General features: G+C 34.1%; 1 protein-coding gene and 2 non-coding genes across 3 annotated transcripts; 1 reads left to right on the forward strand and 2 right to left on the reverse strand.

Annotated features, from left to right (window-relative positions):
• Nucleotides 1–6,609: 6,609 nt before the first annotated feature.
• LOC112127310 lies at nt 6,610–58,636 on the reverse strand. The gene is made up of 3 exons (XM_024228032.1): nt 58,466–58,636; nt 56,250–56,366; nt 6,610–6,994 (listed from the first exon to the last, which is right to left on the reverse strand). The coding sequence occupies exons 2-3, from the start codon at nt 56,313–56,315 to the stop codon at nt 6,665–6,667; spliced, it is 396 nt and encodes a 131-aa protein (XP_024083800.1). The 5' UTR covers nt 56,316–56,366; nt 58,466–58,636; the 3' UTR covers nt 6,610–6,664.
• Nucleotides 58,637–72,469: 13,833 nt separating this feature from the next.
• Trnag-ucc lies at nt 72,470–72,541 on the reverse strand. The gene has a single exon. It is a non-coding gene; the product is annotated as a tRNA-Gly (tRNA).
• A 20,172-nt stretch (nt 72,542–92,713) lies between these two features.
• Nucleotides 92,714–92,785, forward strand: Trnag-ucc. The gene has a single exon. It is a non-coding gene; the product is annotated as a tRNA-Gly (tRNA).
• Nucleotides 92,786–116,308: the final 23,523 nt, after the last annotated feature.

The following is a 116,308-nucleotide window of genomic DNA, read 5'->3' on the forward strand; positions in this document are numbered from 1 at the left end:
AGAGTGGGTTTGGAATTTTATTACATCCCGTTTATCGCGGTGAAATGCCGCCAAATGAACGGCTCCACGGATTGCAAAGTGAGCGTCCATGATTTTTTTCGATCGTTATTTCATAACGAAGGGTATTTTCAGCGGTCCTCGATCTTTGCGCCGTGTTCCCGGTCGCCGTTTTATCACTTTGTTCAGCTGGATTTGCCACGGAACGGCCGGAGTTGCAATCCGGACAGACAAAAAATATTCTATACCAGTCGTTTGGTCCCTTTTTGGTAAATTATCGTCGTGGTTTATATATTAAAAAAAAAGAGACTAGCAGAAAATACATGAAGGGGACCAAGAGAGCTGTCAAGAGACACGCATATTTCACAAAGCTCCCAATTTGAAGTCCGGCGTCTAAAATTTAATTAAAATGGCCAGTACAATTATTTTCTCTCTTGCTAATTTTGAAAACAAAAGCGCCGTAGCAAAGTAGAGACATGCAACATTCATTAATTGTTTCTTTACAAAAAATTAATTAAATTTAAAAATAAGATTTGTCTTTTTTCTGTTAAGGCATAATGTAAGTAGCTTTTTGGGGAAGAACTTAATACGACATATATATATATATATTATATACTACAATATATTTATATATAAATCTTGGAATCGATTGGATCACAGCGGACCGTCTAGGATTGTGGTCTAATATCCAAAAAAGGAACAAATATCGCCAATAATCATCATGGGGATCATTTTATATGTTTTTCTATACGCTGAATTCGACGAAACTGTTCTCGAATCGATTGGACTACAGTCAACAATTGTGGACGAAAAACTGCTACAGGTTGCGAAAAATAATCTGGCCTATTTACTCCGATGGACTCACTCACAAGAATTGTATCCGACTAACTATTATTTACACTGTTGAGACACGAAGTGAAAAGAAGATAAGAACGAATTCTGAAAAGATCTATCCTCATAGGAGATATTACGCTGATCACGAATATAACCATGAGAAACGCATTAAGTGACTTTTTCGCTAGTAAATAATCTAAAATCCCGTTTTGAGAATATCAAAATGGAGCTTGAGCACGTTTTTCTCAATAAATTTGTATTTTATTAAATTTGTAAAAATTGTAAAATTACGTTTGAAGTAAAACCTTGGTAGGCACTCTCAACTGGACACACAAGAATGACACAATTAGGCAGAAAACAAATACTTTGAGCCCTGAAGATGATCTCAATAAAGATCGAAACGTTGGCACTATAAAGAAAATGTTTTTCTGAACACTACGGCACACCAGACCGCATCTCACGATCTCCGAATAATCATTTGAATTACATGTCGATACAGCAATGAATTAAAAAAAATATTCTTAGAGTCTAAAGGCCTCTAGAGATTGAAAGGAATGGAAGTAAATGTTCATTAATGACTGGCTGCAAATCATTGCGGTAGAACCTTTCGTTAGCGGCTAGGCCGTGGGAGTTGGACATATCTGCCTGAGCGAATCGTTAAAAGGGCTGTGTATTCGGTGTGTGGCCGTCGATGCGAATAAATTCATACCCCGTTGTTAATCGTTTTCATCAAAGGTTAACTAAAATTTGTTAATTAGAACAACGATTTGTACATACAATGGAAATATTTGTTTGCTAAAGTCTGTGAAGCCATTTATAAACATTGAACACTCAGTCACAAGAAAAAAAATTCGAAACGGTAATAAAAAAGCTATATACAGGGTGTCCATTTTAGATAGCAAAAAAAAAGTAATAGCAAAAAGTTAACCCCCCCCCCAAAAAAAAAACAGTTTCTTGGTTGGTTATTTATTAATCACATTTCACGTTCGAACTCCCTGCTTTGCGTAAAGGTGCAAAAATTTGCTCTTTTTAACCACTCTTCACCGGCATAATCAAACTGGAGAATCATACTTTGTCGTTGTTGCAGAGGAACATCTACTAATAGTGTTAGTAAAATTGAGGCACTGAGCACCATTTAAATTATTTTCATAGAAATAAGACCCGATTAAATCATTTCCGAGAAGTCCACACCAAACTTTGTTGATACTGTGAACCACCTTTTGTGACATGAGTACGAAATTCTCGAATTTTCCTTTGCTGTTGTTCGAAAATTTCAACGGTATCCCATTATTAGCAGTTCCCATATTAGTATCCCATTAGATGTAAACTTGGATTCTTCAGCACTCTTATTGCGAGCAACACGAACAAACGTTTTGTGTTTTACTCTGGGGCGGCCTGGAAAGTTCTGGGAGTACGACGCGCAAAACCACCACTATCAATAAAGCAATCGTACTGTGCTCTTTGGCCCATTTTGAATGGATACTTGGAATACCGAATGTAACTAATAAGTACATTATAATAGGTACATGATAGGTAGGTTGCCAAATTTATTTACTTCCAGGAATAACAACAAAAATAGCAATAATAACAATGATTGTTCGGAGATCGTGAGGTGCGGTCTGGTGTGACATAGCTTTTAGAAAAACATTTTCTTTATTGTGCCAACGTTTCGATCTTTATTGAGATCATCTTCTGAGTCTGGGATTTATAAACATTGTTTAAATTTTACAAATACATGTAGGATGTGAAAAAATGAGTTTATACAATGCTAGAAATTTTAGATTAATAAAAATTGAATTTATACAATGCTAGAAAATTTTAGATTCAATCAAAGTGTTTTCCGTGTAGATGTGTCATTCTTGTCTGTGGTGTTGAGAGTGCCAGTGAGATATTGATGTTTTATGTTTGGATTTTGAAGGAGTGGGGAGGGAAGTCTGGAATAGAAAGACATTTTTATGTGAGAAGCCGGCCTCTTTGAGGTGAAAGGAGCCGACAATAGGAAAAAAGGGGAATGGTTCGGCCTGGTTATCTTTTCAGGATTATATAGACGGGGAAAGGAAAGCCAAATTGTTGAAGAATTAGACTATGTAGAAATGTTGGATGTGTGGATTGTGATGATAGTTTTATATGTTGTATTATATGTTTTGTGTGATGTGATGATGATATATGTATGTTATCGATATTGAATTTGATTAATGATATTGGCGTACCTCCGACTGAGTTTACATGTGTCTATTCTGTAATTGATGCTGTGTTTATCCCTGTTGATGTAAACTATTTCCAAAAAGTTACGTTTATATTTGCTTTGTTCTGTGTGTAATATTTTTGGATTGTTGAAGTCGAAATTGTGTTGGTGGGTAGCCAGTGCTGTAGGATTTTGTTTGGGTTTTTTGCAATTATTATGATATGTTGCTTTACCCTCTTATCTCACGATCTCGGAATAATCATTAATCAACGGTCACTAAACACCACACAAAATAATAACAATTTGCTTTCATAATGTCTGACAAAATGTAAACATTAAAGGCAATTAATGTTTAATTTAGTGAAGAAGGAAATTATTGGAATTCACAACGAAACAAACGTAATGCAATTTTTCAAACTTTTTGCCATAACTTCGTAATTTTTTGACCAACTTAAAATCAGATTGCACCATTGTTTTCAGAGTAAAACGTCCTGTAAAATGATGTTTCAGGAAGTATAGGGTGGTGTTTGAAATTTTGATGTTGGAGTGGGCTTGAGATATCCTTTATAATTTCTCTCCAAAAATAGCTAAAAATTGGAACCTAGATTAAAAAATATTAAACACGAATTTTCTTATTCTTTATAGCTTCATTGGTTTAAGAAAAATTTAGCCCGGCCATCTAAAAAGAACACCCTGTATAATAATTTGATAGAAAAACAAATGAGAAAGCAAATTATACAATGTACAAAATTAGATAAACTTTAACTTGATGGACAAAAGGAATTTATTTATTGCAGTCTCTAAAGACATTCTAGCATTAATCCTGCAAATGAGACAAAGTACATATTAAATACAAAGGTTTTCCTAGATATCCCTCACAAGAGGGCTTCTTCTTCCATTTCTTCTGATTTATTTAAATGTAAAAGCTTTCCTTTTAACATTGTGTATTTGGCCGTTTAATGTATTCCAGTTTGTTTAAAACACTTTTAAATATTTTACAAGTGCCGGGCCCGGTGTATATGTAAAAGCCCATTACCAAAAGACCTTAACTTATTCGGGGTTTACATGATCATCTTTGTATCCCCAGAGTACAAGATGAAAGTGAATCAAGTCGCCTAAAGGCCGTCCCCGTGCTTAAAAATGACCTTTTTAAAACTTCCTTCCTGTATTTAATAAATGCAAACCAAAAATAATTTTTTGACTACTTTTCAAATTCTGTACAACTCAAAATGTTTTCGCAATTCTGACGAAAAAGATCTCAAATCAAAATTGTATTCTTTATTTGGATTTACAATTACGAAAAAAGCCTATTATCTTGATGTGATGGATGTAAACCTTAATATTATAATTATATATAAAAAAAAGCTTTACTCTGTTGTGTTTGTATGTTAATATAATCTGTATTTAACATAGAAATTTCGATGCGATGAGCTAATTAGTAAATATAACTAGAGATTTTATCTTGATTTCATATACGTTAATTTTAAAATAAAGTCTGGTTCAATTTAATCATCTATTTTAATTGAATTCTATTTGGTGTGCTTTGAATTTTCGATAATTATATTTTTAGATCAAATGTTCAATATAGCGCACGGCTTGGATTAAATCTTTGCAAACGCTGTATACCATCAATTTATTTTCAAAGTGTGTATTTTGAATCAGATCTGTTTTATTTTTTAATTTAATTTATTTATTTCTATCTGCACGCATAATTTTTTATCGGGCAAATAGTATAGATAATTATATACAAATCCGACAGATTTGTCAGGCCAGGATGCAGTGGGAGAGAAACCGGCCATTGCTGGAACTCTCTTTTATTTAGTTGTACGGTCACGAGGCCATCGTCGTTTTAAATGGCGGGGAAGTCCAAGCCCACACGTGCAGAAGGGAATTTCACTCCATTGGCAAAGTTGGCGTGCAGTAAGAGCCGCGCTTCCTTTTGCTAAGCACTTAGAAGGGACCGGTATCTGGTTGTAATAAGCCTTCTAATCCAGGACGTTGGGCTCCAGGCTGTAGCTAGCCCCGAAGAAAGTTATCGCTACGTATCCAAATTAGTTTAGCCCCCTGTTGTGCCGTACAAACACGAATACTAAATTTAACCCCTCTAAATTATAAATACGTGCTCGGATGGTGAAAGTGTTACGAGAATGGTAACATTTAGACCATGAGGGGGTAAAAGTCATATTTCTGTTTAACTATTCTTTATGTGGAGCGCGCCTGGCCCGAGGGCTCGTCTCTCTGACAAATACCAACTCTACCATAGCTTTTTTAATTATTTATTTAATCCACACTAAGGCATTGTCCCTTTATTTTTTATTGTTTCAGTATTTCACCGTAGGTAACCACTCAAATACCACCCTCGCGTTGACGTTTATAAAGCTTGTTTTACGTCACTTTACCTTCTCGCTATGCAAAATGAGTTTAATTACACGGAAGTCTAGCCACTCATCATGACGTAAATAGAATTGTAAACAATTACAAGCAGATAAAAGAATCAAACAGAACGGTGGTTGGCCATTTTTTACCAGGTCACACCACACCCCCCCCAATTTCTGATTAATCGTAGGAGAGGTATTTTGCGACCTAAATTAATTAATTCATTCTCTCTCTCTTTATTAATTAATACAAATAATCTCTCTCTCTCTCTCTTTATTAACAAATATAAATAATCTCTCTCTCGCTCTCTCTCTCTTTGTATCTATCTATCTATCTATTTATCTATCTATCCATCTATATATCTAACTTTCTATATTATATCATTAAAAACTTAAAGCTTCTCTATTAGAATGTTTACCGTTTATTACATCCCAGCTATAAAGGCGAGAGATGATTTAAATAAACACGATTCAGAAATAATAAAGCGTGAAGAAATTGATCACATTTGTGTATTACACTAGTTCGGACTTTATGATAGATATTTATTCCTAATCGATTAGACCCAATTAAATCTATGGCATACTATTCCTTAAAAATGTCAATAGAGCACTAAGGTATCTATAAAATTTTATGGAATTGTAAATGATTAAAGATATAACAAGTGGTGCATTTTATTGCTCTAGGGTTTAAACATTTTAATTAATCCATCAATTTAAAGACGATATTTATGGATGAAACTCTTTACAAGTTATAGTTTTACGTTATGTGAAAATCGTCATCAATTTGATTTAGAAAAATAAATAATATCAAATAAAATAAAACCAGGAACATATCAAATAAATTTATTCAGCTGGTAGTTGAAATTTATAGTTAATAAAATATCCAATATTTTCGAAATGATTGGCTCCACCTTGCCACTCTATGTATTTATTGGCAATGAAAGTTTTGTAAAAGATTTTGAAATATAAATTACATTTCAATAAACAATAAAACACAATTAGATCCAGTATCATTGGTTCTACACTATAAGTAGTGATGGACCTTTAAAATTAAGAGAATTTCAATAACTTTATATATATCTACAAGGTTTAAACATAAGAGTTTAATAAGTCCAATCAAATTAAAATTGAAAATACTATAATTTCTATGCTTCTAAATGTCTTTCCAGTACATTTTATTAAAAAAGTCAAACGACCTTATCTCTCACTGTATTTTCACATAAAATTCAAATTCTTCTTCCATTGCTGCTATTCCATTGCTGACAGAATTAAATTATATTGTGTCAAAAAAGAAAGTACTTACCTTTTGTAAGGTTGAGTTTCCGATGTCGTTCGAGTTTGTGACCCCGATATGACCCTTTATCCTGAATTTGTTGGCATGAAACGCTGACCCATAGCAGTACATGAGAAGCATCGTCGTCGGGAAGTAGAAGGAGCAAGCTGCCAAAATCCTGATACTCGGCCGGGTGTAGAAAGGATCGCAGGCCGCCAGGCCGGAAACGTTGAAGTAGTAACCGCCCTTTGGAAGAACGACTGCGGAGTAGACGGTGAGCGAGGCGACGAGGGTGAGGCTCAGGACCGTCATGCAACCCTGGCAGAAACACTGTGAACATTTCGGACAAAAATATGCTAGAAGCGGAAGCAAAAGCGGCCTTTAACATGCTACACAATAAAAATACGAACTCTGTACGAAGAAAAGTTCTCTACTCTTATTAAACATTACATGTCGTTTTTTCATTCCTTTATAAACCAGGAAAGTTACTAAACTAAAAACTAGCTTGTAAAAGCGTTTCGATATTTAATATGAAGCCGGTACACTTGGAGCATAAACAGCGGGTTCCAGGAATTGAACATGACAGGCATCTATAATTGTAAACCTAAATTATTGTCATATTGGACTATTATACGATTAATACCATTAATAAAGGAAATTTAGAAAATTTAAATATCCATATCAAATACGATAATCTTGGGAAGCTCAAATTTTTTCTTGTTCGGACTTTTGTAAAACAAGTGTCATCTCTACGTGGTAAAAGTTAGCCATTAGGTTCTAATGCATCTACATATTGTACATCTACGTAGATTTAAAATGTTAATGAGACAGTCAAATCAAATTGAAATTGGCTAACGGTTGAGGAAAATAAGCTTAAAATATCGACAGTTACTGAACGATTATCGTCTCATCGATATTTTTGTACCATCAATTTTGATTTAGGTTTCACCATTCTATGGTACAACAGTTCCATTTGTTGTGGACGTTTTCGTAACATCCCTTAAGAGAAAGAAATGCTGCACAGCGGTCTTTCTCGATGTCGAGTCTGGCACTTGGGTTTTTGAAAACTCACGGACTTCAAAATTTGTAAACACTTCTGCATCGTGAAGTTAGGGTAACCTTCACTGTGGACCTAGGCAATTACTACCATCAGCTCCCGTGCCTAGGGGTAACAAATGATGGAGGCAAAATTTCCTTACCTTCCCTATCCTTTCTTACCCTTTCCTTTTTCCTTCCCTTCGCCACCTCCGCTTTGGCCCGCTCCTGGGTTACTGAACCCGCACCACTCAGGCAACTCGGGCATCAGTTGGGGGTTCGTATGAACTCCCGAGTCGGTGATCAGTCCCACCTTAACAATAATACTGCACCAGGGGAGTAGAGTATCCAAATGACTCTACTAATTGAGGTTGGACTCGTGGTGGTCGTGGTTTGTAAACAAATTGTACCTTCGCTGGAGGGTGCCGGCCAACCGGAGCCGTAGATAGAGTGCTTTCTCTATCTCACCGGGGGTGGTGATAGGCACGGCTGAAAAGGTGTGCCGGAAACCACAAAACTGCCGTTTTTAAGACACATATATGGGCACTTCTGAACTTGGTTAGCCTGGGCTAGCACCTCGCTAACCAAGGGATGTGGCAAGTCCATGCATGTAAAATCTTCCTGGTATTCTCTTTGAGAACACTTGGCGTCTGAGATGTCCCCTCGGGGATAAGTCCGGACGTTAAAGACCCTCATGGGTTAACATCCATGAATAAAGATGGGAACATCCCTACAACCTGGTCGATAAGTACTTTGGAGTATGAATTGGATACTGCGACTCTTCTTTGTACAAGGCGGACGAGACCTTTCCTCAGGATAATGATTTAAGTTTGTTACTGCACTCCCTATCAGTATATACTGCTGATATCCCTCCGATCCCATTATAGCTCACCGAATCAAATAGACACATCAATTCTCCATTGGACAATAGTTCAAAAAATGCAAATTAAACTCAATACCAAAAGATCCCAAAACACCCTCACCCTTTCTACCGAAAACTTCATCCACTACTTCAGGCTGCGTCTAGACAAACGACTGACCTGGAACCTCCATACACTTTTCAAAAGGCGAAAATTAACCGACGATACCGATTACTTAAAACGCTAGGCTAAACACTATTGGACTACAGAAAAAAATCCTAAACGAACTGTCCCCCCTTAACAAAATCCTCACATACATCTCCATACTCAAACCAATATACGGCTATGGGGCTTAATTAAAATCTTTCCATCTCATCAGAATCCAGACCAATCAAGAATCCATAGATCCATTGTCAACATTCGGTTTTATTGACTCATATAAATTGTCGGAACACCCAGTTTCGAAAATTTTCAAATAAACCTTCATCACTCTATCACTCACGTACGAAACCACTTTCATTCTACCCTCTTCCCAATAATTATCTTCTACTATTCAAAAGTCATTGACCCCGGTGACCTGCTAAATGAGAGTGAGTGTGATTAAAAATTAATCAATGATTTAGTAGGTTTAAGTATTGACTACCCTCTCCGCTTTATGTAAAATTATGTAATAAATAAATAATATCTACTTGATTAACGTAACTTTTGGAGAGTATCACTCGATGAAAAAATTTGAAATTGTTTTTATGCAAATGTTTTTTTTTCTCAGCGTACAAAAATGTCAAAATGACATAAAATGAGTGTGTGTGTGTTTCAGTCATTTTTTGTACTCATGTTAGAATTGATTGCACACTCCGAAACAGGCATTGGGCCAGTATATAAACGTGCCACAAATTCAATTTTATATACCTAATTTAATCAACATTATTTGTGATCGTTATGAAAAAAAGAGATTTTTGATCTGCCACGTGCAGGTGAAAAGTGGTGTCAATTTCAACTTGTATGTAATTAATTTTTAAATCAGTTTCGTGTTGTTTTACATTTGTAAAATGCTTTGTGACTTTTTCAACCCTTCTTAGTCCGTCTGTGCCTAATTAACATTTTTAGATATCATTAAATATATACCTTAAACAATTCAATATAAGTGCTGAATTTAAACTGTTTTCTGATGTGAACTAATTCGCTAGTCTTGTTTTACGACCAGGGATATTACTTTGTATTGTGGAATATCAACTCAATAATTTAGTTTTATTACTTTTAGCATTGTAAAATCCGAATGGACAAATCACATTTTTATAATTGCCAATGAATAAATTCGCAATCAGTCATAATTGCTTCAAAATAAAAATTTTTCCATCAAAATATCCACATTTGGTATGCCACAGAAGAATATTGCTTGCACTTTCAAACTGTTGGCTTTTAACTTGTTAATTTGAATTGTTTGAAAGAAAGAGTAAAAAATTATGGTACATCCTGAATATATAATTTTTCAAAACTTTTATGTGTTATTTATAAGGACAAAAATGCATTAAGTAAATATTTTCTTATGTTAGTAGTTTGAATCATTGGTAGAAGTTTCTCAGTGACAATTCTCCTTCACACTGAAACCTATCATTAATTTTCACTGAGCGTTTCGGGGCTACATTCGAATTAATCGTCTCGGAAGATTTTCTGCGGTTGGAATTAATATGTGTTGAACTAAAGGATTATTGTGCATGTTAAGTGGTCGATATAATTTTTTGGTACAGGATTTGATTAGGCCACGTACAAATGGGTTGTAAAAGAATAATACGATTTGAAATATAAAAGGGAGCATTATAATTGGAGTGAGAATTTTAGACAGAATGGATCGGCCCGAGAGATCTTATCATTATTTTACAAATTAAAAGTTATTTTTAATGTCTTATTTTAGATCCAAGCAGATTTTTTAGTATTTTATAATGTAAATTCATCTGTAACGCTTTTCATTAGGTTTATTTTCATTTTCAATTTGGTGAGCCATACTGTTAAGATAATTCATTCAGGTGTTGTATTTTTGAGAGAGGGGTTCAACTTAGTGTAAGAATCGTGTATGATTAGTAAGATGTGTCAATGTGTTGAAATGTTAACATGTGTAAGGCATATCTGTAGTGTATATTTAAAAAAGAAATAGCCAAAGAACACCAGCCGTAATGCGTCCATTCGGTTCCCTGACGGACTAGGCAGAATCGGTCTGTCAGTTGAGGGAGTATGTACTTCAGTTATCAAAGCAAGCAGGAGTGCCAGAGTCGATCGAAGGTTTGTTCCAAATCAAGAAGACCCAAGCGATGCTCTTTGTGTGCAAGAAAAGAGGAAATGTGTGTCAGTTCGTTGCACCTATTGAGTTGTCGGATGAAATTATCAATTTTGAACAATAATCTTCGGAGAAGACTTTTCAAGAATTTTCGCAATAGTGGATAGAAAACTAATTGACCGATAGGAGCCGGGAAGTTTAGGTTTACTTGGCTTATGAACAGGTATATAAATTTAAAGAAATTATTTGAAATATAATGTTTATTGAAATTAATTTGGTCTTTAGATTTTATAACGCACTATATCGTGCTGTTGACAAAATACAAGAAAATTAAAAGTTAATTGTTGGTGGGTCTTTCCCTGACCGAAAAATAGGGGCAAAGGAACAGAAATAAAGATTAATAAGTACAATTATTAAATGGAGTTTAATTTGGAACTCGGGGGGGGGGGATTGGCCGCGACGGGTTAGGCGTTGACACGGCCTCATCACTTTAAAGCCGGAAACACTTACCCGATGCTTCGCCATGCGACGCTGCCCGATGCCTTGCCACGTTTTGGTGGGGTGTGCACATCTATCCGACGCAAGTACACGTCGCGTACAGTCCACAGCGTTCAACGCATCTTTTGTTCTTAATGCACTATTTTGAGCAAAACCTTGTAATAAATTGTTAGTTAAATTTTATGAGCACAACCATCTAATAAATTGTTTGTTAAACTTAATTGTTTTAAATATAGTTACTCCTAACTATCTAATTAAACAATGTTTATAAAAACGTATGAATTTTTGATCTCGTTTAATTTGGTTTACATTAAAATAACATGTTGTAATTAATATAATGACAAAATTACATGTACTTAGTTAGAAATAAACTACAAAATATATGAGTGTCCTGTTCTGATGCTACCCGACATTACAAAATGGTGTAATTTTACGAGCAAAACTATGAAATAAATTGTTAATTAAATTTTATGAGCAAAACCGTGTAATAAATTGTTCCAATTTTAGTATATGTACCGCCGAAGCGAGTACAATAAATTGTTAGTTAAATTCATTATATCAAAAAATCGTATTCCGGTGTTTTGATTAATTTTCTAACAAACCATTAAAATTAATTTTTTAAATAAAAACTAATTAATTTTTAATCACAGTTAATTTGGTTTATATTAAAATAAGTATGTTGTAATTAATATAACGACAATAATGCATGTAGTTTGAATAAAAATATGAGTGTCCGGTTCTTTTGTCTTCGACTGTACTCGATGCGACCCGACGAAAATCTGGACAGTGGGGATCGCAGAGCGTCGGGTAGGTTAGCGTGGCATAGCATCGGGTAGATGTGCACGGGGGTAATACAACCTTATGGAAAATCAGAGTTTGGATTTGCGTCGGGTAGCATCGGGTAAGTGTGTTTCTGGCTTAAGGCAAAAGGCCCGCATTCGAATCCAGTTAACCTGCATTCGAACCGATATACTTACCAATGGGCTTTCTTTCAAAAATAACAAAAATAACGAAGTTAAGACACAAAAGAAAGGAATTGCAGCTCTACCGTGCTTCAGCACATTCTTTAAAAAAAAATCAATAAAATAACGAAAATTCGTTGAAAAACTCAATGGTGTTGAAAAAAATGAATGATGCAAGAGTCAACAAACAGGCTTGACAAAGTCCCAGATGAAACTCCAGTCTTCAAATTTCTTGCAACCAAAATGCCGTTCCGATGTGCCTGCCCCGTGGTTCCATCATTCTCCGGTAAATGATTAAGATTTTGGCCGAGATAAAAAAGTCAGTGTCACAAGCGAGATTCGAACCCACGACTTTCGGCTAAATATGCCGCTGCTCTACCACTTGAGCTATCGTGACTTCGATCCACTCAGACATTAATTTACCATCTCAACCTCACCTTTTGAATTTTTCTTCCGTTTTGCCATTTTTCAATTCTTCAATTTTTCATTTTTTTATTTGGTCTAGCGGACCACGAAACCTAATAAAATTCTCTGGTATGTTCGACGCTTCAACAAACATGAAACAGCCAGATAGTGTGATTATTGATGCTTTGACATTATAATTTTTCGATTAGCAAGAGGATAGTCTTCAGTTGATAAATGCAACTTTTAATTGTGACGTTTGACCCTCTTTTCTATAAAACACTAGCTAGCCTTATCAAAATAGACATATAACAAAAAAGAAGTTAGAGTTGAAAAACATTTACACGATGATGCAAAGATTCCAATAAGTTATATTGTCCTGCTGGAAAAACAATTATATAATGAGAATAAGTTTAAAAATACGCAAACAATCAAGCTTTTGTAAACTTTATTCTAAGTTTATTTTAGGACTGTACACAAAAGAACGCAAACAAACATTGTCTTAAAAGTTAATTGGTACAAAACCAAGAGTAGCACTGTTTACCTACTCCATCAACTGGGATCAAGTTGTACAAATGCCGTTGAGGAAGGAAAAGTTTAAAAGAAAGTGAAACAAATCATGTCTGAATTTCGTACAAAACAAACTGTTCATTTATACAATTATTTAATAAGCGTAAACTAGAATGTTTTCGGAAAAACTATCTTCAGATTAGTAATCGTAAACCAAGCCATGATTCTGGCAGTTGAATACATTTATTTGTGAACAAATTAATTATATTCCGCGAATTGTAGTCACCAGGTTCGTTATTCGAGTAACTTTTCACAACTTTACATCAATCATAACGTTCTCTCGGAATTTATCAAAGTAATTGCCCAAGTTGGCACGTCTAACACAAGTTTCTCTCCGATTATTTACAAACGTTGCTAAGATGGAGTTTCACCGGGGTATCAAGCTTCAAAACATACATACAGCCCAACCCTTCACTTTTTCTTTAAATTTATTTTTGTTCCTTTATATTTTTATTAACTACATCTATTAGGTTTCGTGGTCCGATTTTTTATCCGGTTTTATTTCGACCAAAGCCTTAATTAATTGAAAATTTTTTTATTAACATTGATTTCGGGTTTGCGGGCTAAACGAAGTAGAAGAAGAAATAAAGGAAAGATTGTATTTGTAGCTAAATAAAATACCTAAAATAAGTAAAGAAATAAAAGAAAAACAGCTTGAGAGACGAAGAAAAACAAAAAAGAATGATGTAAAACAACCATGCTTTGTTTGTTTGGTTATGAAATGTCTGAATAAAGTTTGGCAGCTTATGAAATAAAAGCCATTGTTGTTTTTTTTTTTTTTTTTGAAATTACAAAAATGTTTTTCAAATCCTGTTTTCCGTGTTCCAACTTTAATATCGTTTTTCCTTTAATTAATTATTACTATACTATTAATTTAATTAATAATAATTTATTATGTCTTATTAAATAATAAATTATTTATTAATAAATTATAATTTATTATTTAATATTAAATCTAATAATTTAATTAATTATTACTATTAATTAATAATTACTACTAATTAATTAAGTAGTCTGTAAACTAAAATTTGTGATTAAGTCGATAAAAACGTTTTGTTGGAATATTCCGTAATAAAAATACTTTTATTGCGAAATTTGTAGGGCCAAGTCGGGGGAACATGGATGCCCAAAAGAACTGGGTGTGTTAAATCCGACCATTAAATCTACCTTAATAAAATATAGTGTAATAATAATTCAGTATAATAATTAAATCTTGCAAGAAATTTAAACAAGAAATGTAACATAAAATATGTATAACAATGGTCATGGTCAGAAAAACAGATGCGGAAAGAGCGCATGACGTTTAGTGGCGGAAAGCGTGTTTACCTAGCAATCACTGCACTGTTTACCTCATCCATTAAATGTAGTACAGCTAAAATTCGCGGATCAAATCATTGTCCTTTAGAATTTAGAATAGAATTTAGAGTCACACGAGGGCCAGTGCACCAGATCCTGTCTGCAAAGACGGGGGAGGGTTGTATGGCCATCTGTACCACGGGGTGACAGAAATGTTCCAGAATCCTGCCCTCTGTCACATTGGGAACGGATTCGTGGTGGCTTGTGGTGACGCCCCTGGCGGGAACTTAGACAGAGGCTGTCTTCTGTCTGGGACCTTTCGTGAAGCTTGCGCATGGCCAGCGTATTACCCCCCGTTCCTCACGGGAGACGTTGCGACCGGACGACAGCATGTAAGCGTTGAGGACGTCATGATCATGCTACAGTCCCTGGGTGCGTGAGTAAGCGATTGGAAAAGGGTAGTGCAATCGGCGGTCTTTGACTCGAGTATGCTTTGCATTGTTGTGCGTATGACCGGCGAGGTACCCTTGGGGACGCGAAGGATCGGACCACTTAGGCTAGACCTATGGCGTCCCTCGATTACGTGCAGCAGGTGTAGGCTGAGCTCGATAAGAGACCTTTTTCCGTAGGCAGTGCTCATCTAGGGGGTGGGTAGCAATCCCACTTTATAATCCGAAACCGCTGTCGGGGCGTTTTCTAGTTTCTACGCTGGAGGAGCCTCTACACTCAGAGAGATAGAGTCGCCTTCTCTATCTAGGGAGTACGCGAGGGGGGGGACGGGCTGATGTATTTCGGCCCGTTAGCCCCTCGCGTGCGGCGTACGACCCGACGCACAATGCGGGCCCGACCATTCGGAGTGGACAAGCGGAGAGCGTGGCTACTGACCCTTAGGGGCCGGGACACCTCTACACCAATGCTGCGGAGGTAACACTTTTCCGTCGTATGCAGAAGTGCGTCAGCTCTCATCTTGAGAATCAAAACGTCCGATAAGGCCGAATAGGCTAGGTGCGGACGTTAAAGATCCTCTTGTCTTGTTGACGATGAGTAATCGGGAACCAAACTGTCCTTTAGAATTATTCCTGCTCAAACCCTTTACAATTTATTATTGGAACAAAGAGTTACAAATCTTGTAATCTAAAATACAATTTTTATTTTATTACAAAGATTCCATCGATGCCCAATGTTTTTGTTAAAATAACCTTATCAGATCCTGAATTCCAACTACCCAATTTTTTATTCAACTGTTAAAAACGCTATCCACCAACAAATCATATCTAACAAATAAATAAGCAATGGCCATTGAAAATATAAATATATGAAATCGACAAGAGAAAGATTTCTTTTTCAGAATTGGGACAAAAAATGTATGAAGTTCATTGGTTGTGTAGTTCCTGAGAAAAATGCACCAAAAGATTTAAAAAAAACGGAAGTTTACAACTTTACTTAAACGTTTTTTTAAGTAAGGCCGCTTTTGAGCTTTAGTTAACGTTTCGTCTTAGAGCAAAATTATCATTCTATAACCATGAGTATACCATCCCTGGTTTCTATTTTCTATTCTTTTGTTCACGTTTTTACGCCGTACGTAAGACAGAACCCTAACCGTTTTTCTTAAATTCCCCGTATACAAAAAAATTTAAAATTACCGTCGACCCCAAAACCCTGACACAGAAGAGGACACCTACCTGACACTCAATCTAATTCCAAAACGAAGCTTCGGTTTTTTTAAAATGTTCAGTGAAAGTTTAAAGCAATCTGACGTATCATTACATATAGTAGAAAAAGTGTTCCAATTAAAAGATACAACTGAATTAATCAAACATTGTTTGTATTGAGAAGGGCCAATATGCTAAGAGAATAGTGTTGGTTTGAACTTGAACTGTATATGAACTTGAACAGTTTATTTATGTTGCTTTTACATCGTATGACCACTTTTTATCAGATCTACTTGAAATTTAGTGTAAAAAATAAACATCTTTTATATAAAACTTCTTTTTTTTATTAAGTTCACTAGTTGTCGTGGCCCGCTTGACCAAATAATATCTTTAAATTAATTAATCTGTATTTAAGGTATTGGTTGAGATAAAAAAGTCATTGACACAAGCGGTATTCGAACCTACGTCCTTCGGCTAAATATACCGCTGCTCTACCACTTGAGCTATCGTGACTTCACTCCACTCGGACACTAACTTCCCATCTCAACCTCAAGTGGATCGAAGTCGCGATAGCTCAAGTGGTAGAGCAGCAGCGTATTTAGCCGAAGTTCGTGGGTTCGAATCTCGCTTGTGACACTGACTTTTTTATCTCAACCAATACCTTAATACAGATTAATTAATTTGTTATTAAGTTTCAACTCTTTTGTAAATGACTTTATAAATATTTGCGTTATAATAATCGATGATAGGACGTTCCCAAGAAGTTATTATAAAAAAATAAAGGTCTAACTGATATAGCAGTGGGATTTGACGTCTCTTGACAAATAAGAGGGTGCACTTCTATAACCTGTCTCTGACGTTAGTAGTTGGCATTGCAGTTTTATTTACATTTCGTTGTCCACGAAAATTAAAAAATGAAAATGTCTGTAATTATCACATTACAATTATAAATGTCCTTAAGTGTAGGTCCTAGTGGAGGGCTGGAGGTACAAGTTGTTAAACAAATCATTGAACCTCCAACGATGGGCTAGTTCGTTACACACCTGAGAGACGGTGACTGCAACGTTTACAAATCTGTAGCTACACGCATACCTAAAGTAGGCAACTAGAACGCATAAGTTGAGAAAAGGATGAGTTCTCGTTTGATAAATCTAAAGTCAAATCTACGAAACTTAGTTTGCATCATATGGTTTAATAATAACAATAAAGTGTGATTATAAACATATAATGTATGTAATTTTTTTAGATGTTAAAGCATCCCCAGTTATAATGGTAAAGCTATCAGGCAATATAATAAAAATGTTGATGCCTTGGAGCAATCTATCTGGGGAGAATATTACCATTCACCCCATGTAATGAAATGAATTTGTAAAATTGTGTGGATTTTATATCTTTCAAAATAGGAATGTTAAGATCATCATCATTATTAGGTATAATTAGGCACGTAGAAGAGAGCGTTGATGATTTTTGTTGGATTTTGGATTGGAGGATTCTGAATGCCATAATAGTTGCTATGTTCAAAACATAATTTTAATCGCTGTAAAATTGTTAAAAAATTATTCTAAAACCTTTGATTATTTTTAATACAGTTATGTTTGAACATTTTGAAGATAAATCTTATGTGTGATAGGGGTGACACGTATGGATTAATCACTGTTAACGATGTGAACGGTGAGAGCGAAGACTGGTATAATCTGATTGTAAGTTGTCCATAACTGTTGGCACTCCATAATCCGCGATCATTATGCAGAGTTGTGTTGCGGATAGCGTGGCAATCAAACTTTGCCATCCGATTTTATAGTCACCTCAAGGCGGCTTCCGGATAAGTTCTACTATTTATTATAAACAACGAATTTGCGTGTATCCTGGCAGGACAAGGGTAGTAGTAATAGTAATTAAATGGTTGATTGTATATTGGGTTAATCGTATATTCAAACGAACGCTATAAAGACGGATAATTAGTTTTCTGGGATCAAAGCTCAAAAAGCAAAGCTATTAAATCCTGGGGAAATTGGCTAATTCGAACAACGGTGTTCACGTATGAAATAATTGGAAATAAACGAGTCCAAATTATCTTTTCGACGCACGATTGTTGTTTTAAAACGTGGTTTCGTTGTACTAAAAGGAGTGAAAGGTTCTGCATGACCGCAACACACTGCTTTTACAAATCACTCTGTCTTTGTGAGATTGTATTAAAATCGGTCGGCCACAAGTCGTTCGTACTTACAATTAGTGCGGGCTTAATTGACTTAGTTATGTCAATTCTGGTAAACAAGTCATGAAAGGACACACCACCTAGCGGAACAGACCAGCTTTGCGGTTTTAGCATATTTACTGGTGTGTTAAACGCTTTGTATTTATTATATGTATTAATACATTTCTTTTGTTAAGTAAATATTATCGTCAATTTAATTACACAATGTATTAACAATTATTTTACTGGAACATACCCACATGATGCAATATTACTGCCCAATAAATTAGTTCAATAAAAATACTTCTCCAATCGTGCAAGTTGTTTTGCCATTGAATTATTAAGCTATAATAGCTTTAAGAAGGAAAAAAGAAAGCGTAGGTGATTAAAGGATTCGTTAAAAAATTAAATGAACAAAAAAAATTGAAGCAATCTGTACCACATCGCACAATAAAAATGAAACTATTTACGATTGACTCAATATATTGCGCAATTTTCAATACGATCTACACGTGGTCAACATTATTGTACAATATCAAATATTGTACAATGTATTGACGATAATGTTGATTGTCTAGGAGCTTTAGTAGTTGTTAAAGTTATATAAAAAGTCCTTTTGTACTCTTACTGATCCTGCATGCTTCGCTTTGGCACTTTCGCCATAATCATTAAAATTTTTATGTGAAACTGTTTATATGGGAAAATTACTTTTATTAATTGACCCATTCAATGTTGGTACGTATTTTATCAAAATGAATGTTGCACTAAGAATGCAGATTATAATAATATACTTATTTTAATTTTTAAAAATTCATGGGCAGTTAATAGAATGAGTAAAGCGTTCATTTAAATAGAAGTGAATGTCTAATTTGAAAAATAGTTAGAGTATCAAAATAAATTTTCCTAAATGTGAAAAAGAAAAAGGCTATATAAAATGTGATTGAAATTTATATATATTTGTTCAAAGTTTGTTTTTACTGGAAATAACACGTGTCAGTTTATTTTGGCCAGAAATAATATATTAATTAATAAACTTGTTTTTGGGCTAATGCCATTTTATAAATGTTGAAACATAAAAAGGATCGACTTTTGTATTATTGCGCACATGTAACTATTTATTATTTTAACGCTAATCTGAACGAATGAACCAAGTAATTTAAAACTATTATAATATTATTACTATTATTATTAAAATATAATTGTATTAGGCGTTGAAATAGGAGATGAATAGTACTGAATATTATATGAGAGTGTTTTGAGAAAAGAAACAAAGTTAAAATGAAATTAAACATCAACCTTAACCAATCGTAAAGAGCCTACGCTCGTTTTTAGAACATTTAAGATTAGTAACTATTCAACTATTATTTATTTTATAAGACAAAATAGTTCATTGTATAGTAGTGGGTTGTAATTTGTTTTTTACTTATCACACTTGACAATACGATCATGTTGGGTTTATGTTTCGTTTGTTTACGTTTAATTCAATCAAGGCTAAAATACACTGGGAATCTGTTGATTTTTAATTTCCGAAATGACGATTCGTCTCACTGATAGGTGAAGTCTTCAATTGTTGAGTGAATGGCGATTATTTGAGGAACAATCTTCGAAAAAGAAATTAAAGTGCACCGACCTTTTCGAACGAGTTTAACAGTTTTTAAAATAAATGTTAAATATTTGTACTTTATATTCAAAATTGGAAACGCGACGTTACGTTCGCACTGTGGGCCGAAACTTATACGCACTGTCGATAGGTGACCCTCCGAGGATCAGACTCGTATACGAGGGATCACCCTAACCCGATTAAGAATAGGCCATGCGAGGTTGACACACGGTTTTCTTTCTTTTGGGCCCAACACCGTGTATGTGTCCGGCAAATGGAGGAAGGTTGCTCGATTTGTCCCCCCTCCTAATTGTAGGATGCAATCACTTGGCTCCATGTAGAGAGCATGCCACCCAATATAAAAATCGTTCTTGAGCACGGCAGCGAGTATCTGGATCCCATTATTCCCACTTTTAGAGGAAACAGGGTTGTCCTATTAAATAGTATTGATAGGTTAGTATCCTCGTGTGTTGAGAGTGAATGTATTGATCAGCGTGAATGTGTAGAGTGAGGCGGCCGATGGTTGAATACTGGGTACTCCATCGACCCTCAATTAGGTTATTTATATAATATCTGCAAAGGGTAATGGAGAAAAGTATTCCACTATCCTAACTGAGTGAATAATAAGTACACAAGAAATAATGTATTTAAGATTGAGTGAGAGTATGAATCTAGGATGCGTTGGGTGCCAAACTGACCTAGCTGTCGACAACGACCGGATCCCCACTTCGGCGGCTGGACGGAAGGTCTGACCCCCCACGGCAAAAACCACGGGTGGGTGATTTTGGAAACCTGCCGGCAAATTGTAAATGGCGAAAGCTGTATGTGTGCAGATTTGAGCTTATACAGGGTGCTCTTTTTAGACGGCCTAGCAGAATTTCTCTTGAATCAATGACGCTATAAAAATAGTGTTTAATATTTTTTAGTCTAGTTTGAAATGTTTACCTTTTTTAACAAGAAATTATACAGGGTACAGCAGGCCCAGCAGTTCAAGTTCAAAATTTCAAATACTTCCCTATATATCCTGACACATTATTTTAAAAGGATTTTTTACGCTGTAAACAATGGTGCAATCGGATTTTAAGTTTTGTGAAAAAGTTAAAAAAAACAGTTACTTGGTTTACTATTTATTAATCACATTTCACATTCAAACTGCCTTGCGTAAAGATTAAAAAATTTGCTCTTTTTAACCACTCTTCGCCGGTGCTCAGAGTGAAAGGGTCAGGGGAGATGGATTGACAAGCATTTTATATCAACAGATGCAAGATTCTCCAGTTTGATCGATTCCCCGCACACAATTACCATAATCAATGGAAGAAATCAACCTGATATATTGGGTTGTCCGGAAAATAATGCAGGATTTTGGTATTAAACAAAAAAAAAGAAACTAGTTACTTTAAAGCAATGTTCTTTAATCAAAATAATTTCCCATACTCTCAATACATTTCTCCCAACGTGTTGGTAACTTATTAATTCCGTCTGAGTAGAATTCAGAATTTTTAGATTTGATAAAGTCAATAAATGCATTTTCCAGTTCCGTTTGATTTTTGAATATTATGTGTTGTAAGTAGTGGTCCAGGTGTCTAAAAAAATGGTAGTCAGTAGGCGAGAGGTCCGGAGAGTAGGGTGGGTGAGGCAAAGTTTCATAGCCAAGCTCCAATAATTTTTGTGACGTTACACGTGACACATGTGGTCGAGCGTTGTCATGCAACAAAATGGGCCCTTTCCGATTGACCAAAGAGGGCTTCATTACTGCCAATTTCTGATGCATGGTATTAATTTGGTTACAGTATGATTCAGCATTGATGGTTTCGCCAGGATTTAAGAAGCTGTAGTGTATTAAACCAAATGAAGCCCACCATACCGTAACCATTACCTTTTTTTGATGAGTTGGGGGCTTTGGAGCTTCTCCTTTGTCGAGCCACTGTCCAGAACGTCTAGTGTTATCGTAGAGAATCCACTTTTCGTCACATGTAACAATTCTGGCCAGAAATGGGTCATTTTTGTTTCGACAAAGAAGTGATGCACAAACATCAAAGCGCTGATTTTTTTGGCGATCGTTTAATGAGTGTGGAACCCAATTTTCGAGTTTTTTCACTTTTCCAATCGCCTTGAGGTGGTCAGCGACGGTCGTTTTACTGACTTTGAGTTGCTCTGCAAGTTCTCGAACAGTTGTTTTGGGGTTTTCTTCCACCACTGATCGCAGAACATCATCATTAAGAGAGGAAGGCCTTCCACGACCTTCTTCATCTTCAAGGCTGAAATCTCCCTCCCGAAATTTTTTAAACCACCTTTGCACAGTGCACTCATTAACACAACCCTCGCCCCAGACTTGGTTAATGTTTCTAGCCGTTTGGGCTCCGCTTCGGCCGAGTTTAAACTCGTAAAAGAAAATCGTACGAAATTCTCGCTTTGACATTATAAGGATGACTGAATTATTTCCAAGTAGCGGAATGCTACAGAGGTAAACAAACAATATCATTTGGAAGAGGATTAATAAGTGTTGACATTCATACAAATGAGTAATCCTGTAAACGTAAACAGAATATTTTATATAGATTTTTTTTAATGAAAACTTAAAATCCTGCATTATTTTCCGGACAACCCGATAGTTGTTTTGAAAAGATCGGGTTTGCCGCCTCTAGAAAGAAAACAATTCTGTATCATGCTTTGGGCTAGTTTTGAAGCCTTCATCAGGACTTTAAAACAAGATCCATACTTTACGTTGCGAGAACAAAGCAGTAGATAAATTAAAAATATAACCTTGTATGAACCTGTATTATATAACAAAATTTTGGATTTGCATATATAATTAATAATTAAATTATTTATTAATTTATTTGTCAAAAACATAGCCCTGTATGAAAAGGTGAAAGCAAAAATAAAAAAGTGCCGTTATGGTGTATCAAAAAACAAAAAACAAGAATTTACCTTGATAACAATTAAATTTAAAAGCAAACCAATCTTAGAAATAAACAAATTTATTATGGCGAGCAAACGCCTTGGCTATTAGAAAGTACGGGTTAAATGGTATGTACTAAATCTCAAGTCAAATGTCAAGTATAAACAAATTTACATACAATACTCGAGAATATTATACAACTTGATATATTTGAAGAGAGCTTAGAATTTAGTCTAGATAATATATATGATAGTGAAGGATAAGCATTAGAGGACGTTAAAAAGTAACTAGGTTAGTTAATAACCAAAACACGATTTTATAATAATACCATCGGAAAACCACTATACGGATGCAAGATGAGACGTTGCATATAGGAACTTCCGATTTCACGAAGGATACCCGTCGGAAGTAATTCAATTTTGCAAGGTTACTAGTCGGCGGGATGTACAAAAACGAGCGTGAAATTGCGTTTTACGAGTGCGCGCCGTGCATCAATTTCCCTCGGGGATGAAAGGCCCAATAAAAGGTAGATGGCCTGTGATAAAAGCCGCTGAGGATATTTTTCGCGAGTGTATCATCATCCGCACTGAGGAAATCATTCCTGTCGTCAGTGCATCATCTATGTTCTTTGAAAGGAGTTCTCTACTATGGCAATTTGCTCGCGAGTGGATGATATTTCCATCCATCATCTCCAGGAAAGTATCTTACACGTAATAAACTCCGACAAGTTTTACCTAATCGAATTTTGTCCGCTGCATTAATATTTTTATAGTGGTAAACTAGGTAAAAACTTATTTGTATTGTACCGTGGATAAAAAAAGGGCAAATTTTGTGTTTACGAGATTTATTTAAAAACATGTGCAAATTTAATATGAAGATTAAACGAGTGCTAATAAAAAAAAACCCATAAACGTTAAATAAAAAAAATTAAATAACTATCATACTGAAAAAAGGGGGAGATATGAGGCGTAAATCTTAAGAAAACGAGGTTATTAACCACAAATTACGAATTATAAGCCGTAAGTAGTCCTGAGAAGAAAAATTTATACGAATGAACAGGGGACCAACGGGCATTGTTTTTTGCGAACAAACATGATTTTTCCAAAGGGCCTTCCTCACATGCATGTACATATGCTAACTTGTGTGCAGAGTTGAGCTCATCGCTTCTCGCAGTCCACCGGCAATTTCAGCTTTTGAATTTAACAATGAATTACCCGGCAGGTCAATCACCCATCCCGGGTGTTGGCAGCCAGGGGTCAGATCTCGGTCTTGTCCGTCCAGCCACTGCGGTTGGGCTCCGGGTGCTATCAATAGCTAGGTCAGTTCACCACCCAACTAATGCAGCTCCTAAATCTAAACCCATTTACACTCTCACTTTTAAATACTTACCTTCTTATTTACATACCATTTACTCAATTAGGATGATGGAGCATATTCCTTCGTCACTCTTTTCAACCATTAAATAACTAACCTAATTCAGGATTAGTTGGGTACTCAATATTTCGCCGTCGACCCTTCCACAGTCCTCATTCACGCCAATAAATTCATTCATTCCCAATGCACTGGAGTACACATATACTATAAAACAACCTGTTCCTTTAAGAATCGGAGCAGCGGACCCGGCTACTCGATGACGTTCTTAAACACAAGGCATTCCAAATGTGGGAATAGGGAAACCAGATATTTGCTGCCTTGCGCAAGCACGATTCTTATATCGGGTAGGATTCTATACGCTCTCTATGCAGAACCAAAGAATTGCACTCTTCAATTAGATGGGATATATCGAATAACCTTTTTCTATATGCCAGGTACACGGGCTTAGACCGTAAGTGTCCGGGAGTCAACCTCGCATGGCCGATTCTTAATCGGGTGATTGTGATTCCTCTTCTTCGAGACCTCCTACATTTCTTAACCTGATGTATACCTGGGCACTTCAATTACTAATATTAAAAGTTTTACACTCTCTGAGTTTTGTCAAATTAATCACAGGTAAAAGTCCACGTGGGTGTTCTTACTATAACTTAGCTCGTACAAAAACAATTGACTGTTAAAACTCATTTTGAACTTCTTTTCAGCAAATGGAATAATTGAACAATTAAACAATTTAATTCATTAACTATTGCCCTCGTTTGTGCTGTAATGTCACGTGTTATGTATTGTTATGTATGCTAGTGATGAAATGTTGGTCGTCTTGCTTGTGTTTTGTCGACATTAATTTTTATTTTCTATCTACGAAAGTATTTTAAAAGTCTGTCAGACGATTTATTACAGCGACTGTTCTCCATATAGACATTAAGAGCGGAGCAGTAAGGGAATGGGGGCAGCAGCATTTTATTTATGGGCAAATCGTAGGTAAACAAAGTTAAGAAAACCGTAATAATTTTTACTATATTTTGTGGGTATAGGAAAGCGGTAAAGTATTGTTTAAGTTATTCTGAACTTCGATTGGTTGGAAGGTAAGTCAACGGTTTTTTTATTGTCACTGTTTAGAATTTTATCTAATATTTTTCATGTGTTACTTGTATCAATTTCAATAGTGTGAAGAGTTTATGCCCAGAAAAGTTTCATATTTACTATGGAAGTAAAAAAGTTATTGGATAATAAATTAGTGGGTTTTGTAATAATTTGAAGCATTGGAAGGATACCAAGTGGAGGATTCGTTATCTTAAATAGCAGCCAGTAGGGCAAGCACAATCCATCATCGAAGATCGCGCCTCTAGATGAACAGCGAGAATAAGCAGACCCGAAATGATTAATATTGATTCAACTGCTGTCAACATTCCATCAACCCCAATTTCACAATACCACTATAATTTCAATGAGAATCCAGCTTATGTACATTTAGACTATCCAGCTTGGCAGAAGTCGGACCTAAACCAAATAAACTAATCAACTAATCCATCAATCCCCGGCTACTTTGGACGTCGGGCTACAGTGCGAAATGTATCATCCAATCATGATATGTTTTTTCGCCGTTTTCTTCCGTACTCTGTGTCATGCGTGACGTATTTTTGCGAGAGGAGTCGAACAAATGGTCCCAACTTTATCAATTTCAAGGAGGTCGATAAAGTTAAGTGGCCACGCCGGGGCCAAGCATAAAGACTCTATTGTCCAGGGGGGAGGGCCTGCGAGCATAATTTCGGGCCGGGAGAGATTGATCTTGTTCCTATTGTGAATGTTCATACCACGACTTCCTTCCAACGAGGGTCCGCTCGTTACCTCCGTGCAGGTCCGGAACATTGTCGCAGTTATCAGGACGGAAGGCCAGGAAATTGTTATTTTAGATCAACCTTGACTTTTCTTAAACAATGAAAATTTAAAAAATAGTATATATTTAACTTACGTTCTATAAAAAATTATTGCAAAACGACTTATAACCATCTAGAACCTATCAGATAATTAATTTTTTTGGCCTCTGTCTCTATGTGTGGTGATTAGTGACTGTTAGTCGATGATTATTCAGAAATCGTGAGATGCGGTCTGGTGTGAGGCCTAAAGATGATCTCAATAATGATCGAAACGTTGGCACGATAAAGAAAATGTTTTTCTGAAACCTACGTCACACCAGACCGCATCTCACGATTTTTGAATAATCATAAATTTATTAGTTTTATCACTGAGTACCAATTACCTAATTATTTGTAAACAAATCTATCAGTTAAGTTTCATCATTATAAGTTAAGGGCAGAAATATTTGTGTAATTTTCTAAAAACCATGTAATCAATTCCAACAAAATTTTATGACCGTGCTTAAGAACATCTGTCAAGCAATTACTGGTAACATTATTTTTCTAAAGTAAGAGGTTTTGATTAGAAAAAGGTTTAAAATTTGAAAAATCTCAATATTTTGCCATTTGAAAACATATTTTTTCATAGATTGTACATTAGTTTTACATTTCCTTAGCCATAACTATTATGTATATTATATATATATATATATTTAATGATTTTAAAAAAATATTATAAAAGCCAGTTTATAACCTTCAAGAAAGGAGCATTTTATGAGTGTTTACAAGATTTTACATGAGTGGAAGAAACTGTAAAAGCGTTAATTCAGGAAGTGGGTAAATTATGTTCTAAAGCTCTCAGAAAAGTTGAATTTGGAGCAAATAAGAAAACCAGAAATTCTTGGCACGAGGTCGCCAAAAAAGTACGAAAATTGAGCACCAAAGCAAATGTAAGTTGGAGGATACGAAAGTTCTCTATTGAAGGTGAGCATTCATTCGGCGCTGGAGGGTTCTAAAAATGATAAATCACGAATAAAACAATTGGTTTGACTTTTTTTTAATATCTCTAAGAAATTCAAAAAGAGTTCTATGTAGAAATATTTTGGAGCGAAAAATGAAAACTTCAACAAATTACAAAAAAATATTATCTGTGCACTGAAAATATAAATAATGTAAATTCAGTTTTTGAAAACACCGTTAATACAGTAAAGCCCTAATAATTTTATAAGTAATTTTTTTGAATTTATTTTTTGTTCATGTCAATCCTTAATCATATGTTTTGCAAAGATAAAACCTTATCCAATCGATAATCGTATTTTGCAGGATGATAAGAATTTGTGTATAGTGAGGCCACTTAGTATGGCCATGTAGATAAAAGTGATCTGACAAATACTAAATCAAATAAAAACTTTTCCACTCCGATAAGAATTGTGGGACGGGAAAAGATGCCCTCAGGGAGAGATATTATCGCCCCTACTTTTGTCACTGGTGATGGTGTCAATCTAAACGAGAAAACCTCTGAACAGGATACGCGGAGCAATATATTATAACAGGGTACAACGACATATACAGTATCTAGTAAGAGTTTACTTACTTTACACACAAACACACTTTATTACTTCAAAGAAATGCATATTTAAGACTTTTCAACCTATGAAAAAAAGGGCTCTTCTAATTTTAACTTGAACGATCAATTAAGAATAATTAAGGTTTCAATATACTTGTTTTATGTGATTCGTTCTAATCTTTGAGAAATGATTTTATTGAAATACAGCAAATGGTTATTTAATGTCCAACACAAGAAGATTATATTTTTTCGTATTATTGTGTAAAGAGATGAGTGAAAAACTGAAAATAATAACAATTTTATTGGTGACTGTCAAGTGTACATTAATCAGTTCAATATTTTAATAAAAAAGGACATAAAAAAAGAAGGATTATCACACCAGACCGCATCTCACGATTTCTGAATAATTATCGATTAACGGACACTAATCACCACACATTTTAATAAAATGTCAGTACCAGTAACAGTAAGTTTTTATAAAATTGAAATGTTTTACAATTACATTAGTATTAATGGAAATTAAGAAAATGATGTTCCCTTTTCAATTGTTTCACAAGAATTCCTTAACGAGGGGGGTCTTGTCGAGCGAAGAAAGCCAGGGGGCGTTCAACCCTTCCTCAATCTATCCGCTATGTTTTATATTTATTTCTGTCGGGGTGAAACAGCTGGCGAGGAACTTTTCCAAGACTGGAAACTGTTGGGGCCGGATATATCTGTACCAAGGGCCGGGATGGCATCGGTGCAAGTGGTGGCATTCGTACAGGCTTTTATTGCCGGGCAGTGTGGAAAAAAAGCCGAGGCCTACTTTGATAAACATTCGTTTATAGTTGGAAGCGTACGCCGTTAAATTTATTTAAAGCCGGCCGTATTTCAATTTGTTTATTTCCCAATATCCAAATGGATAATTAACAATAACTTCCAACGGAAAGAACTGGCCTCTAAGCCATTAAACTTATAAAGCTATTCTGTGTTTGTTGTGCGGATTATTCAGCCCTGACAATAATTAACAAACGAAATCATTTCATAATAATTATTACACCACATAATACAAAATGAATAATTTTTTTGAAACGAAATTGACAATCAGGAAATTCATTTGTTGATCCAATAATTTTACAAAAAATAATTTATCTTTTTAGCCATAATCCAATCGTGACGCTTTTAATATTAACCAGCTATGACACTTTAAATAAATTATCAAAGGTTTATCGACGCAAAAAGTTTTTATTTACGAGAATAAACTTAATGATAATCAATTCACTAATTTCGTGGTCCGCTTGACCAATTAATATATTACAATTAATTAAGGTTTTCAGTTGAGATAAAAAAGTCAATGGCACGAGCGGGATTTGAACCCACGAAGCCGAAGATCGTGGGTTCGAATCCCGCTCGTGCCATTGACTTTTTTTATCTCAACTGAAAACCTTAATTAATGATAATAATTTGATTCATTAGACTGTCCTGTTTGGACTTTCAATTTTGCAATTACATGCTGCTTCGATGGCTCCCACTTCTGAACATATAAGTGTTTTCGTCTTTGATTATTTTACAAGCCAAAAAGTATTTTAAATTAAATTAATTTTTTTACAACGAATTGAAGCCTCTAAGGTTGTGTATTCTGTTCTACAAGTTCTGGAACATAACCCTCACAACCTTCAACAATTTTGGGAGAGATGTGTCAATCGAGCAATTTATAGGTATACATTTCCACGATAGACAGTCTTTTGAATAAATACATCCGTCCGACGAATCCTTTCTTTCTATTACAAGTTAAATTGAATCCGAGGAGAAAACTCCTTTTTATCTTCTCAAAAAGTTAAAGGACGAAAAAGGGGCGATGGGGGCAAAGTTTCCGTCCCTCGCCCCTCTTCCCAATTATGGTAATAATTCATTTACGATCTTCTCCGAAAATTCGTCGAAAGGAACAACCTAGTTTTAAAACAACAACTTAAAACCAAATGGTACGTCGAATTAACGGAAACAACAACCTATCAGTTGTTAGAATAAACTTTATTTTTCACATTTTTCTGTTTGTTTTGTCCTGCCTTTACAACTGTCTCTCGTTTACTTGGCTCCATTTATAGACAATTATCACAATTGATTAAGATTTAAAAGAAATTTAAAAACCGGCAAATTAAATGTTTAACCATCTATTGAAACCTGGTATGTTTTATTTATCTACAACCTAAAGTTGCAAATAATTAATAATTTATATTGTGTTTACTTATCGTGACTTCGGTCCAATCGGATACCAACTCCTCTTCTCAACTTACAATTTTCCGAATTGTCCCTCTTTTTGCCATAGTTTCAAATATCGCATTCAAAGATCGATGTCACGATAGCTCAAGAGGTTTTGACCATCGGCGTATTGAGCGGAAGGTCGTGGGTCCGAATCCTGCTCGTGACACTAGCTTTCTTATCTCAACGAAGACCTTAGATAAAAAGTATAATTAATCAAAATAATTAATTCGGTTTTTTATTTCTTCTAAATACGTAATATTGTGTGTGGGTCGATGGAGGAATAACAAGAATATCCCTAACCATCCCTTACCCGGGTATAAGGCCCTTTCCTGGCTTAAGGGGGATATTAGCGACCCACAGGTAAACTCAGTGATAGATGAACTCCCATGAGGTATAGGCTCTAGAGTCAGCAATTGGCGAGTGTCCTAAAGTTGCAACAATAAGCAATTACTCAAATCGTCCGAAAATTTATACTAAAATGCATCTAATTAATCAAAACCGAATAAAGGTAATTATATTATTTCATTTAATTACGCGTTAAATATGAAATTAGTTTGCATTAAAAAATATTTATACGTACCAAATTCACATGGTTTTAACTAACAATAAATTTAATTATATTGGGTTGTCCGGAAAATAATGCAGGATTTTGGTATTAAACAAAAAAAAAGAAACTAGTTACTTTAAAGCAATGTTCTTTAATCAAAATAATTTCCCATACTCTCAATACATTTCTCCCAACGTGTTGGTAACTTATTAATTCCGTCTGAGTAGAATTCAGAATTTTTAGAATTGATAAAGTCAATAAATGCATTTTCCAGTTCCGTTTGATTTTTGAATATTATGTGTTGTAAGTAGTGGTCCAGGTGTCTAAAAAAATGGTAGTCAGTAGGCGAGAGGTCCGGAGAGTAGGGTGGGTGAGGCAAAGTTTCATAGCCAAGCTCCAATAATTTTTGTGACGTTACACGTGACACATGTGGTCGAGCGTTGTCATGCAACAAAATGGGCCCTTTCCGATTGACCAAAGAGGGCTTCATTACTGCCAATTTCTGATGCATGGTATTAATTTGGTTACAGTATGATTCAGCATTGATGGTTTCGCCAGGATTTAAGAAGCTGTAGTGTATTAAACCAAATGAAGCCCACCATACCGTAACCATTACCTTTTTTTGATGAGTTGGGGGCTTTGGAGCTTCTCCTTTGTCGAGCCACTGTCCAGAACGTCTAGTGTTATCGTAGAGAATCCACTTTTCGTCACATGTAACAATTCTGGCCAGAAATGGGTCATTTTTGTTTCGACAAAGAAGTGATGCACAAACATCAAAGCGCTGATTTTTTGGCGATCGTTTAATGAGTGTGGAACCCAATTTTCGAGTTTTTTCACTTTTCCAATCGCCTTGAGGTGGTCAGCGACGGTCGTTTTACTGACTTTGAGTTGCTCTGCAAGTTCTCGAACAGTTGTTTTGGGGTTTTCTTCCACCACTGATCGCAGAACATCATCATTAAGAGAGGAAGGCCTTCCACGACCTTCTTCATCTTCAAGGCTGAAATCTCCCTCCCGAAATTTTTTAAACCACCTTTGCACAGTGCACTCATTAACACAACCCTCGCCCCAGACTTGGTTAATGTTTCTAGCCGTTTGGGCTCCGCTTCGGCCGAGTTTAAACTCGTAAAAGAAAATCGTACGAAATTCTCGCTTTGACATTATAAGGATGACTGAATTATTTCCAAGTAGCGGAATGCTACAGAGGTAAACAAACAATATCATTTGGAAGAGGATTAATAAGTGTTGACATTCATACAAATGAGTAATCCTGTAAACGTAAACAGAATATTTTATATAGATTTTTTTTAATGAAAACTTAAAATCCTGCATTATTTTCCGGACAACCCAATACCAAGAACAACAAAGAAAAATGCAGAAATTTTTTAATTTGCGTTCCCTGTAAGTCGTTAATTTTTGTATTTTTCGGCTTTCAGTAACGATGAAAAACTTAGTGGAAACATTCGTTGATCTGAACGGACAAACATCGTTTAGATAATGATCATTCGTTCCATCTTGTTCTTTGATTAAGTTCAGCCTTGGAGTACAAAATTAATTAAAACCAACGTCAATCATAAGTATACTCAAAGCATATACAACTGATACGTCAAAACTTCTCCCAGTTTTAAACAGCCTTCGTAATGCTTGTACTGCAACAAACTTGTTAAAGTGGACGAAAATATAATCTGTATCTCGGTATGTTCTGGATGAATAAACAATTTCTATTGGTCCTGTCAAATATTCGACTTATTTAGGGCAAAATAATCTTAAATATGTCTACAAATTGACACAATTATTTTATTAATGGTGGTTTCAAATTTCTATGAAGTTCTCAGTACCAAAATCGCCAAAGACTGTTCACAGTGTTCGATACATCAAACCCTTTAAATGAAATTATAAACTCAGTATTACCACAAACCAGGGTTTATTGTAGTAAATATATTTATTAATATTTATCAAATTTTTTTAATATGGTATAAGTTTGTCTTAATATAATATATAATTTATTGTAAGAGATTGCATAATTATTATATTGATTAATCGTTTAATTGAAAACAAAAAATAAAATAGTTTATTAAAGTTGTTAAATGAAATTCCTTATACGGTAAAAATGATCGAGTCTACTTTGAAGTAAGTAATTTGATAAGCCAGTCAGAAATTTGCTGACAGCCAAGATCAACTGAAACGCTAACTTCACACGTTCATCAAGGCGTAAAAGCAAACTAAACAAAACTAAGGGAGCATATGAAGAAAGAGTTCTAATCAAATTGTTGTAACATTCAGAATCCCAGTAGAAATGTGAAACATTAATTATTGATAAGGATCATAGATTAAATTTATGCTAACATATTGTGACATAATATAATTTCAAAAGTGTGATTCGGGCGAAAAAGGTAGATAGAAACATAAATTGAGAGAAATAGACAAAAAATGAAAAGCGGTAGAGATAGATGGATAAATTGACAGACAGACAGACAGATAGATAGGTAGATAGATAGTGGGAGGGAGAGAGAGAGAGAGAGAGAGAGAGAGAGAGAGAGAGAGAGAGAGAGAGAGAGATGATGAATGAATCGTTGTTAATAACATTTATTACTTCATTTTGCAACCTTTCCACATAAAACTGTTATCATTTAATTGTGTCAAACAGAAACCATAGAAAACATATTTCTAATGTTACCTTATTAACCCGTTTATAAATGATTATGTAGAAAAATATATCTCCAATGGGAGATGTAAAGACTGACATTAATTCAAATGAGAGTTCAACAGCATTTTTTAATTACGATCAACGTATCAAGGATGTGGCATCTCGAAGGCTTTCTAATGCTTTCTAAAGCTGAAATAATTTTTAAAAAACTTAAAAATATAAAATCTATAAAGTGTTAGCAGAAGTCGTCTTTATTTTCGAAAATTGTCTTTTTATACTATGTTTTTCATTTATTTATTATATTTCCTGTTTATAATAACTAAGAAAAAATAGAAACGTAGTAAAAGCAGGTAACGAAAAGTCAGTCTACAACATGGAGGGTTTCACACTGCTCTTGGTTCTAATTAAAAGTGAGGACTGAAAAACAAACTCTTAACAAAGTTAAAGCAATTAGTGACGCACTTGGCGTTTTCACCCTTTTTAACTCTTATCTGTACGTTCAGTCTCCTTTGATGACAAAACTTAAAAGAACTTACAGTCCAGAAAAAAACACGTGAGAATCGCATAATTTTTTAACTTTGTTTGTTACAAACGTCACAATTTAATTTAACTCGGTTATTTTCTATATACGCTGAAAGGCAAAAAAGTGGCCACCCTCGTTTTTTATTAAATACTTTCAATCGTTATCACTTACATTTTATTCATTTATATATTTTTTACTGGATATTTTAAGAAAAATATAAAATATAACTAAATATAACAACAAAATTAAACCGAGTAAAACAATTTTACAAAAAATGTTGTTATGGAAACAATGAAGATAATATCGATTCACTAGGGAGCATTTCTTCCTCTTGCGTTTACACCACTTGCATTCGACGTGCCATCGCTTTTATGAGGATTTGAATCTAGTACTGCGGAATATTTTTGTACTGCCCAACAGCTCCAATCCTTCAAATTCTGTGGCATCACTCGGTGAGTTTTTATCCTCTTTTACAACTCGTCCTAAGGGTTTTGGATAGGGGTAAAGTCTGGACTACATGAAGTCTACACCAAACGTTGAATTAAAGCCCGTTCCAAATAGTCACATGCTATCCTAGCTGTGTGGGGGCCTTTGCATTGTCATGCATAAAAATAAAACCGTCGCCATGGCATATAAGGAACAACTTCGTATGATAACACATGTACAATGAATCGCGCAGCTGTAAAGGAACCTTCGATGAAGTTCAAGTTTGTGCGACCCTCCGAAAAAACGCCTTCCCAAACCATAACACCACCTCCATAGCTTCTCCGGAGTGAAAATGTTGCTGGGCCATATCGCTCTCCTGTACATCTCCAAACCCTCTCTCGGCCGTGAGAAGAACTCAAACAAATCGTTCTCTCATCCGAAAACAAGATGTAAAGATGGCCATTCACGATCACTCCAAATGGAACCGCGCCAAGCCGTACAGCTCCATTTGGAGTGCCTGAAATTTGAGGGGGCATTCACGACCGCTCCACAGCCAGTCGCACCGAACGTCAACCAGTGAATTACCTTCTCAAAATGAATGACCATCTCTTGTGCTACGTTTCTGTTTATTTATATATTAAAAGCAAAAAATCGAAAAGGAAATGGTGTAAGAAGTGGCTCCTGAACAGAAGCCGTAATACCCACATCAATTTGATGAAAGATCTTTCCCTTGAACCCGCTGATTGGAGGAACTATTTAAGGATGGATGAAACGTCTTATTTATTCATTATATTTAGTGTTCTATTGACCAAATTACTTCTTTCAATTATTTAATCTTTTTTGTAAGGTTTTGGTTGAAATGAAAAAGCTAGTGCCACGAGCGGGATCTGAATCCATGGCCTTCGGCTAAATACGCCGCTGCTCTACCACTTGAGCTATCGTGACTTCGATCCTCTCCGACACCAAAAAATGGCAAAAAGAGAGAAAATTCGAAAGGTTGTAGGTTGAGATGGGGAGTTGGTGCCCGAGTGGATCGAACTATCGAAGTCAGGATAGCTCAAGTGGTTAGCGCAGCGGCGTATTTAGCCGAATGTCGTGGATTCGAATCCCCTCGTGACACTATTTTTTCATTTCAACCAAAACCTTACAAAAAAAAGATTAACGTCTTATTTATATTTACTCCAGCTTGTTACCCCCTTGATTAGAAAACAAAAGACAGTCATGAGAGAAATCATCACTACATGAAAGGTTGGCAACCACATTACGATTTCTCGCTACAGGGATGAACTACAAAGAACTTAAGTTCTCTACTACGATTTCTGATCATTGTTAGGGGTTATCAATACCGCATCTCTCATTGCATTTGTATCCTTTGTTTTGAAAACGTCGACCAACTGGTTGAGGATCGAATTTCTTTTATTTCTATCGTGGTAATATAATCATTGTCCACCACTTTCATAAACATGGTAAACTTTCATACAATTCAATCACTCAACAATAAAATCTCGATTGGATGTCATTACCAATAAAGAATAAACGTTTTTGACTTTTTGATAATGTAAGACGGAGATGTTTGCTCAGTGACAGAAAGACGGAGACTGGAAAAAAAAACGCGGGTTTTTTCATTCACGAACGCGCCAGCCGTCGTCGCGCCATAGATATTTGGAGTGGCGCGATGGAGTTTGGACCGGTCGAATATTCGGCACAGCCGTGCACGCCAGTTCAGTTTTGCCATTGACGTGGTTTTTGGAACGGCTCGCTCCGTTTGGACTGCTTGGAGCGATCGTGAATGGCCACCTTAAGTCCAATCTTGCCAATTGACGTGACTCCGTGCGCAATTAACCGACCTGTTCTGTGCCTTGTCAGAAGGTGGCAGGCTTCTCGCGTGTAATCCAACTTCCGAAAGTTTTCGCATTACATTACGTAAACTGACATTAACATTTCTGACTGTTGAAGTCGTTGCTTGATTTCAGCAGCGGTGGAATGTCGATTACGGTGTAAATTCGAAACAATAAAACGATCACCACTGAGATGAGACACAATGACGATCTGATAATTGCGTTTTTGAGTAACCTCCTGTATCTGGTAGCGATGGATGACTTCGGACAGCTGATCTGGGACCGTTGAGCACTGTCATTCAAACAAATCTTAATCTTAAAAATGGTACAACTTAAAAAACTAAAACAACCGGAAATAAGTTTTGCCCCACAAATAAGACTGTCTATTCAAATATTTATTTACAAAATGTAATGGTAAGCACAAATAAGATTTTATCTGTTTTACTTTTATTTACCTCTACGATAATCAATGGATTATTGTCTAAGTGATAATTAAAAATATTAAGGGTGGGCACTTTCTTTGCCTCTCAATGTACAAAATGAAAATAGCAAAAATCAGACCAAAGTCGATGGAATAATAATGAAATATATAATAATAAAAATTTAGTTTTCATAGTACGATCCAATTTTAAAAATTAATACTTTCCAATCATTCATTTTATATGTATGAATTAATTTTAGCTTGCAAGGTCGTGACGAGGAAGTTGATAAATCAAATAAGTTATGTTTAACGATCAATAATGCCTCATTTTACTAGTAATGTCTATCATTATTTTACAATAATTATAAGAAATAACTTCTAATTATCCTAATGAGCAACACATGGTAGAATTATGTACTACTTGATATAGTGTTAACAACTCAAGTAATTTAAGTATTCAATCAAAGTTGATACCTTCTTATAATCTACTTGATATTATCCTTAATTATTATTCAAAATTATTCTTTAGATATGAAAGAAAATCCGTTCAAATGGAATACGGTCTGTTTTTATCGTCCCCAATGATTTTACAGAAGTATTCAAAGCCCGGACCAACTTGATTTCCAGTTTTTTCCATCGAGTTCCGGGCCCCGAGGTCGTTTTCCTGACTCGGAAATGCCTCCTTCAGTTTAAGCGGAAATGGGCCCCCGGCTGTGGAAATTATTGTTCCCTTCGTCAACCTCCTAAATTCCTAGGTAAATTCCGTCATTATCTGGAGAAAGCTGTGGTTCTCCAGAAATGGTTTATTCCTGTCTTAGGTGTTAATTGCAAATAATTACTGACATAATCGCCAGGAATATCGTTGAAGGTTCGTTATGTTTATAATCTTTGTTAGTATCAGTGAACTAATCGTTAGTAATGTTTCCAGTGTCGATGAACAATTTAGTAGCTACAATAAATTTTATATTTGTATATGTAGTGAGTTACAAACTGATGTTGTTGGATCAAAATGATCAATTATGACCTCATCAACCAACCTCATGTACGTGGGTTTCTAAAATAAAATACTTTTCTCCCAAGTCCAAGTGTGTCTAAATGTTGGTGGAGATAATTAGTGTTACGTATGACCTGAAATCGAGCAATGAAAATGCCATATTCTGTTGCTGCCGCCGGCATTCAGAGTTCAAGCAGAACGAGGTGGTGGATAGAATGACTAAGCAGGCCACCACTGAAGGGGAATCCTATTCCATCAAACTCCCTCGAGATGATGGTTCTTAAAGAGTGGACACAAGAATGGCGAAATTGGTACCACCAAGATAAGGCGGGCTCTCTATATAATTCGCTGTTCCCCGCACTAAATCCCCGACCCTGAATGTCTAAGGTGTATGGCAGTAAAACTTTTATGTCCACTATGTTGGGAATAAGATCTAATCAAGGCATCTGCGGCTCTCTAAATAAAATGCAATTAATAAAAAACTGTATTATTATATATTGATAATATTGTTATAGTTATCAAAAAACACACTCATAAAAAGTAGACTTTATTTGTTTTAACAAGTATCGATTTCGGGGTGCTGCCCGCACCCACTCTTCAGCAACTGTTATTAATGCCCAGTGAAAATGAGACACTTCAAAAATTCAATTAAGGACTTCGCCCAATGGCATACATGTGATGAGCCGAAAACAACAAACACCATTGTCCGTTTGACGAAAAAATGAAAAAGTTTCTCCATTGCGTTTCCCAGTGTAAAGATAACGAAAAACCGTACAGTTTCGATGTGATTCAAATTGAAAATGAACATGTCTACAAAAGATTTATATTGTATTTTAAAAGAATGTGACATTCAGATCTGATCGTGGATAATATTTTAATTTTGATACAAATAGGGAGGTAGATGGATATCTGTTGCGCGGGGGTGGCTGGTGCTTTGCCCGGAGAGACTGTCATTCAATTGCAAAGGGTTTCATAAACCCCGGGAAGTGTGAGGTCTAGTATTTTCTACAGGCACTATGAGCCATGTAAACGGTTTTTATCTACATCCTCCTAATTCACCCGAAACTTGTATTTATCCTCGGTAGGAGAAAGGCATGGTAGAGTGATCTCCTGGGAAGGTACTAGACCGTGCGGTGCGCGCCTCTCGGAACCTCTCACCGCTCGATCTTGGATGCATTCAATGTAATTCCATAAGCCATATAAATAAAATAATGTTTTTTCATTAGTTGAATTAGGGTTTTGATTATAAATTGGCATTGTATTAGCCATCGATATTATTCTTGCTGATTCTTCATGACTCGCTGTACGAATTGATGTATAAAATGTGGTTCTTGATTGTGCTTATAAAAACAATATTCGTCGTAAGATTCTCCAATCATCATAAACATTCTTAGGAATTCAAAGATTCATTAGTTCTTAATAATTTGATTTTTTCAGTTTATGTTTTCTTAAATATTTGACTAACTGTCTAACGTTGTTCATAATTTTCTAATCAAATCTCCGTATAATTTACATTTAAGCCTTGTTTTAATAAAAGTTTGAAAAATAATAAATTATTAAGTAAATTTACGAAAATATTACTGGAGTATATTCTGCCTTATGTTTTGTTTAAAATTATAAATAATAAATTGACCAACCAGAAAAAAAGTTTACTGATATTTTGTTGATTTGAAAGCTGCTTTTGACCGCATGAAACTATTCATTAATTATTAAGCATAACTCACGGGTTACCACTAAAATGATCACCATTCAAAAATCTAGCTTTTAGAGGTTGCTTTGAGTGTGAGAGAACGAAAAAGACTTTAGAGGTAGTGAATTGAGCCCAATTTTATTTACCCCTGCCCGAATATTCTTCCTTCTGTTCTAACATGTGGGATCCGAATAGGAAATGTCATCAAAAAATGACTTAGTCATAATAGCGTTTCGTTGGGTACAGACAAACGTCCAAATTTTCAAAGCACATTGCATTCAATGGAATATTTCGATTAATAAAATCCTTAAAATCCTGTATACTTAGGTCCTTACTAAATCTATTTTTTTAATGGAAACAGTATAGAGCAAAAGAATGTAAAATATCTTAGGTGTCACTCTTCCTCGTTTGAGTCATTTGAGAATATGAGACAAAAAGCTTTTACTGCTAATCTAGCCCTAAATAAAACATGGTCGTCACTAATAACCCGGGAAATTGTCCCATTAAATGTGAAGTGTAATAAAACGAATTTGAAATAGTGAAAAAGTGTAGAGGTTATATGTTAGGAAATTACTTGCTCTGCCACCCCTTACCCATAATTATATATATAGAGACTTCTGCTGACCTGCTTCAAGCCAGAAACACACTTACCCGATGCTACGCCAAGCGACGCTACCCGATGCTACCCGGCGCAAATCCAAACTCCGATTTTCCATAAAGTTGCATAACCCCCGTGCATATATACCCGATGCTATGCCACGCTAACCTACCCAAGCTCTGCGATCCCCACTGTCCAGATTTTCGTCGGGTCGCAAACCAAATTAAACTGTGATTAAAAATTTATTAGTTTTTATATAAAAAATTAATTTTATTGGTTTGGTAGAAAATTAATCAAAACACCGGAATACGATTTTTTGATATAATGAATTTAACTAACAATTTATTGTACGCGCTTCGGTGGTACATATACTAAAATTGGAACAATTTATTACACGGTTTTGCTCATAAAATTTAATTAACAATTTATTTCATGGTTTCGCTCGTAAAGTTACACCAATTTCTAATGTCGGGTAGCATCGGAACAAGACACTCATATTTTTTGTAGTTTATTTCATACTAAGTGCATGTAAGTTTGTCATTATATTAATTACAACATGTTATTTTAATGTAAACCAAATTAAACGAGATCAAAAATGCATAAGTTTTTATAAACATTGTTTAATTAGATAGTTAGGAGTAACTATATTTAAAACAATTAAGTTTAACAAACAATTTATTAGATGGTTGTGCTCATAAAATTTAACTAACAATTTATTACAAGGTTTTGCTCAAAATAGTGCATTAAGAACAAAAGATTCGTTGCGATTGTGACAGTGATTATTGTGATAAACACTGGACTGTACCCGACGTGTACTTGCGTCGGATAGATGTGCACACCCCACCAAAACGTGGCAAGGCGTCGGTAGCATGGTGTAGCGTCGCATAGCGTTGCATCGGGTAAGTGTATTCCTGGCCTTACTTCCACACCCTAAAACTTCATTTTTCTTATATTTTAAAAATATCATCTTTCTATAAAAATTCACTAGTTTCATGGTCCGCTTGACCAATTAATAGCTTTCAATTAATTAAGGTTTTTAGTTGAGACAAAAAAGTCAGTGTCACTAGCGGGATTCGAACCCACGATCTTCGACTAGATACGCCGCTGCTCTGTCACATGAGCTATCGTGACTTCGATCCACTCGGACCCTAACTTCCCATCTCAACCCCGCCTTTTGAATTTTCCCTCCTTTTTGCCATTTTTCAAATGTCGTGTAATCTATTTGATTCTATGAAAAGTTGTTAATATCAGCTTTACAAATTATAAAAGATAAATTCCATGGTTCACTTATTGGAAATACCTTTTTTCGGAAATACAGTGTACATCCTCTTGATTTAGCTAATCTTACTGTCTGGCCTGATATACATATTTACAAACTTTTTATCCAAAAGGCTCTACCCCAACGTGTAACCCAAATGTATTGGGGTAGAGCTAAAGCTTTAAACCGTTTGCATTTCGATGGTTAACAAACCTCAGGTATGAAATTTATCATTTGAATAAACGGCTACGTGGTTAACGGGCAAGAAGGGCATGTGTTCAATGTGTAACTCATGATCGATCGAAAAACTATTCTGCTTCATGGCCAAATACCTACTAGGTCTGTACCCTCAAAACATCTAATTAAATCTAATTTTTGAATGAGTTGCCCGGAAGTAGAAATTTGAGCTTGTTCAACAAATTAATTTTTAAATAGCCAATATATACATTTTTTCTACTGAACTTCAAATTTACAACATTTTTCTCCACTTCCCTTCAAGAAACTGATTAATTTATAAAATCTTATCTTCCCTTTCTAATTGATTTACAAGTTAATTTGGTTTTATGTGTTTCTTCATCTCATAGTTCTGCATCTCTTCGACATGTCATTGATTATGCTTAAAACAATCATAAATTAAATATCATGTGTAAATCAAACTATAAATATATCCTATACATATTATATTCTAAAATATTAGAAATAGTTTTAATTATTTAAGTTTTATTTAAGAGTTTTGAATATTAAAATATTTTTGCGCACGCTGTCTGTTATCATGGTATTTTCAGTTTGTTTATTCAAGTGGATAAGTGTTTCAGTTGATCTTACTTGAACAAATTTCTACTGCCTTATCCGATTAGACCATTTATGATTTATTTATTTTTTTCTTGTAAAGAGATATTTATTTTGTATAAACGGTTTACAAAAAGTTTATTATCGTTTATTAATATTCCATTATAACAATGCAAGGTGACAAAAAATATATAAAATTATATTTTCATTAAAATTTAATTTTTTTATTATATTAATTAATTAAATAAAACAAGAAAGAAGCTGTTTAAAAGATATATTTATTTTGATTCACATAAGAAGCTTACCGTATTTTAGTCTAGTTTTATGAGAATGAAAAGAAAATGATTTGTTTTTGCATGGAAAATATGGTAGGAGGCTCAGAATGTCCCGAAATTAATAGCAGCTTCTGATGACTTTCGTGACATTGGTGGAATAACAATGACCACGCGGCCAATAAAGAGAGTGAAGTTGAAAAATAAGAAATGATCAAATACAAGTGGGAGATGGAGTGAAACCTGTTTTAACAACCTCGAAGTTCTAGAAGTGAAATTTCTTTTGTTTTTCCTTAAGAAAGTTAAAATCTGTGCAGCAACAGCAATTGTAAATCCAATTGTTTTGAACTAAAAATTTCTATCCTTTTTATAAAGATAGTTCCTACTCACAGTAAGTACTATCTTTTTAAAAAGGATTGAACCCTTTACTCCTTCACCATTCATCATTTCTATAAAAATTTCTATGTACTAATAATTTTTTGTATGAAAAAGCAAAATTTGATTTTAAGACTTTTGTATTTACATCAATCCATTGTCCCAATAAAATATATTTGATAAAAATGTTTGTTATTCAGGTATAAAGTATACTATTGGCACTTGGATGACTGTTAGAATTCAATATAGCTATTAGTATATACTTAATTTTTCGTGTATTCATTATTTTTCTAGCAATGTCACCTCTTCTAGAACTTTGTATTTACGTTAAGTGTATAGTTATAGTTAAATCATTGTTGTAGTATAAGTTCTCTTTTGTGTTTACCACGATTCGAATCATTGGAGTGAAAAACTTGTAAGGATGTTCGCACTGAGTTTAAGTGTCGGAAACTGATATGAACAAAAACTTAATTTTATAGTTTAATATTATTGTAAGGTTTTTCAAAACACTAATAAACTTTGTGTAGAGAAACGGTAATAAGCGAATCCGGATATCACGCAAAAGAACTTTTTTCATAATTTCGCCATCTTTCCATCGTAATTTAATAGGACTTCGTATCTCCTTGGAAATGGTTTGGCATTTCCATCAGCACCCACTCAATAAGGGTCCCTTAAATAAGTGAGTAAACAGCGCAAATTCTAATCCGTTGCGGTTAGCTAAACTTGACCCTTTTTGGGGAGTAAGAAGCCCTAATCCAAGGAAGCCGAGCGTACTTAACTCTCTCCTCCATTTCCCCCTTTTCTTTTTTGACCGAAAGTAAAATCCAACTACGGCGATTGTTTATTTATTTTTCAAATTCTGGTATAAACTTTGAGAATAATAAAAATTAAGATTTGTTTTTAAAGGGAGCAGCCGTGCATAATTTATATAGTCAAAATTCAGTACTAGTTCTTCAGTTCAGACTTGTTCCGTGGCTACAAAAGTGCTAGAGCTAGAAATTCTATTTTTAAAAATAAAAAATATACATTGAAATCAAATTCACATACGAAACGAGACCAATTTTACGATTGTTTTCATTCGCCCCAAAAAGTCTGAGTGTAAATTTGCAACGTGGGAAATTCACGACTCTTGGGCTTAAAAGGAATTAATCCTAATAAAAGAATTACGTGAACCCTTTCCGAGATTTTTGGGCTAAACGCGGAGGAAAAAAGTTAATTATCTTTTAAAAAAGTAATAGAAATTACTACAATTGTAATAAAACCCTCCCTTCGCCGACTACCACACTTTTCGCCAATTAAAATTTTTGTAATTCGAGCTTCTTAATTACAAAGGCAGGTGGATTGAGAAAATCGAGAACAGCCCTCTTCAAGATTATTTACCCCACAAATTATAATTATCTTTTCTTTGGTTATAAAAGTTTTTTTTCAGTTTTTATAAATGTAGACTTAATCGAGTGTGAAACGTAATAAACTGTAAACGTTTTAAAAAGTATCTTATTCACACAAAAATGCACCCTACCAAATCACAAGCACGCACGCACGAACGAACGTTAAAATGCTACAAACACTCAAATAATTGCAGATACTCACGCTTGAAGTTAACAAGCAAACACTATTCGTTACTACCAATGACAGGTAACACAAGTACGGAGAAACATAAACTTGTATGGATACGCTCGCATACATGAACAATAAAATCACTAAATACGAAAGCATGCACGAACAGAATTAACGAGTAAATAGAGTTATGTACATACGCATGCAAGAGACTAACGGATACGAATGTACACGCACGAACAAACACTAATTCTCATATATACGTTCTGATACATATTACATAAATTATGATACACAACTACGAACACGAATAAACCATCAAGTATTTACCCCCCCCCAAAAAAAAAAAAAAAAAAAATTAAGTGCATTACTGTACCATAAATGTAGTTTGGATAAGGAATGTGTATTAAAAAATTGGTTTGAACAACAAAAAGTTTAAAATTAGTATTAAACGCTGCTTCGGAGTGAAAGTGGCAATGAGTTTTTGAAAATAAGACCAATGACCAACCGGCACGGCGTCCAACAGGGAAGCATTATTGGTCGTATCCTTTATATCATCTATACTGTTGACTTACTTAATCACGACAATACAATCATGACCGCAATACTGCAATTTTGTCCTCTAACTCGAATCTTATCCAAGCTACCTCCAACATCCAAAAACACTTTGATCTTTCCGAAGACTGGCGTAAAAAGTGGAGGACAAGACCGAATGAAGAAAAATTTACACATGGAAAAATGTAGTGAACATCAACAACAGAGGGATACTGAATCCTATTCAAATCAAATACTTCACTGCAGAATGACGTCGAATCCCCCCACAAGAGACAACTTAACAGAAAACATGGACGATTACGAAGACTTCTAGGACAACACTAAACTAACCTTAAACAAGACTGTACTGCGACCGTTTTGTGCATACTTAGTGGAACTGTGGAATTCTGCCAAGCTACCATTATCCAGCCATCCAATCTTTCCAATCAAAAGTCCTCAGACAAACCGTCAAAGCTCCTTACTACGTTACTAATCTCACTATCGTCAACGACTTCATCTTTCCTTTTGTCAAAGAACCGTTTCATTTCGGATTCCAAAAGTTTCACACTAACCTCTCGATCCATCTTGAACGCCTTAATTGATGATGGTCTCAAAATCTCCTTCCCCTTTAAACCCTCGTGACATTTGGGTATTTGGCCATGAAGTAGAATACCTTTTCGATCGATCATGAGTTACACATTGAACAGATGCTTTTCTTGCCCCTTAACCCCCTAGACGTTTATTCAAATGAAAAATTTCATACCTGAGATTCCTAACCATCGAAGTGCAAACGGTTTAAAGCTTTGGAACTTATTTACATTTGGGTTACACGTTGGGGTAGAGCCTTTTGGATAAAAAGTTTGTAAATATGTATATCAGGCCAGACAGTAAGATTAGCTAAATCAAAAGGATTTACACTGTATTTCCGAAAAAGGTATTTCCAGTGAGTGAACCATGGAATTTATCTTTTATAATTTGTAAAGCTGATATTAACAACTTTTCATAGAATGAAATAGATTACACGACATTTGAAAAATGACAAAAAGGAGGGAAAATTCAAAAGGTGGGGTTGAGATGGGAAGTTTGGGTCCGAGCGGATCGAAGCCACGATAACTCAAGTGGTAGAGCAGCGGCGTATCTAGCCGAAGATCGTGGGCTCGAATCCCGACTTTTTTATCTCAACTAAAAACTTTAATTAATTGTAAAATAAATAAATTTAAAAAAATTATATTTTTAGAATTGAAGAGTTGAATAAGTGTGATAGCGTACTTTTTTTTAATAGAGAAATAAAACGTGCAATAAATAAACTGCTACCTCATATGTTAAAATGAATTAATGACGGCCAAATAATTAAAATAATGTCCGAGCTGTACGACTTGAACGTGTTTTTGAGACGGATTATGAAAAGCATATTTCCGAATCCACTCACGTTAAATGAAAACCCAAAAACAAGTAACGATTAAAATGACTGGTTTTACATAATGACCAATCTAGATATTAATTATTTAAATGATTTAGCAATATACGAGAACAATACCAGCAACCATGCTTTAAGGCAATTTTTATTTAGGCAAGTTTTTAAATATTCAGTTACTTGTGCAAATGCGGCATTTTGTCGTCATTACAATACACCTCGAGATTTCAAGTCAAAAGGCTTAATAGAACAAATAGATTTTAATCTATTTTGTAAGAGGAATAAATAAATTAAATCCTTAAAGTTTGGTTAAGCCCCACTATCAACATGAAGTTAATTAAATCAGTTTCTTAAGCTCTATTGTTTTATAAGGCAAAGATCTTGAGATTACTAAGTTAAAACAAGTTTTTAAACATATAAAAGGCAGACAGGCTTTTAACAATTTACCTGTATTGCATGTATATATAGAAGTGCTACATTCAAGTTTGTAAATTCGCACTAAACAAACATTAAGAAAAAATTACACTGAACTTGTCATTTAAAAAAAAAAACTACGATTTACTTATAATTTTGCTTTCCTTAAGGTCTTCCTGTAATTTTAGACGTTCTCGTGCTAAATGTTGACCAACAGCGAATTTTACGATGTCGCCTATCTATCTTCCTCTTTGTCTCCTCTTTTATTTTCTCAATTCAGTGGTCCATTTGGCCAAGTTTTCCAATTATCCACATATGTGACTTTTCATTTTGTAGCAAAAAAAGTTAATGTACACTGCGTGGGATGCGTAAATCTAACAAAACATTACAGGAAATAAATAATGCCTAACCACTTCCAGAAAGGAATTAATCAAATATAATATAATTATTTGTTATTAAATTCCATTGGTTTTCACATTTTCTTTGGGCCATTTGGTAAAAACTAGAATACTCTAAGTGTATAGTGTGGTGCTTGGGTAGAGTGAATTTGTTCATGTGCGCAGTGGTATAGTCAAACTTGTAGGATATAATATCCAGAAACGGTAATTTACTTTGAGAAAAAGCAGGATTTACATCTCAGTATGAGCACTTTAGATGGTATAGAATATATAAGGGGTAATCACTATCTTTGTGTTAACTCTGTTAGGTCCTGTTAGTTCGAGAAAAATGATGACGTAGACTTGTAAGAATCGACTGGTTAACATTGCTCGACCTAACAGGCCAGGGCCAATGTTACATGTAAGTCAAGTAATTAAAGTTTTTAGTTGAGATAAAAAAGTCAGTGTCACGAGCGGGATTCGAACCCACGACTTTCGTCTACATACGCCGCTTGATCTATCGTGACTTCGATCCACTCGGGCACTAACTTCCCATCTCAACCTCAAGTGGATCGAAGTCACAATAGCTCAAGTGGTAGAGCAGCGGCGTATTTAGCCGAAGGTCGTGGGTTCGAATCCCGCTCGTGACACTGACTTTTTTATCTTAACTAAAAACCTTAATTAATTGAAAGATGTTAATTGGTCAAGCGGACAACGAAAACTAGTGAAGTTAGATGTTAGGTCGAAAATTAGTCACATTGCTATCCGTTAGGGCGTAGGTGACCAACAAGGCAGCCATGAATTTAACAGTGGTTTTTTGTTTACACGTATTTTTATTTTGAAATACGCATTAATTAAATCAGACCAATACATTTCTTTTGTTAATTTCTTACCTGTCCTTATATCTCATTCATTGTAGATACATCCCCTATCCTATAAAATTGTAGGCAGTTAGACGTTAGGGTACAAGTTAGGTATCATCAAGGTCAGTACTTTTCGAGTGCATAGATAGCATTTTAAATGAAAGAGTTGATTAATTTTCCTTTTTTATTAACTTCTGGCATCTTACAATTTAACACAAAAGACAGCAAACACAAGCCCTCAAGTGCTGTTATAGCTTATTTTTGGTCATACAATTCGCCACGTGCAGTATTTCGGAAAAATTAACGTTTAACATGCTAAGAAAAGAAAGGACGTTCACGATCTTACTGGACGTTTGTCTATTCGAGTTAACACGAGTTAACATCTTACAACAACATCTTACAAACATCGTGGTACTTGTATACCACCCTTGGTATACTTTCTATAAGATCACTAGCGTTGATAGAATAAACAGCAGTGGTAGAGGACTCTTGGCCTCAGGTGGAATTGTTGGAATTATTTTCTTAAATTTTCACAGTGAGCTCATGGGTCAAACCCAGTCGAATGCTTGAGAGATGTACGGTCAACAAGGAGTATTCATGATGTATGTTAGATGTTAACTCGAGTCGAGAAATATCCAGTGAGATTGTGAAAGCCCCCCCCCTTTTTTTTTCTTAGCATGTTAAATTTTAATTTTTCCGCAATGATGCACGTGGCGGCTTGTAGTACCAAAAATAAAGCTATAGTCCTTGAAGGCTTGTTGTTGTTTGTTATGGTTTTGTTTTGTGTTAAATTGTAAGATTCCAAAAGTTCCAAAAAAAAATCTCTAACTATTTCAATCAAATTGCTAACAAAATCACTCGAAAAATCATAACAAATGACCCGTTTCAATACGCATCAACATATTTATACTTGACTTGTATCCTAACGGCTAACAGACTACTACTTTATAGGAGAGGTGGATGTATCCACTATGAAAGAGAGTATGATGTAGATCAGCAATTAACAAAAGAAATTTATTGGTCTGATTTAATTAATGCGTATTTAAAAATAAAAACACATACCAAAAAAAAAATCTGTTAAATTTATAGTTACCTACGTCCTAACGGCTTACAATGTGGCTAGACCACTATTCCATTCTACTCAACATCTAACACTAGCCCAACCATGTTAAATCAACCAAAGTTAACTAGCCGATTTTAATAAGTGTACGTCATCAATTTTCTCGATCTAACACGACCTATCAGAGTCACAAAGATACCCTGAATGTGAACAATTTCAATGGCACAAATAACAAATTATTTTCAAACACTGCAAGATGATATAAGATCCAAGCTTTTCATTATTCACACAGTTCCTCAACAAATGGAATACACAAAAAATGGGGGAAAAGAGAGGGATTAATATTAATGCTGGATTTTTTTTTAGGCTTGAGGGGTCCGCAGTTCCGTTCTCCTGCGATTATTGCATTTACACCGAGCGGCCATTCGGTAAATAGTTTTAGAAGTTTCTCGGTCGACTCTGGCCAACTAGTTACCGGCGGATAATGTTTTCAAGAGGCTTTCAGCTTTTGGAATGGATTTGTTTCTACTGTACAACTCCAATGATCGAGTTTGTTTCAACTCACGCCCAGGAATATCCCATCGGGCCGAGCGTGTTTTGACGTCTAAATTTAACAAAGTTTCGCACATTCGCCGACCGGGTAGTTTGACCCTCGTCCCTTAAAAGTATGTAATGTAAATTTTAAAAGAATGAACGAAAAAACATGGAATATTTTATTTTATTAAATAAAACACAGCAAGGCATTCCATTCGTTCCTAATATTAGTTCTTCCTTCCTCGCCGTCTTGTCTTGATATGCAATATTAAATTACACAAACTCGGAATTTATACATCCGCCTGACTTCAGTGGTAACTAGGCATTTGAAGATTTCACCTTACCCCCAGGAACGTGAGACGTGCGTTTCGCAATTAATCAAGATTCACAGAGTTATGTCGGATTAGCTCTGCCCCACCTCGGTAGGGCACTCCGAGCATAACTAACTGCAAGATTGTTAATTGTGGTTGCTTAACATACCATTTTGACAAGGCCAGGCAAAACGTCTTAAGTCCCTCTTGCACAATTGTATTTGCAATTTGCAAACACCTGAATTTGAGGGTTAAGCAGGCAGGGATAGAGAAAGATAAAGACAAAGAGAAAGTGAAAGAGAAAGAGAGGAGAGAGAGAAAGATATATATATATATATATATATANGAGAGAGAGAGAGAGAGAGAGAGAGAGAGAGAGAGAGAGGGAGAGAAACAGACAGACAGAGACAGATAGAGAAAGAGGGTTCAGAAATGCATGTGGAGTCTAATGGTAAAAACGCAAATTGCAAGGGAACATCATATATAGCATATTTACCTGTGAAGTATTTTAAAACCATTGCTAAGGAGTGCAAATAAATCTTTTTTTATATACTAACTTCATTTTCGCGATTCATTTTACAACATTTGGGATTATTCGACAAAGGAATGACTAAGAAGTGGTGAACGGTTTGACGTACGAGCAAATACGTTCGTCTATCCCATGTTGCATTCTTTTTCACAGAACCAAATTTTTTTAGTATGATTTTCAACGGTTGTGTGTTAATTTACATTTTTCCTAGTGTCGCAGATGGATTTTTTTCTAATCCATGCCTCAATAAGTCTAAGTCATCTTCAGATGGCCGACCGTACTTCGTAAACCGCCCGAGGCGTAAATTCCATATTACATATAAGAGAAATCACCGTTGGAACTTAAAAGTACAGCATCAACGCCAAACAAATTGCAGTTGCCAACTATCGAGTTTATTTAAATGGCTCTACGATTAAATATTTCTTTAAAATTTCATTGTTGTGTTTTATAATCTTTCATACAATTAAGCATTTAAGTGAAGAAAACTATTTGGACGGAAAACATTTTTATTTGATATTAAATTATTCATTTTGTAAACAAAAGTAGTGCACAAGAAAAATGGGGGGAAAAAGAGATTAATATTATTGTGAGATTTTCTGTTGAGGGATGAAACATTTAAATTTGTAATTTTCGTTTAGAATGGTTTGGCTATTATCGCTGTTTTTGTCTAACAAGCAACGAGAAACCAAATTAATCACCCCTCTCGAAAAAAAAAAAAAATCGCTTTTTACAAACAAACTGTGAGAAAACGTTTCTTGTTATTCCGACGGCGCTGAAAACGGGGCCGGAGCATAAAAGGAAATTTGTATTTATACGGTTGGCCATGAAAGAAAACTAAGGGCGTTTTCGAGGGGTTGACGAGTCGATTTACTTCCCACGCGAAGGACCACGTTCTGATAGATTTTATATTCCGACTTTGCCAGTTAGAAGTGATTTTGAGGAAATGTTGTTTCTGTAGAGCGTCTACACATGTATTGTATTTTTCCACAGTACTAAAGTATATCTGAAGACAAGGCCAAATCATTTTTCCTCTATTTCTTAACTACATTAAAAAATAAATAAACTCTATCTATGCATTAATATATCATTACACATAACTATTTAGAAGTTTGCTCTAATTTTATTTCTAACAGTTTATCTGGTTCTTTTATTACATATCCATTTATTTAGTTAAATCCTACAAAAAACAATTCGGGCACAGATTATTCGACGAATAGATAAATGCACAAATCTATTTATGCCTAAATGGATAGATCAATGAATTTATGTGTACTTAGTAAACATACAAATGGATAAGAAAGACAGCCACCAAAAATATTCATAACTTGAACGATTGACAAATAAATATACATATGAATAGAAAAGTTGTCAGATAGTAAATGCGAAAACATTGTAAAATATATAATCTAAAATGCAAATATAGATAAATAAAAACTATATCATATTATCGTCATAATATTGTTGTTGTTATTTTATTCGATAGGTTGTTATTGAAATTTTTTATCGTGACCTATCTTTATCTATTCCGCTGATAGGGACAACCAAAAACACACTTTTTATAAAACATAGTCTTCATTTTTTGAAACCTGCTGCCCCCTCTTCAGCTGTTATGAATGCCCCGTTTCATGAATATAAGATAAAATGTCCAAAACTTAATAGGGATAATACCAATTTTGTAGTTTGCTGCGGATGGTTATCGAAAAGCCTTCTCTCCATTGCAACCAACATGTGTTTAATGGGATTGAGGTCTGGACACAATGGGGAAAGGGCAGGTAGGGAATTCCCAGGTTTTCTTAACATTGATGAACAACTCGGCCTCTATTATGTCTGGCATTGTCAACCAGAAATGGAAAATCCTAGCCAAAGAGATCCCTGGTTTGAGGGATGTATCCCCGATAATTTCTTGGACATAACGGACTGCGGTGAGGTTGTATTAAAAAATAAGGAGTCCAGTTGGTCCTCCAATGTAAATCCCCGCCCAGACCATTACACCGCCTATTCCAAACTTCACCGAAGTGAGCAAGAACTAGGGCATTGTACGTTGTTCTCAGATTCTTCGGCGCCTGCTGTCACTATGCAGACAGAAACACGCCGTAAACAACACCATTCCAATTGGTGTTCACTTCTAAGTGCTCGCTGCACCGTACTCTCCTGAGTTGCCAACTTCGCACAAACGATTCGCCAAAATATCTTGCACATCGTTTAAGAAATGGCGGGCACTAAGGAAAGGGGGGCAATGACAATATTGCTGTTCTCCCTTTGGATTGTAATGCGCTGAGATCCACTACCCGGCCTCCTATTGGCACTTCCAGTCTCTCGGAATCGGGCTAAAGCCCGGGAGACCAAATTCCGAGAAACACCAACTGCATCTGCAATATTCACCTACAGGTAACCTCAATGATTCATTCTCACAATAATATTGCGAACTTCTGGTTCTAGACGATGTCTTTCTATGGTTTCAAGGAATACAACTGGATTAAAATGGAGAAAATAGATTTTTATTGAGTCATCTTTATGTTTACTATTTTTAAGTAAATCTTTTTTAAAAATGAGGATTAACATTTTTTGTTTTTGGTTCGTATTTTCTTTTCCGTTTTATCAAACTAACAAGAAAATATCGGCTAATTTAACTAAAATTAATATAATAAGAATAAATTACAAATATCCCTATTTATTTTTGAGCAGTTTACATACACACGTACCGAGAGTTGAGCAAATTACTTATCGCAATCCACAGGCAATTACACGCAGGGTGTTGGCACTCCGGGGTCAGACCGCGGTCTTGTCCGTTCATCATGTAGGTAACATTGTGCTAGGTAGAAGGTGATAACATTAACAGGTTAGTCGGCCCACTCACATTACACATTCACGCTGATAAACAACAACACATTCGCTCTCAACACACATTTGGGTACACAACAATATGAGCATTACATAGAATAAAACAATCCTGTTTCCTCCGAAGAAATATTGAACAATTATTACTCTATGTTAACAGTTTTCTAGAATCGCTTAGAGCAAGGTGGATAGAGTAAAGAAAATATTAATGATGTAAGCTTTGGAAGTGTTATAAATCGTCGCTAATTTCGCTTTCCGGGAAGAAATATGTTTCTTAGGGTTTATGTTGGTAGGTAAAGCTTTAAAATTTCAACCACCAGTCGGTTTTTCATTTCGCTCGATTTGGTGGCTCTTCAAGGCCGGGGTGAAAATGTTTTCCAGGAACCGCGATGAATTTTAAACCGAATAAATATCGGTATCAGTTACAATTCTGCTAAATGTTTACACAGATTTTCAAGTCTGAGATTTAGATCTGGATCCGGTATAAAAAGTGATAGAATTGTTAGAGGAGCTGATTTGATTAAACACCACCGATCCGATCAAAACGTTCTGAATAAATTACTTTTAAGACCGTTCTTTCCACGGTTTTTCTAATTAAAATCGAAACACTTCAAACGACTAAATCGATTTGGGTATCAAGTTGAACAAAAAATTAATAAACTGCAGACTAGACTTATATCCGTGTGAATGTATAAAAACACAAATATCGATAAATTAGATAGGTCGGATTGTTAATTCACTTATCTACAGTACAATGATAGAATATACAGATTGTATTCTTAGAAACAGTAAAGAGATAATAAATAATTGGGTAGATAGTTCAGAAAATTCGGCAAACATGGCAAATAACGAAATGAACTTCAAAACGAAAAACAAACAGATTGCCCAAACTGATGGGGCGAATAGCTTTGAACTGATTACCATCATACAGAAAGTTCCCTCGTACTGACAACAATAATTTAAAAATCATTTTTAAATATAAAGTAAGTGGATCCGCCTTTAAGATTATCTAACGTGGTTTACTCTATCCCTTGTAAAAATTGTCCCTTATTTTATTATGATCAGACAAAGCAATACTTAGATACGAGATTGACACAACACAGATACGATTGTTATGTCACAGTAACTAGGATCAGCTTTGTCAAGGCATCACCGTCAAACCAATCATGAAATAAACTTCGATGGTGTGGATGCTGTTGACCCAGAGATAAATTTAAGGCAGAAATTAATTAAATAAAAGCTACATATTAAATCAGATAATAATTCACTCAATTTAAGAAGTGATACTAATACTCTTAGCGCCATCTACAGTGGCCTAATTTAGTCTCTTCTCATTGCGATGGTCATTCTGGGAAGGTAGCCTTCCATTTGGTAAATTATATAAAACAGATAGAGCCACGTTTAATATTTTTGATGTCAATGAGCTTTAAGGAGAAATTTTAAACAGATGTTTGTTATTTACTTCATATTTATGAAAAGTATTGGTTGAGATAAAAAAGTCAGTTCACGAGCGGATTCTTCGGCTAAATTGGCCGCTGCTCTACCACTTGGGCTATCGTGACTTGGATCAGTCAGCGGGCTCGAATCCCGCTCGTGACACTGACTTTTTTATCTCAACCAATACCTTTCATAAATATTAATTAATTGAGAAAAGTTAATTGGTCAATCGGACCACGAACTGTAATAGATTTGTTATTTACGTCTTTAATATTATTAATAGTAATAACAAATTTGTATTTAAAATTTCTTCTTAAAGCTCATCGATACATCAAAAATATCAAACGTGGCTGTGTCTATTTTATATAATTAACTAAATGGAAGGTAACCAATATTATAGTTAAAGACATATATTGTGACGAGCAAGTTATCTAATGTTTTCTATCAGTACTTATGTTTCTATTATTAATTATAAACGCTGTAATTGTCTGACGAGCCCTGCTGAAAATGTCAATAAAGGTTGTAAGCTTGGCGTAAGTTTGAAGATCTGCTTCTTGTGATGACTGTATCCCTGATTTTCAATTTATTGCTTACTACCATGATTGCTTTGTTAATTTCAATCAATACATAAAAACATTTATTGATATGATTTAATAGTAGTTAAAATAGTGAAAATTCTCTATAAAATCAAGTGAGATCGAAATAATGACGAATTTTAAATAATTAGTAAATGAGAATAATAAGGCCGAAATTAAGATTAAAATGCTAAATAATTATGTAGGTGAATAAATACATAAATATGACCAATATGTTCATGATCGATAAATAGCTATGTTTTTAAAATTTGTTTTTTCTTCTTAAGCTGCCGGGACTTCGAAGGTTGGCCATTTACATCCATGAATAACCTTCAAAACTTTCAATTGTGAGTTTGAATATATTGACGATATTGTCACGGACCAATTGATTTCTTTCCTCGAATTTTCAATTATCTGTTTGAAGAGTTTGTATCATTCTTCGCGCAAAATGTGTCCTAAATATGTATAAGTAAGTATAAAGTAAGTTTTAACTCTTTCAGGGATGGCAGAAATTTTGTTGTTTTGCTTACTCTGCCTCTTTATTGGAAACGTTTTGTATCCATAAAATCTTTTCAAGCCGCAATTTTTTTTTCACATCCACTTAGCAGGAAGGCATCTCAGCATGGAATTATTTTAAATATAATTTTATTTTTGAGTTGTTATTGAAAATCGCAAGTATTTTAGCCAGTCAGAAAAACAGACAAAGAACGTAGACTAAATCTTTTTGTTGATAATAGATTTCTAAAATTAAATACTTTTCGCTTTAGTTTAAAATGGTCGTAAATCTTGACTGGATTTAAAAGCTAACCATGGACTAGTTAACTACAATGGAGGACGCATTATAAGAGGAAAAGTGTTTTTTTTTGTAACCCTAACTTGACATAGATGTTTTGTGACCGCTTCATGCATCCAACATTTTTGGTTATCACATCGATTTTTTATAACCCGGTTCGTTGATTTTTGCCTATTTTATAGGTTCCATTTCATTCCGGTATTGAATGAACGGCCGTAAATTTTCCGCGTGGATTTGGCTAGTCTCTCTTAGACCATTCGACGGAGAGATGGAACGTGAATAAGCCGACCCAGATAGATGACCAGTAACGGCCAATTAGTCAACATAAAACGACGATACATTCGCAGGCCCCCAATCACCGCAATAGTTTTATGCGGGGCTGCTTTTCATTAATAGATGTTTTGCTATCCTAGCTATCCTGAAAACTAGTTTCAGTTGACTGTCTATAGATCATGGTAGGAACAAATGAGAACAAAATTTTATCTGTTTGATGATGGTCGTAAAAACGATTTTTGTTGTCTGAAAGTTTATTCAGCGAAGTTCAAATCGACCGGAACGCTCTGCCCTGTTGGAAGTTGAGAGGCCCGACGTGACGGAGAGTGGCATTCTTAAGCAATCGTTCTAATGCTGAATAATTGCAAATGTAGCGTTATCCGGCGATCGCAACAAAATTATATAAATAATTAATTAATTTACCTTTTTAGTGGAATGCTTGTGGTATCGTCCTGGATGCAGCATGCAAGCGTACCTGTCCACGGCCATGCAGACCAAAATGGCTGCGCTTTGCTGCGTCAATGCTCCTCGCAGTAACGCCTGAAAAACATTTTCCTATTATTAAATTATCTTATCTCCTTTTTATTTCTCTTTCTCTTGTTTGGATTATGTGATATTAATAAATTGTTGTCTGTATTCCTAATAAATTTTACTTCTTAAGCGAAAAGGAGAAATCAGTAACAAAAAAAGATTATTTCAGCGATATCGTGGAATCGACAAAATTCTAAATTTGAATGGGTACTGGGCTTGTTGTTTTGAGAGGTAAGATTTGTGACACATCAAATTCTATTATTCAGACTAACACATGCTTTTGTAAAGCCCATTTCCCACTTTGTTGACGACTTCCGAACGAACGCAGGACTGAACTATCGCTGGACAATTCGACTTTAAGGTGATGAGTCGGTTCCGGCTCCAAATGGACAAAATGAGCCAGGAAGAGTTTGAAAACTATTCGTCATAAATCCCATTAAAAGAGTTTTCTGTAAGTTTAAAATCCAGTGGACAAACGATTGATGTTGGGTTTAGCGTATTTACCTTGACTGTAAGCGATTTTGCTATGGAATGACTGCGCAGAATTTGCTCTTTAAATGCTACCAACATTAGTATGCACGGAGCAATAAGAAAGATGATGGTGCATTGTCCCCATTTTAAAACATTACTTGCTTTTAATGGAATAATCACTGTAAAAAGGGAAAAAACACCAACGGAAATTATATGAGGCAATATTTATCAACGAAGAAAACAAAAGTCAATTATAAAACTGAACGCACCTGACCGAGTGAATGTTTCAATCACTTATTAAAATATAGGGTTTTTGTTCTTTAAGCTAAGGTTAATAAGGATAATAGTTTAATTAAAGACTATAGATTAATAACGTATATTATATTGTGAGAAGGTTTCTCTCATTCTATTGATGCCATTTGTTTATGTTTATATTTGAATTATTAATCTTAATCTAATCGTACTCTTGTAAGTAGTTTTTAAATCAATAAAATATAAAATTAATTACAATTAATTAAGGTTTTTGGTTAAGATAAAAAAGTCAATGGCACGAGCGGATTCGAACCCACGATCTTCGGCTAGATACGCCGCTGCTCTACCACATGAGCTATCGCGACCTCGATCCACTCGGACACTAACTTCCCATCTCAACCCCACCTTTTGAATTTTCCCTCCTTTTTGCCATTTTTCAAATGTCGTGTAATCGGATTGGATTCTCGACGACAAATGAAATAGCCACGGAGAGCTTTAGTGAAGTATACTTCATTTTAAATCATTATATTCACTAATTTCGTGGTCCGCTTGACCTAGTTAATATATTACAATATTATTGTCGTCGGGAATCCAATCCGATTACACGACATTTGAAAAACGGCAAAAAGGAGGAAAATTCAAAAGGTGGGGTTGAGATGGGAAGTTAGTGTCCGAGTGAATCGAGGTCGCGATAGCTCAAGTGGTAGAGCAGCGGCGTATCAAGCCGAAGATCGTGGGTTCGAATCCCGCTCGTGCCATTGACTTTTTTTTCTTAACCAAAGACCTTAATTAATTGTAATATATTAATTGGTCAAGCGGACCACGAAATTAGTGAATATAAAATTAATCATAACATTTTTAGACCTTTTTGCCTTAGAAGATGAGTTAATTGATACGTCTGGCAAGGAAGCCCTGACAGATCCCATCGAATTCCAAAGAATAATAAACTGTCATATCTGGACAAAATAGTTTTGAGCCAAAGCCTGCGTATGTTATGGCATGTAGAGAAAGGTTGCCCGTTGCTCGACTTGTTACTTGACTAGTTGAAGGGTGCATTTCCTTGGCTCCATATAGAGAGCGTGTAGAATTGCAACCCTACAGATTACAATCGTGCTTGAGCAGGGCAGCGAGTCTCTAGGCCCCCTTTTTCTATTTTCAGAAGAAACAAGATTGTTTTGTATCCCTAGCGTGTGTTGAGTGTGATTGTAACGATTGGCGAGAATATGTAGTTTGAGAAGGCCGCTGGTGGAATATTGAGTGCCCATCGGCCTATCCATCCTCAATTAGGCTAGTTATATAATAGTTGTAGTGGGTGGTGAAGAACTATCAAGTTTTCACTACCCTCACTGAGTGAATGATATGTAAGTAAGAAAAAATGTATTTACGAGTGAGTAAGGGTTTCGTTTTAGAAACTGATTCCGTTAAAGGCTGAAATGGCCTTAATGTTGATAACCCTTGGATCCCAAACTCGACGGTTGCACAGATAAGATCGAGGTCTGACCCTGGACTCTCGTCACTCGTGGTGGGTGATTCTCCAAGTCTGCCGGTAATTTATTGTAAATTACAAAAGTTGAAACTGCCGTTGGACTGCGAGAAGTGTGATAGGCTCAACTCTGTACACGCGCATATATATAATGTGTCGGGGGGGGGGGTTAGTGTGGGTAACAGATTCGATCGAGCTTAGTGAAAGGCATTCTTGACTAAGTAATATAGACTAGTAAACTCTATCGTTGGGAACGTCATCGATTTGGTCTTCTACTTCATCATCAAAATGATTTATTGAAGGGAATTTATTGATCTTTTCCTTGGTTGGGACAGTTTTATTATATTTATCTTTTGTCGTTTGTTTTATAAAACATGTGTATCTCAATGTATATAAAACCTAAGTTTACATTTTTTCTCGTGAGTGGGTAGGTTGTGTTATTATGAAAAGTTTTGTTCCAGTAAAATATGCCAATGATAAAAATGAAATTCGTTATATTATGCTTACAACAGCTTATTACTTAATATAAAATGTTTTCTTTGAACTCGAATGTTTATTTGATAGACTAGTGTAACTAAATAATAATAAATAAAGAGAAGTCACTCAAATATCTGGAGGGACGCGATGCTGGTCACTATTCCTAGTGTCGGCAAAATATTGAGATCGTCAGATCAGCGTTTCTCGTTTCAAGTTTCTTTTCCTCAATTTACATCTACATAAGTCTAATTATTTATTTAAGATCTACCGAGTCCAAACGTATATTTGATATATTTAAATTTATGCCATAAAAACCTAAACTTTGACTTTGAAAACTTTTTGTGCATTCACATAAAATCCAGTTTCTTGTATAAAAACGAAAATAAGGTGTCATTATCTTCTCACATAAAAATTCTTCTAAAGTGATTATATAAGATCGAAATATTTATTTTGTCTAAACATTTCCAAAACCAGAATAGCTTGACTTTAAATTTTTCATCTTTATTTACATTTTAGATAGAAATTGTAATGAAATACGCTTGAAACGGTTTAAAATTATACATCATTTTGGCATAACGTATGTTTCATCATTGATGATTTAATTAACCTGTTATTTCTATTATGGCTGAATTGTGAAAATACTCTACAATATTCGTCTTTTGCATATGAACATAAACAGTTTGCTGCCATTTTTAATACCACTCCATTATGAGGATGACGGTCCAACAATTAATTTAGATAGTCCTGCTCAACAACGTTTTTAGCAAAAGTCAATTGTATTTTTACTTTTGAAAAAGTTTCGGTGGATTTTTGTTTACGAGAAAGGTTTAGGTAATATGCATATTTGGCGCACAAACGTAGTATTAATAGGTCATATAAATCGTTTATGTAACAAGTATGATATCATTCAGATTTCAGAAGTAACGAAAGAAGGTGAGCATCATTTGCCAAAAGGAATGTCTTTCTTATTCGATTCCATTACTATGACTAGTAATATTTTAATTCTTAGTTTTGCCTATTTAGATTGATATGAGAGTGAAAATTGTATAATGGTTTATATTCCAATCTTCATAACCTTCTTTTTAAAATGATAGTTCCTACACACTTTAGTAACTAGAAACTAACTGTTACTAACAGAATAGGAACTGTCTTTTTAAAAAGATTGAACAACTCATTCCATCATTTATCATTTCTACTTCAAAAACTTTTCAAATCCATACACAGACAACTCGAAAATTGTATAAACTGGGTTTTAATTTGCCATATGTTAATTTCCTTTCTCGTTTTCCTCATGGTAATTGGATTAATTTGAACTTTTTTCATTTACTCAGTTTTATTATTTATTTAGTAATCACTGTTTCTTCTAATCGCCAAAAGATTTATGTCGTGGATTTCCTAAGAGTGTGCAGTTCATTATTCTTCTTGGCAATCTTTTAAATAAAAAAAAATAATAATAAAAATGTCTATATACGCCTAATCATCACCTTTTATACATATATTCAAGCGGTGGGATTAAGCAGAAACTATAGTCATCATCTAAGTAAATGAATTTCACTACACTGCAACAATGTTTTTTTCAAATAAACTAGAAAAAATTGTAGAACAAAAAATACTTTTATAACTGAAGATAAAAGAAATCTCGTAGATTTTCTTATTCGATTAAATGCCTGTTAAGATTCGAAGTTTTGACGTAGCCATATTATTATTATTATTTTATGAAGTGGACTTGATTAAAATTGATTTAAAACAACTCCCGTAATTATTATAATCGTTGCATAAATAATTCAAATATTTTCTTATAAATGTTATTTTCTTTTCAATTAATTTACATTGTTAATGCAGTTTTTACGAATAATACTTTTAAAATTGTAATTAATTCATAAATTCATTAGGTTTTATAAATTTACTAAGGTAAAAATTATTTTTTTATTTATTTAGAAATCGTGAGATGCGGTCTGGTGTGATGTAGGTTTCAGAAAAACATTTTCTTTATCGTGCCAACGTTTCGATCTTTATTGAGATCATCTTCAAGGCCTGGGATTTACAAACATTGTTTACATATTACAATTACATTTTGGACGTGGAAAAGTGAATTTATACAATGCAAAATATATTTTTTTATATATTCAATCAAAGTATTTCAAAGTAATCACCTCACATTATTTTTTTATTTCATAAAATAAATCTCTGGCAATAGTAAAGTTAAAAAAAGTATTGCAATATTCTGTATTCAACAGGAACATCGTATAATTGCACTATCTATCACTTATTTTATGAAGGAAGGATATTGGAATGGTTTTAAGCTGGGTAATTATCCAAGACTACCATCCAATTAGCTCTGAAGTATCCATTTAAGTGACTGTAATCGCCAAAGTACTATCCTTATTCGGATGTGAAATTAAAGCAAATGCGATATGGAAAGGGTAATTGATTTCTACAAGTATCTGTTTTGGCTGAGAGTTGATAATAATAATCCTCCATTCTTAGCTTAGTCGGCCCATTTAAATAGATGATACTGCAGGTTTTCAACGAGTTTTCCACATTTTACCAACCGCCGAGAAAACCACTTTTAAAAATCCTTAGAATGTCTCACAACAAGAAAATAAACGATGCCCAGTCGGGGAAATGTGGGACGGGTCAGATACGCGAAGATCCATCAAGATCGTAACAGGTGCCGCAACTGGTTTCGATTGAATTGTCTCTTATTGTTGTATCAAAGTCATTCACGACTATAAATTTCAATTGAAGTTACAAAAAAATGAACTGTCCTGTCGTTAGGAAAACTATTGTTGGACAATTTGTATTTGAACTTTGCGTTATAAATTGAAATGATAATTATTGAAATAATGAATTGCGTACATTGCAAGAAGACCAAATCGGGGACAAAACAGCAAGTATAGGCGGACCAAAATTATCGGTAACGAGTGAATTATTAAGGAATATGATTATGAGACAGTTTTGTCACGGGCTGGCCAGGCAAAACAGTGACATTAATAAACAACAAATTAATCAATCATCCAAAATGAAATGACATTGTTATTTCCCACGTAATGTCTTAATCAGCCCTGCTTATCTGAAAATACGTGTCGCTCTCACAGTCGATATATCGTTATTTGTTTTTCCAATATTTTCTCCTTTACTAGCTTGTAACAGGAAAGTGAGAAACGTGCAATCCACGGTGACAGCCGTGCTGACGGTGAAATCCCGCGATAACACCTTCAGCGTTTGTTTTATTCTTCGGACTGGAAAATATTGTCCTAAAAATGTCAGTTAAACTGGCCGAGGGTAGATTTCTGGTGTAGTGAAATCTGCTATTTGTCCAAAGGGCGGTTCAAAGGAAATAGTCACGAGATTAAAAAACCGTTTTTCCAAGGATTGACGGAATTTAAACCCCCGCTTTTTGTGAAAAAAAGCTTAGCTGCATTTTCTCTCTCATTCTTTAACCTTTTGTTTCCAGGTGACCCACTTTTGGAAAACGCTTAATGGGCTGTATTGACATCGCATTTCTTTATTTCCCACGGATCGGCGTAAACAATTTTTATGACGAAATTTATTCCAGAATAAAGAAACAAATGAAATTGTTTTTTTAAAAATGATTGAGTAAATGAGTAAATTTTAAAAGGCGAGAGTTTTCGTTTGTTTGCTCGTTTGTCAACTTCTTTAAATTGTGAAATAATAAATAAGTAGAAGTGCTGAAGCCAATCAAACACATATATCATGTTTATATTGTGTCAAAGATTATTGCTATGACTATTCAAAAAATTGTAATGATTTAGACTGCATAGATAAGCAATGGGCATACAAAAAATCAGAGAACCGTTTTATCTAAAACAATTCTTGAGCTTTACAAAATTTAATCTATTGCGAATTGTATACGTAATCAGTACATAATATTGTATGTATATGTGTATCTCTGATTCTCTCTCAGTTTTCAGCTATTGTTTCTCGCCACCAGTAACGTAATTTGTCTTTCACGATCCCAATGTACCTACTACTGTTTTACCATTCTCAAATCCTGCCCTAGTAGATTGTCACGCAGGATGTACAGTCTTGTTTTTACTACTCGCCCTTTGAGAACTTTTCCTATTTTATAACCTGACGGCGGTGTTATTCAACGGTAAACACTTTTCCCGAGGAGTTATCACGCGCATTGGAGTTTTTCCTTTTCTTGTGTGAAGATTCAACATGACCTGTTTACTCGGAGGGGGGGGGTCATTGTTTGCCGACCGCAAATATTTCCATCAATGGCTTAACTAAAAAAAAAGTTATTATAAGTCAGATTAAGTGTTTTTAACAGCATGTTTTTCCTGACTCAAGTTGAACGGCCATTTAAGAGTACTGAAGAAAACCGTGTTTTATTTATTTTTTGTATAATTTGTACAAAATTCAATATGAAAGAGAAAAAATATTGAATTGGCAGAAAATAACCACTAATATTATTTGATGAATGAAAAGATCACTTATCAAACTTAACCAATCAAAACTAACCAATCTCTGATTAATTACCAATCAAAATGGCAATAAAAATATAGTTAACACAATAAATTGATAATTTAAATTGGTTCAATAATGATTTTCCATTAAATTAGTCCTACATGTTACAAGACTATTTTAAAACTATTTTGGAATTCTGAATTTTTCGAAGTTGCTGTTAATCGTAGCAAATGCTTGGTTAAAATTACAATTGTTGTGTTATTTATTTTTGTAATAATTTATTCTTCTGTTTTAATTAATGAGTTATTTGTTTTAAATATATATTTTATTATTGTCTTAATTCGGTTTGCACGCCCGTAAAGGTTAAATATTATGATCAAATATTTGTCCTTAGAGGTATTCGAAGAAACCTCATTCAGATAAATTATTTTCTGGTTTGCTATAATGACAAATTTAATTTATTAAGAGAAGATTGTATTATTTTATAGCGGTGATATAATCAAATTAATTTTTTATGAAAAATGCACAAAGATTAATGCAAAAAAAGTCTAAATGACATTTTCTATCATTAATCTTAGAAATCAGTCATTATTTTCTTATCGTTACATAAAAAATTATATAGGAATATTTTAACGTCTGAATAGTGATTAAACACCATTCTTCTGGAATAATAAGACGATTCCTTTAAGTCATTAAACCTTTTTAAAACTTGAACTATTTGAATTTCAAGTGCACAGCAGATTTAAGGACCCAAAGTTGTTCTGTTTTTTTGTGCGTTTTTTTATCTGCGCCAACTTTTGCCTGTTGGGTAGACAGAAGGTGAAAGGTCCGTTTTAAAAGATCGACGAGGGTTTATCCTGTCCATCCTGAACCGTCTCCTTTTGTAAAACTTTTCGGGAAAAAAACTTTGCCCATTTCTTCTCGGCATTAAGTCAACAGTTCAACTTAGCCAGGAAAATTAAGCGCCACTGTTTTAAACAATCATTTTTACACAGGAAAATCTTTCTCGACAGTCTGCGCCCCCTAATCCTGACCTTTGTATTTTTGTTTTCTTTTGTCTCGTTACGTAGATGAGTTATTAAACCAAATAAAACTTTGAAAAGTGCAGTTTTTTGTTCTAAAATTATGATTTTATTTTAGTTTTGATGCAGATGTAGATGTAATGTTCGGAGTGTGTAATATACTGCTTTGAGGGCTATTGTATCCCCCGTTCTGTAGTTATAGCATATATTCCAGTGAGCCCTAGCTCATCAAGGAATTTAGTAGGCCCAGTTTCAGTTAATCATTTTCTACTACCGTTATGTTATGCATTCCAAAACCCTTCCCTGCGGGCAAATGTGGCGCCACAGTTTGTTAGTAGATGCATTGGTGTCTCATCTTCTTTGCACAATCTGCACGTGCTGTATACCAAATGTATTTAGGTACTCATTCAGTCTGAAGTTTCCTGGCAAGAATCCTGCCAGAATTCGGAGTTTTATCCTGCTTTCTTTGATGCATTCTGTTGTTTCTTTCCTTCCAAAATTTGTTAAAAGGTTTTCTGGAGCATTATGTCCAATGAGTGACTTCCACTGTTTCTTCATTTTCAGTATGTTTTTTGTCTGAGATATTTGTTGATAGTGTGAATCCCTACAGAACAGAAGATCTCAGGACCTATCAGCCGTATAGCAGCCCCTTTCCTTGGAACGGCATCCGCTTTCTCGTCGCCATCCAAGCCAATTTGTCCTGGGACCGGCAGAGGGTACCTAATTTGTTTGGTTTAGTTGCATTTCAACACCATCTTTAGGGCTAATGTTGTTTGAACTTAGTACTTTGATGGCTGCTTGGTTGACAGCTATATTCTCTTGTTTTTGTACACTTTGTTCAAGTTGAACAGGGTTAATCTCTCAAATGCAAGGATTTCAGACTGGAAGATATTAGGGCATTTTCCCAAAGATTTGGAGTATTTGGTTCCACAGTTCTCCTGCCCTATACATTCCGCGTTCTAGATCCGTCAGTGTACTAGCTGATGGTGCCATTATCAACGGAGAATTCTTTCCCTCTTTGCCATTCTTGTTTGGTAGTTAAATTTGTTTGGAAATTTTGCTTGAACTCAAATATTCTGTTCATGTCATCTTTTGGGGCCATGGGTATCGGACTGTAGTTTTGATGTAAAATGAAAAGAAACTTTTTAAAATAACTCTTTCATTTTTGTCACTCTTTTTTTATGAGTTCTGAAATCATATATGGACATTTGTCTTGTATGCACAAGTACAATTAATTTAACCAAACCCGCAAGCAGTCACTTTAAATATATTTATTTAACCGTTTATAATGTTACTAATCCACAAATGTGGCAGATGAAGTGTTTATATCATCAATAAGCGAACAAAGGTAAAAAAGGAGAATATTTAAAATACTCTATTACTCAACTAAGTATTTATATTTTATCAATTTTATTCTTATTATGTTGGTTTGTTAAAATTATTTTACAGGTCAGAATGTTTTTGTCCCAGGGTACGAGAAATATCCATTGACTGAACAATATGCAGCTTGAAAGACATTTACAAGAAAATGTGTCAAAGAGGCAAAACTGGTTCAAACTTTTTCCTCGCTATGTGTCAACGTTTTTTTAGACATATTTTATTAGATCGCCTGTGCCTTTGAAACTGTGTCCAACGGAACAGTCTTAAGGATGTTTTGGACTTTATCTTGGGCGGACGACGTCCGAGAGAGTAGATAAGCGATGTCTTTATCCCAAGAAGCTCTGCGATCCGTTTTATCCTTCTCACTTTATCGTCGAGCCATGAACCATAATGGGCTATTAGTAATTCTTTCACAGAGGGCCGAGTCACCCACTTTTCTGTATATCCAGAGGATTTGAAAGCCGAAACGGATTTCCCGTTAAAGGATCAAACATTTCGGCTTTGTGGGTTTATAGTAAATCCCTTAATAGATTTCTCCGTTGGCACCCATTTACTCCATCATTGAAAATTCTACAAAAACCATGTAAATGAAAATCATTCCTCTATATAAACATTCCTTATACTTAAGTTATTTCAGAGCCCCTATTTTATGACCAATAAGGTTATTAAAAATCACATAGACTGTAAATATTTGGTTTAAAAAATTTCCATTTTATGTCTAATTTTTGTACAGTAATAAAATTAAAAAAACTATGACTGCTAAAAAGCATTTTTAGAAATTATAGCCATTTTTCTTTTTGGCTTTGAATAATACTATTAGCATGGTTTATTGTCATCTGCTAGAAGTAGATTCTTAAACCTCAGAATCAGAAAAAAATACAATCGTAAATACATAAATGACTAAAGTAGACATTGTGGAAACAATATAATTAAAACATTAGTAAAAGTCCAATACATAATTTAACGAAAATTAAGTATGAGAGAAGAGAGAGAAATAAAAAGATATAACGTGTGGAAGTTTAGAAATTGGATTTTCCATTTAAAAAATTACGATGTTTTATTGTCTGAGCTGTCATTTGTATAACGTTTCTCAATTTTTACCGCTTATCAAGCCCAGCACACAATGACGTAATAAATTGTTTGACCAAACCATCGCATTCCTAACTCCGGAAGTATTGGGCATATCCCGTTAAAAATGCAAAGTGTCATAATTTTCGTTGATGTTTCACATTGAGCATATTCATACAGGGTGAGCTTAACACCTTCTGTCTTTATTTTTTTATTTGGTATTTTTGTGAAAATCCGTGAGACAGTTAAATTTTTAATTTTTACCTAGTTTCTGATGAACCAAAAGTTTTGCTCTAACTCTTCAGGAAAACGGGAAATAGATTGTTGTAATTTTGTAATCTATTCAAATTATGGCCTGTAAAAACTTTTACTACAGAATCAAAGAAGGAAATCCCCGAATAATTGGATATAGGATCTTCGTGTCTTCATGTAAGTGATATATGTCATTTATTCGAACGAATGTATTTGCGTGAATGGAGAGGGCTTATCCCCCAGGAATTGTCCGGCAGTGTGACTGCTAAACGGCCAATCATGTTTGTTATCTTGTTTCTGTGTATTTGCGCTTGCTATTTGCCTTATTTTGTCCACAATTGACTTGGCACAGAGAAGAGGCTAGCGATAGGACAAAAAAGGAGGGAGTTGGTTACCGTTTTACCATAAAATATCTTAACTTGTCTGGGGAAACAGAAAAAGAAATTAGTAGCTGATCAATATAACAATCAATAAATCAAACCAAAAAAATGAAAGTAAAAATATGTTAATTACACAGTGACATTGGAACACGACTTTTTCCAAGCAGGTTTTCTAAAGAGTATGGTAAAGTTCAATAACTTACCCGTTGTAAAACTTTAAACGTGCATGACGTATGTTGTTACTTTTCAATCTTCTTGATTTTTTAAAAATAAATCTAGATCTATAACCTAAGGGTTAAAAGAGGTAGACACAAGCTTTCTGCACATTGTCCTGAGTGGATGTATTGTGCACTTCTAATTTTATTAATCACTGCCTAGCTTCAATTTGTTAATCTACCTTCATTGCCTTGCCAGCGGCTCGTTGCGGCTTTTGCTTTCCTAGTTGCAAGAATCTACCCTGCATAGACCATCATAGAAACGTATACCTTCAATATTATCAATATATTATAAAAAATATACCATTTGAACGTAAAAGTTTGGGTATGTTTTGCATAATATTCTATGCACAAACTATAGATTTGATTATAATTCTCCAAGGGGGTTTATAATTTAATTTTCTTGGTATTATTATTTTTAACAAAAAGAAGTGTGAAATTACGTTTAAAACACCCTCTATATAAAAAGTAATAGCAAAAATAACAAAACCTTATTGTGAACACAGATATTCAAATTTCAAAAAAAAATTTAAGAAAAAATTGTTAGGTGTTTTTGAATTTGTCTTAAAGTGCCCTTTAAAAAAAAAGAAAGTAAAGGATAGTGCTTATACTAAAATTACGTTTCTTTACGCTTTGCACGCGGCTTTAAAAGTTCGCCGACACTCGAAAAACACAACTAGACTGAAAGTGGGCAAATGCAATTGATCAGTGGGCCTCACGGGCCGTGCCACTTTTTCCAAGAAACTCAATATTTGTTCCACCTCGTTAGTTACCGGGCTGCGAGTAAACAAAACTGGGACGATGAACAAACTTCTGAAAGGAGAAAATACGGATGATTCGCGCCGCCTAACCACTGGAGGCGTTCCAAATCCGCCGCCTCTACGGACGGCATCGACCTGGGCCTACGGCCTATGGATTTACCAAAATAGCATCAGCATCCGACGTTAAGAAAACAATTTAGGTTATAGGGCGACGAGGGATAACCACGACATCGTCTACGAAATAGCAAAAATTTAAAAAAACACTCGTTCTGTACATTAGTTAATACCTGAAATATCTTTCATTACCTTTAAATTATGATATTTCTTTATGTATTAATTTATATCTTCCATCAATCGTTACACATATGTTACACCTTAACTGACTAAAATTTATGACTCAAGACTTGATTAAAATTAAAAGAGGACAAAGATTATCTTAAATTTATCGTACCCTCATTAACTGGGGTGTCATACGAAATTACGGCAGTTGAGGCTGTTATTTAACTGTAGACAAGAAAATTACAACATGGTGACAAGTTACAACTCCTTTAGCGAACTTAATACACTCTCACTAGTTAAAAAATCAAATGTATCTTGCAATAAATAATATTATAAGTAACATTTTTTCACATTTTTAATAATAGACGTAAAAATAATCATTTCAAAAATTTAAGTGTAATATAATAGCCAACAAAAATCTACAACGTTACATAATCTACAACTTTAATATAAACTAAGTAGTTTCATGGTTTGATTCACATTTTAATTAGTCTCCTTGTTAGACGATCATCATGTTAAGGGGCAAAAGTGAAAAGCAGAAGCAAGATTTATTATTAACTTTAATTATACACCAATATTACAAGTTACATCGAACACACACTAATTCACTAGTCGTAACCATTCCGAACAATGGAGAGAGAGAATTGTATCAGCTGGTGTAACGTCACCAACCTCAACACATCATACTGATAAATAAACAACTTCAACATTTTAGCATAATTAGCCAACATATAAATTTCACGTATGTAATACATTTTAAGAGTTTCATTTCATTTGTATGGAGTGTTATGTTGTGACTTTTAAGTCTTGGTGGGCCTTTCCGGGGTTTTAAAAAATTATGATATTATTTTGTTATCGACAAACTTTGTACAATCTGGATTTGAGAACCTATTGGGTATGTGGGCCTTGCATTAATATGCCAACCTTTCGGCTCCCTTCTTCAGGGCAATACACGTAATTATCAATAAACATAGCAATTTAAGCACATTGACAGCCCACGATTTAAATTTTTTATTTAAAACATCTCTCTACATCTTGTAATAGGAATCTTTAAAAAAAATGTAAAACAATATTGATTTAGACTAGGAAAATTACAGTATGGGTAGGTGTTGGGATGGCTCTCGTTTATCTCCATTTGGTTTACCCCAAGGAGACTTTTTTGAGCCCCATCCTCTTCTCGATTTTACCTCTAAAATACGTCAGAATTTACCGAGGGATTTTATACTGTACTATATGCGGACGACATTTGTTTCTCTCCCAGAAGTAAATTTTACGGTTTTTAAGAAATGTAGAAGAGCGAATGAATTATGTTGGCTTGATAAAGACGGAATCACTCCGCTGAAAACATACATGGTCTGTACATTACCAAGAAAACGAGGAAAAGTTCTCATTGGGAATTCTATAGTTTTAGCAGGAGAAAATTTCAAATTTCAAAAGAAGGTTAAACTTCTAGTGAGGCATCTAGAATAAAAAGTTACATATAGAATACACAGGGTGTTAGAGAGTTGAATGTCAATATGAGGAAACTTTGGTGAAATCACGGAAAATTTTGATGGAAAAACCATTGCACGAAACACAATTGATTATTACAAAAAAAAAACCCTGCGTTTTGTCATTTGTTATTATTTGAACGGTTACTGTGTATTCGAACGGAAATGTGGTCATCTTGTGGAAAATTTTGTGTAGTTTGCGAAATAAATGCCAGACTTGTATTTTAATGTCACTAAAGTTGAGAAATTACGATTTTATGTGAAAACATCTTATTTTAGACTAACATAAAAGAAATGTTAATAACTCAGGAAAGAGACAACACAGAAACTTCGTTCTGGTGGCACTGAACTACGTTTTATTTACTGAATCCACCAAGGCAGTATTGTCATTTAACCCTGTACACCTATATATATTCATGAAAAAGGAAAAATACTTTAATGTATAAAAATGATAACCCATACAAGTTGGGCCGCCGAATCCTTTGTCTCCTTACTGTTTTAATCGTGCCACGAGACTCGTTTATGGTAAAGCTTTTTATATGGTAAACTTCTAATGCATAATTAACAATACTAGACATAATTCGTAACAAATGTGTCCACTTATGTTTAGGTCTACTTAGATCGATTCCAACAAATGGAATGCTTTCAAAATCTTTTGAACTCCCGCTTGAATTAAGGAGACAAATCTCTTCCGATAAATTAGTGCTGAAATTGATGGCGTTTGGACCTAACATCTATAAGAAAATAAGTGTGTTCTAAGTTAAAATTTGATCTTATAGATATTGGCTAAAAAACGAGACACTACTGATCACCAGTTTTCGTACAGTTAATCCAATAAATAGTACATGGCACACTGAAATCTTGCCAGTCTATGAAATTCCTTACACCGTGCTTTTCGAGGATATAAAAATCTACCGGTTCTTGGAATTTCAGAACATAGAGCGGAAGCTAATAAAAAATGTTGTGACTTAAGGTAAAATGGCCGGATCATTACACGATGTGGACTGATGGATCTAAGTCGAAAGATGGCACTCGCAAACGTTTTGTGATCCGATCCGTAATTTTGAATTTCTTATTAAGTTGGATAAAGTTTGTTCGATTTATGCAAGCGAACTATATGCTATCTCATTTACACTTAATTATAGTAGTAATATAAGTAGTAGTAGTAGTAAGTAATATATCAGTAACGAATTACAAAATTTTAATAATGACAGATAACCTAAGCTCGCTTTTAAAATGATTAAACAAGACATTCCATGTTTCTGATCACTATTTAATATTTGAAATCTTAAATAAAATACGCTTTCTTAAATAAAATTTTAGGGAAGTTTCTCTCGTGTGGATTAAGGGTCTTGCAAATATTGTACACAACGAAAGGGTTGATTCATTTGCCAAAAGAGGCTACAGCTGAAGGAAGTGACTGTATTTTTGAAAATTACTACACAAATGGCAAAAATTATCAGTAAGGCGAGTACCGCTGAATAAAAAAAAGTTGTGAATCTTTGAAGAAGGAACATTGTATGAAAATATTCAGCCAGAGATCAGGATAAGTTGGTTCCACAAAAGTTCCATTCACAAAGCGTTTTGTTAAATTGTTCGATTTTATGTTTTTTTGATTACTAAAACACGCCCTCTGCAACCAATATCAAATCAAAATAAGAAAAGTTAATTCTGAGAGACGCGCATATTGTTCGGAGATAGGCTCTATGGAGCATATATGCGTGTGTTGTCCTTAGTTTTTTTAGGAAAGGAAAATTCTTTTTGATAAAACAGGTGGTCTGTTAGAACAGGACGGAATTTACAAGTTTATAAATTGAAGGCGACTTTCATAAAAATATAGACCATGGAAGAGCGCGCCGCTTGCGGTCTACAGTATTTTCGTATTGTTATTTTTTTTACCTGTTTTATATTAATGTACAGTAAATAAATAAAGATTTCAGTTAAACAATAATTCAATAAATGAGTCAGTTGGTATCTATCGCACATAGTTCAAATGTTCCAGAAACTAAAAAGGAATTTCTGCCAAGACAATAGGTGTAAGTGTAAATTGTAATGTTGAACATTTTTCTGTTGCAATAAACACGCCCAAAACAAAAGTTATAATCATTAATATAATTTTTAAATTAAAAAAAAGGATAAAAATTTAAGTGCGATGGCCGGGAATCGAACCCGGATCAACTGCTTGGAAGGCAACTATGCTCACCATTACACCACCATCGCAGCTCGAGAGGAACCTCTTTCTATTCCAGTCTGATCGTCAGCCTGACCCATATTTCTCGAATGTTCTCCCACCCACCTGTTGCCCCAGTGATTTTCGGTTTCACTCGTGTTTTTTTAAACCGAGGCGGATGAAGTCGAATTAATGTAATAATCGTCAATAAAACGGGCCTTTTTCTTTCGATGTTTCTTCTCGGATGTTCAAGATTTTCGAGTAATTCCATGCATATACGATTCTCTCGTCCAGCCACTTCGCTAATGAAATCAACCGGTGGAAAATGTGAAGTGTTAGGGGGCGAGCCACAAGATAATTTTGTACTGTTAGCTTTTTCACCACGGTTTGACTGATGTAAACACCGTTTTTCATAATAGATCCCCCGTGGCAGAGGCTGTTATCCGAAATTCTCAAACGCAAATGTTGATCTTGCCTTTTTTCACGTCCCCGTTTCTGAATTTAGTCTTGACTGCGTTACTGTTTGAACAAGTAAATCGCAGAATTCATTTTATAGAGACCACAATAGTATGATGAGTACGAAATAAATTTCCGCTTTTCCAAAATAGGCTTTTATTTCGTCAGACGTGTTTCAGTCTAAAATTGACCACCTTCAGTGACTTTAGTGCTACTGGTCTACATTTGACCGAAACGAAAAAACGCCTATTATGGAAAAGACACTCTATCTCCTACCCATTAACTCATTATGGAGTTTCACAAAATTAGGATGGTCACTATCAAAAAATTAAAAACGACAATGAAAAATTGACACGATGAATCACAATGACCAATCAAATGCCACTAAAAAAACTTTTGACATAAGAAATTACAATATACACTGTGAGGCACCCGTTTTGTTAAATAAATATTTGCAATCGTTTTAATTTACTAAGTATTGTGTAGAGATTAGTGACCGTTAATCTATAGTTATTCAGATATCGTGAGATGCATCTCACGATATCTGAATAATTACTAAGTATTAATAAATAAAAATATAAGATATACCTAAATAACAAAATTAAACAAAGTAAAACAAATTTACCAAAAATGTCACTATGGAAACAATGAAGAAAATATTCAATTCAGTACGGAGTATTTCGTCCCCTTGCGTTTACCACCGCTTGCATGCTGTGGCATCGATTTTATGAGGTTTTGAATGTAGTGTTGTGGAATATTTTCATACTCCTCCAACAGGGCCGTTCTTAATACCTTCAAATTTTCTGTTATCACTCAGTGAGTTTTTACACTGTTTGACAACTCGTCCCAAATGTGTTCGATAATAATAATAATAATGCTTTATTGAACATAAGAAAAATAACAATTATCCTTTCAAAGCATTTAAGGGCATGGATCGTGGATCCGTGTGCCAGAGGTCGTTGATTAAACAATCAGAAACTAAAAAAATACACAATAAAGTAAGATAATAATTATAGCCTAGGCAATAACTTGAAAAAAGAGAAATAACTACTGTTAAAATGAGAAAGAAAGAAAATAAAAACAGGTTATACAATACAAATCAAAAATTAAACTCCTTAATAAACTCATATTTGTAATTTCATGCATTTTGAGGCATTAATGGCCGCGAATTTGAATCACTCAAAAACCGTAACAGGTCAAGTCTGGGGAGAGGAAAACATCCGAGCTGCAATAACCGAATCTCACCCAGGGATGAGCTCTACGCCAAGAAATGAAATACAGTTTCAATAGAACGCGAATTTCACAAACAACAGATTCCCAATTCCCATCTAATCCAAACAGCCGAGTTTAAGTGCAAAACCTGACTTCTTAGCTTGAATAGCCATTAAAAATTGTCTTCATGTAGGTCGAACAATGCAGGAGAAATTCGTACTTCTTTATAAAAGAAGAGATGCGTAGAAGCTTGGACACGTGACCAGCATTCTTCGTGATGTTGTTTTTTAATTTGATTAATAAGAACTGAAACGTAATTATGCCAGTCACAGAGGTTGTCCAAGGATATGAGGAAGAGCAAGTTTTACTTTTCAAAGAAATATTTCCAGTGTGCAAACCATGAAATATTATACTTTATTACCACCAAAGATGAAATTTTTGTGTATCTAGTATCAGGAGACATCAGAACTTTCTCAATATAAAAGTAGTGAAGCTTAAGTGCATACACCAAAATTAAATCCATGTTGGTCTCTAAATACAATATATAGTTTGGTGTACCAGATGGCAATGAGAATAACTTTCTTATAAAAAAGTTGCACTTCTTCTATTGATTCGAATTTCTGATATTCCCACATTTGACATCCATAACACAGAATTGCACAACATATCGCATTAAAAATATTAAACTTGACTTTAATAGGGATAGTTTCTTGAAGTTTAGGGATTTTTTTGTACGATCATGCCCATACCATAACACCACCACCTCCATAACTTCTACGGAGTGAATATGTAGCGGGGATTTATTCCTTTCCTATTCTTAACAACTTGACTCATCCGAAAATAAAATTTTAATACAATCTTGCTCAGACCAATTCATGTGATTTCTAGCGAAACTTAACCGAACTTCGATGCTTTGTCAGAAGTTCTGCATTCTCAAGCGTAATTCGCTTCTGAAAATCTTCCCTTTACAGTGCATAAACTGACATTAACATTTCTAACTTGTTGAAGTCGTTGCTTGATCTCAGCAGCGGAAGAATGTCGATTACGGAGTATATTCGAAACAATAAAACGATCACCATGGCGACCTAATGCGTGCCTCATTTAGTAGCCTCCAGTATCGTGATAGCGATGGAAGACCCTTTCTACGGTTGTTCTTGGAATGTTAAGCACCGTGGCCATGTAAGCTTGACTTCTTACATCTTCCAACAATGCTATCTATGATTTAGTCGAATCTGTATCACTTAAAACCATCAACCAAACAAATTTGAAACTTAAACATCATACAACTTTTAAAAAAACTGCCGGAACGTTAGAAAGAAGCTTTACAGAAAAACCAACAAAGAAGAAGTAGACTATTCAAAGATTTATTTTCAAAATCCTATTGTAAACTAAAGTGGGAGATTTTATCTGTGTTTTATTTACCTTCAACCCTTCAAAACGCACCAAATATTGTTGTGAGATCAATGGAGGATTGCCTAAGAGATAAATATCAAGGGTGGCCACATTTTTGCCTCTCAGTGGACATGTAAATGTAATTTCTGGGTATACTATATTGCGCCCTTTAAGAGCTATTGTATCCCCTGTGGTCTGCCTAAAGCACATCGGTGAGTTCTATTTCATCAAGAAACATCAAGATTAACAGGCCCGGTTTCAGTGGTTGAAGCTCTTCTGTGGTCACATTATACATCCCAAAACATTTCCTACTGCGGGCTCTTTGCTACTCTTTGAAGAATCTGCATGTGCCATTTTGGGTTATTCCAATCTTCTCTAAGTGTCCATTTAACTTGGAGTGTCCTGTTAGGAATCCTATTAGGATTCGCAGTTTATTCCTGCTTCCCTTGACACATTCTAAAATTTATTTCCTTCCAAAATTGGTTAGAAGATTCTTTGATTGTCTGTGTCCAATGAGTGAATTCCATAATTCCCTCATTTTCTTTTTGCCCTTATTCCTTTGTCTGAGATACTCGTTAAAAGTGTGGGTTCTTATGTCACCGAAGGGTTCAGGTCCTGTCAGCGGTGTACCTTGCAAGAGTGTCCTCTTTCTCATTGCCTTCTACTCCCATGTGTCCTGGGACCCAGCAGAGGCTGGCGTACCTAATAAGTTTAGTTTGGTTTTGCAGTTCAGCACCATCCTTGAACTAATGATATTTGAGCTTAGTGCTTTGATGGCTGCTTGGCTATCTGACATGATAGCTATATTCTTGTTTTTGTACCTTTTAATTAGGTTGAGTTAGGTACATCTTTCGATTGCATGAATCTCAGCTTGGAAGATACTGGTGTATTTTCCATGGGTTCTGAGTATTTGAGTCCAGGTCCAAATACTCCTGCTCTTCTGTCTTCTTGTGTTCTAGATCCATCTGTGTACCAAAAGATGGTACCATTCTTGAAAGAGGTGTTTCCCTTTTGTTCCCATTCTTTTTTTGTACCTAGGTTTATTCGGAAATTTTGATTAAATTCAAACATCCTGTTCATGTCGTCTCTTGGAGCCATGAGTATCGGATGGTCTTTCCATAGTTTGTTGCTATCTCTCCATTTTAGTTTTATTCATTTTATTGTTGTAGGTTTCTCTTTGGTAAAATTAATGATTGTTTTCTGCGCGGTCTTTATTACCATGTGATGTAGGGGGATTAATCCCAGCACTTTTTCCATGCTAATTGTAGGACATGTTCCTATTGTTCCCGTTATGTAGATGCATGCAAGTCTCTGTATTTTTGTGAGTTCTTTCCTTTTAGTTACTTGTTCTTTTTTGTCAGCCCAGGCTATAGCTCCGTATGTAAGTATAGGTCTTACATGTTGTATCATCCATAGTAGGGTTTCCGGTCGGTATCCCCAGTTCCTTCCTGTTATTCTTCTGCACACCATCGAAGCTCGCGTCGCCTTCGTGACGGCAGAGCCAATGTGTTTCTTAAATGTTAGTGTTTTATCTACTATGATGCCTATATATTTGATTTCTTTTTTGATTTCTATCACGATATTATTGAGTGTTATTTGCCTCATGTGATCTAGTTTTCTTTTCCGAGTAAAAGCGACTATAGTTGTTTTATTAGGGTTGATTCCTAAGTCTGCGGTTTTACACCATTCTCCTGTGATTTTTAGACCCTCTTGCATTATATCACAGAGAATTTCCTCGAATTTTCCCCTGGCAGTCAGGACTATGTCGTCCGCAAATCCCTGTCATTTTATCCCTGTACGTCCAGGGTCTCGAGCTGTTCATTAACTTAGGCTCCATAGAAGAGGTGACAGTACCCCTCCTTGAGGACAACTCTTGATTGTGCTAACTTAGCTTAACCTATAAGCTAGTGTCTGTTCCTATATTTGTTTCAGCTATTATAGTTCTTAGCATTTCTCCAATCCATCTGGATGTGGTTTGTTCTACGTGTTTTTTCCCTAGGGAAACCTTTATTGATGCTGAGATGCATTGTCGAAGGCTCCCTTAATATCGAGAAACGCGCAGATTGCTATTTCCTTTGTTTCCAGTGTTTCCTTTAGGTCACTGGTTAGCTGCTACAGTGCAGTTTCTTCCTGCTCTGTATGCATGCTGACAGTGATGGAGAGGTTTGTCTACCAGTGCTGTCGTTCTTATATGGTTGTTTATCAGCTTTTCAAGGGTTTTTAGTAGAAAGGTTGTTAAGCTGATTTGTCTATAGGATTTAGGTAGTGTAGGGTCTCTTTTTCCAACATTCGGTATAAACACTACCTTTGCCCTACGCCATGTCTATAAGCTAAGCTGCTTCTATATAATTGCATCACTGTTGGAGAGATTATATCCATCTCAGTGTATATAATAAATATAAATGTTTTTCCAAAACTATTAATGAATTTTACTTCATTTAATGTTTCACTATCCATCCCAGGCTGCTACCTCTCAACACGTAAACATAGTCCAAAACAAATGTTTGAGGAAAATAATAGGATATGTTATTAAATGTTTGTCCTACTTTTGACTGTTGAGTTTCGTGACTGATTACAAAAACAAAAATGTTTACTGTCAGTATTTGTGTCAATTAAGGTTTATTTAAAAAATGTCAATTATTATATTTTATGCCATAAAATAGTAATTTGTTGTCTTTTTGTTTGTACAACATTATAATTGTTTCTTTGTTAAATTCCTTTCTTTGTAGTTCGAACAATGATGTTTTGTTTTAATCTTTGCTTATGTGTTACTTTTTAAAACGGCACTTTGTTAACTTTCTACTTTAAAAAATGATACTTTGTATTATTTTTGATCGTTTACCATAATTGTGTACAATTCAAGGAAAGGACAAACAAATAAAGCTTCTTTTTATGTTGTAAAACAATAACGTTTTCTCTTTTAGATTGCGTACAATCACAAAGGTTTACAAATTAAGAAATTCGTATTGTATAGGATTTCCTAATTGTTAAATATGTCAGTTAATAACTCTTTTTCATTTCATATGAAAATAAATGTACCATTAAACATAATAGATTAACTGAAACAAGTCATCCAAAATATTACATTGAAAAGAAAAATATTAGTATAAAAATGTCAAAAAACCATGTCGATCTTCAATAGAACTATTAATCTAAGATTACTAGATAGCATAACCAATAGGCCAAGATGTAACAAAAAAATATTCAACTGAAACTTTCTTTGGTTTGTCAAGTAAATTATACCAATTATTATAACAATACACCTGACATAAAAATGGTGTAGCACAAATTCAACAACAGTGGAAAAATATGTTTTCAAATTTACATTGTTTAATATTTCATAGATTTTAAATATGTCAATTAATTAATAATTGTAATATGTCATCAAGCAAATAGTAATTTGTATTCTGTTCGATTTCGTAATTTTTTACAAATTAAAGAAGTATTCAAAAAGACAAACAGGTATGTATAATAGTTGTTTTTTTTTGGGGAGGGGAATGAGGGTTCCAACAATAAAGATCATATCAATCCCAGGGTGTTGATGATTTTGAAAAAAAGCCGGTTTGTAAGTATGTCGGTTCGAATGCAGGGCCGATAGATTCGAAGCAGGGGCCCTTTACCTTGATGGGAGTGATGGGCCAACGAACCCCCAGATATTAGTGTTGAAATCATTAACGCCAACAAAATATAAATGGTAAACTTTTTTCAGTGGTATATTTTCTCCAAAATGTCGTTTAAAAATATTGCCATTAAAAATGTGTAATATTTAATGATAATATCAATAATAATTTTGTGATCGTGAGATGCGTTCTGGTGTGATGTAGGTTTATAAAACATTTCCGTTATCGTGCCGATAAGGATAAAGCACGATAAAGAAAATGTTTTCTAAACCTACATCAAACCAGACTGCTTTTTACGATCTCCAAATATTAAGGTATTCGTATTTAAGGCTCGTGTCAAAATTATTTGTAAAAATTTACGAAGGTTGTCTGTTTCTCAAAATAGCACGAAAACATTCTTAGGTTTGACGAGATTAGTTATTCTGTTTTGCCTGCGCACACCCGACCCCCAGGAGTCCAGAAATTTGCAATTGTGATTAAATTCTGGGCCATCGGCCAGCTTCCGGATCATTGAATATTTGATAAGGCCGCGGTCCTCGATTGCACACACTTTAAATCAAAACGTAATACTCTAAATGTTGACTGTGGAGTGTAAAACAATTCATTTATAGCCAACGAGAAAATTCATACAGAACAGTCTCATAGCAACAAATTATGCAATAATTCTTGCTCAGTTGTTGTTTATTAAATACACACTGACTGTATGAATGAGAGCAGCAAATATATTGAAAGGTAGAGGCGAAAGTACGATGCTAGAAAATACATCATGCGAGATCGTCATCCTGATATAACAAAGTTACAGAATTAACTATGCCCTTTCGACATTTACTTCCCACGCAATAGTCGTTTGTTAATTAAAAATATGAAAAGTTGTTTCAACAAACAAAATTTGAAATGTTCATTTATTTCTAAAGAAGATATTTCACAACCCGTGTTTTTCTGGTACATGATATTGATTTTTATGAAAGCTATATTGCCATTCCTTACTATCGTGTTCAGAAGGTTGTTACATAAATCTCTTATGAACTTGGAGTCATAGGTTTTTAAATTTTTTTTCAAATAAATGATAATCTTCATTAAAATAAATTAAAATAAAAATTATTTTTATTTAAAAATATTAANTATGGGAAATTATTTTGATTAAAGAACATTGCTTTAAAGTAACTAGTTTCTTTTTTTTTGTTTAATACCAAAATCCTGCATTATTTTCCGGACAACCCAATAGATCTTAAAGTTTGTACGTTTAACTTTATATAAAACTCCGTCTTTCGAAGCTTGAACTGCTTTGCAACTTGTGTTTTTCCACTTCGGTACAAACCTTTACCATGATCGATGTGGGTGTTTTAACAGAAACTTCATTTACAGTATACCACGAAAATAAATGTCAAACTTTATTATTAGATTTTATTTTTCATAATTTGAACTTTGCCATTAGAAAAAAATTGAGAGATTTTTTACATTTTTCCACGCTCGATGTGATTTAACGTTAACGAGCCATCCGAGGTTCGCGAATGGAGAGATTTCCACGATCCTCATTTCATACCATTATAGGATCTACCTCTTATTATATCGAAAAGGGGAAATAGTAATGTTCATCCTTTCAGTGGGGATTTTCTCGAGGATCAGTGCCGGTGTGGGAGAAGCAATTTTCGCTCTGGTCAACGTGAAAGAAGGTACAAAGAAACACCAAGGGGGTGATATTTGAAGACCCGCGACATATCAATAATAACGCCCGGGAAGTATCTTCCTTTGCCCTCCCTTGATCTAAAAAACGATTTTTCTCAAGTGTACCTTACTCGCCGTCGATACACTCCGGGGAAAATAAATTACCTTTTCATTATATTTTTCCAAATTATTTATACAAAAATATACCATTTACTAAACCAAAATAAAACAAATTTTACGTTAGTTACTTCATTATATTATTATTTTTATTTCAAAACACTTAATTGAATTTAAGATATCAAAATTTTTTTAATTCTGATTAATAAAAAAATTGTTCCATTTAGTTTTGTAATATCATTGTAAATAAAATGAATAGCATTTTTTTAGACATGATATCGAAATACGATTTTATTTCAGAAGTGGGTATGTAAAGTATGGAAGCAATTTAACATTCCAAACTTAAGTTTAAACTTTCATGATTATAATTGACTTATAATTGGCTTACAAAATAATGTGCTAATTAATTATCATTAGGGACAATTAAGGTTTCTAGTGAATCGGCTTTGGAATTATCTCCCTCTCGGCCGTTACCAGATTTCACCCAAGGCAGAAAGTGAAAATATAGAATTAATTATACAAGATATTTCTGTTTAATTAACTTTTCGTATAACTTCATTTGATTAAAGTATACCGTAACGGCTATCACCGAATGTTAAAAAAAAGGCTTTAGACCTTTCTATTGGGTTGTCCGGAAAATAATGCAGGATTTTGGTATTAAACAAAAAAAAAGAAACTAGTTACTTTAAAGCAATGTTCTTTAATCAAAATAATTTCCCATACTCTCAATACATTTCTCCCAACGTGTTGGTANTATATATAATATCCAGAAAATGTAATTTACTTTAAGAAAAAGGAGGATTTGCATCTCAACCCCACCTTTTGAATTTACCCTCCTTTTTACCATTTTTCAAATGGCGTGCAATCGGATTGGATTCTCGGCAACAAATGAAATTTGGTAAAAACTAGAATACTATATATAATATCCAGAAAATGTAATTTACTTTAAGAAAAAGGAGGATTTGCATCTCAACCCCACCTTTTGAATTTACCCTCCTTTTTACCATTTTTCAAATGGCGTGCAATCGGATTGGATTCTCGGCAACAAATGAAATTTGGTAAAAACTAGAATACTATATATAATATCCAGAAAATGTAATTTACTTTAAGAAAAAGGAGGATTTGCATCTCAACCCCACCTTTTGAATTTACCCTCCTTTTTACCATTTTTCAAATGGCGTGCAATCGGATTGGATTCTCGGCAACAAATGAAATTTGGTAAAAACTAGAATACTATATATAATATCCAGAAAATGTAATTTACTTTAAGAAAAAGGAGGATTTGCATCTCAACCCCACCTTTTGAATTTACCCTCCTTTTTACCATTTTTCAAATGGCGTGCAATCGGATTGGATTCTCGGCGACAAATGAAATTTGGTAAAAACTAGAATACTATATATAATATCCAGAAAATGTAATTTACTTTAAGAAAAAGGAGGATTTACATCTCAATATGAGCACTTTAGATGGTATAGAAGATATCAGGAGTATTCACGATCTTTGTGTTAACCCTGTTAACTCTGTTAGGCCCTGATAGTTCGAGAAAAATGATGAAATAGACTTGTAAGAATCGACTGGTTAACATTGCTCGACCTAACAGGCCAGAGCCAATGTTAGATGTTCGTCAATTAATTAAGGTTTTTAGTTGAGATAAGAAAGTCAGTGTCACGAGCGGGTTTCGAACCCACGATCTTCGGCTAGATACGCCGCTGCTCTACCACTTGAGTTGTCGTGACCTCGATCGTGGGTTCGAAACCCGCTCGTGCCATTGACTTTTTAATCTCAACTAAAAACCTTAATTAATTTTTCTAACTTTGTACGGGCTGACATGTAAAACTATGAGTTTGACCAAAACAAACAACCGCTAAAAATAAATTAAAGGAACTGCCGTAGTATTAACCCACAGACTCAAACACATCTAACTACCTGGTAATATTTTTATACTGAGAGNAAGAGAGAGAGAGAGAGGGAGAAAAGGAAGGGAAGAGAGAATAAATAAGTTAAAAAAAGAACCAGAGTAAGTAACGGATAGAAAGTGATAGAAGTAGAGATACTTAGTGAAAAAGAGGAGAGATATAAAAAAAAGGTAAAATCAGAGAATTAATTACTGAAGGGACGAGCGAACTGGAACTTGAAGTGGGATGAATAATAACAGTACGTCCTCTCCAAGCAGAAAAAAGGCTTTAGACGTGTTTGGTTGAGGTAGCTAAACAAAATTAGTTTTGAATCAAAAGTAACTGTTGTGGTATGGCATTTGCAAACCCAATTACTTTCGAGTGCTTTCAGAGGCTTACTGAATCGGCGAAACGGGTCGAGGGCTACTGTGTTACCAGAGGCTAAGGACCGAAATGGCTTAAACGGATTCCGACCGGTATGAAGAGGAGAGATGATTTAGGGGGTTAACTACAAATTTCCGGGGGGCAAACCTCAATCCCTCTTCGAAGGGCATCGGCCATCCAATATTCCATCGCCCTTCGGAATCACTTTCATTTAATGCGACGGCCGTCGATTAGACTCGGGCCAACGCCGAATCCGCGTATCCTCACCGACACGTCCTTTCGACTAATACTGATGATTTTTTAATTACTTTTTTCCGCACATTCCAGGTGATGTGAAGATTAAAATATAAACGAGAAAAAACTGTGAAGAATAAATCCACAATCGCTTTATAAAGCCTCGTCTTGCTGGTTTGTTATTGCTTTGACGAAAAACCGAGAGCTTACTGAGGGCGGTTTGCCTTAAGTCGAACAATTATTCTGAAATCGTGAGATGCGGTCTGGTGTGATGAAGGTTTCGGAAAAATATTTTCTTTATCGTGCCAACGTTTCGATCTTTATTGAGATCATCTTCAGGGCTAAAAGTGTTTGTCTTCTGTGTAATTGTGCCATTCTTGCGTGTCGTGTTGAGAGTGCCCATCACACCAGACCGCATCTCACGATTTCTGAATAATTATCGACTAACGGTCACTACTAACCACACACTTAACTCGAACATTTTTACTCAATGTAATAAAAATAAAGTAAAATGTAATAGTCGTGAAAATACTTGTTCTGTTACATATTTATTACAAAAATATTGTTGCGGATGTAAATGTTATAAATTAATCATATTTGAATTCAAAATATTGAAGAATTGCAATAAAACGAAACAAAAGTTTCATTGTTATCACTTACATTTCATTTGAAGAATTTTAAAAATTCTTTTTCAGATATCTGCATGTTCGTATTAACGACAAAATATATCATATATATATCAAAATTGTAGATCTTTTATGTTTATACTTACCTCTCACATGCATAATTTATATTATTTACCTCCGAATTGTATTTTTTCCAATCAATATATATTTTGTTATTCATCCAGACCCAAAAAAATGAAAAAAGAATCTACAATCCTTCAGTCCTGACCGCTCCTCACTACTTTAACCAATTAGTAATTAAAGTTTCACAGTCTTGATAAAGCGGATACATATCACGAAAGCTCGACGATTGATCTTATCATTATAATGTCGAAGGCTGATCACTATTATATCAAAGGTAATAATGTCCATAATATAATGTGTTTCATTGTCCCCTTAAGTTACCCTACAAACAGTCAATATGGTCAGCTGTTAGTTGGACAAGTTTTCATGTGGTAACAACAATTATTATTTGAGAATATTTGCACAAAACAATGGTTTGCTAAAAACGAACCGTTTTTGTTTATCTATTTTTTTGCATCATCTCATAGGCCAGAGCGACCGTCTTTTATTTTATTATTTATATTTGTTTTGCTATATTATTATTTAAATTCTCACTCCAACTCTATCAAAGAATCCGATAATAGCGGAGTAAATGCACCGATTTTATTATTTCCTTGTAGCTTGCTACTGTATGTTTTGGAAGGTGGCTCACCACCTTATTTAACATTTCTTCTCGATGTAGAGTTCAAATCTTCTTTAAGGTCTTTACTAGGTGAAAGAAAGACAAAAGTGTTGGGATCACCAAGCTTTCGGCAACATTGTTGCCATCATCAGGGCCTATTTATTAAGAAAAATATACATAATTAAAATAAATTCAAGCAATAATGCATACTTTCCCGAGAGAGAAGAGTAAAAAATTCTGATCGAAAAAAAAAACTAATGTAAAAGTGCTTTGGTTTAGGTTATGAAGCACATGGCCAGCATTCAGGTATACATGGTGAACAACACATGTATGTAAAGTAGTGAGTAATTACTCGCATATAACATTAACAATTGACAACAATAATAGTTTATATATATAATAACATTTAAAAAAAAATTACCTCACTAATAATTCATATAATTACAAGTCCAACTGTTTTTGTTCTTACTAGTTATTTTTGACATTAAAAACATATGTTATCACAGAGTATTACATTAATGACTAGAATTATAGCTTTTTAAATTACATGTACAAAGGATTACAAATTAAGATGAGAACACGACACAACGTCGCCTCACCTGAGGTTGGACTGTTACAGGCTACCACGCTCAGTGCACTCCCAATTATGCGCCCTCTAACGGTCGCCACCTTTCTTCCGTTTTTTATAAATTTCCAATAGCCCCGCAAATGTTGAGATGGAGCCTAGTTCGTCACCATTTAAATTGCAGGCACTCCTCGTTAAATGGATAAGTACCTTTTCCAACAGTAGTCTTCTCTCAAAGCCGACCTCTCGACTCAAGATCTCCGGGGAGTCCAACTTGAAAAAATGACCATTGTTTGTAGCATGAGAGGACTGTGGTCAGCTTTTTATGAATACAATCCAATCTATGTTGGTTCATTCTAATGTGAATATGTTGCTTTGTTTGTCGAACATATTGAGCGTCGCAACCACCACAGGACACCCTACAAACCACATTCTTTCACCTAGTAAAGACCTTAAAGAAGATTTGAATTCTACATTGATTATCTGCAGGTCGATCTACAAACATCATTTCTTCTCGAGCTCGATTATATTTTTTACATTCCAATATGATATGTTCCAGTGTTTCCACTTCTCCGTATCCACATAACTCGTCCATGGACAGGTCTATCTTTTTTAAGTACATGTATGATGGTTTTTAATCATGATCTTGACAGATTCTGTGATCAATATTTAGAACAATCCTATGGGCTTCAGACAGAAAACTCGATATTAGTGAATGAAGTAGGAGATAAAACTCCTTTTAAATATTAAGTGTATTTCAAGATATATTTCTAGTCTAGATATATTTCAGGCCGTGGGGATGAGTCTTTTCTTTTATTTGTGGCAACATTAAATTCATGTAAGGAGAAATGGAGATTGAGAAGGTTCGATTGCTTGCTATTTTATAATTCGCATTCACTTAAATTTTTCGGTTCACAAGGAACCTGGGCGTTATACTGAAATAATAATATTCTCATTTATTTTAATTCAGTTCTCAAGGGTTTGTTATTTGTATGTACAATATATCTCCATTTTGTTTTTAAAAATAACCATTGTTACTTTTTTCATTTCTGGCCTTGCCAAGGTTCAATTTATCAATAGTAAGTTTTCAAAAAATTCCGCGGTTTTAAAAGCCATCACGTTAGAAAACACATTTGTCCATACATTTGGAATATATTTTATCTCACTGTATGTTATTTTTTATTTTAATATAAAAAATGTTTGTGTTGTAACAAAAACTTATTTTTTAAATCTACTACTCTCGGTCGAAGAGTTGTTTTCAATATTTACAAAATTCGATATTTTATTATTTTACTTCCGCAGAAAAAACTCGATATTAGCTAATAGAGTAGGGGATAACATTTATTTTTAATGAAGAGCTTTCACTTATTAAAAAAGAACGAAAGTGCAATGTAATCAGATTAGCGGTTGAGCAGTGAAAGCATTAAGTGTGGAAAAAAATTGAATGTGCTAAATGAAGTGGTAAAAAATCATCACGTGTCATCAATTAGTCCTTTCAAGCCGCCGGTGTTAAAACATCCCTCGGAAAAAAATTAGAGGCGGATTCGGTTTAATAACCGTGTAACAAATCGGGGGTTGGGTTGAAATGAATAATTGGTGTAATTTTTTTTTTTTAAACCAAAGTTCTGGTCAGAGTGGTCGATATATTCCGCTAAGGACGGCCAAGACTGCTGTCGAGCCTGCAGTATCTTGAAACGAGGCCAAAATCCGCAGTAGAGAATGCAATTAACCCTTTACCGACTAAATCTTTGTCTTGAGTAAAACTCCCATTTTTATCATGTTCGCCCCGGAGGTAGTAATCTTTCTCTCTGACCCTCTCCCCCTTTTTCCATTTATTAATGACTTCACATAATCCTCTGACTCTTTTCTTTAATATACAATTATTTTAAATTTTCTAATTAATGCACAAGTTTAATAATTTTTTTCTATTGTTTTAAGTTTCTACATATCGAGGCCAACAGTAATTTTAAAGGTGTTACTGTTGCTATAAATCATAACGATCGTATTTCATTGGCTATGATTGTTAAAAGAAGATCGTAAAACACAGCAGGCATTTATCATGACAGTGAGAAAAAGAGATATTGCATATCTCGGCCGCCGGACATTTTTATCATAAATCACAAGATCCAAAGGCAATTGTTAACAACGAAATTGTCATGGCCGAATATTAAGAATGACAATCGTATTATCAATAAAATAGGTATACATTTTGAGCAATTGTTAAAATTTGTAAATATAAATCGGTCATCTAGAAACTTTACAAAGTAATAAATCTAATAGGTTGTTAACTGTGGTAAGTATAGCTAAGAAATTCGATATAATTTTTAAAACTTGTTTTTTTCTTATATCCTGTCCGGCTTATTTGAAATTTTGAAGAACTAGTTACGAACACTGTTTACATCAATTCTAATGAAATAATTATTGTATCAATGAATAGCGAAGGGTTACTAACAATCACAGCATCAACAGATTACGAAATTATGAATTAAAAAGTGACCAATAAATTATAATTTTGATATCTTAATTGGCATTACAACGTTCATTTTATAGGGATAATCTTAGGATATCGTTCGTCTCCATAGTTTCGGTGGACTTTGCAAATTCAATGTCAGCTTCGTTTTTATTGTACTTTCTCCTCTCCCTTAGTCAAACACCACAGGAAAAGAGACAACAAAATATAATTTTCAAAACAGTGTAGACAATTTATGATATCCGAAGGTGAACCAATGATATTTTGGAAAATTTTAAAAAGTAGCAAATTTAGTAAAGAAGTTTAATAAACTTAGAATAGGTTTAGCTAAGAGGGCGGAGGTATGTAATTATCACAAGCTATTTTATTTCTCTCCGTAAAATGTCTGATTTTCTGCAACTACGAGAATATCTTTCTTCGACTGTTGACGTGAAACAATTAACATAAACATCTCTGAAATGCAACAAGAGATTATAAAAACACTATTATAAAAAAAAGCCATAAAATAATGTGTAATACTGTGTACAAATTAAAATTTGAAGAAATATAAAAGCTAGAAAATGTATAAAGAAAACTACGGTTAAAACCAACAAAACGGAATTGAAGGGATTGGTGATAATTATCTCAAAATTTTATTTGCTTGTCATATTTCAAATTTTGAACAACTTCAATGAAAAAATAAATTGGGCGGATTTTTAGTAAAATATTATAATGTAAAGTAAAAAATAGTAAAGGTGAAAGTTGAAGGCAAAAAATTATTTTTGTGTGCTGTTTCAATACATACCGACTTGTTTGTTTCACTTCAAATTCCGAAAAATAGATAAATAGTCAGTTTAAAAATATTCACAAGAGATAATCATTATAAATAATTACAATTAATTAAGGCTTTTAGTTGAGATAAAAAAGTCAATGGCACGAGCGGGATTCGAACCCACAATCTTCGGCTAGATACTAAATTAGTGAATTTAATGAATTTAAATGAAGTATACTTCGCTAAAGATCTCCGTGGTCATTTCATTTGTCACCGAGAATCCAATCCGATTACTCGACATTTGAAAAATGGCAAAAAGGAGAGAAAATTCAAAAGGTGGGGTTGAGATGGAGGGTTGAGAGACACAGATGGAAACGTGAAACTCGAGTGGATCGAGGTCACGATAACTCAAGTGGCAGAGCAGCGGCGTATCTAGCCGAAGATCGTGGGTTCGAATCCCGCTCGTGCCATTGACTTTTTTATCTCAACTAAAAATCTGAATTAATTATAATATATTAATTGGTCAAGCGGACCACGAAATTAGTGAATTTAATGGATTATAAATAATCAAGGAATAAATTCCGCGAAATTGGAAGAATTATTAAAAAAAAGTCTTACATTCGTGAAAAGAGAGAGTTAACAGAAAGAAATTTGTTTTCTGATATCTTCAAATATTATACTAAAAATCGTATATCATGCAGGGTGTACCAACTTCTACAATGCACTTATTTAATTCGGAAACGATTATCTTTTCCAAAAATTCTCACACAAACCACAAGTTAATTTTGGCTAGGAATCGTGTGGTGGTAACAGATTTAACATAACTTTCTCACGTAGCTGGGAAATGACACTAACATTGTTATTTTAATTAAGAATCCCATAATTTTATTGAACACTTCGATTTTAGAGCTTATTTTATACCACTTTTACTGACTGGAAAATTTTGATAGTAACGACCATTTTTATGGTATGCCTGACAGAAGACAATTGAGAGGGGTATGCTATTTCTTACAAGATGGCCCTTCCCGTTTATTTCGAAAACAATTAGCATTAGCAAATTAATTTAGGATAGGAATCGTCTCAGAATAGGGTAGGGATTATGGGGTTGCTTTTACGCCTAGCCTATAAGAGGATTTAAAAAAAAAAGTACTGCCCAGCATTAACAAAATGAACAATCATACGTCTCTTCTCGATGCTTGCTTCTGGATGCTTCTAACATTTTTGTTGGAAAACAGAGCAGAAATGAATACTCAGGTATACATTATTATTCGTTACAATCCAAATAATTTGAAGAGGGTTAATTTCGAGGAAATAACAAAAACAAAAATTGCAAGAAAAGAGGTGATTGACATTTGAAATTTAACTAAATATACCAGAACATCGAGTCATTGATATTTTTAAATGCATATTTACAGTTGGATAAGAAAGCTAAAACAAAATGGAAGATAATACCATAATTCGGGCAAAAGAAGTGGGAACATATTTTTTGCTTGCAAAAGAAAAAAAAAATCGGGCATAACACAGAAATGGTCGATTCTATCAAAATTTTCCAGTCAGTAAATGTGGCATAAAAAAGCTCTAGAAACGAATTGTACAATAAAAATATGGGATTCCTAATTGAAATAACTAAGTTTGTATCATTTCCTAGCTAGAAGAGAAAGTTATGTTAAATCTTTTATCACCAAGCGATTCCTAGCCAAAATTAACTTGGGGTTTGTAATTTTTTCCAAAATTAATCGTTTCCGAATTAAATGGGTGGACTATAAAAATTGATAAACCTGTTCACGTGTGGTATTTAATGACCGTTAGTAAATGATTATTCGGAGATCGTGAGATGCGGTCTGGTGTGACGTAGGTTTTAGAAAAACATTTTCTTCATCGTGTCAACATTTCGATCTTTATTGAGGTCAAAACAAACACTTTGAGCCCTGAAGATGATCTCAATAAAGGTCGAAACGTTGGGACGATAAAGAAAATGTTTTTCTAAAACCTACGTCACACCAGACCGCATCTCACGATCTCAGAATAAACACCTGTTTATCCTAAGTATAACAGTGAAGAAGAAATATTGAAAGAAATATTTATATTAAAAATATTTTTTTTAAATTTATTTATTATTAATCTAAACTAACTCAATCAACCATGTCGTTTTAAAAGTTTAGAAAATAAAAAAATAAAAATACAAAGAAATAATTACGGATGTAAAGAAGCAAGAAGGCAAACGGTATTTTTTTATGCTGAATTTAAAACTACTTTATCTAAGGTTTCGCCCGAAGATGATGTAGCCGAGGTCGTCGGTCGTTTGGGTGTGATAGGACGTTGAACCCGTCCACAGCACTTTCTCTTCCTGACTATCTTCCTAGGGACAATTTCTTAACAAAATCCAACAAAATGCTACTGAAGTTTTAAATTTTGTTAAAATATTTTGGAATTTATTCTCATTTTATATCAATTTCATGAGATAAATTTCCGTAGATCTGCATAATTTTGAATTTGCCTGTTAAATCCTGTTGCATAGAATTAGTTAGTTTAGGAAATGTATTCCTATTTTATATGTATATTATGATTAAATATGTAAATTGAAATAATAAAATGAAATGTTATGTAAGTAATGCGTTATCATTTCCTCAGATAATAAAATCAATTTAACAGTAAATAAAATAGTAAAACAGAACATGAGCACCAGGTATTTCAATTGAGTATGAAACACCATTTTGATCAAATTTAATGTTACATCAGAAATAATTAAAACAAAAAATCTTTTAACAAAATAAATTAATTTATTTAAACATTTAACATTACATATTTAAACATTCATTTATTATTAGCGACGGAAGTCGTTTTTATGTTTTAGTTGTGGTGTAACAATTAAAATAATTTTTAAATAATTTTCTAAGCTATGATTTTATTAGTATTCAGTTTATAAAATATATCCTATAAAATGTAGCGAAAACATTCGTAGTTAGAAAATTAGTCGACAAGGGGGGAAATAATTTAATTTGCCAAAATAATAGTTTTTTAAATTTAACAAGTCATCATCATGATCATGACATTCTATTTACTTATTGACCAGTCACATATTGAACAACATTAAAAATGATACGCATAATAAAACATAATTGTATGCTTGATTTATGGTTCTATTTTCTTTATGACTTCACTATATCCTCCTAAGCAATAATTTTTAGTATAAAACTATATTTTGAATAAAGCAATGTTTATTCATTATGAAAAAATTTTACATTTCGAAAATTAACCGAAAACGAAAAGTTCTTCTAGTTTTTAACTAACACATTTATTGTTCATAAGTCGACGACAAAAACTATCATAGTTGCATTTACCGCTTTACCAATGTTTATTTAATGAAGTTTAAAAACAATTTTAATTAATAATATACGTTGGATATTTCTTTTGGTCAAAAAATATTTTTAGTGAAAATTGTTGGCAAGAAAATTTTATTCTGAATTTAAATTTCTAGTTAAAAAGAAAAATATTTAATTGTTTTGCTTTTCCGGAATACATTAAGTAATAAATTAATAGGTAAGAAAACTATTTAGAACCGAAATTTTTGGATGAGATGTTTTGAACTTCAACCGTTATTGATGCCGCCGAGTAAGGATTCTCTAGATCTACACAGCGAAAAGAGGCGGACTATAAATTGAGAACATTAACTTAAATAATACTGATTTACTGGACTAGAAATGTATCATGTCAGGAACAAGAAATAACCACTTAAAAAAAAAATATTGAAGAAGCACCAGTCCGCAGGGCCAGAAAACGCGAGTAATTGTAATTATGCCAAATACATTTTGTCATTTGAAACGAATGTGAATATATTTATTAGATAACAATCTTTGATATTAAAAATTACATTTTTTATTATTTAAATTCGACAATTTTTTAATCCTATCTTGCAAACACGACTCAAGGTTACGATTAAAAAATACTTGAGTTTGTTTCACGTTGTAGATTTTTATTTAGGTTTATGGATTAATTGATTGGACCAAATTTACAAATTTAATATAATAAATCATTTAATATATTAATTAAAGTTTTTGAATAATTAGAGAGAATGAATGAAATGGGAGATTAGAACGGTTCTCAATAGCTGCGATGGTGGTGTAATGGTGAGCATAGTTGCCTTCCAAGCAGTTGATCCGGGTTCGATTCCCGGCCATCGCACTAAAATTTTTTTTACCCTTTTTTATTAAAAACAGTTATTTATTAATTTACGTTGCTTAATTGAGGCTATGGGACTATATACTGTTCATTTCATGAGAGGAATAGTTATTGACTAGCGTGTAGATTAATGATTTTTTTTGTATGTGTACGGATGTAGTACAATTAAATTGGATTTTTATATTTCTGCCAAGCTTCCACCTCTTTATTCGTTTTTCATCAGGAAGAAAACATACATGTGTCATTTATAAAAATTTTGGTTTACAATACATATTTATAACCATTTCTCTTTGAGACTAAACTTACTGGTACACTATCAGAAAAGGTAAACAAAAGCGGTACGTTGGATACTCGTTTTTCACATATGTACATACATAAATTATTTAACTATGGGATGCACACATAAGATAAAATGTGACTAGAAGGGTTTCTAAAAGAGGTAAGAGCCATGTTACATCCGTCAACTCGATACTTAATGATATATTTATATATATATAACTTCACTGGAAAAATTCACGATAGAGCTTGTCAAATTCTATAAAACATTCTTAGTTTAATAAGCTTTCTAGCACTATACCCTTTTTTATTACATCGAACCAAAGTGGGGAAATCTTATGCTAAATGGGGAAAAAGTTGGTACGTTGTGAAAAAGGGAGAGTAGGGATAATATAGTAGTAATTCAGCTTTTTGTCCGGAACAAAAGTTATTTCCCAAATTACGTTAAGAATAAAGCACAAAACGAAAAAATAAAATATAAAAATCAACAACAATGAACATAACAACCAAAGTAGACAATTTTGACAAAATATCTACACTAAGCATAGGGAAAAGAAACAAAAGAACAACAATACAGAATTTGTAAATCCAACTTTAACTTAATAAAAAGCACAAAAAAGAGAAAAATTTAACGTAATTTGGTTCGTCATAACGTATAATGTCTCTCTTTTATGTTTTTGTTTGATTTTTATGTAGAATTTTTTTAAAGTAAAAAGTTTTTTTCTCAATTTTTTGTCTGTGTTTAGTGTAGATATTTCATCCAATTCACCTGCTTTGGTTATTGGCTTTGATTTGGTTATGCTTATTGTTTCGGCTTTGTAAGTTTTATTCCATGTTTCTTCCTTTGTGTGCCTTTTTATTAAGGTAAAGTTGGGAAACAAATTTAGGCGGCGACAAAAAAAATTTCACATTCCCCTTTTTCACACCGTCACCACTTTTTTCCCCGTTTAACATGAAATTTCTGCGATTTGGTTCGCTGTAATTCAATGCAAAAGCAATTATGTCCCACGTTTTGCAACTAGGATGCGCCGGTTTATACTAATCGGTAATAAATTACCAATTTTATTCATATAATACTGATTAAATTATTTTTTCATTGTTGTGTTAACACTGCTACAATATTTTTATAGTTGAGTCTGATATAAAATATTTTTTCTTCTGTGCAGAACTCCCACGTTCCGATTCGTTGATTCCGACCATTATTAAACGTCCATTCTGCAGTGCCTTGCAATGAAACTTTTTTTACTTCATCTTTGTTCCTGGAATTATTTTAATTTTGGTGTTGAATTAAGTGCATTTTATACGTACATGTTATGTGTATTTGATTGTCTGTTTCCTGCTCCATATTCCTACAAAACCTACATTTGTTGATAGAGGGTCCCCAATCTTATCTTTTATTGCTTCGGTGGTTACATTGGATCTGAAAATTATCAATCTACAAGAATGGATATTATAATTCAGGGTGGTTTTTTCTTAATGCTAATTTGACTTCATTGCGAAGTTTTATAATATATAGAAGATGCAGCTAAATCCTCTCTATCCCTTTTTCTCACTTAAACCTGTCTTAAATGAAAAAAAAGAAGAAGAAATAATGATCTAATTTTCACAAGCTTTCATGGCTTTTAGTTGTCATTTATTATTATTATTAAGATATTTCAACTTATAGATTGATTACACCCTGGATACTTATTTCACCAAGCCTTTTGATATGACGGCTTAATACTTATCTTCCTCGGCTGCCCTTGGCTCGAGATCGATCCCCTGCTAAGCCCGTGCAATGCAGCAGCCGGAGAGATAACAAATGTCATTTAGGCCGTAATGGGGTGAAAAAAATCGCGTAACTTACAACCACTGGATTTACAAATAGTTCTGAAGGATTCTGAACCGATCGATCACTGCTGCGTGTGACCTATCCCAATATAGGTAAACTAATAAAATTTCTCCTATAATTTTTTAATTCGACTTGTCGGGACATTGAGTAAAAGGAATTAAAAACCAAGGTAGAGAAGTGTGTAATGTAAGATAATTAAGTTGACAATAGAGCTGTTGACTCATCTCTTTCTTATTTTGGCCGTTATTATTTTTACTTTTATTAAATACAAAATACATATCGATAATTTTTTAAATTATGCACTCTCTATCCGCTTCTTCTTAATCACTCTAGCTGTGTTACTATCTTTTACCCTATCGATCTGTCTCTCTCCCTCTTTTATTTATTCTCCCATGCTCTCTCTCTCTCTCTCTCTCTCTCTCTCTCTCTCTCTCTCTCTCTCTCTCNTATATATATGTATATATATATCCCTCTATCCACCTATAGATTTTTCTTTGTAACTCTCTCTCTTTCCCTTTCGATCTATCTATCTTTGTATATCTCTTTCGTTTTATCTCTATTTATCTATCTAATCTATCTAGCTTTATATGTACCACCTTCTCTTTTTTTATATCTTTCTGTTTCTATCAATCTACATTTAGTTATTTCTCTTTGTCTCTTGCTCTCTATACCTCGATATCTCTCTTTTCTCTCTCTTTCTCTATCTGTCCGGTTTACGTTTTGCTTGCGTGTCGCATTTGTTCAAAGAGAATTGTTTCGAAATAGCAAGTACGATTGTGCAAGATCGCGATTTGTTTATTTTCATGATTTTTATCTCATGAAAAATAATTCTTTATAATTTAGGAATTTCAATGGCTATTTTTACTTGGTTATAGGCCGTCCTTTGCGTGGATTTCTCTCTCTCTCTCTCTCTCTCTCTCTCTCTCTCTCTCTCTCTCTCTCTCTCAGTATCTTATTATTAGTACCTACTCGTTCACTCTACAGACAGGAGCCAGAAATAGTAGACGTCAATATTAGACAATTGGAGGAAGTAATGGAATAGTTTACTAATCAAGTACACACTACAGAAAATCATATGTTATAATAAAAATCAGCATTGTTGATACTAAGCTCACAAAATATCCAATTTAATTTCTTCAAGAATGGAGGGAACAATCGGTTTGATTCAATCGACGGTTCATTGAATCCGATGAATTGGTCAATTAAGGATGAGTGAGAACGTGTTCTACATGAGTAATTCCTTGGAGACATCCGTGATATTCAAGTCAGCATAATGTGAAAAGTCGTTGACTCCAGTCAATATTTTAGGACCTGGTGAATTGTTTTTATTAATCGAGTTATTTAAAGAGGACAAAAAAAATAATTTAATTATTAAATGTATTAGTTTTATATTGATTGTTATATACACAAAACCAACGTTATATTTTACCCACCGTTTCTTTATTTGGACTATTAATGTTTATATTGAAGTGTAGGAAACATGTTCGTAGGGACCTAGGTCGCATTCACTCGTCTCAGAGGGTGCAGTTGTAGACGACCATTTACTTGCCTTGGAGTAAATTAAATGCTTCTGGGCCTGCCGCGTGACCTCAGTTAAGATGTCCGGAATCCTCAGGGCGATGAATATTTGGCATCGCCCCACAACTTATCCATTAAATCCAGATCGGTTAGGTGATTTGTTTATACACGAGGTTCTGCTCTGGATTGGCAACTAAGTTTTTTCCCAAAAGAAGCCCATATTTGTCTACATTTAAGATCCTGTTTTGTTCTCCCACTTTCGCGCTTTCTCTCTGCCTTTGTCACTGTCTGTCTGTCTGTCTGTCTGTCTGTCTGTCTGTCTGTCTGTCTCTCTCTCTCTCTCTCTCTCTCTCTCTCTCTCTCTCTCTCTCTCTATTTATTTATCTATCTATCTATCTTCTGTCTGTCTGTCTGCCTCTCTCTTTTCTCTCCTCTCTTTCACTTTCACTTTCTATTTCTCTCATTCTTTCTGTTTTAATAATTTTTTAATGTGTGCTCTCTATTTCAATTTAAAATCTAGATCATTGCCATACGTCATTGCCATAAATGTTTTTGTCGATACTATTTTTCTGTTTATATTGCTAGTACTATCCGTGATTGTTCTGTTTGAAAGACGTTCACGAATTTATGTTAATTTTACAATGTTAATCTTATTTGTCATATTTTGTAGTTTTTGTCGATGCTTCAGTACTATTTTCTACGGGAAGAGCTACTGTTTCATCCTCGAATATTGCTATAGTTTTTCCTACTGTTGAGGCCTTTGATATGAATTAGATACAGGATGGGTCCTAGCAGGCCTCCCTGGAAAACACCTGCCTTTATTTATAAAAATAAGATGTATTCGTTTTTTTTATTAACTCAGAAAATGTTTCTCTGAGGTACGAAGATAATTGTATGTAATAGATTGGGAGAATTTTTTTAAGTATATGATTGCCTATGATTGCTTCATGCCAGATTTTATTAAAGGCAATACATCCGGAAATACGGCCCAATAGATTGATATGTTTATTTTTGAAACCTGTTTCTATTGTATCACTAATTGTGTGTACCTGATGTGTTGGTGAGTGTTTATAGCACAGAATGAACAGTGAATTGGCAAAAAAAAAAATCAAAAAAATTCCTGAGAGAAAAATTCAAGATCAATCTCCGATTTTCCGCCGAGGGCTTGAAAATGAAGAATTAAAACGCCACATCCCCTAAGGAGTGCAATTAGAGGCTGCCAAGTGGAAAACCAAGGATTTCGAAGAAAGTTTTTCCCCCTAGTCAACTCCGTTGAAAAGCTAAACGTCTTACTTGCTCGTAATACGGTACATAATTTAAACTAAATATGTAATATAATTAAACCATTTGTCACTACATAAGTTTTTATGTAGAAAATAAAACGAGGAAAATCTGTTTTATACCGAAAGCGGAGGTCATTAGCCGAATAAATCAACATAAGTGGTCTCATATGACCATTCAAGCAACTTGAATAAAATGGCTATTAGTTTAATAACAAACTAAATATTCAATTGCAAAATCAAATAAACATTTAAACCTATTTATTATGTTTTCCTTGAAGCATAATAAAAATAAAAAAAATAAAATTATTCATCCAAATCGACTTTTGTATATTTAGAGCTTGCAATATTTCTTTCGAAACTGGTTTCTAAGATGGTTCGTTTTGGTTTCAAAGTTGTTAAATAATTATTTTCAGTTTGCCAAAAAGATTTTAACTCGTGGCAAAGTGGCGTATTTAGTTTGATGTTATATTGGTGTTTTCAACCATAGATGGACACTGATTTCTTCCAACCAGATAGCCTTTGATCCGATTATGTTGTTAAGCTGCTTTAATACAATGATTTCAATGGGCGCATTCAGAAACATTTTTTATCCAATTGTGTGTCATTGGCTAATATGTACAATCGATTTTTGAAAGTAAATCCATCCTATTAAGTACTATTTTCAGCATAGGACATTTCCCTCTCTTGCGGATTTTGTGAAATGTAAGCAAGAGTTTTTCAATTAATTAAGGTTTTTAGTTGAGATGAAAAAGTCAATGTCACGAGCGGGATTGGAACCTACGATCTTCGGCTAGATACGCCGCTACTCTATCACCTGAGTAGAGTAGCAGCGTATCTAGCCGAAGGTCGTGGGTTCGAATCCCGCTCGTGACATTGACTTTTTTATCTCAACTAAAAACCTTAATTAATTGAAAGATATTAATTGGTCAAGCGGATCACGAAAACTAATGAATTGAGTAAGCAAGAGTTTTTTCGAGGGTGGAGTTTTATTCTTAATTACACTGTAATAAAAATATTTAGGGATTTGTGCGGAATTTTAATTATTCTGTAGCAGTTATGAGGCAGCACAGGTCAGTTAAAATTCAATTCAAGAGTAATTGCCGTCAAGAGGGGTTTGAATTTAATCGTTCCAACATTAAATTGTGAAAAATTAATCGATTTCAATTAAAGTTAGGGGTCATCGCCAATATTACAGGACTTAGTCGGATTCGAGTCTGAAAATGTATCACGTGATTCAGTCGTTTCCCCAGGTATTACTGTTTATTAATTGCCAAGGCCCTGTTAATTTCTGCTCGACGGCGGAATGTAGATTACTTTCAGAGTCGGTTAACGCATAAACGCTGAAGTTTTCATTGGGTCCATCGGAGTTACTAAGCGGGATTGGAGTTGTATTTTGTCCTAATGCTTCCTATTTATCGGGGCGACTGGGATTCGTTTAAATAAAAATTCAATCGAACTCCTGTCCAAAAAGGGACATTTCCGAATCCAGGCCCTTAGCAGGCCGAACCTTTCTACCTGAATACTTTCAACATTTTATAACTCGATTAATTACAAAACTGTTACAACTGTCGTAAACGGTTTAATTATTTTAATGTTTTTGCTTTAACCTAACAACTCTCAAAATTCAAAGCATATGTACAAACTGTTAACAAAAAAGTAATCCTAGTTAAAGTCCTTACATTCTGACATACACTGAATTACAACAGGCTATATGATCTGACTAGCAAGACACTAATTCTATACATACTAAGTACAAATTTATATAACAAAACGATCAGGGATTAGGGCAATTCAAAACAAATCACTCATTTTCTTAGTCGAGATTTCGAGGAATATATCTTTTTCATAAGAACTTTAGAAATTTAATTAATAATTTAAAAGCTTAACAAATATTAATATTTTTGAAAACGTATTTTCATAACCCTTTAAATTATTACGTAAATTTCAAAGTCTTGGCAAAGTAGCATATGTTGAATGCTTGTCGAAAGAACTGCGTGTTTGGTGCTTTATTTTCTTATCGTCGTTTCTAATTACACATAAATTTTAGATTTTTCACTTCTGTTAATTTCGGGCATAAAAGAGGTTTCATGTTACAATTTGAGGGTAAAGAAATCCTTTTTTATATCATTAAAGTGTTTATTACGTCCAACTGAGCATAAAGTTGAATTCAATTTCATCTACTTGCTTTGTGAGTGTGTTTTATTTATTAAGTATTATTAACACCATACAAATGTTACATACGTTTCGTTTGCAAAATAATACACATGTTAAAATGTGTATTCGGTAATTATAAATAAACGTTTAAAATATTAAACAACTAAATTGATGTTTCAACAATGAATTAACTGAAATAAGCATTTTCATGTTCAACTTTTTAATAAAATTTTAAGATAGAGAATATGAAAGCAATTAAAATAAGTCAATCATTCAATGCAATAGATGAGATTAGTATGTTCAGTTTTAGAAGATTTAGTAGATTAGATTTATCATCAGACAACAAAACACTTGTTTAGGGCAATCATCGCAAATAATCTAAGTTTTCTTCATTCACGTCCGAACAATGCACAGGTCAACAGCACGTGCCAATTCTGTTCAAAGGTAACTAGGGTAAACAGTAAACAGTATTAAAAATGTCAAAATGTAAGGTATGCCCTGTTGTTCTCATGTGATATGACTTGGGTGTATTGTAGATAAAATTATTGGAGAACGACTTGCGATACATTAAAATTGCAAAGTACTCCTTTCTGAGTAGAAATCAAATGATGTTCCCATTTCAACAAGAGTCGTGGTGGAATTGTTTTTGGGTGTTGGTCAATTGGTTCAGCAGTTCAGCAAACCAGCAAATGAAGATGAATCCAATAAGTGGTAGCATGCCAAATTCCTTTTAATAAAATTGCTAGGTGCGTTTTCATAAACTAATAGCCCGCCCGTGTGTGTATGCTTTCACACAAATCATAATATCTATTATCTCTAAAACAAAATCTATTATAAAACTTATTAAAAAACAAAAACAAACTAGAATATAAATGATATTACAACCAGAAATAATATTAATAAACAGAAATTAACACTTCTATCTTCAGTTTATTTTCCTTATTTTGTGTGTGTTGTGTGTGTGCGCGCGTGCGTGCCTTCTTTGTTATATCTATTCCTATTAAGAAGGAAAAATATTGAAAACCCAGAACACTTTACGCGAGATATTCTGATGGAGCAAATGTACTCGTAGAATTCAATCTGACTGAGATAAAGAGATAAAAACAATATGCTAAAAATTAATAAAATCAAATAATGTTTGTATTTGGTAAATACATGAAAAAAATTTCCTTTTCAAATGAAAGACGTACTAAACTCTTTAACATGAAAAAATGTTTACTGTTTGCATTTCTTCTTCTGTACTTCATGTCAAGCTTGTGCTTTTACGTGCAGTAAACTACATTTTGTAAAATTTCGACAGTTATACTCTATTACATAGAACTAAACCTTATTTAAAAAAGGTCGCACTGCAGTAATTTGCGTTTCACTGAAAACTATGAATTAAAATTTACCCGAAAATCAAATCAAAATGTAAAACGTTTACAGAATTTGATAGAAACAAAGCGCTGTAGTAGAAAAATTCTCGGAGAATAAACTGCAATGAAGAAAACCGTACTGCTTAGAAAGCCATAACTAATTTACTTATTTGTTATGGTTTCTTTAATTTATTTAGCTTTATTCTCATTTATAACTTTTCGAAGTTGATCCTACGTTGACCGGTTGGATCCGTTTAAACAATTACTGAACTTATTAACTTTCAAGCAATATATATAGAAGCATCAACTGAAATTTAATTAAACCGATTTCTCGACTTCAAATGATTTTGCCAAATTCCGGCATAATGTTGGGATCACTTAGCAATTCAGATTTGAAGGATTTGTTTTTCCTTTTGATTTAATTAAGCCGTTTTAAGTCCTCGCTGATCCAAGTAGGCTCATTGTATTTTTTATTTCTGAGTGTTTCCCTTCAAAAGTATAGACGAAGGAGGCGACTTCCCATGCGGAGAAAGTGCCAGAAACCATAAACGATCCGGTTCGGACGTGCTGGGGCTTGTAATGGGAACGTCACCTGGTGAAACATTTTTTAAGCTAGGAAGATGTTCCCGGTGAAACAACAAATATGTCGACAAGGATTTAAAGCTTGCGAAGTTGTGTAGTGACACAATACTACACACTAACAAAGAACGTGATATTAATTAAAGTATGGAACATACACATCTTCGTGACAAAGAAAAATATGTATTTTTTCAGAAATTATATTCAAAATAATAATAACAATTATTTTTTATACAGTAGTAATTAAGAATAAAATGAAGGGCTCTTAATTAAGAAAACCTCCGGTCTTCTTTACAGTACCTTTTATACTCCAAGTGCTCTTTTTCTTATTTATTCTATTTATTCGTAACACTTCTCATTAAAAAAATATTCTCGGCAGCTTAGAAATGAATTATTTTTACGATTATGTGGTGTAAGTAAAAACAAAAACAAAAGAGTCTAGCCCAAAAAAGGCTTAATTGTTTTTATATATTTATTTCAATTTCTTATTACTGCCTTTGCTAATATAAACAAAGTTAACTTTCCTATAAAAAAGTTTGTGAAACTATGTTTTTGTTTTTGATTTGTTTATATTGTACATTTTCCTTTGAATTTGAAGATACCTCAGAACATTACTGTGTAAGACACTAAATGAAATTCGCATAATCCTCATTTACGGCAAATGTAATAATTCAGTGATCTTGAGGTATCATTATATAATTTGTAGTATCATTATTTTTGCTAATTCTCTTTGAAGATCTGAAGTAAACATCCATTTTATAACAAGTATACCGGGGCCGCAACGGTTTAGGCGTTGAAACGGCGCTCATCACTGTAAGGTAAAGGGCCCGGGTTCGAATCCAGCGGCCCTGCTGTTTTTAATTTTAAAAACTATGTACGCACTAACTCAGTTTTTCACCAACTTTACTGCTTCACTGGGTTAGAATAAATATACATTACATAAAGTTTATAGTTACATACAGTAAAAAAGGAATACAATCGGTACAAATTTCCCGGTATATTTTAATTAAGAAAATGTTCATACTTGTTAACATGGTACATTATTAATTGAAGTTTTAAAGTCCGGATGATGGAAATAGATTTCTCAAAGCTCATCAAAGAAATTGACCGTTTTCTTTCAAATAGGTTTTAAAGAAAACGATTTTTTAATACATAAAAAATAATATAAGCAATGCAATTACAAGAATATCCTCAAGCGATTTGTCTTTTTTATCTTGGTTGATGTTGGCGTATTTTTTAGTTTAATCCTATATATTTTCAAACCGTCCATCAATTTGCTAGCGATTTTATCACGATTGGCAAACAAAAAAAGAATTTCGTGTAATTTCCATTTTTATTAAATTTTCCGAATATCGAGTACTCTGGGGGATTGAATATGACCAGACATCTATGTTTGTGGTGATGTATATATGTATTGTACGTTGTATTTCTATTCAAAATTTGACAACTTCTGGCACAAACGAGATGGTAGTATTTTAGGATATCAACGTGGTATACATTTAAAAGTAGAGAGTCAGAAAATAGGTCGAGACGCTCAAATGGCTGCAGCTTAAAACAAAATACGCGCAAAAGAAGAAAAACCCGCAGAGAGCCGGCGATGACCTCAGCTGTTTCGGCCCGAAAACGTTCCACTTTATTATTAAATTTCTCTAACAAGTTGAGTATGCTTATTGTAAGACATATGCTTAATTTTTAACCCTCTAAAACATGTTCTGTGGTAATAAAAATATATAGTGGAAAGCTCTTAGATCGATAAATATTTATGTTCCCTAAGTAATGAGTAATCACCGAGCTTATAATAAATGTCCTATTTCGAGTGGGTTATTTTTCGTTCAAGCTATGTTTACAAGTTACTATCTTTCTTTGAAGTCAAACAAGGCCGTGGTGCATTAGTAAATATACATTAGCTAAGTCCCTCTCAAAGCTTCATTTCCAAGGAAAAATGAAAGAGAATTTATGAGAATCTGATCGGAACATATCATGGTAAATGGAAAATGGCTGCTTTCTAATAATTAACAAGTTAAATGTGGATTTTGTTTAAAAAAATAAAAAAGCTTCAAAGAGTTGTGTTAACATGAACAAAACAAAGAGTATATACTCAAGTATAAGATTTAACCAAACTGAAGTCTAATAAAAAGTAATTTGCGTTTCAATATTATTTTTTATTGTTAATCTCAATATATGCAATAGGATAATTTATTCATATTCATCATCACATATTCATACCACAGTAAAACTGCTTGGCCATTTACCTTTCTCTAAGAATAAAAAAGAAACGTAAAACAAAACAGAATTTTAGTAACATCGAGACCTGCTGTGTGATTAGAAATTTTTACGGACAGCCTGAAATATGTTTGACAAAGGTAAGAAGGAATTTTATCACCTATTCATAAAGAAGTTATTTATTTCTTAGCTTTTCATTTAAAATCAGAGTATTCTTCTTAAAATGTGCTGATACAAAATACAACTTACAGATAAGGCTAATTCTGAAATATTAAAAACCCTTTTCGTTTAAACATTTTTAAATTAAAGTGATGAACATGATCGATTGAATCTGAATATACGAAAGGACAAAAAACATACTGAAAACAGATATCCGTCTATATGAAATTATATCTCAGTAATGTATTTGTTAAACAGGAGTTATGGAACTGCGAAAGTAAGACTGAAAGCTACGGCATTATTAAGTATAACAACAAATTATGTCCAGGCTCTCCCCTCCATGCTAGAGGCAGGAAAGCGAGAACGGATAGTTCAGTCTAGCCTAGGCATTGGAAGAAAAACAATAAGAAAAATTCCAGCTGAAAGCCAGTAAAATCAGATTTGTATCCAATTGATTTTTATTAATATAAATTATTTCTGTGTGGCCCATTTTCATTTATGGCTTTTTGTTTGGTATTTTCCATTTTGGTTATCAAGGTTGATTATTTTAATTTTGCCCCTCAGGCCCATATTATTCCCATAGTATTTAATTATTCTTATATTGTTAGTTTGTAAGCAAAGGTTCATGTTTTGTTGTTTTATATTTTTTATATAACGTATCTTGATTCATAAGGAAATACATTTTTGTTTTAAAAGAAACAAAATAGAGGTGACCCTCTGCAATTGTGTTCGTAATTTATTTCAAATCAAAATTACTTTGATTTTGAGGCAGATCACCGGCCTCAAGGGGGCTAATCAACCCTTAAAAGACGGAATATACTCATTCCTTAAAGGTCCCACATAAGTCGTCGTTACACGCTCAAATATTTTTAAAATGTTAATATAATCAAATAACACATCGAAGCAACTTAAACTGGATGAAAGTATGCACATTAGGGATGTAACTAATCAGTTAAAAAAGAATGTTTACGGATATTTAAGCAATTTAAAGAAAAATATTTTTAATAATTTTTTAAAATATTTTAATTATTTTATTTTTATTAGCCATTGTAAACTAATATATGGTCTCATTTGGCCAATTTAACAAATAAAATTTATTTATATCTGAAGAACTTTTGTTGTTAATGTTATATTTATAATTGATATATTATTAATTAAAATATATAATCATATTATTAATTTTTTTATATTTTAGGGGCATTCGACAGCTTGGTCATTTCAGCTTCGAGCGCATGCGATATACAACAACGTACCCTCAATACGCACTCACACAAATAAATACATTCACATTTGTATTCATTGCATTCATTCTAGTTAGAAGGTGGAGAACTCATTATTGCTCTATCAACCTTCACACAATAACAAACTAATCTAATTGGGGTCGATGGAAGACTTTTATAAAGATTCCGCCATCGACCCAAGTCACGTACTCAACTCGAGGGGCGATAGGGATGCTATTTCACCATCAGCCCCTCACCATTCACTCTAATAAATACACTCACTCATACACAGAAACACAAAACACATATTTTGACGGCTCTATATAATAAAAAATTCCCAACGCGGAACAGGGGTCCTTGAAACTCGCTACCGTGTCCGAAAAACATTCTTAAGTCCAGCGGCATACGTTCACGCTCTCTGTATGAAGCCAAGGCATGACCGCCTATATTATGTAGGGCACATCGAGCAAGCACTGCATAAGGGGGCACCTTCAATATTATTAATTAAAAATGTTAATGTTAATGCACTATAAGTTTGGCATAACACCAATTGTTACCACACGAATTAATTATTCAAGATAAAACTGATATCTTGGCAATAAAAATATTAAATTCAACAAAAATTAAACCTCTTCCTTGTGGGATAGGGTGTCCGGCTGAAGTTTTAACAGAAAATAAAATGGTTATTTTAAAGTAGTTTGACCCCACGGTTTCATTTTGATCTCTATTAATTTATTATATGCGATTTTATACAGTCTAGACTTCAATGAAAACGGTGAAATCCAATATTTTTATATTTATCTTTGTGGGAGGTAATCAGATATAACGGATTACAGGATATCCCTATCAACAATATTATAATCAATTTAAAAAGTCATTTTTGTGAAATTGTACCGTTTACTGCTCCAATTCCATAGAATAAATGTCGCTATCAAGACATGGCAGGTCGGAAAAAGACATCCATTTTTCAATAGAAACGTGAGATAAATATTTTCGTTTATGTTGAAATTTCATTTTTGCTCATAATTATTTATTATTGTTAGGTATAACCAGAAACGATTAACCGTTGTAAGTGATATTTAATAAACATAAATTTAAGAAGTGCATTAATCAGAAACGTTTAAACTTTTTGGCTAAGAAAGAAGTTCCCTTAAATACGCACTTATTTTCAAATAAATATAAAAAATGTTAAACATGACAAAGTTTTCTTTATTAAGCGTTTAAAGTGCTGACGATATTTAATACAATAAATACATTTTATTATTGAGTATTAAAATATTAGTTTACAAGTTAGATTGTTAACATCAGCGAAGGAGCCAAATCTTCCGAGGAGAAAGGACGAAAGTTGAAGCGAGTCCAGGCTTTAACGGCTTTGTTTATGAAGCGGCTCGACGTTCACAAACTCAAATTCGCCCGATTCCAACAGAACCGGCTTGCAGCCGTGTGTTTGCCCGGGACATTAATGTTTGATCAAAGGACGGAAAGGCGTTGTCCATGTTATTTCAGAAGGGAAATATTAATAATGTCGGATTACTTTTGCGGACTCGCCGGTTCGAAAATTCCAAGGGCATAAAGCCGGCTGGGGAAAGTTCTCGGCCCTTCATGGTCACTTAAGTCCACACAACTCCACTTCCATCAATCGTTGCTGCTTCTAAACGTGAATGAAATAAATTCGTTTTCTGAATTTTCAAAACTCGCATTACTCAAACTGCAAAACGGTTTTTATGTAGATTTAAAAAGTTGAACATTTATTCAGGGGTAATGTTATACCGCGCCTTTTGAGAGTTATGTTATCCCCGTTCTTTACTTATAGTTCACTGGTGAGTCAAAACTTAACAAGGAATTTTATTATAATGCCTAGTTTTACTACATTACGGTTATACATTATGTCACACAGCAATTTCTACTGCGGAAAAGTGTGGCCTTCTAGTAATGGATATCTTCTGCTCTACAGAATCCGTGCTTACCATGTTACCAAGTGCCCATTTAGTTCGCAAAGCACCGTCGAAAATCCTGTTAGGACTCAGAATCTCTTTTTGCTTCCTTTGATGCATTCTGTAATTTAATTCTTTCCAAATATCATAAGGAAGTGTGTGGATGATTTATGTCCAATAAGTGATTTCCACTGTTTTCTCATATTCATTATTGCTGCCCCTTTCATTGCAAGGGGCGTCCGTTTTCTCGTTTCCCTCTACTCCTACATGTCCTAGGCCAGCAGAGAGTAACTTTACTTTGGTTTAGTTTTGCAATTCAGCAACATCTTTGATCTAATAATGTTTGAGTTTAGTGGTCTGGTGGCTGCTTGGCTATCTGAGATGATACGTTCTTATTTTTGTACCCTTAGTTCAGGTTGAAATGAGTACTTATCTCAATTACATGGCTTTCTGCCTGGAAAGACACTGGTGCACTTTCCCATGAATTCTCAGAATTTAGTTCTAGCGCCGCCACTCCTGCCCACGTACGTTGTGTTCTAGATCCATTAGTCTATCAGCAGATGGTGCCGTTCTTAAGTAAATTTTTTCTCACATGATTTTCACCATGCCTTCTTTCCTAAGATGTTTCATTGTATGCGTAGTGCCACAGAAAGGTTCAAGACCTATTGAGCGGTGGAGCAGCCCCTTTCCTTGCAAAGTTATATGCTTTTCGTTTCCCTCTACTCATGTAGAAGGTTTAAAATTTGAAATAAAATATCTGATAATCCTGACTGCTCGGGACCAATTGAACATAAACAAAACTTCCACACAAACCGAAGCACCAAACAAGAGTGGGAAAAGGAGGTGGTAGTGTTATGATTTGGGCGGCATTTCTATTGAAGGTCGCACAAACTTGGTCTTCATCGAAAGTTTCACAACACCTGCATGATACAATGAAGATGTGTTATCAGAAGAAGTTGCTCTTTATGTGCCACTAATTGGCAAGGTTTTATTTTTATGGGAGATAATGCAAGGCCCCACACAGCTAGGAATGTTGGTGACTACTTGGAACTGGCTTCAAGTCAATGTCTACAGTGGCCAGTATCTAGTCCCGATTTAAACCCTATCGATCACCTTTGGAACGAGTTGTCAGAGAGTCGCCAATGTCGCCCAGTGATGCCAGAGGATTTGCAGAAATTTAGAACGGCGCTGATGAAGGAGTATGAATTTGCACTACACTACAGCACTACATTCGAAACCTCATAAAATCGAAGTTACGTCGAATGCATGTGGTGATAAACGCAAGAGGTGGAAACATTCGTACTGAATTTCTTCATTATTTCCATAGCAACATTTTTTGTAAAATAGTTCTACTCGGTTGAATTTTGTAGTTATATTTAGCTATATTTTTTTTTTAAATATCCAGTAAAAAATATATAAATGAATAAAATTAAAGTGATAACGATTGACAGTATTTACTAAAAAGACGAAGGTGGCCACTTGTTTGACTCTCAGTGTATATACCTTGATAAATGAAATGTGACGTTTGTAACAAACAAAGTTAAAAAAATATGCGATTCTCACGTGTTTTTTCTGAATTGTCGGTTCTTGTAAATTTTGTCATCATAGGAGACTGAGCATACAGATAAGAGTAAAAAGGGTGAAAACGCCAAGTTTGTCAATACTTCTCTTAACTTTGTTAAGAGTTTGTTTTTCAGTCCAGACTGACTTTTCGTTATCTGCTTTTTACAAAAGTAGAGTACGTTTCTCTCTGGCTATTATATAAATACCCTATTATTTAAATATAATTAATAAATAAAAAAAATATTGTAAACAGACAATTTTTGAAAATATAGACGATTTCTGCGAACATTGTAGATTTTAAATGCTTAAGATTTTATGAAGTTATTTTAACTTGACGAAACCATTAGAAAGCCTCCGAGATACTACATAAGAATTGATCATAATTAAGAAATGTTGTTGAACTTTGATTTGAACTAACATCAGTATAGAAATGATGAATGATGGAGTGATTGTAGTGTTCAATACTGTGAGTAGGAACTATCTTTATAAAAAAAAGGATTTAACATCAGTATTTTCATTTCCCATTGTAACAATGTGTTTGGTCTACATTATTACTTCGTTTATAAACGGGTAAATAAGGTAACATTAGAAATATATTTTCTATGGTTTCTATTTGACACAATTAAATTATAATCTTTCAATTGATTAAGGTTTTTAGTTGGGATAAAAAAGTCAGTGTCACGAGCGGGTTTCGAACCCACGATCTTCGGCTAGATACTCCGCTGCTCTATCACTTGAGCGATCATGACCTCGATCCACTCGGCCACTAACTTCCCATCTCGTACCTTTTGAATTTTCTCTCCTTTTTGCCATTTTTCACACTGACTTTTTAATCCCAACTAAAACCCTTAATAAATTGAAAGATATTAATTGGTCAAGCGGACGACGAAAACTAGTGAATTTATTATAATAGTTTTATGTGGAAAGGTTGAAAAATGAAATAATAAATGTTTGATCAACGTGTTATTTCATGGTTATCCTTACTAGATGCGTGTCATTTTTTCTTCACTATTCATAAGTGTTCCTATTTATCGTACTTTTGTTACAATATTTGAAAAAGAATAGTACAAATATATTTACAACTTTTAATAAAACCCCAACTTTTAGAAAGTGAGGAATATCTGTTACTAAGACATGTATATTTAATGATTCTTCGGTCTTTAATGTATTCAATATCTTTATTAGAAGGTAACGTGCTTAATTATTTGCAACTCTGAACGTCTTTACAATCATGATTTATGCAGATAATATACTGTCTACTGTGCCTGGCACAATAATTCAGACATAGATATATTTCTGTTTGACATAACTTAGACTTTTATAAACACTCGAGCAGTTACTTTTGGGCCAAAGCTCGCATATGTAACCAGCATGCAGAGAAAGGGTGCAATTTCTCGGCTTCGTATATAGAGCCGTACGAATGCCATCTGATAGCGGAATTGTGCTTGAGTACGGCAGCGAGTATCTGGGTCCCCTGTTCCGATTAGTGGAGGAACAGGGTTATTTTATCGTATTTAGTACTAATAGGTTTCTGCCCCTAGAGTGTGTTGAGTGTTAATGTATTTATTAGATGTGTAGTGTGAGAGGGACGATGGCGGAATATTGAGTACCCCATTGACCCTCATTCAGGTTAGTATATAATAAGTGTAAAGGTTGTTGAACGGATATTTAGTAATCCACCACCCTAACTGCGTGAATGGTATGGAAATAAAAAAGAATGGTATTTAAGAGTGACTGTCAGAGGGAATGGCATTAGTTTATTGGAGGCCCCTGGAGCCAACCTCAGCGGCTGGACGGATTTGTCCCCGGACTGCCAACACCTGAGGTCTGCCGGTAATTTATTGTAAAGAGTAAAAATGTAATTGCCGGTGGACTGCGATAGTGATAGCCTCAAATCTGAACATGTGTGGGTGTATTATAAACATATGCAGATTTGAACTTATATAAATTAGTAATTAGTAACGGCATGTTCACAAGTATTTTCACAAACAATATTTTATTCATAATACAATTAATTAAGGTTTACAGTTAAGATAAAAAAAGTCAATGGCACGAGCGGGATTCGGACCCACGATTTTCGGCTTGATACGCCGCTGCTCTACCACTTGAGCTATCGTGACCTCGATCCACTCGGACACTAACTTCCCATCTCAACCCCACCTTTTGAATTTACCCTCCTTTTTGCCATTTTTCAAATGTCGTGTAATCGGATTGGATTCTCGACGACAAATGAAATGGCCACGGAGAGGTTAAGTGAAGTATACCTCATTTTAAACTTATTAAAATCACTAGTTTCGTCAACCAATTAATATCTTACAATTAATTAAGGTTTTCAGTTGAGATAAAAATAATAAAAATTGGTCAAGCGGATCACGAAACTAGGTAATTTAATAAGTTTAAAATGAAGTATACTTCACTAAACCTCTCCGTGGCCTTTTCATCAGCAGCCAAAGATCGTGGGTTGGAATCCCGCTCGTGCCATTGACCTTTTTATCTCAACTGAAAACCTTAATTAATTGTAAGATATTAATTGGTCAAGCGGACCACGAAACTAGTGAATTTATTCATAATCATAGCAAAGGATACGCGAAAAAATCATATACAAAGCTCGGTACAAAGCACTTTAATTAGATATGCATATATTTACATAAAAACCAATAATGCAAAATAATCCCCTTGAGCCAAACTTCGACGGTGGTAAAACCACCAAAACCACCGAAGTGGCTTGCCGCGAGAATTCAAAGGCTCTGTTCTGCATGTATGTACACATAGACCAAATTGAGCCTATATAAATAAATAATTTTTAACGTAATTTATATTATTTCTTTTTATCTGTACAAAAATATACATTGAGCCAATAATACAGTCATATACAAAACTGACAGGTTTGTCAGACCAGGAGGCAATGGGGAGAGAAACCCGCCAGTGCTGAAACTCTCTTTTATTTAATTGGGTGGGTTAAAAAATAAAAATAATTTCAATTATACTTTTTATCTAAAGTCTTGGTTGAGATGAAAAAATGAATTGAAATAAAAAGTATAATTAATGTGTGGTGATTAGTGACCGTTAATCGATATTTATTTAGAACTCGTGAGATGCGGTCTGTTGTGATGTAGGTTTCAGAAAAACATTTTCTTTATCGTGCCAACGTTTCGATCTTTATTGAGATCATCTTCAGGGCCTGGGATTTACAAACATTCTTTCACCTCAAAGAAGCCGACGCCTTATACAAAAATGTCTTTTCTATATCGACATCCTTCCCCACCCCTTCAAAATCCAACGTATATAAACAAAATAGCAAAATCTCACTGGCATTCTCGACACGACACGCAAGAATGGCACAATTACACAGAAGACAAACACTTTGAGTGAGTAGAAATACTTTGAATATATAAAATATATTTTGCTTTGTATAAATTCACTTTTCCACATCCAAAATGTAATTCTAATATGTAAACAATGTTTGTAAATCCCAGGCCCTGAAGATGATCTCAATAAAAATCGAAACATTGGCACGATAAAAAAAATGTTTTTCTGAAACCTACATCACAACAGACCGCATCTCACGATTTCTAAATAAAAAGTATGATTAATTCAAATAATTAAATAGGTCAATTATTACCATTAAACATGTATGGATTAAAATTGAAATAATGTAATGTCAAACCAGTCACTCAACAGATGATTATTAAAGATACTTCTGTGTACACTATGTCACGTGGACAAAGGTACATATTTATCATTAAAACAAACAATTATTATCATATGCAAAGATAATAATATAACATCAACATACATATATTTGAATTGGTAAAAAGTTAAATTAAAATAACATAAAACTAATATTATTTTAAAGCCTATCTCTGTACAACAATCAATGAAAACACATATTTCCGACATTAAGACGAACTCCTTATTTTTCTCACAAATATAGTGAGTTATAGAAGAACCAGGGCTGGTTTTCGTAATCGGACAATAAATAAATATTACTAATTATAAGTTATACAACTTTTTTTATATCCAAGGAGCGAAGATCGAAATAACACTGCCAGACCCTGTTAAATTGGCCAACAACAAATCCTGATTGCGCATTAGTGTTTAGCTTTCTTATGTCGCTCTTTTTCAATATCTAACAGGTTCCCGCATACGATACGTGAAGACAAAATATCTGATTGTAAATAGGAGCTAAATGTATAAATATTTTTCTTTATCACGATGGATACCTGATCAGACTAGCAGGGCTATCAAGTGCAAATAAGTGCTCTGATGCCCATTAATGAAAAGCAAGTCCAATACCCTCCTGTTTCTATTTCTATTTCTATTTATACAGTTTAATTTATGTTGTCTCATTCTCCATGCAATCTCCAACTCAGTAAACGACATTGACTGCTTAATGACAGTGGCTGATGTTATGACCTTCGAATGTAACAGACTCATTTTGTTTTTATACGAATAAGCTACGTTGACGCTATGGATCTTCTGCCTCAAAACGTTAGAAATGTATGTAAGCACTCTGTAAGACGGACGCAAGCCTAAATTAGCTAACTTGTTTTGATTTGGCAATTGCTTATATTATTGATAAAATTGTTAAAATGATTTGACATAAGCCGTAAACTTAATCTAGATGGGAAATAGTTAGCTTTCAGGATTGCGAAATCATGCTTTTACATCCTTTATGACAGCAAGAGTTACTCAGACCGAAGACTCTTTGTTAAATTATTCACAGTTCTTTTAAACTAAATGAGTTATAGGAGTTCAAATCAAAAATTCTATCTGTACGAAAGGTTTCTGTACCGTTTTGTCAGTATGGTTGTATCACTGGCCCTTATTATTTGCAGATCCAAATATCGAATTATCCCTCGTACCTCAAGTTTCAAGGGTGAACCGTAATGACTAATGATAATTATTTAGTGCAGCTAATGCTCCTTCTAGTAAGATTTTTGGGACGGTCATCATTGTATTTCTACAAAACGTTTTTCTTGATAGTAATTTTGAGATAAACAATGCTAAAAGTTCGGTCATTGTTTCATCCACTAATATATAAGCTTGGGATAAACTTAGTGTTTTGTTCATGTAAATGACGTCATTTTTAACCTCATAAACATTATTTTGATTGCAGGTCGATCTCATGTAATACTTTAAATAAATAGAAATTAAAGCCATAACCATTAACTTTAACTGTGCTAATTCAGTGGACATTAATTTTCATTTCTACATGTAATACCGTTGGTAATTGGTTTACTTGTTAACCATTGCCGTTCAGTCGCAACTAAAATGTTTTTGTACGATTGCTGATATGAATTGGACGATAATAAGCGATATTTAAACTTTAATTGGATTCGTATTGTGAGTTGTCTCTGGCATCACGATTGTATGTATTATTTATTCGGTGAATGTTTATAGATGTGACAAGTTTGAAACCAGTTGTTCGAAACATTCATGTCAACTGACCGAATGTTATAACATACTCGAGACAGGTGAGATCAAAGCGATCCAAATAACTCGGTCAAGGGTTTTTTATATTAAGGATAGAAAGGCGTAAAAGACAAAAAGATCCGTTTCAAGATCCGATAAAGTTTGTCGCCACAGTCAGAGGAGGTTAGACAATTGTATATGTTGTAAGAGTACAAATCTCCCTTAGGGTTTTCAGAACGTTACAAAGGGAAGTTGCCCTGCATGTTTGAACCATTTCGCCAATTAGATTCGGCTATTTACAATCTCATCTCTTCTAACTCTTTGATATTTATTATAGCCCCAACACAAATGACGTCACTAGGACATAAATAATGCCTAACCTAAGGGAGAATTCCTACAGAATTGTGTGCTCTAGCAACTCGCGAAGTGGTATTTAATTCGAGAATATGAAATAATGTTCATACTTTAAAGTTATGTCTCTTTACGTTTAATTACAAAGTTTGTTACAGCATTCTCTGACACAATTACAATTAGTTAATTATTCTTCGCATATTTTGTTAAATCGTTGGTGCCAATGTAAATTATATCCTGATATATGGTAATTTAAATATTAAAAATGTTTATAAAAAATAGACAAAAATATTGTGTTTCAAGTGTCAAACTAGGATGCTTTTTGGCACCACTTCCCCAAGCTACCTCAAATATCCGTGTACACCTTGAGCTTATCGAAGATTGGTGAAGAAAGTGGAAGACAAGACTGAATGAAGGAAAACTCAGTGTACGCTCACATTGAGAAAAAAACAGTCTTTCTTTCCGCTGAATGTCAGCAACATATAGATACAGATTTCCACTTAAGTCAAATGCCTAGGACTATACCTAGACAGTAGACTGACGTGGAATGCTTGCGCTTGTACGAGTTGAACCATAGACGCGTTTTAGTAGAAACGTGGACGATTAAATTACGTTAATGGACTTATATTTTTGTTTATTATTGTGGTAGCGATATGGCCGAGTTTACTCAGTATCTATTTCACTTCGATGCTTGTAAACATCTGGTAGAGAAGGCCTTGTAAATAGCTTAAGAAAGTTTTATCGAACGTAGACATTGTGGTAGAACCAACTCCTTAAAAGCCTTTTTGCATGTTGTTTACAATTTTACACATTCGAGCATTGAGCTATTTTCTCTGCCAAGGGAATGCACACCGAAGTGTTGTTTACTTATTAGTGAAGAGGGTAAAGTTTTCCATCCCTGGCCAGCCGTTGTTTGCCATCCGGGTACAAGCCAGGATGCAGATAGGGCGGCGGCGGTGGCGTCGGTGACGGTGGTAAATCTATGTTCTATGTTCGGGGGCGGCGCCCTTCGTGATTTGTGCCCGGGGCGACTTCCGCCGGCAGTTTTTATTGTCGTTGAAGATACACCATAGAAGATCCGAGTCCACGCTTCGCCGCTTTTCAATAAGCCGGCGGCGGAACAAGGCTAACACTCACTCCCTAGGTACACTTTTTCAACACCTTTGGAATCGGCCAAAACGAATAAATATCGATCGAATAATCCAAGATCGGTTTAATTATCCGTACAATATCATTCCCTATGATAAATATGCTAGTTCAATTATTTTTATACTCTTTGAAAAAACAATGCTAAACTTATTTGAAATATCGATTGACAAACTGAACATGCTTAATTAGTTTTATCACTTATAATCATAATAAATTTTAAAATATTATATAACCATTTGAGCTACTACATTTTTGATCTTTTTCAATTATGTTTTTATACCAAACTATTTATTATCTTCATGTGATTGATATCAGCGTTAATATTATATTAAGGTTTTTAGTTGAGATAAAAAAGTCAGTGTCACGAGCGGGATTCGAACCCCACGACCTTCGGCTAGATACGCCGCTACTCTACCACTTGAGTAGAGTAGCAGCGTATCTAGCCGAAGGTCGTGGGTTCGAATCCCGTTCGTGCCATTGACTTTTTTATCTCAACTAAAAACCTTAATTAATTGT

The sequence above is a fragment of the Cimex lectularius genome, unplaced genomic scaffold, assembly GCF_000648675.2.
Source record: "Cimex lectularius strain Harlan isolate CLEC.00 unplaced genomic scaffold, Clec_2.1 scaffold190, whole genome shotgun sequence".
Lineage (NCBI taxonomy): Eukaryota > Metazoa > Arthropoda > Insecta > Hemiptera > Cimicidae > Cimex > Cimex lectularius.

Bases quoted from the DNA above. Each gene is read 5' to 3' on its own strand.
- LOC112127310 (XM_024228032.1), bottom strand. From the start codon at position 56,315: ATGGCCGTGGACAGGTACGCTTGCATGCTGCATCCAGGACGATACCAC. The intron at 6,995-56,249 runs GTAAATTAATTA...AAATGTTCACAG, and splicing joins ACAAGCATTCCACTAAAAAG to TGTTTCTGCCAGGGTTGCAT.